This window comes from Phyllobates terribilis, unplaced genomic scaffold (genome assembly GCF_046119375.1).
Source record: "Phyllobates terribilis strain yellow unplaced genomic scaffold, ASM4611937v1 Scaffold_2__4_contigs__length_985480577, whole genome shotgun sequence".
NCBI classification, from domain to species: domain Eukaryota; kingdom Metazoa; phylum Chordata; class Amphibia; order Anura; family Dendrobatidae; genus Phyllobates; species Phyllobates terribilis.
Genome location: NW_027362762.1, coordinates 475004304 through 475130362, shown reverse-complemented (window position 1 = coordinate 475130362; position 126059 = coordinate 475004304). Strand labels below are relative to the sequence as shown.

At 44.1% G+C, this 126059-nt stretch overlaps 1 protein-coding gene and 5 non-coding genes across 6 annotated transcripts; all 6 read left to right on the top strand.

Annotated features, from left to right (window-relative positions):
• Nucleotides 1-26371: 26371 nt before the first annotated feature.
• On the top strand, nt 26372-26508 carry LOC141256925 (small nucleolar RNA SNORA16B/SNORA16A family). The gene has a single exon (XR_012317864.1). It is a non-coding gene; the product is annotated as a small nucleolar RNA SNORA16B/SNORA16A family (small nucleolar RNA).
• A 1103-nt stretch (nt 26509-27611) lies between these two features.
• On the top strand, nt 27612-27744 carry LOC141256938 (small nucleolar RNA SNORA44). Its single transcript, XR_012317877.1, has one exon. It is a non-coding gene; the product is annotated as a small nucleolar RNA SNORA44 (small nucleolar RNA).
• Nucleotides 27745-28443: 699 nt separating this feature from the next.
• Nucleotides 28444-28514, top strand: LOC141256955 (small nucleolar RNA SNORD99). The gene has a single exon (XR_012317893.1). It is a non-coding gene; the product is annotated as a small nucleolar RNA SNORD99 (small nucleolar RNA).
• A 1101-nt stretch (nt 28515-29615) lies between these two features.
• LOC141256952 (small nucleolar RNA SNORD65) lies at nt 29616-29686 on the top strand. Its single transcript, XR_012317891.1, has one exon. It is a non-coding gene; the product is annotated as a small nucleolar RNA SNORD65 (small nucleolar RNA).
• A 165-nt stretch (nt 29687-29851) lies between these two features.
• LOC141256932 (small nucleolar RNA SNORD49) lies at nt 29852-29922 on the top strand. Its single transcript, XR_012317871.1, has one exon. It is a non-coding gene; the product is annotated as a small nucleolar RNA SNORD49 (small nucleolar RNA).
• A 32084-nt stretch (nt 29923-62006) lies between these two features.
• LOC141217108 (cell cycle control protein 50B-like) lies at nt 62007-117483 on the top strand. The gene is made up of 8 exons (XM_073665743.1): nt 62007-62139; nt 88310-88536; nt 94854-94958; nt 97609-97716; nt 109718-109808; nt 110688-110831; nt 111349-111552; nt 115560-117483. Exons 2-8 carry the CDS (start codon nt 88324-88326, stop codon nt 115742-115744), a joined length of 1050 nt encoding a protein of 349 aa, XP_073521844.1. The 5' UTR covers nt 62007-62139; nt 88310-88323; the 3' UTR covers nt 115745-117483.
• Nucleotides 117484-126059: the final 8576 nt, after the last annotated feature.

Here is a 126059-nt window from a genome sequence, read left to right as displayed (position 1 = left end):
ATGTTTTTGGCTTCTTCCTGGTGCTTCCACTTCCATTAGTGATTTCACAGTTGACCATGCTGGGCATGCAATGTAGAAATTTGTTGCGATATTACGTTACTATGTTGTGGACAATGATCATACAAACTGCAGACAAAAAAACAGATCTTCTAAATATGTTCTTGGGTATTACAAAAGTTTCATTGCCTCTCAATGGTCAATGCTCATGCACCTTCTATGGCTATTCGTGACAGTGGTTGGCTGACCGGACATTTCCAGTGTTCTAGTAAACACAGACCAGCAAGAAACTGGATCTGTAGTGGATCGGTGCGGGTGATTATTTGGTTTAATGCATTATTTTTTATCACTTTGAGGACTTTAAAAAAACGACTAATTTTATTGAAGATTATACAACATAATAAGGTTGCATCCTAGAAAAAACGGCAATTCTCATTGCTCATTAATACTGTCTGGCAAGGTTAACCTTTCTCTTAACATAACAAGGGTCTGATATTTTAACCAAAAGCAGAAGATACCCATGTCAGGCACCAAATATCACATACTTTAATCATGAGAGAATACTCCTCACCAGGGGACTGATGTGATTCAAGAGGAAATCGAACCAAAGCTTCCATACCTTATCAAATTTTGAGGACAATGTCTATTTTCATATACCACCCTTTAATAGGAAGCTGCTGTGTTAACCATACTGATCCAGTGTGAAATCCACGGGGGTCTTCTGTCCATCCATCTCATGGCGATAGCCTTGTGGGCCAAAAACAATGTTTCCTTGAGAAGAGTGCGAAGGTAGTGAGTCCAGGTCTCCTCATCAAAGATTCCTGATAAATACACCTTAGGGCAGAATGGCAAGGGATTATATGATCTCGATGAGGATAGCTATGACCTCTTTCCAAGTCTAATAGAAGGGCAATACCACATGAGGTGTATAAAATCTGCCACCTCTTCCCCACACCTATGGAAATCTGCAGTGTTAGATCAACCTATTTTATATAACCTACATGGTGACAGGTAGCGTTGATGGGCCATATACATTTGGACTAGCTTGTTACTAATTGCTGGTGAAACATTGCGGGAAGGTCAAGGCCTCATCCCAATCCTCCTCTGATAGGGATGGTATTAATGTCCTCCACTTGGCCTCAACCAACAATGGTGGTGAGGAGCATCTCCTGCTTAGTATATGAGCGTATAAAAAGATCAACCCTTTTGGGTCCCTGGCTCCTTGAAATCCCAATTGGGGCATGAGGATATGTGAGAGTTTCCAATGCCTGGGAACTGGGCATTTAAAGCATGGCTTAATTGCAGATACCTAAAGAAAGCATAAGATAAGAATAGACAACGTCCAATCCATGGTGTTCAATCAAAGAGTAAAGTTTATTCTGCCATCAGTAGATGAAAGTACAACGTTTCAACCTATTACAGGTTTTTATCAGGTTCATACAATAGAGTACTAACACCAATCACCATACAGACCCAACCCGTAATATAAAATACATTAATTTTCAATACAAAACACAGAATCTAGTTCTTTATAAAGGCAGTATCAACATCAAATATAGATACGAACATATACAAGAGTAGAAACCGCAAAGGTTAAAACCAAAACAAAGTGAAAAGACTTTGAAAGTGCCTACACAAACCACGCTGGACACTCCCAGACTGGGAAATTTTCCCTGTTTGGGGTGTACATGCTGTGGCAACATGATTAACCCCTTCACCACCTTGGGTTTTTGCGTTTTAATTTTTTGCTCCCCTTCTCATAGCCATAACTTTTTTTATTTTTCGGTCAATATGGCCATGTGAGGGCTTGTTTTTTTGTGGGATGAGTTGTACTTTTGAAAGACACCATTGATTTTACCATATTGTGTACTGTAAACGGGAAAAAAATTTCAAGTGCAATGAAATTGCAAAAAAAAATGCAATTCCACAATTTTTTTTTACCATGTTCAATAAATGCTAAAACTTTCCTGTCATTATGATTCACCAGGTTATGAATTTGTAGATAACAAACATGTATAGGTTTCTTTTTTACTTAAGTGGTGAAAAAAAACGTAATTGTGGCGTTTTTATTTTTTTTCTCCTTACACAATTTACTGATCAGATTAATTATTTTTATATTTTCATAGATCGGGCGATTCTGAATGGAATGATGCCAAATGTGTATTTTTTTTTATTTTTTTTTATAGTTTTATTTTGAATGGGTAAAAGGACAGTGATTTGAACTTTTATTTTTTTTAATATTTTTAAAAACTTTTTTTTTACATGCTTCAATAGTCTTCTTAGGAGACTTGAAGCTGCGATCATCCGATTGCTTGTGCTACACATAGCCGGGCTTTGGCCCTGCTATGGGTAACAAAAATGTTCATCTGCTATGAGCGCTAGCCACGGGGTGGCGCTCATAGCAGTTCGGCAGTGACAGCCTCAGGGTTCTCCTGCAGATCCCAGGTTGTCATGCCAACCCATCGGTGCCCGCGATCATGTGACAGGGACGCCGATGGGCGTAGCTAATGACACTCTTCCGGCGCGATCTTGTTAAATGCCGCTGTCAGAGATTGACAACGACATTTAACATATTAACAGCTGCAGGTTGATTCCCGATTCTACCTGCGGCTGTTAGGGGCACATGCCAGTTGATGAAATCAACGATCATGTGCCTGAAAAAGGGGAGGTGACCTACCTATACGTAATAGGTTGTAAAGGGGTTAAGGGAAACTCTTTTCATCATCCCCATACTAGGAAACGCTATTGAATTAGGGAAATATATACGTGGTCTTCTAGTTTTGTTGTGTATGTAATTTCTTGTCCTTGCAGATTAATTTACAGTAGTGTTCAAAATAGTAACAGTCCTATGTGACTAGCCAGATTAATCACTGTTTTTGGTATAAATTATATTACCACATGTCAAACAATTTACCAGTTGGTGCAGTAGATTCTAAGAAAACCAACAGACTCAGCATTCATGATCTGCATGTTATTGAGTCTGTGTATTTGAATAATTATTTGAAAGAGGGTGTGTTCAAAATAATAGCAGTGTGGAGTTCAATTAGTGCGGTCAATCATTCTGTGAAGAAATAGGTGTGAATCAGGTGGCCCTTATTTAAGGGTGAAGCCAGCACATGTTGTACATGCATTTTTCCTTGAAAGCCTGAGAATTATGGGTCGTTCAAGACATTATTCAGAAGAACAGCGTACTTTGATTAAAAAGTTGATTGGAGAGGGTAAAACTTATAAAGAAATGCAGACAATGATAGGCTGTTCAGCTAAAATGATCTCCAATGCTTTAAAATAGAAAGCAAAACCAGAGAGACGTGGAAGAAAACGGAAGACTACCGTGCGAATGGATCGAATAATAGCAATGGCAAAATCTCAGCGAATGATCAGCTCCAGGATGATCAAAGACAGTCTCAAGTTACCTGTGAGTACTGTGACAGTTAGAAGGCGCCTGTGTGAAGCTAATCTCTTACGTCCCCATAAAGTCCCAAAAAAAAAAAAAAAAAGATGTGCTGAAGTGGTTACAAATTGCCAAAGAACCCATCAACTGGCTTAAAGAGAAATGGAGAAACTTTTTGTGGACTGATGAAAGTAAAATTGTTCTTTTTGGGTCCAAGGGCCGCAGACAGTTTGTCAGACAATCCCCAAACTCTGCATTCAAGCCACAGTACACTCTGAAGAGAGTGAAGCATGGTGGTGCAAGCATCATGATATGGGCATGTTTCTCTTACTATGGTGCCGTACCTATGTACCGCATACCAGAGATCATGGACCAGTTTGCATATACACTGCTCAAAAAAAATAAAGGGAACACTTAAACAACAGAATATAACTCCAAGTGAATCAAACTTCTGTGAAATCAAACTATCCACTTAGGAAGCAACACTGATTGACAATCAATTTCACATGCTGTTGTGCAAATGGAATAGACAATAGATGGAAATTATTGCCAATTATCAAGACACACTCAATAAAGGTGTGGTTCTGCAGGTGGGGACTACAGACCACATCTCAGTACCAATGCTTTCTGGCTGATGTTTTGGTCACTTTTGAATGTTGGTTGTGCTTTCACACTCATGGTAGCATGAGACGGACTCTACAACCCACAGAAGTTGCTCAGGTAGTGCAGCTCATCCAGGATGGCACATCAATGCGATCTGTGGCAAGAAGGTTTGCTGTGTCTGTCAGTGTAGTGTCCAGAGGCTGGAGGCGCTACCAGGAGACAGGCCAGTACACCAGGAGATGTGGAGGGGGCCGTAGGAGGGCAACAACCCAGCAGCAGGACCGCTACCTCCACCTTTGTGCAAGGAGGAACAGGAGGAGCACTGCCAGAGCCCTGCAAAATGACCTCCAGCAGGCCACAAATGTGCATGTGTCTGCACAAACGGTTAGAAACCAACTCCATGAAGGTGGTATGAGGGCCCGAAGTCCACAGATGGGGGTTGTGCTCACAGCCCAACACCGTGCAGGACGCTTGGCATTTGCCACAGAACACCAGGATTGGCAAAGTCGCTGCTGGTGCCCTGTGCTCTTCACAGATGAAAGCAGGTTCACACTGAGCACATGTGGCAGAGTCTGGAGACGCCGTGCGAGCGATCTGCTGCCTGCAACATTCTTCAGCATGACCAGTTTGGCAGTGGGTCAGTAATGGTGTGGGATGGCATTTCTTTGGAGGGCCGCACAGTCCTCCATGTGCTCGCCAGAGGTAGCCTGACTGCCATTAGGTACCGAGATGAGATCCTCAGACCCCTTGTGAGACCATATGCTGGTGCGGTTGGCCCTGGGTTCCTCCTAATGCAGGACAATGCCAGACCTCATTTGGCTGGAGTGTGTCAGCAGTTCCTGCAAGATGAAGGCATTGAAGCTATGGACTGACCCGCCCATTCCCCAGACCTGAATCCGATTAAGCACATCTGGGACATCATGTCTTGCTCCATCCACCAACGTCACGTTGCACCACAGACTATCCAGGAGTTGGTGGATGCTTTAGTCCAGGTCTGGGAGGAGATCCCACAGGAGACCATCTGCAACCTCATCAGGAGCATGCCCAGGCGTTGTAGGGAGGTCATACAGGCAAGTGGAGGCCTCACACAATACTGAGCCTCATTTTGACTTGTTTTAAGGACATTACATCAAAGATGGTTCAGCCTGTAGTGTGTTTTTCCACTTTAATTTTGGGGGTGACTCCAAATCCAGGCCTCCATTGGTTTATAAATTTGATTTCCATTGATGATTTTTGTGTGATTTTGTTGTCAGCACATTCAACTTTGTACAGAACAAAGTATTCAATGAGAATATTTCATTCATTCAGATCTAGGATGTGTTATTTGAGTGTTCCCTTTATTTTTTTGAGCAGTGTATTATAATACTTGAAGAGGAACTCAGCTGTGTCCTTGAATTGAAAAATCTTTTTGGTGTTTCTCCACACTTGAACTGCAAGTCTGTGAATTGTCAAAAAAGAGCATGAGTATTGCTTGGGTGCTTCCAAGACCCCCCATAGTCTCTGAACACTCAAACAGTCTTGCCTTACGCTGAAGAGGATATGCCCTTGAAATGGGTGTTTCAACAAGACAACGACCCTAAAAACATCAGTAAACGAGCAAAATCTTGGTTTCAGTCCAACAAAATTGAGGTTATGGTGTGGCCAGCCCAATCCCCGGACCTTAATCCGATAGAACACTTGTGGGGTGATATTAAAAATGCCCTTTCTGAGGCAAAGCTGGCAGATGCCAAAAAATTGTGGGATGTAGCCAAAGCTTCCTGGGCTGGAATAACAGTTAAAAATTGTATACATTCTCTTCATGTTTTAACCCCTTCAGGACCCAGCCTATTTTGACCCTAAAGACCTTGGCATTTTTGTCAATTCTGACCAGTGTCCCTTTACGAAGTAAAAACTCTGGAACACTTCAACGGATCCTAGCGATTCTGAGATTGTTTTTTCGTGACATATTGGGCTTCATGTTAGTATTAAATTTAGGTCGATAATATTTGCGTTTATTTGTGAAAAAATCAAAAATATGGGAAAAATTTTGAAAATTTTGCAATTTTCAAATTTTGAATTTTTATTCTGCTAAACTAGAGAGTGATGTGACACAAAATAGTTAATAAATAACATTTCCCACATGTCTACTTTACAGCAGCACAATTTTTGAAAAAAAAAAAATTTTTGGTAGGAAGTTAGAAGGGTTCAAAGTTCATCAGCAAATTTTCTTTTTTCCAGCAAAATTTGCAAAGCCATTTTTTTTAGTGACCACATCACATTTGAAGTCCCTTTGAGGGGTGTACATGACAGAAAACACCCAAAAGTGACACCATTCCAAAAACTGCACCCCTCAAGCTACTCAAAACTACATTCAAGAAGATTATTAACCCTTCAGGTGCATCACAGGAACTAAAGCCACATGGAAGAAAAAAATGAACATTTTTATTTTTCTAACAAAAATTTTCTTTTAGCCTAAATTTTTTAATTTTCACATGGGTAACAGGATAAAATGCATCCTAAAATTTGTTGGTCAATTTCTCCTTAGTACACTGATACCTCATATGTGGTCATAAACCACTGTTTGGGCACACGGCAGGGCTCAGAAGGGAAGGAGCGCCATTTTACTTTTTGAATGGAAAATTAGCTCCAAAAGTCAAATTGCGCTCCTTCTCTTCTGAGCCCTGTCATGTGCCCAAACAGTGGTTTACGACCACATATGAGGTATCAGTGTACTCAGGAGAAATTGACCAATACATTTTAGGATGCATTTTATCCTGTTACCCATGTGAAAATTAAAAAATTTAGGCTAAAAGAAAATTTTTGTGAAAAAAAAAGTACTTTTTTGTTTTCACAGATCATTTTGTGAAGCACCTGGGGGTTCCAAGTGCTCACTATGCATCTAGATAGGTGCCTTGGGGGGTCTAGTTTCCAAAGTGGGGTCACTTGTGGGGGAGCTCCACTGTTTAGGCACATTAGGGGCTCTCCAAACGCAACATGGTGTCCGCTAACAATTTGAGCCGATTTTCCATTCAATTTGTTAGCGGACACCATGTCGTGTTTGGAGAGCCGCTGTGTGGCCAAACATTGGAGCTCCCCCACAAGTGACCCCATTTTGGAAACTAGACCCCCCAAGGCACCTATCTAGATGCACAGTGAGCACTTGGAACCCCCAGGTCATTCACAAATTAATCCGTAAAAATAAAAAAGTGTTTTTTTTTCCACTTTTTCATTTTTATGAATCAATTTGTGAAGCACCTGGGGGTTCCAAGTGCTCACTATGCATCTAGATAGGTGCCTTGGGGGGTCTAGTTTCCAAAATGGGGTCACTTGTGGGGGAGCTCCAATGTTTGGGCACACAGCGGCTCTCCAAAAGCAACATGGTGTCCGCTAACAAATTGTCGGCTCAAATTGTTAGAAGACACCATGTTGCGTTTGGAGAGCCGCTGTGTGGCCAAACATTGGAGCTCCCCCACAAGTGACCCCATTTTGGAAACTAGACCCCCCAAGGCACCTATCTAGATGCATAGTGAGCACTTGGAACCCCCAGGTCCTTCACAAATTAATCCGTAAAAATAAAAAAGTGTTTTTTTTTCCACTTTTTCATTTTTATGAATCAATTTGTGAAGCACCTGGGGGTTCCAAGTGCTCACTATGCATCTAGATAGGTGCCTTGGGGGGTCTAGTTTCCAAAATGGGGTCACTTGTTGGGGAGCTCCAATGTTTGGGCACACAGCGGCTCTCCAAAAGCAACATGGTGTCCGCTAACAAATTGTCGGCTCAAATTGTTAGAAGACACCATGTTGCGTTTGGAGAGCCGCTGTGTGGCCAAACATTGGAGCTCCCCCACAAGTGACCCCATTTTGGAAACTAGACCCCCCAAGGCACCTATCTAGATGCATAGTGAGCACTTGGAACCCCCAGGTCCTTCACAAATTAATCCGTAAAAATAAAAAAGTGTTTTTTTTCCCACTTTTTCATTTTTATGAATCAATTTGTGAAGCACCTGGGGGTTTCAAGTGCTCACTATGCATCTAGATAGGTGCCTTGGGGGGTCTAGTTTCCAAAATGGGGTCACTTGTTGGGGAGCTCCAATGTTTGGGCACACAGGGACTCTCCAAACGCAACATGGTTCCAATTTGTTAGTGGACACCATTGTGTAGTGTATGTCAGGTTGGTGTGCGGTGTGGTATATTGTAGTGTATACACCACACACACACACACACACTACAACACACACACCAACCTGACATAGCCTACTAAGCTGAGTACGCCCTAGACTGGGATGAGTGGGACGGGCGGGACATTTTGTGTGCTGTGTGCGTGTGTAAAAAAAAAAAAAAAAAATCGAAACTTTATTATAGTGTGAGTGTACGTGTGTGTGTGTGTGTGCTTGGTGTAACCTTCTGCAGTCACGTGTGGGGGCTGTCAGGCGTAGGGGGCTGTCAGGCGTAGGGGGGCTGTCAGGCGTAGGGGGGCTGTCAGGCGTAGGGGGGCTGTCAGGCGTAGGGGGGCTGTCAGGTGTACGGGGGCTGTCAGGTGTACGGGGGCTGTCAGGCGTACGGGGCTGTCAGGCGTAGGGGGGGGGCTGAAGAGATGGAGGAGCCAGCAGCTGCAGCAAGGGGGGTGATCACTGGGGCAGGAGCCGGCAGTAGCAAGGGGGGTGATCACTGGGGCAGGAGCCGGCAGCAGCAAGGGGGGTGATCACTGGGGCAGGAGCCGGCAGCAGCAAGGGGGGTGATCACTGGGTTTGCGGGGGGGGGGGATGATCACTGGGATGGGGGGGTGCACACTGGGGATGGGGAGTGAACACTGGAGACAGGGGGGGTGAACACTGGGGACAGGGGGGGTGAACACTGGGGGGGTGAACACTGGGGTCAGGGGGGGTGAACACTGGGGACAGGGGGGTGAACACTGGGGACAGGGGGGGTGAACACTGGGGACAGGGGGGGTGAACACTGGGGACAGGGGGGGTGAACACTGGGGGAGGGGTGATTATTGGGAGGTGGGGGGTGATATCACTGGGACTGGGGGATGGTGGGTTTGATCACAGGAGCAGGGCATTTACACTGAGCCTGCTGCTGCTGTGATCACAGTCCACCGGCTGTCAGAAGGAGAGCAGCAGCCGGTGGATGAAGACGTGGGAGAGGGAGCAGAGGGAGCGGAGGTCGGGGTGCAGGTATGAAAGTGGAGGGGGGGTCGGGGGTGGAGGGGGGGGCAGGGTGGAGTGGAGGGGGGGTCGGGGGGGAGCGGGGGCAATACTACCTGATGCAGATCAGCGGCGGCAGCAGGCGATCAGCGGCGGCAGCAGGCGATCCACGGGGGGGCAGCTGCAGAGGGTCCACGGGGGGGCAGCAGCAGAGGGTCCACAGGAGGCAGCAGCAGAGGGTCCACAACGGCCGGCACCCGATCCATGGACGGGCAGTTGCGGCCATCATTAGAAACTCCCTCCACATCTGATTGGGGCTAGTATCCATGTGACGCTAGCCCCCCAATCAGATCTGGGGGGAGGGGGGGACAGAGGTGACACTCCCCCCAGCCAATGGCTGATGCTGTAAGCATCAGGCCATGCCCAGATTTAAATATTACACCAATTTTCATTGGTGAAATATTTAATTCATACCGATTGGCAGTTTCATTAAAAGTGAAAATGAAACAGCCAATCGGAGGGGTCCCAGGCACGGGGGGGTTAATCCACCCCCCGGGGGGTCGACTTCAGGATGTCCAGTTGCAGTAGCAACTGTGACACCTGAGCGACCCCGCTCGCAGGCGCTGCAGGGGGTCTTTCCCTCCATGTCACAGACGCTGTGACATGGGTCGGGAACGAACTGTTTTCCATGTCACATACGGTGTGACACGGGTCGGGAAGGGGTTAAATGAGAAAACAGTGTGCAATGTCCCCAATGCATGGAAATAAAAGCTAGTATAAAGATTTTGTGTTTAACTCATGTTTTTGAACACACTGCTATTATTTTGAACACTACTGTATGTAGGGGAGACGACAATGGAGATACAGGCTCGTAGCTCCAAACATAACAGTACCATTAGGACCGGCCTCATTGATTTGGTGGTGCCGAAACATTTAGTAGACAATAGGCTCTTGGTGAATCAATTTAGGTTTAGAGTTATAGATAGCGTTCCTATGCAGAGGAGAGCTGGGCACAGACTTAAACTCTTAAAAAAGAAAGAGCTGAGGTGGATATGAATTAGAAAGCCTTCAGCCTAGGGGGTCTGAATATTGAGTTCACTTTGCATAATCGCTTGCTCTGATCCCTCTTTGTATATATTGTCAGTGTGTGTTTTTAACTTTATCTTTGTTCTAGTTTTATTTATAGTTTTTTTTTTATATATATTCATCAAGGACATAGACAATATGTCACATGTGTTGAACATTGGGTCTGCTTTGATTGTGTCTTCCTCGTTTTCCCCCTCCACTCTTCCTTTTTTTTTCACTACTATTGTTTTTTTTCCTCTAGTTAAATATAGTCTTTGTTATGCCTCCATTGCTATGGTGATGAGGCCTTAGCCAGGATTGGCTGGCCTTGTGGGTGTATATGCTGTCCATTGTTACGGGGGTAATGGTCATGTATCCGCTCTCTGGGCGTCATGGTTACACTCACTGGTTGCGATATGCGCCTTTCGCGCAGTCACGGTGGTATGCTCGCACGTCACCTGAGTTGCGGTGATGTGACCGCTTCTCTGATGATGTTTGCCTGCTAGTCACCCACATTGGGTGGAGGGCGCGCAAGGCAACACATGACTTCGGCACTGTGCTAGTTGCCGTGACTTCTATAATACAGTCATTTGATTGGAGTGGTGTGGACACACCTCCAGTCACATGACGCCGTTATTCTGTTCAGGACCTTTGGCGCATTTTCCCACTAGATATGTGATTGGTCTAGGTGAGGTTCTACACTAGATATGCAAGTTTAAATGTCTTTGGTATGCCATGACTATAACAACGCAGATGCTTCCACTTGATTGGTGATTATTTTGGTTTTAACTTTTGGTTTCAACTATTATATATGTAGATTTTCTATCTATATTTGATGTTGATACTGCCTTTATAAAGAACTGAGATTCTGTGTTTTGTATTGAAAATTATGTATTATTATGTATTTGATGTATTTTATATTAAGGGGTTGGGTCTGCATGGTGATTGGTGTTTGTATGTGAACAAACCACCCTAAACTCTATTGTATGTACTTGATAAAGACCTGTAATAGGTTGAAACGTTGTATTTGCATCTATTGATGGCAGAATAAAACTTTACTCTTTGATTGAATGTCCTGGATTGGACGCTGCCTATTTTTATCCTGGCTGTTGATTTCCAAGTGTGTTCTTTGGAGCATTTGGACGTGTGTCCTAACATTGAATCCAGTCAGCTCTTTTTCATTGGCTTACTTTAAGAAAGCATGTTAGGGGGCTTGATAGAGCTGTTGACATTGATCAAAAGAAACAAGAACACCTTGGTTATTTACCTGTGCCAGTGTCTTGACTCCTAAGTTCTACCAAAACTGAACATTTTGGAAATGTAGCAATTCAGCAAGAGCACTGTTATGCCATAAGGGGAACTCAGCTGTGTCCTTGAATTGAAAAATCTTTTTGGTGTTTCTCCACACTTGAACTGCAAGTCTGTGAATTGTCAAGAAAGAGCATGAGTATTGCTTGGGTGCTTCCAAGACCCCCCATAGTCTCTGAAGACTCAAACAGTGCGCAAGGTGGTGTTCAGAATAAGGCCACGGCCCTATTATCAATATCTGGTCAGTATTCGGTCAGTATTTTTTCTCAGGAGTGGGAGCCAAAACCAGGAGTGGGTGATAAATGCAGAATTGGTGACTTGTTTCTGTTATACCTTTTCTCTGATTGTTCCTCACCTGGTTTTGGCTCCCATTCCTGAGAAAAAATACTGACCAAATATTGATAGTGGGGCCGTGGCTTTAGGCAAATGATTTTCTGCTATCCAGTGTGGTAGAAAGCAAAGTTGGCCATCTAAGTATAAAAAGAAGTCCGGGAGTGCCACACCTGCCTCAACCCTGGGTCTCTGAAAAGTGGTCAGTTTCAGTGTGTTGTTTGAGCTCCATATGAAGGATGCCAAATGGGAGCTGACCAAGACAAAGACCTTTTGTGGGACTATGGAGGCTGAATGTTCCAGAACATGTACGAGGACTATTATTTTAATTACAATGAGACTCATATCTACTGAGAGAGCGAGGGCACCCCATATTCTAATTTTCTCCTGCAGGTATTACAAAAGAGGGGATATATTTAAATCACGGAGTTGCATATGATTTCTTGCTTTGTGTATACTGAGATATTTATAGTGGGATACTATACGTAGCCTGCAGAATTCATCCCCTACTTTCCATCCCATAGAGTTTAGGGGTAACAACATGGATTTCTTCTAGTTTATTTTTAGAATGGAGAACTGGCTAAATTCAATCAGAGCCATTACCAAAGGCAGTATAACTCTTGGACTGGCCATAAGCAGGATTAAATCATCCGCATATAATCCAAAGCGGCCCTCGCTGGAACCCACTTAGATCCCTTGCAGTTTGACAGATCCTGACAGCTAGTGGTTCCATGGCATTGGCAAACAAAAGGGGGGACAGAGTTCACCCCTGTCTGGTTCCCCTCTCCAAGGGGATTAATGAGGACATAAAGCCATTAATCAGGACCTTGGCTTTTGGACATTGCTACAAAACTGAAATCCATCTTCTGGAGCCTGGTCCAAAGCCAAATCATCGAAGGGCCTTCTCAAGGTAGGCCCACTCGACTGAATCAAATGACTTAGGTGCTAAGGCTTAGCAGCATCCAGAAAAGCCAAGGCCCAATCTTCCTGTCCTTTCCAATCTAACTGCGCATTTACCTGCACTCTATGTATCAGCGGATGTAAATCAACCTAGAATAAATCCACAGTGGTCTGGGTGAATAATTTTGTGAATTACTTTATTTAGTCTATTCACTAGAATTTTGGTCAATATTTTATAATCTTAATTTAATACGGATATGGGTCCATATGATGCAAAATCTTCAGGAGGCTTATCTGGTTTTAGTATTACCGCGATCTTGGCATTGTAGAAAGATTCAGATAGAATGCCTTGTTCCAGTGAAGAATTATATACTTTAAGAAGATGAGTAGCCAGTTGGTCCAAACATTGTAGATAGACTTCCAGAAGGAAAACATCTGGATCCGGAGACATTTCCCCTACGCGATATCTCTGACCGCTTCCATTTTCTCTTCTTTAGTAATACTGTAGAAGTCTCTAAGACCTCATCACTCTCCTCTCCGAGGATCGTGAGATTTATACCATCCACATATTCCTGTAGAGTCTCCTCCGGGTAATCAGCCCGAGTGGAGTTAAGATCCTGGTAGAAATCAGAAAACAGAGACAGAATCTCATGAGAATCAGACACCACCTGCCTCCCAGGATCATTAACCCGAAGGACTGGAGGAGAGGCAGTATTAAGGTTAACTATACGGGCTAGCAGATGCCCAGTCTGATAGCCAAGCTCAAAAAGGACTGTCAGGTAAAGAATAGATGTCTATAAGCTTTGTCTTTTAATAGTTGTAGGTATTGTCTACCAGTCTGAAGTCAGCTGTGTTTATTTTGCTGAGTCACAAAAGCAGCCTCCTGTGACCTACATTGTGAGGCTAACTCCTCCTCCTCCTAAGATTTTTTAAAGTAGGAGGTGGTAGATCTCAAACATCCCCTCAAATAGGTGTTCAGCAAGAGACTACTTATGTTTGTGGTCATGTGGGTCTCCTGGAGGCACACCACCTGGGGGTTATATTTACGGAGGAAAGAAAACACTTGAACCCTGTGCCTGGGTGTTCCCAAGCCCCCTACGTTCCACAATAAGAAACGTATATTAGCCATTATAAACCAACTGAAGGGAATACAGCTCGATGTGTCTTCTTTTAAAAGAAGGCCAAGGACCCACACTGCCCATGTACATGATGTTAAACCATTTCACAATAGTAATAGACAATAATTCAAAACATAGTGTATGCAGAGCAATCATCAATGCAAGAGACATATACAACATTAAACATGTCAGGCTCAACTGGAGTCATAGAACAAAGTAGTTGAACCAAAACTCATGAATCAAATTCAAAGGTCCTGTACTTGTGGCACACACATTAGAGGAGTCTATACGGATGCATCGTAGCCGTCACCGCATGGATTGTATATCCTGCCAGAAATGTTTAAGAGTAAAGTCTGTCTTTCCTAGACAGAGTAAATGGGTTGGGGAGAACTTGAATCTAGGTAATCCATCAGAATTACTTTAAAAAAATCAACGTAGTAAACCAGAAAATATACTGTAGTTATCTTTGCTGGATTCTGGCGTATCACCTTCTGTCAATTGGTCAGCCAATCATCAGCCTCGGTAGGGGTGGTAAAGAAATGGACCCGTTCTGTCAACCACAATATGGTATCTGGAGATCTCGCAGGAGGCATTTGATGTTGATTGGTTCTGCAATCCGGCGGAAAAGTCCGTGAAGATGGAAACTGACGTTGTCAAACTGGATTTCTTGTTTACGTCTAGCCATGCGGAGTACTGTATCTCGGTCACGACAATTTAGGAGTCTGTTCAAGAGTGGTCTGGGGGCTGCCCACCGTAGGAGGTGGTTTGGCGAGCACCCAATGAGCATGTTCCACAGTAAAGACCAAGGAGAAGGGTGCATCAGGAAAAAATTCTTTGAGCCATTTCTCAACAAGTTCGCCAGGGCGCTGTCCCTCTGCTCTTTCAGGAAGTCGAATAATGCGGAGATTGTTTTAGCGGAGTCGATTCTCCAAGTCATCTGCTTTTTGACGATAGAGCGCTGATCTCTCTGAGGTCTCCTGTAGCATTAGACATCCCTGCTGTGAGGTCATCCCGAGCCAATACCCAATCCTCCACCTCAGACAACCTTGATCTCAGCTTTTGCATATGGTGTAGGCCAACATCAATTTTGACTTCTTCCAGTTTCCCAGTCAGGGAGGCAGTACTAGATGCTATAGCGAATAGGAGTTTATTGGATACCTGTTTCAGAATCTTTTCAACCTCCATCTGTTCCTCTAGGGGTGCCTGGTCTTGTTCCTCCACGGAATCTGATGGTGAGTCTGGAGGGGTCCAGTTGCGTGCCCCCTCTCATTCCTCAAAAATATAGGGAATCATGGGGATTAAGGAAGGACGACACACTCAGAAGTTACCAAGACATAGGGTCAGCAGTGACGACATAGCCACCCCTCTTGTGATAGGTAATACAGTTTATTTAAAAAAAAAAAAAAAGAAATTGAAAAGAGCTCCAAGTGGGTGAGCCCAAGTTTTGCAGTATTGGGTCATACAGTGAAAGAATAGATCAGTGTTTCCCAAACTCCAGTCCTCACGGCCCCCACGGGTCATGTTTTCAAGATTTCCATAGTGTTGCACAAGTGAGAGCATTCCTGATGCCTTGATGATACTTCCATCACCTGTGTAATACCAAGGAAATCCTGAGAACATGACCTGTTGGGGTCGCGAGGACTGGAGTTTGGGAAACATTGGAATAGATGGTCAAAGTGGAGGGGATGACAAGGAGTATATGCCCACTTTAGTACTCTGCAGTCAATTGGAGCAGGTTACTTCTTGTTCAGGATTATCTATAGCCAGGTCCTAGCAGGAGCCCACAACCTGGGCAAATCCATCCACAACCTGTTTCCTCCATACATCTGTGACCTAGTCTCCCAGTACTTACCTGCAAGCAACCTCCAATCCTCACAAGACCTCCTTCTCTACTCCCCTCTTATTTTCTCTTCCCACAATCGCATACGATTTCTCCCGTGCATCACCTGTACTCTGGAACTCTCTACCTCAACATATGAGACTCTCGTCTACCGTGGAAACTTTCAAAAGGAACCTGAAGGCCTACTTCTTCCAACAAGCCTGCAACTTGCATTAACCCTCATTCCACCATATCTCTGCACGACCAGCTCTACCCCCACCTACTGTATCCTCACCCATCCCTTGTAGATTGTGAGCCCTGGTGGGCAGGGTCCTCTCTCCTCCTGTACCAGTCGGTGACTCGTTTTTGTTCAAGATTATTGTAATTGTTTTTTGCTACGTATTCCCCTTTTTCACATGTAAAGCACCATGGAATAAATGGCGCTATAATAATTAATAATAATAATTATACTGAATGGAGTACGATGTGGGGGCGCATTATACTGTATGGAGCATTATGTGGGGCCATTACACTGTATTGAGCACTATGTGGGGCCATTATACTGTATGGAGCACTATGTGGGGCCCATTATACTGTATGGAGCAATATGTGGGGCCATTATACTGTATGGAAGGCAATGCAGGGCCCATACTGTATGGAGAACTATGTGAGAATGAGAATAGCGGGTCCCAATGGTTACCATGGTACCCTGAGGTCATGTGATGACCTCAGGGTACGGTGGCCTGTGAGATCTAGCAATAGGCCCCTGCCCCACTATCAGTATTTGGTCAGTATTCGGTCAGTATTTTTTCTCAGGAGTGGGAGCCAAAACCAGGAGTGGGTGATAAATGCAGAATGGGTGACTTGTTTCTATTATACCTTTTCTCTGATTGTTCCTCACCTGATTTTGGCTCCCACTCCTGAGAAAAAATACTGACCGAATACTGACTAAATACTGATAGTGGGGCCGTGGCCATAAGCTGAGTCTCACAGGCTGAATCAGTGACTCACTGACTGCGCTCATGCACTGCAGTACACGAGTACTGCAGTGTATGAGACCAGCAATCAAAATAAAAATTATACATGTCCCACAGTGGGACTTAGTGAAAAAGTAAAAAAAAAGTGAAATAAAACACGTAAAAAAAAAAAAAAAGTGCACACAAATCATTAAAATCCGTTTCGCTACACCAAATGCAGCGTTTGTGATAAAACAATAAAACAAAAATAACCAAAAAAAGTACACATAATTGGTATCACCGCATCCGGAACAACAAGCTCTATAAAACTGGCACATTATTTATTCCGTATGGCAAAAATCGTAAAAAATAACGCCAAAAATGAAGCTTTTTCATCATACTGAAAATTGTAAAAATAAAAATGCCAAACCGTCCCGCAAAAAACAAGCCCTAATATGACTCATTCGGCAAAAAAAAATTTAAAAGTTACAACTCTCAGAATATGACGATGCAAAAACAAATTCATTTTTGTAAAATATTGTTTTTAGCCTGTAAAAATAGCAAAGCATAAAAAAAATATATAAATCTGGTATCGCTGTAATCATACCGACCCGATGGACAAATCTGTCTTATCACTTTTGAACAGCGCAAAAAATAAAAACAATAACTGAATTGCTGGTTTTTGTTCATTCTGTGTCTGAAATATCTGAATAAAAAGCGATCAAAAATTATGTGTCCAAAAATGGTACCAAAAAAGCCTGCAACTCGTCCTGCAAACAATAAGCCCTCATACAGCGCTGTTCGCCAAAAATAAAAAAGTTTCAGATCTCAAAATATGGCAATGAAAAAAAATACTTCTATAAACAAGCATTTTTACTGTGTGATAGCAGCAAAACCTAAAAAAAAACATATAAATCTGGTATCACTGTAATTACATCGACCCAAAGTGATAAATCCATTTATCACTTATACCTCACAGTGAACCAAACAAAATTAAAAATAAGGACTATTCTTGTACTGCTGTCTATTTGTTCATTCTACCTCCCAAAAATCAGAACAAGGCTCGGCTCACATTTATCCTGCGCTCTCTGCTGAGTGTTTACTTTGTGGTTAAATTCCCCAAAAACATGATTCAGACAAAACCCCCGATGGAATCACTCACTTATGAGGTAGATGGAGTCACTTTGGACTGGTCCCATCATTTTAGGTGTCTTTTTAGTGCACAAATGTGGGCGACCACAGATCAGTGCACGCCTAAAAAGATGGATTCCACTGGAGCACTGAGTATGGAGTGTCTCCATCTGCCTCATTATGGTAGGTGGTTCCGTTGGGGGTTTCGTCTGAATCGTATTTTTGTGTGATTTACATGGAAACCCCAACTTAAGTACTCAGCATAGAACACAAGAAGGTGATAACAGCCTTATTCTGGAAGCGCTCGAAAATTATTATGTACCCCAAAATATTACCAATAAAAACTCTAATTTATCCCGCACAAAACCAGCCCCCTCTCAGGTCCGTCATCAGTTACTGAAACTATAGGGAGTCCCATGTTACTGGTAGAACAAAGACTCTGGAAAAGCAACATGGCTCCCACCCCCTCAACTAAAATCCAGCGCTCTCAAATCCAAATGCCCCCTGCTTCTAAGCCCCACTGTGTCTAAACCGCAGTAAGCGGCCACATGTTTGGCATTATTGTAGTGGGGAGAGAGAACTTAACAATTTACGGGTTGTCTCCAGATGTACAAGCTGGGGACAATGTATGGGGGCGCTACAATATATGGGGGCACAATGTATGGGCACTAAACTCTCATATTTGAAATTCTCCAGAAAAAAAGCCTGGTGTGGATGTTACAAAATAGTCACTGCAGCCATAGATGAATTTATTGAGAGGTGTAATTTCTACAATAGGATCACTTTTGGGGTTTTTCTGCTGTTCTGGCACCTTTGGGGCTCCACCCACGTCGCCCACAAACTATTCTACCAAATCTGTGCTCAAAAACCCAAATAACGCTCCATCCTTCTCAGCCCTGACGTGTGGCGTAACAGTAATTTCTGATGACATATGGAGCATCGCAGCATTTGGAAGAAATTGCACAATAAATTATGGGGTCTAATTTCACCTATTAACCCTTGTGTACCTGACAAGTTTGCAGCAAATACAAAAATGACTTTAATATCACAAAAATGTAATTTTCACGTCTCAATGTTATAAAATTCTGTTAGACACCTATGGGTTCAAAATACTCACTACACCCCTAGATGAATTCCTTAGGCAGCGAAGTTTCCAATATGGGGATAACCAGGGGGGTTTCTGCTGTTCTGGCACCTCAGGGGCTCAGCTAATGAAGCCCACAATCTATTCAAACGAAATCTGCGTTCTAAAAGCCAAGTAGCGCTCCTTCCCATCCGATCCGTGCCGGGTGCTCAAACAGTAGTGTACAACCACATATGGGGTATCACTGTGTTCGGTAAAAATTGCATAACAAATTATGGGGTCCATTTTCTCCTATTACCCCTCGTGTAAATTATAAATTTGGTGCTAAAACAGTATTTTAATGTAAAAAAATTACATTTTTTGTTCTCATATCTAGAAGTTATAAAGTATTGTGAATCACCTGTAGGCTAAAAATGCTCAGTAAACCCCTAGATGAATTCCTTGAGGGGTCTATTTTCTAAAATGGGGTCACTTGTGGGGAGATTCTGCTGTTTTTGTCACGAAAAAACAATCAGAATCAGTGGGATCTGTTGAAACGTTTCACAGTAATAACTAGTATAACTGGTCAGAAGTGTAAAATTTGGCTTGGTCATTAAGGACATAAGGGGTTAAGGTATGTAATCCCTGTACTTTATAGGTTGTTACTAGTGATGGGTGAGTGTGCTCGCCAATGTTGGATACTCAGTCGAGGCATCAGGGTGCTCAGGCACGCTCGGTACTCTTATCGAGTATCGCTGATGCTCGTGCACATGCTCGAGTTCCCACCCTGCATGTTTCTCAGTTTTTTTTCAGCCACTAAACATGTGGGTATTGCCTGCCAATCACGGTAATGCCGTAGCCATGTTGGCAACTGGCATTACTGTGATTGACCAGCCACATTGCATCAAGTTTATATAAGACTTGGTGACGCGATGCTCGGCACATTCTACCCCGAAAACAGTGTAGAACAGTGTGGAATTATATACTTAAGAAAAAAGTGTGAAACAACTGAAAATATGTCTTATATTCTAGGTTCTTCAAAGTAAGCACCTTTTGCTTTGATGACTGCTTTGCACACTCTTGGCATTCTCTCGATGAGCTTCAAGAGGTAGTCACCGGAAATGGTCTTCCAACAATCTTGAAGGAGTTCCCAGAGATGTTTAGCACATGTTGGCCCTTTTGCCTTCACTCTGCGGTCCAGCTCACCCCAAACCATCTCGATTGGGTTCAGGTCTGGTGACTGTGGAGGCCAGGTCATCTGGCGTAGCACCCCTTCACTCTCTTTCTTGGTCAAATAGCCCTTACACAGCCTGGAGGTATGTTTGGGGTCATTGTCCTGTTGAAAAATAAATGATGGTCCAACTAAACGCAAACCGGATGGAATAGCATGCCGCTGCAAGATGCTGTGGTAGCCATGCTGGTTCAGTATGCCTTCAATTTTGAATAAATCCCCAACAGTGTCACCAGCAAAGCACCCCCACACCATCACACCTCCTTCTCCATGCTTCACGGTGGGAACCAGGCATGTAGATTCCATCCGTTCACCTTTTCTGCGTCGCACAAAGACACGGTGGTTGGAACCAAAGATCTCAAATTTGAACTCATCAGACGGAAGCACAGATTTCCACTGGTCTAATGTCCATTCCTTGTGTTCTTTAGCCCAAACAAGTCTCTTCTGCTTGTTGCCTGTCCTTAGCAGTGGTTTCCTAGCAGCTATTTTACCATGAAGGCCTGCTGCACAAAGTCTCCTCTTAACAGTTGTTGTAGAGATGTGTCTGCTGCTAGAACTCTGTGTGGCATTGACCTGGTCTCTAATCTGAGCTGCTGTTAACCTGCGATTTCTGAGGCTGGTGACTGGGATAAACTTATCCTCAGAAGCAGAGGTGACTCTTGGTCTTCCTTTCCTGGGGCGGTCCTCATGTGAGCCAGTTTCTTTGTAGCGCTTGATGGTTTTTGCAACGGCACTTGGGGACACTTTCAAAGTTAGCCCAATTTTTCGGACTGACTGACCTTCAGTTCTTAAAGTAATGATGGCCACTCGTTTTTCTTTACTTAGCTGCTTTTTTCTTGCCATAATACAAATTCTAACAGTCTATTCAGTAGGACTATCAGCTGTGTATCCACCTTACTTCTGCACAACACAACTGATGGTCCCAACCCCATTTATAAGGCAAGAAATCCCACTTATTAAACCTGACAGGGCACACCTGTGAAGTGAAAACCATTTCCGGTGACTACCTCTTGAAGCTCATCAAGAGAATGCCAAGAGTGAGCAAAGCAGTCATCAAAGCAAAAGGTGGCTACTTTGAAGAACCTAGAATATAAGACATATTTTCAGTTGTTTCACACTTTTTTGTTAAGTATATAATTCCACATGTGTTAATTCATAGTTTTGATGCCTTCAGTGTGAATGTACAATTTTCAAAGTCATGAAAATACAGAAAAATCTTGAAATGAGAAGGTGTGTCCAAACTTTTGGTCTGTACTATATATACAGTATATATATATATATATATATATATATATATATATATATATATATATATATATATATATATGTGTGTATGTATACCCGTGGGGTAAATGTTTTTGAGCTCTTGCACTTAGTGCATAAGCTTTACCAGTCTAGGAGTCCCACTCCTTAAAAATGGAAAAAAATGTATTCTGAGGCCCTCCTCTATGTGTCTTCCAGGGTGTATTGCAGTCCCTTGTTCTAATTTTTGACAGCCCTTGCACTGAGTGCATAAGCTTTATGAGTCTAGGAGTCCCACTAACTAACAATTTTAACAGAATGTGGATGAGGCCCTCCTTTATGTGTAATACAGGGTGTATCGGAGTCCCTCTTCCTTCTAATTTTTGACATTTCTTGCATTGTCTGCATTGGCTTTGTGAGTTTCAGAGTCCCTCCTTCATAAATTAAACAGGATTTGTCTGACCATGTCACACACAACATGCCCAGATAAGGTAGTAAAATGCGAAAATTACATGTACCGGTGGGTGTAGTTTTATTTCCCCCTCAACTATGTAATCTACTGTAGTCATAGGCGACTGGGAAATACGTTCAGAGATGGCAAGGCTATTAAGGCTATGTTCACACGTTGCATTTTTATATTGTTTTCTGTATTATTTTGTAGCGGTTTTTCATTAGTTTTATGCAAATTAAAGCTGCTTTTTATAGAAACAGCAAAAGCTATGAGATTTCAGAACTCTCATGCACACGATTGCTTTTTTTTCCTGACTGAAATGGAATACTGTTGCATTTTGAAAGAAGCAGCATGTCAATTCTTTCAGCGCTTTTGCACCTTGTTTTCATCATTGAAAACAATGAGAAAGTACAAAAACGCTATGTGTGAACATAGCCTAAGGGGTGGAGGAAGCAGTAGTGATGAGCGAGTATGTTCTGGTAACCCTTTCGGCGAGCATGCTCGGGTGTTATGTTTTAGTCACTCCATGCTAATGATTTGCGACTGTTTGACAGCTTTATTACATGTGAGGAATATATCACCAATGTCTAATATCATTACACAGTGCTATACATAACCATACTCACCTACCAACACCCAACGCACGTTTCACAAATGCTTCTTGTAATGATATTTACTATACCTAGCTGTGGGTTGTTTTATTACCCTAGTTATATGAGTGACCTGTGGAATTGGGGTATCTTTGGACCTATCCACAATTATATGTCCACCTTTACTTATATATTATATTGTGTACAAATGTGATTTGTGGAGTTGATATACTTACACTCCCATATAGATTTTTATGATCAGGGCCTCCCACAGCGCTCACCCACCAGTTCTTTGTGTCTGTATCTTGAAATGTTTCTTATGTATTTTTTTAGGAACTTTTAATTTCTGTGTTTAATAAAGATCATTTGTTTTATCATTTTTTTGTATGAATACTTTTGGTCCCAGCACATGTTTTGTTTCTCGGTTTCCTTGTACATGCGAGGAATGCCTAAGAAACAAGCATTCCTCACATGTATTAGGCATTCCTCACATGTATTAAAGCTGTCAAACAGTCGCAAATCATGTGCATGGTGTGACTCAAACATAACACCCGAGCATGCTGAAGATACTCGGAAAACACCCGAGCATGCTCGCTCATCACTAGGAGGCAGTTTTTTTCCTTCTCTTTTTTAATTTGCCTTACATTCAAGTCATTATACAGGAATGCATGTTTCCCAACATTTTTTCCTGTAAATCCATTTTATCTTCGTATGTGTGTTTTATTGTCAGTCCGTAAAAGTGGAGTAATGCCCTGAAAACATTGTTCCCAGCAGCAACCTGGGAGTCAGATGTGTCCAGGCATCTTCCCCGTGCTGTTCCCATTCCATTTGAGTGCTGTTTTCATCCATTTCAGAGATTTTCGTGCCCCCGCTGCCCTCCTGTTAGGGTCTTTCAGAAAAATGCTTGTTTCCCATTGACTTCCATTATACTCATTACTCGAATCGAGCCCGTCAGAGCGTCTGACCTGCTTGATTCGAGCACCAAGCATTTTAGTGCTCAGTCATCATTAGCTGTTACCTTTTCTTTTTACATTTACAACATTATTTACTTATTCAAAAAAGTAACGAGTGGTTATTTGCCCACTCTGGTGCAAGTTATTCCAAAAATCTTTACTAGACCTGCCAGGAGTGAGCAGAATCTGAAGCGTGGTATCCCTATCTGTGTGTTGGCAATGTGAATTTGGTGAACCTATGTCATTTAACCTTTTATAAACCCGTTTATTCAAATCCCTAAAATTGGTCGTTTGCACGTTTTGGTGCCAGTTATTGTGCTCAGAACCTGTTTGGGCCAGCCTTGGGTGAATGGAGTCTAAAGTGGATCATCTGTCTCTGTACAACTACAGTGAGAGATCAGTGGCCCAAACACATGTAACCTTTGAATAAACCAGTTACTTATGTAAATCAATAAAAATTGCCTGTCTGCCAAGTTTGATGCCAGTTTTGGTACTCAGATCTTGCTTAGGCAAAACTGAAGTGAATTTGATGTGGGGCATCCCTCTCAGTATGTTGGCAATGTGAGTTATGTGGAAGCACTGGAGTGGCGCTTTAAATCTAATCCCCCTGCCATAAATTCATCCTCCAGCATCTTCACAGTTTTTTCGGTGCCAGTCCAGTCCTGTGGTGCCATCTTGTGAGCGCAGCTTCTGACTGGCCGGAAGTCAGAAGCTACGTCACAAGGGGGCAATGCAAATCTATGAGAGCCAGAAAAAGGCCAGATCGAGACTCTCACAGACTTGTATTGAAAAGTGACCTCCAGCACACTCCATGAAACGCCAGGTCACTTTTTGCTGGAGACCGATAGAAGCGGCGGTGAAAACGCCAGAAGGTGAGTATAAGATGGGGGGCAGGGGACTTATTTAAAGCACCACTCCAGCGGTGCAATACAAAAAAAATGCTGGCGTGGTGCTTTAAGTTATTTACCGTTTTAAATAACACCTTTGCATACCCACAATGATCCCCATTTTTGAGCCAGGAATTTACATTTTGCAGCTGCTTTCAAGAGTATTGACCTCACTGCATTGTATTTCATTATTATACATTTTGATCATTATTAGTTTTGCAAAGAAGAAATTGCTAAATAAGAGTATATGCACATAGGTTTGTTTTTTTTTTGCTTAGTTTTAGTTGCGGAAAATGAGCAGAAACTCCAAGTTTTTGAAGGGGAATTCAAGAGTTTCTCCAAAAGCTCCTCATAGCCTTAGGGTATGTGCACACGATCAGGATTTGCAGCAGGTTTGATGCCGTGTGTTTATGCAGAGTCAAAACCGCAGCGTCCAGATGTTACAGCATAGTGGATGGGATTTGTAGGAATCCCATGTCCACTATGTGTCTGCGGATCATCCGCCGAAACTCAAATGCGGGGCGTCTTTCAGATTTGCAGCATGTCAATTTCTCCGGCGGGTCCACAGGTGGACTTTCCTCATAGACTTAAAGAAGTTGTCTGGTACTTTTTTTTAAATTGCCCAATGTATTCAGCATGTGGGCATAAGTATATTTGTAAATACCTTGTGTTCCAGATCATGCCTGTGAGTGGCGCTATCGGTGGCTGCTCACAGGCATCACGTGACACCGCACTGACGTCATGACAAGTGAGGCGTGACTCAGCGCTGGGGTCCCCGCGGCGGCTGCTGGGTTGTGGGTGGGGTTATTCCCTGCGTCACACCGAGCATCCACCGCGTGCTTTCCTAATGAATGGGGAGAGGCAGAGCGCGCGGTGGATGCTGGGTGTGACGCGGGGGGTAACACCGCCCACAACCCAGCAGCCACTGGTGGCACGCGGAAGAGGGACCCTCGGCTGCAGCCTGGACTTGTCATGACTTCAGCAGATGTCAGAGGCAGCTGTAGCTGGGGATCACGTGATGCCTGTGAGCGGCCACCGATAGCGCCACTCACAGGCATTATCAGCAAGGGAAGGTATTTACAGAGATACTTAAGCCCACATGCTGAACACATTGGGAAACTTTAAAAAAGTACCGGACAACTTCTTTAAAGGAAAGTCCGCAGGTGGAAAAAAAAAAATGGCGCCGCTCATTTGCATAATGAGGGCGGAAGCCGCATGGTTGTTCCGCAGCGTCGCGGGCGCAGGCTGGTAAGCATGGTGCGCACATAGCCTAAGAAGAAACTAGGAAGATGTCAGTCTTTGTTTTTTACATTTCTGCCACAAATATGCCAGCGTTCTCTGTATTGCTTGATAGAATCAAAACATACTCAGAAAACGCAGGTAAAAAGGCAGAAAACCCCGCTAAGGGTATGTGCACACTGTCCGGAGCCGCCTGCGGTCCCGACACAGTGGAATAGCCACGCGGCTTCCATCCTTATTTTATGCATATAGCAAGCGCCATTTTTTTCATGTGCAGACTTTCCTCATAGAGGTCAATGGGGAATGGCCACATGCAGAGCCGCAAGAGAAACTGACATGGTGGGGTCTGGAAAGGGGTCACATGTCCGCGGGTGATCCGCAGGTGCACAGAGACGCATAGTGGACATGGGATTTCTACAAATCCCATCCATTATGCTGTAACATCTCCACGCTGCATAAACACTCAAGCTTGTAACCCGCAGCGGCTCCTGATCGTGTGCACACACCCTGAGGAATAGACTAAAACTTCAGAGGCGATTGTTGAAGTGTCTTCTACTCGAAAAATGTCATAAAAAAGTGCACCCCAAAACACCAACTAGACTGTCACCACAGCCATTACTCCTTGTGAGACACATGCATCACCACCAGGATAATGTACAAGGATTTACCCGCGAATTACCTAGAACTACACATCCCATCGAGCATTGCGCTTTCTGATGCTATATCCCAAGCACTGCCCTTTTAGTCCCCACCAATCAGAGGGGCCGGTATGGCAGCCAGAGCCCTATATAAGGCGGACGCGCGCTCTTCTCGCTCTCTTTCTGCCGTGCGGTTTGGCATGATGGTTGGCGGGATCGGGTGTCCGGAAGGCCAGGCCTGCCACACATGCACAATGGCGCTGCCTGTCGCGGGGTCTCCACACCGCTTTACATGGAGGTGACCAGGTGAGGAGTAGCCGGCTTTCATCAGCGTGCAGGCCCTGATCGAAGCTGGGTTAGAACTTCATGTGTCTAACACGGTCAAACAGAGGCCGACATGAACGTTTCCTTCCGACGGTCGCTGTTCTGGCTTCTGTGCCGGTGATGGCAACATTATGGGGGAATACAGCTGTTGTGCGTGCTCGGTGCGGTACCGTCTGCCCGAGTGCAGGACAGACTGCGGCAGTGAGTGCGATACCGGCCATAGAAACGCAGCTAGTGCACGGTACCGGCGGCCGGTAACGTCATCTGCTAGCTAGTGCAGCTGAAGGGCGCCTCCTGCTCTGCTCTATGGCGGGAAATACAAGGTTTTTATTTTTAATCTGAAGTCTTCAGTAATGGCGGCTGCGGCCTGTCACTGTAGGCGCATACAGGAGCTTACATGGGCCGCTCGGGGTGAGAATGGACTCCTGCACTTCCTCCATAGAGCCATCTGAGGGCGCCAGCGTGCTCGGCTCTGTAGTAAAGTGCCAGTCACACTGACTGGTATAGTGAACCATGCCTATTGGTGGCATCCTTAGATCTGGTGGGTGACTGGCACTCTGTAAGTCACACTACATGGCCTGGCAGCGTAGACCACGTGCACACCACCTGCTGACACTAAGGTCATCAGCACTGGCCTCTGCTGGAGGTTCAGGCTGCAGAATGTATACTAGTAAAGTCTGATCCCTTAGTGATGGACAATGCATGACAAGGATTTACTTATCCGTCCTATACTTAGTGTAACCTTGTACTTGGTATCTTACTTTTTTTTTTTTTTTTTTAGATGAAGGTCCCTGTGGAAATGAAGCCGCCCTTTAAAGGTAACTGCTTTGTCTCAATAGAAATGATCTTCCCTTCATAGACTTGCATTGCCATGACTTGAGATCTTGGGTGTAACCAACACTTCTGATCATTATAAATCGCCTCTACATGGGGCAAGTGCTGTTGATTATGACAACTTTACGTGTGCATAAAAATGATTGCACCTAACGGTTTTGCTTGTTAACTGGGTGATAACATATCTAGATGGCATTCTGCAATGAGCATTCCTAAATACACTCCTCTGAAGGGGCTATTAGGACCTTGGCCCCTACTGATCAGTGCTTGTAAAAGTTTAGATATTTTCACCCTTGGAAGCTCCCTGCTGATCTGAGGTCTACTAGTCTGGATATGTTAAGTTGCAGTAATGTAGCCACTACTTAGGTTGACACATATTGGAGCTGTCTGGGCATAATGATTGCTTTTGTTGACTGACGCATGTTTACCGAGGGCTGCAGCTAGCATGTAGCAGCAGCTTTTCCAACGACATGCAAGAAAAACGGTGGGGCTTTGACAGGTTGGGTCTAAATCTGGTGCCTGAAGCTGTCACTCGACCTACCTACAAAGCATTGTCTGACTGTTCGATAACATCACTGATAACTTTATTTAATCTTTCACCCTATCCAATGACTAATATTATCTGACCTTTATTTTCAGCTGTGCCAGTAGAAGCATTAATACCCAATGGCTGAAGATTACTGGAGTGGTAAGTGCTTTTCAAATTAAAAGGGTTAACCAGCAGCCATGTTGGTAGTTTTTGCCTACTGGATGTCCTGTGAACAGATGGTTCTTCAGACTAGTAGGTTGGCACAACATGTGTGCATAACTGTAACAATGATGTTGCACCAGGCCTATAAACCATAGGAGGCATTGGGGATCCTGCTGGTAACTCAGTTTGCAGCATTTCTGTCCACTAGTCAAAAACTACTGAAGTGGCTGCTGAGCCAGGGGTTTTTTGAATTTTATTTGCTCACTTATAATTTGACTATCTAAAAATCCTTGGGACCACTGATCCTCAAAACAAAGGTCCCTCAGTCCTCTGATTAGAGAAGAGGTGTTCTATCTAGAACTGATGACTGTGCACTAACTCCAGGGAAGTGAAGGGATTAATGGTCCCACTTGCACACCTTTGCTCCATCCATGTGGCCTTTTAAGACCATTGTTCTGAGCATTGGTAGTTGTCCCAGTGGTGTGATCCTAGCAGTCAGACTTATCACCACTTCACATATTTAACTTCTGTATAAAGTAGTAACATGGTGGTTTTTGTCTGGTCTGTGATGACCAATTACTTTGGAGACTGTTGGATGACTCCTGCGGATATGGGACTGAGGCCAGTAATGACCACCACTAAGACTATGCCATTATGTCTGCTTTAACTTGTGGAGTTTACTACTTGGTGACTAAGGAATAGCTTGGGGCACTATCCATGGTTCTCCAGGAATAGAATAGTGATTACAAATGCCTTTACATAGGCATATTCATTTTGTCTACACAGGCAATTCTTAAGAACACTAAAACGAGCTTTCACTTACAAAGACTGATCGGGGCCAATAGGGCCATAAAGCTGGTTCTTTATACTGTAGTGTTCAATACCCTAACTAATCATATAAAATGGAAGAATAAGAATTCCTTGCTGATTAACTTTGTTTTTTAACCCTTCAGGTAAAACTTACAGTTGTGGATCTCTGGATGGTGAGTTACAAAATTTCTGTGGAATGCTTTCCTTTTTTTAAGATGTCTGGAGGAGTGAAGTGTGGAAACACTTCTGAAAACTGCAGAAATCCAGAAGTGAACACATACAGGAGGGGGACACGCAGATATTAGACTGCGCCTCAGTGTCTGTGTATCCAGTAGGCATACACACCCAAAAATGATGCGCCGCAGAGCGCACGTTCGCTTTGTGTGCATCCTTTGTCTATGGCTGTCAGCACATACGCCCAGTCACTATTTTCAGACAAATCGCTCTCCATTTAATTTGATAAAATTGCCCTTTTTTCAAAAATGGCTATGGTTTCACATGTCTTGCATTGTTCATGCTTTTGTGGTGGAAGCAAAGCTGAACATTGGGATCCTGACAAACACAGCAAAACCTGCTTTAAGCGTTTTTACTGCAGAGCAAGCTTTGCCTTTAAAAAAAAGCAGAAAAAACACAACGTGTGAACATTGCCTAAGTGGTTGCTAAAATTGGTGCTTTGCTTTGTCATCAAAATCCAATGATAGATGTATATTAAATAGGCTGTATAATCCTCAGTTTAACACTATGCCTACATAGCCTTATTAACAAATCCTATGTCCCTCTCTAGCTGTCATTTTAATGCTGACTCATAAAATGCTAATATAAGAACTATCCACAGTCTGAAATGGAAGTAAAATATCCTGATCAGGTCTAAGATCTAATTAGTAATGTATTCTTTGAATTCTTGAAGTGGACAAATGATACATGATGAAAACTAAACAATATAGCTGGAATTACCGGCAGAAACTTCTTGTTGATGACTGTTTTCTGACTATGTCCTGGCTGTCTTATTATGGTGTGGTAGAATTACAAGCCTGGACTAACATGTGATTACTTTACTGTTCCAGGGACGTGCATTAGATGGAAGTCCAGATGTTCTATAAGGATTAGGTATGTTATTACTATCCATCTGATGAATGGGTGAGTTCTACCAAAGACTGATATGATGAGACCCTGGAATAGGAAGTGCCGTCAGATGCGATAACTGACGATGATTTTCCACCCTGACTTGCAGTCTTTATTCACCCTTCTGCTGGCATAGGAGTATGCTCACAAGTGCAGGGCCTGGTCACTGCTGCTGTCAATGTAGTAACCAGAGAACTCTGCTTTAAAGCTTAAGGAGAACCTGTATACTATTAAATTCCATACAAATATTAGTATCTGGTTAAAGGTCAGGCACTGCTATTTCTCCAATTCTGCTTAACATGCTTTAATATATAGATGTTTCTTAATGTGTACACTTAAAGGGGTTCTCTAAGAATTTAGATTCTTTTCTAAATTGCTTTATTTAGCAAAAAATGTTTGCACTCTCGTACACAGGATTTTAACAATGACAGCTTTAAGGCTATGTGCCCACGATGCAGAAATGAAGCAGAAAATTTCTGCAGCATTTCTGCATCTCCCTGGCAGAAAAAAACGCATGCAGATTGTGCATGCGTTTTTCCTGCAGAATACATGCGGGTTCACATGTGTTTCCGCATGCAGATTGACAAGCGCTTTCCAGGCGATGGCATCACTTGGAAAGTGCTTGACAACTAGGTCACACTGTATAAATCCATGCAAACAGCATGGATTTATACAGTGTGACCATAAAAATGAAAACAAATAAAGCTATAATCACCCCCGATGCCCGGCGTGGCTGCAGCGCTGGTTCCCGGCTGCCGGCATATCGCGAGACAGAGCGGTGAAGGGCCTGCGGTCACATGACTGTGACGTCACCGAAGGTCCTTCAGCGCTGCTGGCATTCAGAGAGAAGACGCGGGACAGGTGAATATAAACTTTATTTGTTTTATTCTTTTTTCACAGGTACAATGGTACCCAGGTCTGGATGAGTCTCCTCTCCTCCAGAACTGGGTACCATCCGCACATAGAGACGCATAGAAGCCGCTTGTAAAAATGTACAGTCGCGGTTTCTATGCGTCTCAATGCAAGTCAATGGCGGGAGTTCCGCTGCGCTTCCGCAAAATTAAATGACATGCTGCAGATTTTTGTACATAGCATAAACGCTGCGGAAAAATCCGCAGCATGTGCATAGAACATGCGGAATCCCCTTGGGGACCATGGGGTGCGGATTACCTAGCGTTTCACACGCGTTTCCGCTGCGGAAATTCCGCAGCATAAACGCTTGAAAAACGCTACGTGGGCACACAGCCTAATCAGTCTGCACCCAGCCTAGATATTGGAGTAGGGTGGGCTGTGTGAAGAACATCCAGTCTACCAGGCCCCATGAGCACTCGTTCCTCTGCAGTCAACCTGACAGGACACTGAGTGGAGCCCAACTAAAGGACTATATAAACACTGTAGCTGGTAAAAAGAACATCAATCTGTCAGCCTGACTGTTGCAGTGCAGAGTATATCCGTCTCATTCTTCACACAGTCCATCCTAGGATGGCTGCGCACTGCTAGATGGAAGTTGCCATCTTTAAAATCCTGTCAAATCGCACTACATGAAGCATGCCTTTTTTTTTTTTTCAAAAACTTCTAGAAAAATGTTAATGACCTTTCTCAAACACTTTTTTAATACAATTTACAGCTGATTAAAGTGACAAGGTTGCTGGTTGCCCCAATGATGCTATGTGAATGTTCAATTTGTCTTTAATGTCTGCTACAAAGTACTTACAATATATATATTTTTTTTCTCCTGCAGGTTTGATATCAAAGGACATCTGAGGTGAGTAACCCTTAAGTTTACTGGAAGCTGTTCAGTGACCTTATAATTGGTGGACAGACTGAATGAGATGCAGCTATGAGACAGACCAGCATGACTTGGTCTTGATATGTGCTTGATTCTTGGAAATAACTGGTTAATTTCCCTTACAGTCTATATGGAAGATCAGAGGCTCCAGCACATGGTGGTCTGCAAAAGAGGAGGAAAAAGCTGAAGTTTGACACTAATGATTTTATAATTGAGTTCCAGAAAATTTAGATACCTTTTTACTAGTGGGTCTCCTGTATAGTTTCACTAATTAAACTTATCTTGGAACACATGCTGTCTATTTGTCTTAATTGTAAACACTGGCCCTAAGCAAACTTCAGGGAAACGAGGAAGCAGATCTAGATTACAAGTGAATAAAGTGTAGACCACATCAATCCAGAAGCAACATGTGGTTTGGGGCTTGTCTGTAACTTGCTAATTTGAGTATTAAAGATTTAAAATCTTACCACTCACATTCCAGTTGGGAACTAAGAACATCACACAACCCACATACCTGCCAGGACACATGCAGATCTCCTGGGTTTTTATTTTTAAATGTGCACATGTCCTGGCATGAATGTAGTTTTAGGCATCAAGTAGTTAATGCTAAAATTTAAAGGTGACATACTGCCTTCTACTGGTCTGTTAATATATTGGCACTTTAAGGTTTCATATACTCATTAGGGTGTTACCACATAATCAGACAAATTGCAGTATGTATTATGCCCTGTATCTCCCATGGTGCACAAGTTTCACATGAACTAACACATAATATACAATTAAGTGGAACACTACAATGTAAAAATAAAGCACCAGACAACTCATTTATGCTAAGATGTTATGTTGAACCTTTTGCATGATCCTCCAATGGTGCAATAACCACATGATCTACATCCCTCTACAATTCAGAGAACTTGTCCAATTAAAATCTGACCTACTGTTGTAATCAAACAATGGGTGAATGCTTGGCGAACAACCTTACAACAAGTACATATAGTAGAGTGTAGGATATTACAGGAGGGACAGAACAGCAGCCTTCACTCCAACTCTGTGACCCCCCCCCCAATACAACATTAAACAGATCTGATGTGTGGGTAGCATGTCCTCATGGGTGACAACACAGCAGCTGTACACTAGCTAACACCCTGCTGCAGGAGCCATAATTGGTGTTGGCACAAACCATGGCTGTTTAACCCCTTAGATGCTGCTGACAATAGTGTGACATCCAAATGGCTAACAATGTCAGAGGTTCTTTCTTAAACCCCCATCAGCACCCTGAAACAATGCTTGTGTGGTCCTTATGGTTGTCACAGCCGAATAACAGCCTTAAGGTTATGTTCACATTGTGTCTGCAGCAGATTTTTATGCAATTTACAGCTGCACCTAGCAGTACCAGCAAAGTCTTGAGAAACCAGAATTTATCGGTCAACTATGAAAGAGGGGATTTGCCCACCAAGGACAAGTAACCTACAGGCTTAGAAGGGGTGGCACCTGTTGTCTCCTGTCCTTGATAGAGGAAGCCTGTCACAGGTTCCCTCCATCAACCTTTTGAAGATGTCTGGATTCTGAAGAAGCGAGCTGTTGAGCGGAGCCCCTGTCTGGGGTCAGCAGCTCCAGCATTGGACTGGCAGCAGGAGCTGTGCCCCTGTCTGGGGTTGACAGCCCAACAGCATACTGGTGGCAGATGGTGAAGGGGAGCAGTGCCCCTGTCTGGGGTGGGCTGCCCCAGCATCGCTCTGGCGCCCTGTGGGAGGTTGCAGCTTCAGCACTGCATGATATGGTGGGCTGCATGCTTCTGGTCTCTATGTAGCCAGGGACGTGGCATGATGATGCCATTGTGTACTCCGCTGGTCACATGACCGGACCAGGAAATTCCAGCCACGTGTGTGCAGATGCAGAATGAAGCACTGCAATAACCTCTACAGCCAGCAGGTGGCACACCCAGAGGGCAGTCACCCCAGACATTAGGAGTGCATAATAAAAAAAAAAGTAGAGCAGGTGCTGCTATATAAGCATCTAGGCACCGTTACTCCAGGCTTCCCAGCTACTTCTGGCTCTGTTATAAAATGGAGTCAAAGTGAGCAGCAGCAAATTCAGCAGCCACCTTCATCTCAGCGGCTGCTTGGGGAGCCCCAGGAGCCATGACCCCCTCGCGTTACCGGTAACACCTGGACCTCGGGAAGGCGAGGATCTGCAACCAGGTCCAGCCATCGTAGCTCCAGCAGGATGGATGAATCTGCAGCCTCCAGGGATGATCCCCCGGCTGAGAAAAGTCCTTCCTCCAAACCGGTACCAGTCCTTTTGAGCCGTCTGGGTAAGTGATCTTTGAGAAAGTTCACTTACTAATAGTGTTCTTTCTTCTTGTCTATTAATAGGGGAAGAAGTGTACCTCCAAGCACAAGAAATGTGCATTATGTAAGGCCGTATTGGCGGACTCCTATCCCAAAAGACTGTGCCAATCCTGTATTAACCAGACTTTAGCAGACGAAACCCCTAGTTTCACCTCAGGGTTAAAAACTAGTCAAATCAGAGATCAGCAAAGTCTTCTCTAAAAAAGTTGAGAAAGGAGGATACAGATTGTGAGCTCTGCCCAGTCCCTGACATTTCCCTCTCATCGGCCTATGAGGTGGACTCGGATGATTCATCCTCAGACAGTGGTACAGGTCAACATTGTTTCTCGCTAAATGAAATTGACGGTCTGGTTAAAGCGGTCCGCTCAACTATGGGCATTATGGATCCCAAACCAGAAAAATCAGTCCAGGACATTATGTTCAGGGGACTGGGACAAAGAAAAAGGTGTTTTCTGATTAATAATAGACTTCAGGACCTGATACATAGGGAATGGGAAAGACTGAAGAGAAAGGGCTCTCTCCCCCATTTCTTTAAAAGGGAATACCCCTTTGAGGACTCGGCCTCTTCCTCTTGGGAGAAAGCCCCAAAGCTAGGTGTAGCTATAACAAAGGCATCTAGAAAGTCATCTCTCCCCTTTGATGATATGGGGGCTCTTAAAGACCCTTTGGACAGAAAAGTTGATACCTTTCTCAAAGGGACCTGGGAAACAACTGCTGGGGCTTTAAAACTGGCAGTTGCTGCAACTTGTACTGCCAGGTCCTTGATGATGTGGCTGGAACAGCTTGAATCTCACCTAAAAAATAACACATCCAGAAAGGAGATATTGTCCAACATCCCACTCATGCAGGGGGCGGCAGCTTTCCTAGCGGACGCATCTGCAGACTCTGTTAGGTTGGCAGCAAGGTCGGCCGCCATGTCCAACGCACCCCGTAGAGCCCTGTGGCTTAAGTGTTGGTCGGAAGATATCCAGGCCAGAACGAGACTGTGCTCTATACCATGTGAGGGGGAACATCTCTTTGGACCAGTTCTGGATGAAATCTTGGATAAGGCAAGCGCCACGAAAAAAGGATTCCCTAGCCTATCCATGTCTGCTTATAAACGTTCATTTTGTAAAAGATGATTTGTATGTAAAAGACCGCAGAGAGATCAGGATAAATGGGAAGACCGCATGCCGAAAGGTAGAGGGTATCTGTTCAGCTCTTCTACTCGGGGGCCTCGGAAGCCGAGTCAATGACTCATAGCCCAGGTAGGGGGGTGGCTGTTGGGCTTCTAGCCTGCCTGGACGAAAAATTTCGGCCAGTAATTGGATTCTTGATCTGATAGGTCCGGGTCTGAAGTTCGAGTTCCAGGCAATTCCTCATGGGAGATTCATCTTGACCCTGGTCCGTTCCTCAGAGTCAGAGCAGCTGGTCCTACAAAAAGAGGTGCTGGTGGAAGTCCCAGCGTCCGAAAGGGGTTGGGGTTCTACTCACCTCTCTGCCTGGTCTCTAAGCCGGACGGCTCCTTCAGATGTATTATTAACTTAAAAGCTCTTAAGTTCTTGATAATTCCCACCTTTAAGATGGAGTCTGTTAATTCAACAATAAAATTTCTGTTTTCAGGCTGTTGCATGGTAGTATTAGATTTAAAAGACGCCTATTACCATGTTCCTATCCATAAGGAATGCCAGAAATACCTTAGGGTGGCCTTGGTCATGGATAAGAGAGATCAAGCATTTCCAGTATAGGGCCCTGCCGTTTGGTCTGGTCATAGCCCCCCGGATGTTTACTAAAATTATAGCAGAGGGCATGGCTCATGTCAGGGAATGTGATATTTTGATTATCCCTTATCTGGATGATTTCTTGGTGTTTGGAAATTCTGCCTTCCAATGTAATAAACACCTAAAAGAGGTGATCACCATCTTAAGAGAGTCTAGGCTGGGTGCTAAATTTTGAAAAATCTAGGTTAGTGCCCTCAAAAGTTCAGCAGTTTTTATGAATTATGCTTTATTCAGATTCAAGGATGTTACGTCCGGGAAGCCAAAAAGCAAAAGAGAAGGAATCAGGTGAAAAATGCCGTAACAAATCCGGTCATGTCACTTATAGCAGCAATGTCCCTGTTGGGTACCCTGACATCATGTTTCCCAGGGGTTCTGTGGGCACAATACCACTCCAGGGTTCTACAGTGGGATGTGCTATTTAATGAAGTTTCGCTTAAGGGACACCTGGAAGGAAAGATGTCCTTGTCACCCCAGTCAGTAAAGTCCTTACCATGGTGGGAGGATGAGGTGAACCGATCTCGAGGGGTTCCCTGTGTACTTAGAACCACTAGAACAATTACCACCAATGCAAGTCCCAGTGGGTGGGAAGCCCATCTGGGGGATATGGTAGCTCAGGGGACCTGGTCAAATAATGAAAAGGGTCTCTCCTCCAACGCAAAAGAACTGCTGGTGGTAGACAAGGCGGTTAATAATTTTAGTTTTCCTCCAAGGTCAGAATGTAAAGATCCTTTTGGATAATAGAGTTTTGGTAACATACGTGAACCACCAGGGGGGGTACACGATCAAGATCGCAGGTGAGAGTGATGGATCATCTCTTTCAGATCACGGAATGTCAGCTCATTTCCTTAACGGCCTTCCATATAAGGGGAAAAGAAAATACAAGAGCAGACTACTTAAGCCGCTATCCAAGGAGGCAGGGAGAATGGGAACTAAAACAACACATCTTCTCCCAAATAGTCCGAAAATGGGGGCCTCCGGTGGTAGACCTGTTTGCCACAAGACTAAATCGGAAGACAAGGCTCTTCTGTTCCGTAAATCCCAGAGAAAATCCCCTGGCAGTGGACGCTCTCCTGATACCCTGGGATTTCACCCTGGCCTATGCCTTTTCCCCCATTAGCTCTTCTTCCCATGGTCATAAGAAAGATCAGGGAGGACAAGGCGAGGGTTCGGCTGGTGGCACCCTTTTGGCCTAGGAGGCCCTGGTTCTCATGCCTGAGGAGCATATCCATCTCCAATCCTTGGGTCCTGCCTGAGGTTCCGGATCTCCTCGTCCTGGGTCCAATAGTCCATCCTCAAACATCTGGCCTCCACTTGATGGTATGGAACTTGAAAGGTCACTGCTAAGTCAGAAGGGGTTTTCTCAAGATCTGGTAGCTACCCTAATGCGTAGCAGGAAACCTGTTACAACTCGAATTTATGCCGGAACTTGGAAGAAGTTTTTGTCTTTTCCTGGATCTAGAGTTGATGAGGGGCCACCAATAGGAAAAGTTTTGGAGTTTTTACAAAAGGGTCTTGAACTAGGGTTATCCACCAGCACCCTAAAAGTTCAAGTTTCTGCCTTAGGCGCCCTATATAGCTGTGATCTGGCGGGCAACTATTGGGTTTCTTGGTTCATTAAGGCAGCGTTTAGATCTAGACCCATCATCAAAAGCAACTTGGTTCCCTGGGACCTAAATTTGATTCTAAAGGCCTTGACTAGTTCGCCTTTTGAGCCAATAGAATCAGCAACCCATGACTCCCTCTCCCTTAAAACAGTGCTGCTAATAGCTTTAACCTCGGCTAGGAGGATTAGTGACATTCAGACCCTGTCTACGGCCTTGCCATTTACTCAAATCCTGGATGATAGGCAGGATCAGGTTTACAAATTACTCTATCTCCCTAAAGGTAGCTACTCGTTTCCACAGACTTCAGGAAGTAGTCCTACCCTCCTTCTGTCCTAATCCGAGTAACCAGAAAGAAACAATTACATACATTAGACGTGAGGAGATGTGTGGTTAGTTACCTCTCGGTTACCAAAGACTTTAGGAAATATAGCTCATTGTTTATATCCTACCAGGGGGTTAGGAAAGGGTTTAAAGTCACAAAGTCTACCATAGCTAGATGGATTAAGGAGGCTATTTCTCCAGCTTATACATCCAGCGGCGAGGAAGTGCCACAAGGGTTGAAGGCTCACTCCTCCAGGAACAGGAAACCTACCAAAATAAAAGGGACGGCACCTCTCTTCCTCCCCAGTGTGTGGTTTCCTGTTCCTGGAAGAGGATACCCACGGAACGTACCTGGGGAGATTTCTCCTGGTGCGGACCCTGTAGTCCTGGCGGCAGGAGGGCTGTGCTGAGAGGTGGGGGCACCCTTCTTGAAACGATTGCTCCAGCATCGGCGGGCCACCTCCGGATTCGGAGGATGGTGCCGAGAGAAGCGCAAAGCAGCATGGGGCCGGATGTGACGTCACATCACATGGAAAAGATGGCGCCGGTTTGTTGATCGGCACATGCGCGGGGCAGGCTACTTCTGGCGAGCCGCTCCAGAGGCCGCTCTAACCAAGGATGCACTATGCCCACTAATGGCACTACAGAAGCGCTATGGCTTCATGTGCAGACCGGAATTGAGGTTGGCGGGGGTTATAAGGCGGTCTACTTCCGGGTTCAGAGGTGGAGATCGCCATAGCATATAGGCTATTGTGGTAACTCCCACCACGCCCCTTACTGTGCAGCCCAAGCTCTTTCCATACCAGATATAAAACGAACACATGGAGTAGGCACTGAGCGGGTGAGGTGTTCAGGTTGTGTTCTTGTGTGGACTCTTGTCTGTTTGGGCTCCATGTGCCCCCTAGCTGCTCTCTCCGTAACCTGCCGATGCCAGAGTTAGCTCGGCTGATTAGCACAGGTTGCTTAGGCAGGCTCCACGTGCTCCCTAGCTGCTCTCTCCGTGACCTGCCGATGCCAGAGTTCGCTCGGCTGATTAGCACAGGTTGCTTAGGCAGGCTTAGATGTGCTTAGGCAGGTATTTCCCGTTTGGCAGTCTGGCTCCGGCAAGGGGGTTGCTATACACCCCGAGCAGACTGCGGGTTCCGTATCCCTGGCACCGCCTGTTAGCCACTTGGAGGGTTACTCCGCAGGCCGGTCACACACCGGCTGGGAGCACACACTTCCTAGCGCCTGCTGCGTAGTCTCTGTGCAGTCAACAGAGCTACAGCTACGTTATTTGTTGCACATCTTCCGTGCAGTTAACGGAGACAGTGCGAATCCTTTCCTGTCCCGGTGTGTGGAGGGAGTTTTACTTTAGTTGGTTGTTTTTCATTCTTACCCGGTGGGTGTTCGGCTGCAGTCTTCTAGGCTACATCATGGACCCCGGGTTCGGTTGCTTTCCATTTTAATAAAGTTGTTGCAACCGTCCCCTTAACACATACACCCTCAGACATTAGCTCAGAGAAGGAAAAGGAAGAATCTGGAGAATTAATTGACTTTGATAGCTCAGAACCATCTTTGTCTGGTGGGGAATATGGTTCCAGGTGGAAGAAACGACAAAATTACTAAAAATCATTAGGTCTACTATGGGGGTAGACCCCAAGGGAGCATAGATCTGTGCAGAATTCCATGTTCAGTAAACTGGAGGAGTGTAAACATCGGGTGTTCCCAGTCCACAAGAACTTACTTTCCCTGATAAAAAAAAAGAGTGGAAAAAAACAGTTAAAAAGGTGTCAGTCCCAGACACACTTAAACGGAAATATCCTTTTGAAGATGAGTTAACAAATGTTTGGGAAAAATCCCTGAAAATTGACATGGCTATTGCCAGAGTTTCTAAGGAAGTAACCCTTCCTTTTGAGGACCTGGGTTCTCTAAAAGATCCTTTAGATAAGAAGGCTGACACATTCCTCAGGGGCACATGGGAGGTGGCAGCAGATTCCTTTAAACCCAGCATTGCAGCCACATGTACTACCAGATCTCTGGTAAAGTGGTTACAAGAACTAGAGTCCCAAATAAGGAATAAATGTCCTAGGGAACAACTCCTGGAAGCACTCCACACTATCCAGAAAGCAGCTGATTTCCTAGCTGACTCTTCAGTATACAGCGTCAGATTTGCAGCCCGGGCCTGTGGTCTCTCAAACTCGGCACCCTTTGGCTTAAGAATTGGTCAGCCGATTTCCAGTCCAAAATGAAATTATGTGCCATTCCCTGCCAAGGTGACTATTTATTCGGGACAGTCCTAGATGACATATTAGAGATGGCGGCCGATAAAAAGCGAAATTTTCCCCCTCCCTCTCAAAAATATAAAAAATACTTTCGGGGGTCAACAACTAGGGGAAGAGGGCAAAGCCAGAGAGAAGATAGTGGAAGAGGGGGGTCGACCCTGGAGAAGAGACAAGAGTCAGTCCAGGAGCTTCCTATTTAATAAGGGCGCCACCTACAAAGGGGGGCCCAAACATCAATGACGCCAGTCTACCAGTGGGGGGAATATTAAAGCAGTTTTACCATCAGTGGGACTCACTGCCCGCTATCCAATGGGTAGTGGATACTCTTTCCAAAGGCTTAAAAATAAGTTTTTCTTCCGTTCTCCCACTTCGGATAATAGAGACCCGGGTAGGCAAGATAAAGCAGATCGCATTGGAAGCAGAAGTCAAAAAATTACTAGACAAACATTTGTTAGTCGGTGTGCCAGAAGGGGAAAAAAGAAAAGGGTTTTACAGCAATCTATTCCTAATAAAAAAAACTGATGGTTCCTACAGAACAATAATAAATCTAAAAGCCTTGAACGTAAAAATAAAAACAGAAAGATTCAAGATGGAGACTTTGAGATCAACGGTAAGCTTTTGTACCCCTTCTGTTTCATGGCAGTGATAGTACGCATCCTTTAAGTCTATCACATCCCAATCCACCCAGACCACCAGCAATATCTCAGGGTGGCAGTAGAGTTCCAAGGCGACCTTTTTGCATCTGCAATATCAGTGCCTGCCATTTGGGGTGTCACTAGCGCCCAGAATTTTTACCAAAATAGTGGCAGAAATGACGTCCTATATAAGAAAAAGAGACATATTAACCCCTTAGCGACCTTAGGATTTTCCGTTTTTGCTCCCCTTGTTCCCAGAGCCATAGCGTTTTTATTTTTTTTGGGCAATATGGCCATGTGAGGGCTTATTTTTTTGCGGGACGAGTTGTACTTTTAAACACCATTACCAGTTTTACCATATCGTGTACTGGAAAACGGGAAAAAAATTCCAAGTGCGGTGAAATTGCGAAAAAAATGCAATTCCACAGTTTTTTTTTTTTTTTTTCTTTCCACGTTCACTGAATGCTAAAACTGACCTGCCATTATTATTCTCCAGGTCATTATGAGTTCGTAGACACCAAACATGTATAGGTTCTTTTTTATTTAAGTGTTGAAAAAAAAATCCAAAGTTTGCTTAAAAAAAAAAAAATGGCGCCATTTTCCGAGACCCGTAGCGTCTCCATTTTTCGGGATCTGGGGCCGGGTGAGGGCTTATTTTTTGCGCGCTGGGCTGACGTTTTTATTGATAGCATTTTGGGGTAGATACGATGTTTTGATCGCCCATTATTGCTTTTTATTGCAATGTTGCGGCGACCAAAAAAACACGTAATTCTGGCGTTTTGATTTTTTTTCTCGTTACACCATTTACCAATCAGATTAATTCTTTTTATATATTGATAGATTGGACGATTCTGAACGCGGTGATACCAAATATGTGTATGTGGGGTTTATTTTTTAGTATTTTATTTTGAATGGGGCAAAAGGGGGGTGAATTAAACTTTTATATTTTTTCATTATTTTAAATATTTTTAAAAACATTTTTTTACACATTTTGCATGCTTCTATAGTCTCCATAGGAGACTAGAAGCAGCAACTGTCTGATCGCCTCTGCTACATAGAGGTGATGAACAAATCACCCGTATGTAGCAGAAATGCTCCTGTGCTATGAGCGCCGACCACTAGGCGGCGCTCATAGCGATCTTTACATGACAACCACTGGGGTCTGCTGCAGACCCAGGGTTATCATGCCCACCCATCAGTGACCCGCGATCACGTGACAGGGTCACCGATTGGCCAGGTAAGTGACGCGCTTTCGGCGCGTCGCTGTTAAATGCTGGTTAACATCCGCGGGTGGATCGCGATTCCACCCGCGGCTGTTGCGGGCACATGTCAGCTGTATAAATCAGCTGACATGTGCCCGGTCCAGTGCGGACTCAGCGTGGAGCACTCACTGAATCGGGGGTGATGGCCTGGGCGTACTAATACGCCCCAGGCCAGTAAGGGGTTGATAGTGCCATACCTAGATGACTTTTTTTTTATAGTCGGAGACTCAGAAAAAGCCTGTTCTGTAGCGGTCAAACAGGTTTTATCAGTTCTAACAAGGTTGGGTTGAATAATAAAGAAAAATCAAGGCCCAAGCCCATTCAACTTCAAACTTTTCTGGGCATCAACCTGGATGCTATTCATCAGCGTTGTTTCCTCCCACAAGAGAAAGTTCAAAAAAATCAAACAAAAAATTGTAAATATTCAAGGAAGACATATCTCACTAAGAGAAGCCATGTCCTTGCTAGGATCCCTGACAGCCACAATTCCAGCAGTACAATGGGCTCATTTCCACACAAGAAAACTACAGTGGGAGATCCTGGAAATACAAACCTCAGTAGGAGATCAGGTGGACTACAAATTTCAGCTGTCTGCCAGGACACTAAATTCTCTAAATTGGTGGGCGAATTTAAAATAATCTTCTGAAGGGGGGGGGGGAGTGCCATGGACAGCAAAAAAATCCAGTTGTAGTCACCACGGACGCAAGCCCTACAAGTTGGGGTGCCTACCTAGAGGGGGGTTGGTTTCAAGGTTTATGGGGTTCCAAGTTAAAAAGCGGATCCTCAAACCTAAGAGAACTGACCGCAGTCAGGAAAGCATTACAGGCTACCTTAAAATACTGTATGGGGAAGGATGTAGTAATCTTATCGGGCGACAGCACAGCGGTAGCTTATATAAATCGCCAGGGGGGGAACCAGGTCAGACCCATTGATGTTAGAGGTAGAAAAAATATTCTCCATGGCGAAACAAAATCTATCACTTTCAAGCCACCACTTAAGGGGTTCAGAAAATATTGTTGCTGATTATTTAAGTCGCCATTCACTCAGTCAAGGAGAATGGGCTCTAAACAGAAGAGTCTTCGATCAGATTTGCTCAGCCTGGGGTCTTCCGGAGATAGATTTATTTGCCACCGGAGAAAACCGTCAGGTAGAAAAATTCTATTCTTTAAATTCAAGGGAGTCACCAGACAGGGTGGATACTCTTCTGCAGGAATGGGGGTTTCGCCTGGCATATGCCTTCCTGCCCTTTCCCTTGATTTCCATAGTATTAAAGAAAATACATTAGGAAAAAGCCAGAGTAATACTGATTGCCCCCTTCTGGCCAAAAAGGGCCTGGTTTACTTGACTAAAGGTCAAGTCAGTCTCAGACCCCTGGATCCTACCTGACAATCCAGAGCTACTATCTCGGGGTCCGGTGACCCATCCTCAGGTTCCCAGATTACACCTAGCTGACTGGAACTTGAGAGGGATTGTTATTGGCCAGGGGTTTCTCAGAAAACTTAATTTCAACTCTCCTGTTGAGCAGAAAAAAATCACCTCCCTTAAATGCGAAAAGATTTGGAGTAGTTTTCTTTTCTTAAATTTTCGGGTCAGGTCATGACTCCCCAGAGTCAGCTAGTTCCCATTTCGGATATACTGGAATTCCTCCAAAAGGGTCTAGAGACGGGTCTCTCCACTAGCTCCTTAAAGGTGCAGGTTTCAGCCCCAGGCGCGCTATTCGATCATAAAATAGCTGATCACCCATGGATATATAGGTTTATAAAAGCATCCTTTTCATCCAGACCTATAGCCAGTCCTAGGGTAGTCCCCGGGACCTTAATTTAGTCCTCAATGCCCTTACAGGGGCTCTTTTTGAACCCATCTCATCCGCTCTGCTAGGCGGGTGAGTGAGTTAAAGGCTCTCTCAAGTCCTCTTTTTCTTTGAAGAGGCAATTTGCATATTAAATTTCCCAGAGGAGCATTGCATGGCTAATAAGCCTCCTTACCTTGACGTGCCAGAGCTGGTGTGTCACTCTCCATAAGGAGAAACGCTACCCCTTAGACCTCGGTCCAGAGCCTCTCACCTAGCCAAATCAGTTCTCATACTTTTCACTGACCAGGGTCAACAGCCTGAAACACCGTGTCTGAAAATTGAGATTCTGATTTGGTTTTTATCCTAAGTCATATTGCATGACTCATTAAAGGGTTGATTGTAACTTGCAGGATTGCTACTTCCAATAGGTGGTGCTATAGAGTACAAGTCCTCTTTTTCTCTGAAGTGGCAATTTGCATATAGGCTCTCTCAATCAACCCCACATTTACAAACATCTTACAAGATAGGGTGATATTGAAGCCAGATCCAGCTTTCCTCCCAAGTCAGGAAATAGTGCTCCCTTCATTTTGTGATGAACCAAAGACCCAAGGGGAAATAACATTTCATTCCCTTGATGTGAGAAGGTGCATCCTTAGATACCTTGAGGTAACGAGTCAGTGGAGGAAGTCCTTGGCCATGTTTGTTTCTTTTCAGGGGGCAAACGATGGTAAAGCAGCTACTAAATCTACAATTGCCAGATGGGTTAGAATGGCCATAATTTTACCCTACACTACCTCTGACCATGATCCCCCTCAGGATATAAAATCACATTCTACCTCTTGAGCAGAAAGAGCCAATGCCTCGGTAGACCAGATCTAGCGGCAATCTGGGCGTCTCCGACCACCTTCTTCAGACACTACAGGTTAGATCTTGGGTGGTCTGATCTTTCCTTTGGGAGAAAGGTTCTTTCAGCGGTGGTCCCGCCCTAGGGATTTCATCTATTTTAATCTCCTGTATTGTGCTGTCATGGTGGAGGATAAATATGATAATTGCTTACTGGTAATTTGATTTTCCAGAACCATGACAGTGCCGCGGTCGTGTCTGCCGGGGTACTCGGTAATCGAGCAGACTGTCCGAAGGGGGTATCACTGTGGTGACTGCCCAGTCCCGTAGCCCTGACTGGGCAAGTGAAAAGGGGGAATTATTTATAGGGGATTATAGTTTATGGATGATCCGTGACACCAGCTGAGGTATTTGGCCAGGGATGGCCAGCGCTGCATATGGGGTCTCCAGGGGATAGATGATAGTGCAGCAAGATAGATCACTCCCCTCAGCCGCTGCGGGCCCCTGGGGTGATGATGGAGGTTGTGATGAGCAGTGCAGGAGAAAGAAGCAAAGAGGCAAATTAATTCAGTCTTTACCTTTACTGATGAGGGTTGCAAGTTGATTCCAGGAGGGGTACTGGTCAGTAGGTCCAGGGTCCTGCCAGACTGGAAGCAGATGGAGTCCACTCCACCAGGTGGGATCAGTATGCCTTCCTTCTGCTCTTTATATTTAGGTTTTTAGATGCCTGTGAGCTGATCTGTCCCTCTGTGTGCTTTCTTCTCCTAGTAGTTCTTCCAGCAAGCAGAGCGAGCCTAACAGGATGCTGTTCTGTGTCTTACAGCTCCTGGCTCTCTATTCTGCTGTGCTGTTGGCCTACACGTGTGACCAGAAAACTTTATATTCCTCTGGTTTCCAGACTTGGGGTGCCACAACAGCACCGTGCTACTTCCCTCCCTTCTCTTTTACTTTGGTGGCAAAAAAATTCATGTTTTAAAAAAAAAAAAAAAAAAAATCACTGGTTTATGCAAACACTTTAAGGTGAATATTGATAACTATTGTTGTATGCATAGATGCCATAACAAGGCGGTTACCTCTTATTCTCTGTAAACACACTGGGGAGGAAGAGAGGTGCTGCCCCTTTCATTTTGGTAGGTTTCCTTTTCCTGGCGGCGGATACTCTCTCTCTGCACGGTGCTGTCATGGTTCTGGAAAATTAAATTACCGGTAAGCAATTATTATATTTTCTGCCTTGCTTGTGTATTTGAAAAATACAGCATGTCACCTCTTTCAGCGTTTATGCAGCAGAAAACGCACCTGCGTCTTCGCTGTGTATTTTTCACCCATAAGAAGTAATGGGTGGTCAAAAATATGCAGCAAATACGTGCATTTTTTAAGCAGCCGTTTTCCTGCCAGAGAAAAGTTACCAGCAGATTTGCAGCAGAAAAAAAACACAACGTGTGTGAACATAGCCTTAGAGTGACGGCTTTTTCAGAAGTTGGCAACATTTAGGTGGTAAATAACTTTCCTTTCTGGTTATGCCACTTTTCAAAAATTAATGCAAAGCACCTGAAGGGTTAAACTACCTGACAGCAGTTTTTAATGTTGAGGGGTGCTATTTTCAAAATGCTCTCACTTTAGGGTTTATCCAATAGTTCCCTAAAGACACTTCAAAACTGAATGGGTCCCTAAAGTAAGTTTAGTAAATGTCATTGAAAAATTACTGCTATCATTTTTAAAATCTTTTACATCTCAAAATAAAGACATTTTATAGATGGTGCTGATGTAAAGCGGACATGAGGGAAACTTTAACTATTGTGTGGTATGACTGTCTGGATTAAAGGGGTAATCCTTCAGTTTGACATTTCTACCAATTGGCAATTTTAAAATTTCTATCAACACAACTGACCTAAATTTACCAGGATCATAAAATGTGTCACAAACCATCTCGATCACTGTGAAATGTTGAAACATCCAAGAGTTATTGCCACTTAAAAAGTGATATATTCAATTTAAAAAATTCAGTGTAGATAGACTGCAGATTTAATGTGAAATGACTTGAGTATAAGGTCTCTGCAGCCCCCTATCCCTTCTGTAAACTAGACTCTTATCACAGAACTAACAGCCTATGCGAACAGAGACTTATTAGATTGTGACAAACTGCCTGCAGTTGTATAGTGCTGCTGGTTAGTTTGTGTGACAGTACCCTTTATTGCTCTCCCTTGGTGCAGCAAGAAGTGTTTATATACTGGTCTAACCATTCCCTGCATTGCAGAAGCCACGCGAGTACCAAACCACTAGTATGTGAAGACTTGTGCATAAGTTACCTGTTGGCTCAAACATGTCCAGGACACAGAATCCAGATCTGTAGGTGTTTTGAATGGGTTGTCCAGGGTTATTTGTAGGCAGGCTTGCTGCTGGTGTTTGAAAACCTTTTCCTAATCCTATAAATGACTAATGTGCACACATGAGCTAATGACACTGTCTTAATTAAACACATCTTATTCTCAGCCAACTTCATATTACAAGGCATGTACAGTACAGACCAAAAGTTTGGACACACCTTCGTATTTAAAGATTTTTCTGTATTTTCATGACTATGAAAATTGTACATTCACACTGAAGGCATCAAAACTATGAATTAACACATGTAGAATTATATACTTATCAAAAAAGTGTGAAACAACAGAAAATATGTCTTATATTCTAGGTTCTTCAAAGTAGACACCTTTTGCTTTGATGACTGCTTTGCATACTCTTGGCATTCTCTTGATGAGCTTCAAGAGGTAGTCACCGGAAATGGTCTTCCAACAATCTTGAAGGAGTTCCCAGAGATGCTTAACACTTGTTGGCCCTTTTGCCTTCACTCTGTGGTCCAGCTCACCCCAAACCATCTCGATTGGGTTCAGGTCTGGTGACTGTGGAGGCCAGGTCATCTGGCATAGCACCCCATCACTCTCCTTCTTGGTCAAATAGCCCTTACACAGCCTGGAGGTGTGTTTGGGGTCATTGCCCTGTTGAAAAATAAATGATGGTCCAACTAAATGCAAAACGGATGGAATAGCATGCCGCTGCAAGATGCTGTGGTAGCCATGCTGGTTCAGTATGCCTTCAATTTTGAACAAAACCCCAACAGTGTCACCAGCAAAGCACCCCCACACCATCACACCTCCTCCTCCATGCTTCACGGTGGGAACCAGGCATGTAGAGTCCATCCGTTCACCTTTTCTGCGTCACACAAAGACATGGTGGTTGGAAGCAAATATCTCAAATTTCGACTCATCAGACCAAAGCACAGATTTCCACTCGTCTAATGTCCATTCCTTGTGTTCTTTAGCCCAAACAAGTCTCTTCTGCTTGTTGCCTGTCCTTAGCAGTGGTTTCCTATCAGCTATTTTACCATGAAGGCCTGCTGCACAAAGTCTCCTCTTAACAGTTGTTGTAGAAATGTGTCTGCTTCTAGAACTCTGTGTGGCATTGACCTGGTCTCTAATCTGAGCTGCTGTTAACCTGCGATTTCTGAGGCTGGTAACTCGGATAAACTTATCCTCAGAAGCAGAGGTGACTATTGGTCTTCCTTTCCTGGGGCGGTCCTCATGTGAGCCAGTTTTTTTGTAGCGCTTGATGGATTTTACAACTGCACTTGGGGACACTTTCAAAGTTTGCCCAATTTTTCACACTGACTGACCTTCATTTCTTAAAGTAATGATGGCCACTCGTTTTTCTTTACTTAGCTGCTTTTTTCTTGCCATAATACAAATTCTAACAGTCTAGTCAGTAGGACTATCAGCTGTGTATCTACCTGATTTCTGCACAACACAACTGATGGTCCCAACCCCATTTATAAGGCAAGAAATCCCACTTATGAGACCTGACAGGGCACGCCTGTGAAGTGAAAACCATTTCCGGTGACTACCTCTTGAAGCTCATCAAGAGAATGCCAAGAGTGTGTAAAGCAGTCATCAAAGCAAAAGGTGGCTACTTTGAAGAACCTAGAGTTTAAGACATATTTTCAGTTGTTTCACACTTTTTTTTAAGTATATAATTCCACATGTGTTAATTCATAGTTTTGATGCCTTCAGTGTGAATGTACAATTTTCATAGTCATGAAAATACAGAAAAATCTTTAAATGAGAAGGTGTGTCCAAACTTTTGGTCTGTACTGTACACCTCAGGTTCAAGGGCATCTCTTGCTATCAGACGAAAAGCCAAATCTACTTTAGCCATTATCTGGTGTAATCTGCTATAACTTGCATTTTCTGTCATAAGTGAATTTGTCAGGCTCCTTCAGATGTATCCACTTAAAGCATCAAATAGGAAAGTCACTTGCCATAACTGGCAACTTTTTTTAGCCAGAAAATGTTGCACGTGTATCCTGTAATTATTAACACACATTAAGGTCTGTTTAGACCAGCTCATTTTTAACGGCTAAGTGACTGTCAGCCACTTCTCATTTATGGTCCTGTCTGTTCAGACTGATAGGAACAGAATGACACTTTAGTAGTTGGCCCACAGTACAGACCAAAAGTTTGGGATGGCGAGTGAGTGTGTGTGTGTGCAGATATCATTGTGTGATGACTGTTTATATGTATTTTTGTGTTTCAAATGTGTTTATGAGTGTATGTACAGTACAGACCAAAAGTTTGGACACACCTTCTCATTTAAAGATTCTTCTGTATTTTCTTGACTATGAAAATTGTACCTTCACACTGAAGGCATCAAAACTATGAATTAACACATGTGGAATTATATACTTAACAAAAAAGTGTGAAACAACTGAAAATATGTCTTATACTCTAGGTTCTTCAAAGTAGCCACCTTTTGCTTTGATGACTGCTTTGCACAGTCTTGGCATTCTCTTGATGAGCTTCAAGAGGTAGTCACCGGAAATGGTTTTCACTTCACAGGTGTGCCCTGTCAGGTTTAATAAGTGGAATTTCTTGCCTTATAAATGGGGTTGGGATCATCAGTTGTGTTGTGCAGAAGTCTGGTGGATACACAGCTAATAGTCCTACTGAATAGACTGTTAGAATTTGTATTATGGCAAGAAAAAAGCAGCTAAGTAAAGAAAAACGAGTGGCCATCATTACTTTAAGAAATGAAGGTCAGTCAGTCCGAAAAATTGGGCAAACTTTGAAAGTGTCCCCAAGTGCAGTTGCAAAAACCATCAAGCACTACAAAGAAACTGGCTCACATGAGGACCGCCCCAGGAAAGGAAGATCAAGAGTCACCTCTGCTTCTGAGGATACGTTTATCCGAGTCACCAGCCTCAGAAATCACCGGTTAACAGCAGCTCAGATTAGAGACCAGGTCAATGCCACACAGAGTTCTAGCAGCAGACACATCTCTACAACAACTGTTAAGAGGAGACTTTGTGCAGCTGGCCTTCATGGTAAAATAGCTGCTAGGAAAACACTGCTAAGGACAGGTAACAAGCAGAAGAGACTTGTTTGGGCTAAAGAACACAAGGAATGGACATTAGACCAGTGGAAATCTGTGCTTTGGTCTGATGAGTCCAAATTTGAGATCTTTGGTTCCAACCACCGTGTCTTTGTGCGACGCAGAAAAATTGAGCGGATGGACTCTACATGCCTGGTTCCCACCGTGAAGCATGGAGGAGGAGGTGTGATGGTGTGGGGGTGCTTTGTTGGTGACACTGTTGGGGATTTATTCAAAATTGAAGGCATACTGAACCAGCATGGCTACCACAGCATCTTGCAGTGGCATGCTATTCCATCCGGTTTGTGTTTAGTTGGACCATCATTTATTTTTCAACAGAACAATGACCCCAAGCACACCTCCAGGCTGTGTACGGGCTATTTGACCAAGAAGGAGAGTGATGGGGTGCTACGCCAGATGACCTGGCCTCCACAGTCACCAGACCTGAACCCAATCGAGATGGTTTGGGGTGAGCTGGACCGCAGAGTGAAGGCAAAAGGGCTAACAAGTGCTAAGCATCTCTGGGAACTCCTTCAAGATTGTTGGAAGACCATTTCCGGTGACTACCTCTTGAAGCTCATCAAGAGAATGCCAAGAGTGTGCAAAGCAGTCATCAAAGCAAAAGGTGGCTACTTTGAAGAACCTAGAATATAAGACATATTTTCAGTTGTTTCACACTTTTTTTTTAAGTATATAATTCCACATGTGTTAATTCATAGTTTTGATGCCTTCAGTGTGAATGTACAATTTTCATAGTCATGAAAATACAGAAAAATCTTTAAATGAGAAGGTGTGTCCAAACTTTTGGTCTGTACTGTACACCTCAGGTTCAAGGGCATCTCTTGCTATCAGACGAAAAGCCAAATCTACTTTAGCCATTATCTGGTGTAATCTGCTATAACTTGCATTTTCTGTCATAAGTGAATTTGTCAGGCTCCTTCAGATGTATCCACTTAAAGCATCAAATAGGAAAGTCACTTGCCATAACTGGCAACTTTTTTTAGCCAGAAAATGTTGCACGTGTATCCTGTAATTATTAACACACATTAAGGTCTGTTTAGACCAGCTCATTTTTAACGGCTAAGTGACTGTCAGCCACTTCTCATTTATGGTCCTGTCTGTTCAGACTGATAGGAACAGAATGACACTTTAGTAGTTGGCCCACAGTACAGACCAAAAGTTTGGGATGGCGAGTGAGTGTGTGTGTGTGCAGATATCATTGTGTGATGACTGTTTATATGTATTTTTGTGTTTCAAATGTGTTTATGAGTGTATGTACAGTACAGACCAAAAGTTTGGACACACCTTCTCATTTAAAGATTCTTCTGTATTTTCTTGACTATGAAAATTGTACCTTCACACTGAAGGCATCAAAACTATGAATTAACACATGTGGAATTATATACTTAACAAAAAAGTGTGAAACAACTGAAAATATGTCTTATACTCTAGGTTCTTCAAAGTAGCCACCTTTTGCTTTGATGACTGCTTTGCACAGTCTTGGCATTCTCTTGATGAGCTTCAAGAGGTAGTCACCGGAAATGGTTTTCACTTCACAGGTGTGCCCTGTCAGGTTTAATAAGTGGAATTTCTTGCCTTATAAATGGGGTTGGGATCATCAGTTGTGTTGTGCAGAAGTCTGGTGGATACACAGCTAATAGTCCTACTGAATAGACTGTTAGAATTTGTATTATGGCAAGAAAAAAGCAGCTAAGTAAAGAAAAACGAGTGGCCATCATTACTTTAAGAAATGAAGGTCAGTCAGTCCGAAAAATTGGGCAAACTTTGAAAGTGTCCCCAAGTGCAGTTGCAAAAACCATCAAGCACTACAAAGAAACTGGCTCACATGAGGACCGCCCCAGGAAAGGAAGATCAAGAGTCACCTCTGCTTCTGAGGATACGTTTATCCGAGTCACCAGCCTCAGAAATCACCGGTTAACAGCAGCTCAGATTAGAGACCAGGTCAATGCCACACAGAGTTCTAGCAGCAGACACATCTCTACAACAACTGTTAAGAGGAGACTTTGTGCAGCTGGCCTTCATGGTAAAATAGCTGCTAGGAAAACACTGCTAAGGACAGGTAACAAGCAGAAGAGACTTGTTTGGGCTAAAGAACACAAGGAATGGACATTAGACCAGTGGAAATCTGTGCTTTGGTCTGATGAGTCCAAATTTGAGATCTTTGGTTCCAACCACCGTGTCTTTGTGCGACGCAGAAAAATTGAGCGGATGGACTCTACATGCCTGGTTCCCACCGTGAAGCATGGAGGAGGAGGTGTGATGGTGTGGGGGTGCTTTGTTGGTGACACTGTTGGGGATTTATTCAAAATTGAAGGCATACTGAACCAGCATGGCTACCACAGCATCTTGCAGTGGCATGCTATTCCATCCGGTTTGTGTTTAGTTGGACCATCATTTATTTTTCAACAGAACAATGACCCCAAGCACACCTCCAGGCTGTGTACGGGCTATTTGACCAAGAAGGAGAGTGATGGGGTGCTACGCCAGATGACCTGGCCTCCACAGTCACCAGACCTGAACCCAATCGAGATGGTTTGGGGTGAGCTGGACCGCAGAGTGAAGGCAAAAGGGCTAACAAGTGCTAAGCATCTCTGGGAACTCCTTCAAGATTGTTGGAAGACCATTTCCGGTGACTACCTCTTGAAGCTCATCAAGAGAATGCCAAGAGTGTGCAAAGCAGTCATCAAAGCAAAAGGTGGCTACTTTGAAGAACCTAGAATATAAGACATATTTTCAGTTGTTTCACACTTTTTTGTTAAGTATATAATTCCACATGTGTTAATTCATAGTTTTGATGCCTTCAGTGTGAATGTACAATTTTCATAGTCAGGAAGATACAGAAAAATCTTTAAATGAGAAGGTGTGTCCAAACTTTTGGTCTGTACTGTATATCAATGTGCAGTATTGGGGCTCATTTACACATCAATGTGGTGTTGACCTGGTCATATTTTTGCTGTGAATTTGTTCACTTTCATATCAGTGCTGGCCATTATTTTTTTTGTTATACACAGATCTACAGATCCATTGAGTTTAATCTGAAACCTGGATCTATATCGGACGAGTCCCTGAGCTCTTCAGTAAGCAAGAACAATGTTGCTTGACTTCCACACTATGTGGACTAACTTTGTATGAAAATTACAAATGGTAAACCTGACACTATGATAAAAATCTGTACCAAAACATTAGAGGAAAAATGTCTGAATGAGAGCTTTGGAGGAGAAAACATGCATGGACAGCTGCTCCATTCACCTAGCCTTGATCTTGCTGCCCAGGTAGAACAGAAGACTTCCTTTTTCTTTTTCCCTTAAGTTTTATAAAGAATTAAAAATTTCGCGCTTTTATTTAAATTTTCAAAAATTAACAGTATATTCAACACAACACAACACAGACACACAAACACCTACCATCCCCACATAATACAACAAGATGTCAATCACAAAATATCTTCATGTTTGGGAAATAAAAAAAGATTTCCAAAAATAGTTATTTATATTCAAACAGAAGGCACCTAAAATAAATCCAGACTGACCTATTAGGGACCCATCAGACAACAGTTAATGTGGTGTACAGGGTGCTGTTATAAGGAACAGTAATATCGCTCAAGAGAACTAGGTGATGCCTCTGCAATTCTCTTAATGCCAAACCCGAGCCATCAATTCACGGGGTCCATAACTTCTCAAACTTGGTAAGGCTATGTGCCCACGATGCAGAAATGCTCAGGATTTTTTCCTGAGCGTTTCTGCATCTCTCTGGCTGAAAAAAAACACATGCGGATTGTACATGCGGATGTGAAGCGTTCTTCACTTGCATTTCCGCATGCGGGTTGACAAGCGCTTTCCAAGCGATTTTAGCATCACTTGGAAAGTGCTTGTCAACTTGGTCACACTATATAAATCCATGCAACCAGCATGGATTTATATAGTGTGACCCGAGAGAATGTAAAAAAATAAATCTATACTTACCTTCCGATGGCCCGTGCTGTCTTGCTTCACCGTCCCGGCTGCCGGCAGATCGCGCTACACTGAAGGACCTGCCGACGTCAGCGTCGCATGACTCTGACGTCAGCGCAGGTCCTTCAGTCCATCGCGAACTGCCAGCAAGTGAAGAGAAGGAGAGCGGGGGCCGCCAGAAGGTAAGTATATATTTATTTTTTATTTTATTCTTTTTTTTACAGTTTTCTATGGTACCCGGGTCCGGAGGAGAGTCTCCTGTCCTCCACACCCGGGTACCATCTGCACATTGAACCGCATGGAACGCCCATCTACATATACAGTGATGCGTAATCCATGCGTTCTAATGCAAGTCAATGGCGGCAAAACGCAGCTCTTCCGCAAAATAATTGGTAGTGCTGCTTTTTTTTCCGTAATGATAATCCACAGCGGAAATTTCCGCAGCATGTGCACAGCACATGCGGATTATCATTGGGGGACATGGCAGGCCTTCTACCAAGCGTTTTTTAAGCGTTTCTGCAGCATTTTTGTCGCTGCGGAAACGCTTAAAAAACGCATCGTGGGCACACAGCCTTATGATGTTTCTCTTCAAGTAAATACTCTTTCCAAGTTCAATAACTAGTTGACTTTATCATTACCTTCTAAAGGAACCTGAAGACTCACCTCTTCTGACAAGCCTAGAACCTGCAGTAACCTTCGCTCCACCATACTGCTGCACGACCAGTATCCTCATCCATCCCTTGTAGACTGTGAGCCCTCGCGGGCAGGGTCATCTGCCCTCCTGTACCAGTCGCTGACTTGTATTGTTCAAGATTATTGTACCTGTTTTTTTTCATTATGTATACCCCATTTCACATAAAAAGTGCCATGGAATAAATGGCGCTATAATAATTTATAAATTCTGGGATTGTGGCTATCTGGTCTGATATCCAGTATTGGTCTACTAATTTCCTGGTCATAAAAAGCATGCAAGACACTGCAATCTTACCATGATCATCTGTACATAAATCCTCAGTATACCACAATACACATACAAAAGGTGTAGGATCAGTGTTGACTGAATAAACCCTATTAATCATTTATTTATTTTACTCACTTATATAGCGCCATTAATTCCACAGTGCTTTACAGATATTATGGGCACTGTCCCCATTGGGGCTCACAATCTACATTCCCTATCAGTATGTCTTTGGAGTGTGGGAGGAAACTGGAGGATCCCACCAAGGACAACATCTGCAAGGAGTTCGTATGTTCTCCCCATGTTTGCGTGGGTTTCCTCCGGGTTCTCTGGTTTCCTCCCGCACTCCAAAGACATACTGATAGGGAATGTAGTTTGTGAGCCCCAATGGGGACAGCGATGATAATGTATGTAAAGTGCTGCGGAATATGTTGGCGCTATATAAAAAGAAATATTATATTATTATTAATATTTTTATTAAGAGCGGATGTAACTAATTCCGTGCCAAAATCCACATTAAAAGCTCTTTCACACATTCTGATATTTTCGGTACCGGAAAAAACAGTACCGGAGATATCCGTGTCTGTGTGCCGCCTGTGTGCTGCATCAGGAGCATACGTACCGGTGCTTGGGAATCAGTGTACAGTTACCACTGTTTCCAAGCGCCGGGTGCTGAACACTGCTCTCATCATTGTCTCCTGCCGGCGCTGCGATCAGCACCAGCAAGGGATAATGATGAGAATAGTAGTCTGCTCCCTCAGTGTCCACCTGTAAAAATAAGAATAAAATAAAAAAAAAATCCATATACTCACCTGTCCTAAGTGTCCCCCTCTGTAATCCATGCGATCGCTGCTGAAGGGGAGCCGGAGAGAATGACTCATGCAGTGAGCGGGCCTCGGATCTCACTGAGTGACAGGACACCGCTCGCTGCAGGAGTCATTCATTCTCACTGGCTCCTCGGCGTGTGCGGTCGCATGGATTACAGCGGGGATTCCCGGTGGTACATGTTACAAGGATGCAGGGGTGGATTAAGAGTAGCAAGGGCCCTGGGCGGTTTAGAAGGCGTGGTTTCCCCCCCCACACACATACATACCTGATGTATCAGGTGACATGTCACATGATCCCCTGTGATAGATCATGTGATAGTTCACGTGAAATTAATTTGGCACAATATTAATATATTAATTATAATATTTTTTTTACATTAATTGTATGACTTAATATTGAGCACAATTAAGTATGCTGACATCCCCTATATACAGTATGAGACCCTTCACACAATATGAGCTGCCACAATCCTCCCATACACAGCAGGAGGCCGCACGTAGCCATCTATACACAGTGGGATGCCACAGGTAGCCATCTATACACAGCCGGAGGCCACACGTAGCCATCTATACACAGCGGAAGGCCGCACGTGGCCATCTATACACAGTGGAAGGCCGCACGTGGCCATCTATACACAGCGGAAGGCCGCACGTAGCCATCTATACACAGCGGGAGGCCGCAGGGTGCCATCTATACACAGCAGGAGACCGCACGTAGCCATCTACACACAGCGGGAGGCCCCACGTAGCCATCTATACACAGCGGGAGGCCGCACATAGCCATCTATACACAGCGGGAGGCCGCACGTAGCCATCTATACACAGCGGGAGGCCGCATGCAGCCATCTATACACAGCGGGAGGCCGCACATAGCCATCTATACACAGCGGGAGGCCGCATGGTGCCATCTATACACAGCGGGAGGCCGCACGGTGCCATCTATACACAGCGGGAGGCCGCACGGTGCCATCTATACACAGCGGGAGCCCGAACGTAGCCATCTATACACAGCAGGGGGCCGCACGGTGCCATCTATACACAGCAGGAGGCCGCACATAGCCATCTATACGCAGCAGGGGGCCACACAGCGCCATGTATACACAGCAGGGGGCCGCACGGTGCCATCTATACACAGCAGGAGGCCGCACGTAGCCATCTATACACAGCAGGGGGCCACACGGCGCCATCTATTCACAGCGGGAGGCCGCACGGCGCCATCTATACACAGCAGGGGGCCGCACGGCACCATCTATACACAGCAAGGGGCCGCACGGCTCCATCTATACACAGCAGGGGGCCACACGATGCCATCTATACACAGCAGGGGGCTGCATGGCACCATCTATACACAGCAGGAGGCCGCACAGCGCCATCTATACTCAGCGGGAGGCCGCACGGCGCCCCCCCAGAGACAGCGGGAGGTCGCACGGCGCCCCCCCAGAGACAGCTGGAGGCCGCACGGCGCCCCCCCAGAGATAGCGGGAGGCCGCACGCCTTCACACACACACAAACATATACAGACATATACAGTACAGACCAAAAGTTTGGACACACCTCATTTAAAGATTTTTCTGTATTTTCCTGACCTTGAAAATTGTACATTCACACTGGAGGCATCAAAGCTATTAATTAACACATGTGGAATTATATACTTAACAAAAAAGTGTGAAACAACTGAAAATATGTCTTATATTCTTGGTTCTTCAAAGTAGCCACCTTTTGCTTTGAAGACTGCTTTGCACATTCTTGGCATTTTCTTGATGAGCTTCAAGAGGTAGTCACCGGAAATGGTCTTCCAACAATCTTGAAGGAGTTCCCAGAGATGCTTAGCACTTGTTGGCCCTTTTGCCTTCACTCTGCGGTCCAGCTCACCCCAAACCATCTCGATTGGGTTCAGGTCTGGTGACTGTGGAGAGCAGACCTGAACACTTCAAATATCCACTTGTCAATAATTTTTTTAGAGCATCATGTCAATTCTTTGGTATATATTTGTTTTCCACATATTTATTTTATGCAGCGTAATCACGCCCAAAACCATATTATACCCCATATAATTAAAAACGCATCAAAAATCAAACTGCAAAAAGTGTCTGTAACCGCATAACTGGGACAATACCCTGAAAAATCCACACAGTGGTCCCCAACCTTTCTTTCCTTGAGAGACCACGTTCAGATCTGAGAGATAATTGCGAGTCACATCCAGCCCTCAAACCCTTCCAAGTAGCTATTATTAAGTTTCCCCACAAAAGCACACCGAGATCTTGTGCCCTCCCTCCATTATAAGCAGGATACTTAGCTCCCATTCAGTATTCTTGTATCAACACTCTCGCTTCACAGCCCTCTAACTAGCAGTATCTTTCTAACCCCCACTTACCATAGTTATTTTCCTCCTGCCTCCTTCCAGTATATACACATTTAGATCTACTCTTCTGTGCAGGTCTACTCAGAAAAGTCACCATCTGGAGACCTACTCTTCATAGCTGTTTGCTAATGCACCCAGCTGACAGACAGCTGTGAGCCATAAGTTAGGGACTCCTGTACTAACATATGGTATAAATAAATAGTAAAGGTAGTAAAAAAATGCAACAGTTGTACACCAACTTCCCTGTTAGCTATCAGGTTTGTAAGTAGCAGCAATAAGTTGCAAAAAATTCTAAGGCTATGTGCGCACATTCAGGATTTGAATGCATAAAATTCCTTAAGGTTTCTGCATCTCTTGGCAGGAAAAACGCAGCAGGAAAAAAATGTGCATTTTGCCGTGATTTTGATGTTTTTTTTTACAGCAATGAATGCTTTTTGGAGCTAAAGATATTTGAAAAAAGAAACGTGGGACATCGCTTTAACCATTGGACTACCATCAGACCTGGGGTGAGTATATTGGTTAATTTAAATGATTAAAGAATGTGTCTGTTGTATTTCAAATGCAATGTTTTATTCTCAGTGTGTGTATTTATTTAACTCTTTACTTTACTTAGGCTTAGTAATGAGAGGGTCTGATTGACACCTCTTCATCACTAAACAAAGGGCTAGGTGTCAACTAATCCCATAAACCATAATCCCATTAGCATTCCCATTCATGTCATTTCTGGGGCAGCTGAGAGCTGCTGTTTTTAGCCTATGAAGGTGCCATTAGGCGATCATGTTCCCTGGCTATTAACAACAGCTCACAAATGTTTGTTTAGCCGCTACGTCCCCATGATCAGAAACCAGCAGCACTTTGGACGCAGCGTATTTTAGCTGCGTCCAAAACGCTGTGTTCTACTGCCACACTTTTGTTGTCAGTACATGCGGATCCACCACATGTAATGACATTTCAATCGGTCAAAATCTGCAGTGGAGACTAGCGTCTCCGCTACAGAAATTGGCATATTGCATGTGAGTTTGGGTACATGCCCACAATCAGGAGCCGCTGCAGGTTTGAAGCTTCGTATTTATGCAGCGTGAAACCCACAGCGGCCAGATGTTACAGCATAGTGGATAAAATAAAAAGAGAGAGAGAGAGCGCAAAGCCCAATAGGGTTACACCTGTAGACATAGGGAATAATAGTAAAAAGGTGGTTCTCACCTGGTTAGGTTGTGTGAGGACACAACTACCATAACATATAAAAGGCAGCTGCAGCGGATCTCCAATAGGTGTCCCACAGGACCAGAATAAATCCAATAAACAAGGATTTTATTATATGTTCCTGATTTGAGGATTTTTCAGCGGCGCTTACGTATATCTCTACCTTCGCCGCCTTTGGATTTACAGCATAGTGGATGGGATTTCTAGAATCCCATGTCCACTATGAGTGCATTTGAGGCTGTGGATCACCCGCGGACACTGACATGCGGCGCGTCTTTCAGGACCGCAGCATGTCAAATTCTCTTGTGGAGTCGCTAGTCTCCGCAGCAGAAATTTGACCACTAGAATGTATTGAATGCAGTAAATCCACATGGTTCAGTGAACACATGTAGATTTACCTGCGTTCAATAGAATGCAGCGTTTTGGATGCAGCAAAAATATGCAGTGTCCAAAGCTCTGCTACATCCAGATCGTGGGCACATAGACTAATATTTAAAGAAATGGCGTGGGCTCCCAGATCATTTTCATAACTAGTAGAGGGAAACCCGATTGCTGGGAGCTGATATTAGTAGCTGGGGAAGGGGCCATTAGCCAAAAATGTTCCCTGGCTATTAATAATAGCCCTCAGCTGTTTGCTTAGCCTTTACTGGCTAGATTACAGGGGGACCCAGAAAAAAATTGATGTAGGGTCCCCCTATAAAATCTAACCAGTAAAGGCTAAACAGACAGCTGCGGGCTGATATTTAATAGCCAGGGAAGGGGCCATGAATTATGGCTCCCTCTGTGGCTAATAATATAATCTCTCAGCAGCCCCAGAAATGGCACATCCATAAGATGCGCCAAATCTGGCACTTAGCCTCCGCTCTTCCCACTGCCGTGTAGCGGTGGCGAGGATTTGGGTTCATGTCAGCCTTGTATTGGTCCAAATTAAATAAAAAAGCAGTCTATAGGGCGCTAAAAGAATGAACACTAGAGGTGAATTTTTTTTTTAGGACTAAAAGATAAATTTAATGAGCCCTTTCCACAACGCGTTTCGATAGTGATAGTGGTACCACCTGAGGAAGATAGTTCACTATCGAAACGCGTTGTGGAAAGGGCTCATTAAATGTATTTTTTAGCCCTAAAAAATTTTTCACCTCTAGTGTTCATTCTTTTAGCGCCCTATAGACCGCTTTTCATCAGCTCATCAGCTCCGGTGCCCTCACGGGCTGCATCAGTGTTGCGTGGGAAAATTCCCACGCACCACTGGAGCACTTCAGGATTGTCATTGCATTAACTGGCACACGGATTACCTAGCATTTTTGGTGCATTTCCGCGTTGAAAAAACGCCACAAAAATGCATCAAAAACGCACAGTGTGCACATAGCCTACTGTTGCCTTATTTCTCTGTGATGCTTGGGCTATGTGCCCACAATCAGGAAATAGCAGCATTTTTGACGCAGCGTCTCCACTGCAGATAATTGAAATGCTGCGGCTCGTAAACCCGTACCATGGGTAAGCTTACACAGCGCTAAAGGAAACCTGTCATCATGAAAATGCAGTATAATCTGCAGGCATCATGTTATAAAGCTCAGCAGACTGATGTATAGGGTTGTGAGAAAAGACTAGGTATAACCTGTATTTTCATCACTTAATCCTCTGCAGAAATAACTGTCTGTCACTGATAGGAACGCCCACTGGACCGGAAATCCCAGAAGAAGCAGAGGTTTAAATGAATAAATCACAGGTTATACTGAATCTTTTCTCACAAAATCACATATCCTTCTCTATAACATGGTGCCCGCAGATCGCATTTCATTTTCTTGGTGACAGGTTCGCTTTAAATAGAATCGGATCACAGTAAATTGTCACTCTGATCATACTCTGATCACAGTTTGAGCCGAGTGTCATTACCATAATTGGACACATGGAACCACAGTATAGCATCCAATTTTTACGGATACATTGCATTTCTATAACTTTGGAGAATGTATATGGTCTTAGAAATGGTTAATAACTGCTGCTGTAAAAAAAAATGGACTGCATAAAAATGACAAGTGAAAAAAATCATCCCACTTTCTGGATGAAACGCTGAACAATTCTTATATCCGCCTGTGTGAACCTGCCCTTTCAGGCATTTTTATCATGCATCGTGCTCTGGGACGGTGTTCTTTCTAGAAGTTTTCCCATAGCAATTTTTATAGGTTGCTTCCCAAAATGCTTGTGAAAAAAAAAAACATGTTTTTTTGGGGGGGTGTGAGGGGTGGGGAACCATATGGCCTTCTATTGAATTGTAATGCTATGTTCACAAGTTGTGTTTTTGCAGCTTGTTTTTTTTTTAGCTGACTGTTTTGTCAAAGAGCTGCGTTTTTGAAAGATTAAGCATGTCACTTCTTTCAGCATTTTTTGGTGCTAAAACCTGCAAAAGTTGAATTAGGTTATTTTTATCTGCACTAACTGTATCAGCATGCACAAGAGACAAATGAACACTGAAAAAAAAACACAACAAAACCTGTTTTTTTTTAACGTTGCTTCTTTAATGCCAAGAGCGCAGGTTTTGCCTGCAGAAAAAAAAAAAACCGCATCAGGAATGCAACGTGTGAACATAGCCTTACTTGGTGATTTTTAAGAATCCCTTTCAGTACCATGGACATCTTGGTGTCACAGTAAATTGCTGGAGTCACTAAACCACAAGTCTGCCGTATCCGCCCTGATGGTGGATTCTGTTGGGTACGTTACAGCTTCATTCGATCACTATGCCAAGGATGTGTGGAGCTCAGCTTGTCATTTTCCCAGTCATGGCCCTTAATGTGATGACGGGTGGAGTCAGGTGAACATGCTTAGGTCCTGACAGAATAGTGTCAGAGTAGTCTGAGGAAAGGTAAGACAATGTTGGTAGTGGGATAACTGGTTTATCGAGATCTCCCCAGAGGAGTGGCGTGACGAGAGTTTGCGCCCTCGGCTGCTGTGTTTGTGTCTCTGGTAAGTTGTGTCTTATTATGTCTACTCTTTTTTTAGTTAATCTTTACATTTTCGATACTGGCTCATGTGTAAGGCTGGGAATGATGTGACTTTACATTGGCTGATGGCTTTTATTATTCCATTAGTAATGTATAATGCACTATTCAGCCTTCCTCATGATCCACTCAGGATGGGCTACGTGTCTCCATGTTTTGCTTACTGAAATATGAAGGAGGAAGAAGATAATATGAAAATATTTTCTCAATAATACAGGCTTCTCAGCTATATTTCTATATTTGTATTCAATAGGTCTTTGGGCTAGAGGTTTAGTGTACCTCTAAAGCCTAAAATCGTCTAATATGTAGGTGAGACTTTATCAAGCCTGTAATCTTCATACAGCTGCTCTGGAGCAGCTCCAAATTACCACTGAGATCTCGGAGCGACTATGCAGGTTGGGTTCCCAATTTAAAAGAATAGGAGCTTTTATATTAATTTCTATAGGTCTAAAACTGAGGCTGTCATTTGTTTAAAGGGAAACTGTGGGCACCTTTTTACATACGGATCTAGTGGAAAAGCTGTGTAGGCGTCTGTCCCTCCAATAAAAATGTAGAGATCTGATGCCAGTCATGAAATATCTAGAGTAGAAACCATATGCAAGTCTGATACATCTGATCTCTAGAAAAAAAGTATCATTTTTATTGGAGGACAAGCGCCTGCACAGCTACACCAATAATTTCATCTGTAAAAATGTGCTGATAGGTTCCCTTTTAATTTCAGCCTGAGTTTTCTGTAAGACCCAAAAAATCAACACTTCTTCAACATTAAACCAGGTTATGTATTGTCAATTAAGTTGAAGATACATTAAAGGGAATCCGTCACCAGGTTATTGCTAGCCCATCTGAGCGCCGCAGGGAACCAGATTCCTGCGATGGGTCACTTACTGAGCTGCCTTCTGTCATTTTGATAACATTACAGTTTAATCTGCTTCTAATCTACCAGTGCTCTGTATTACCCCACCCACACACAACATTGATTGGCCGCTTTCTGCCCATGCACAGTATACACATAAAGTTGCCAATTAGTGGTGTGGGTGAAGTAATACAGATCTCATGAATATGCATGACTACCTGGGAGCTGGTTTACTATTCATCTAATGATCTCCTTCTGAACAGTGATTTTATCAAAACTACACTAAACAGCCCAGTAAATGACAGATCACTGGAATCACGGTCTCTGTCCGTACCTTATGCAGCTTTCAGAATAGGTGGCAAAAATCTGGTGACAGATTCCCTTTAAACAGGATTTCTTCAAAAGCTAGGTATTAGTTGCTCAGGTCGAGCAAATTGGAATACTCGGGTGCTCGACCCGAGCAACGAGCCCAATGTAAGTCTATGGGAAACTCGAGCATTTTTCAGGCAGCTCCCCCCCGGCGGTCTGCAGAGGGCCTAAAAATTGCCCAAATCGATGGGAACAGTGCTCAAATGACATAGGAACAGCATGGGGAAGACCCCTGGAAGCATCTCTGACTCCCAGATCACTGCTGTCAACAACGTGGTCAGAGTATTACGCCACTTTTACGGACTCACAATAAAACATACAAAAACAAAACCAAAATGGATTTTCCTGGGAAATATGTTAAGGAATATCCTTTCCAGGGTAATGACTTGTATATAAGGCAAAATAAATAACCAAAACCAAAAATACTCCTCCACACCTTGGGTTATGTTCACAGGTAGCATTTTTGATGGATTTTTGCACGTTTGCATTGCTTTCAACAAAGACAAATGCATTCACTGGGAAATGTCATTTTAACATTTTACAACCTTATCTGGCCATATGGTGTGTGACACATCATCAGACACATGCATACAGTGCTGAAAAGACATGGGAACATCATGGGGAAGACCTCTGGAAGCATCTCTGACACCCAGGTCACTGCCTAAAAGTGTGCCCATCATAAGTGATCCTTGGCGCATACGAAGATGCCTCCCGTCATGCATCTGTCGTTGCAGAATTGCAACAATCACCGTCCACGTCCTTGTCCCACTGCAGTGTTCAGTTGTCCCTACCCCATTCCTTGGAATGCAAGCGCAAGTATGCAGGCAGCCACCCACCCACAGGCTGCAATACTATACTGCCAAATTTTTGACAGCTGCTTGCACTTGAAATGTGGCCTTTTAGACTCGTGGAGGCGGAAGCTTTTCATAACCTCATGCCGGCGGCGGCCGGATGTCCATACTCGGTCCCCAGCCGCCACTATATTTCCTGGTATCGCCTCCGCCTTCCACAACCACGGGTCCCACAACATTACCTGTGCCCTCCCCAGTGAACTTACTGGGAAGGACCGCCTAACCACAAACACGTGGACAGGTGAATGTGGCCAGGGACGGTACGGAGCCAGTCCACAACTTTTTTTGCTAAGAGTTGTATTTAGCTTGGTGAAAGGACTGGCATAGAGGGAAACCGTATCTACCCTACGTGTCATTTCTCCCAGGAAGTCCTCTAAAGCTGCTTGCACTTGAAATGTGGCCTGAACATTACTGCTGGTACTTTTCTGTGGGAATTTGCTTGCCTCCTACCAGCCTGGAATATTTCCAGCAAACTATGGTACGACGCCATGATATTGGCACTGCCCCCAGTACCAGTAGCGAAGCCATCCCCAATTTCCTTCTCAGGAATTTTATTTGGTAGACTGAGTGGCTGCCCTAATACATTTTCTCACAAAGGTGCTAAAGATAGAGTGGCAGTAGGTGCAAGTTTCTCCAGCCTGTTAGATATTAAAGGGTGAACGGCAGCACATTGGATCAGTGGTTAGCACTGAAGCCTTGCAGCGCTGGGATCCTGGGTTCAAATCCCAGTAAGGACAACATCTGCAAGGACTTTGTATGTTCTCCCCGTGTTTGCGTGTGTTTCCTCCTCAGTAAAAAAGCAGCCATGGAGTGTCCGGGAACCTTTCCACACACTTTTCTTAGCCAGGACTGCTTCTCGGCAGGGTTGGACGGTCCCACCAGAGAATCCTCTGGTGTGCCTTGGCTTCTACCTCAGGAAAGTTCATGATAGCGCTAACTTTGCAGCTGCTATGGGGCTCTTGAGCGGGTGAGAAAGGTTAGCCCTCTGAATCAAATCCTCTAGTGGGCACAATGTTTTTCAATCTGAAACAGCTTCTCAGTGGGAGTTGTATTTCACCACAGACATATTCTTTAGCTCGGAGAAAGGACTGGCATAGAGGGAAACCGTATCTACCCCGGCTGTTATTTCTCCGTCACCAGGTTCCGCCCATTGTCACACACGACCATGCCTGGCTGTATGTTCAGCGGTGAGAGCCACAGATCAGGCTGCTGTGTTACAGCTTTCAACAACCCTGCAGCGCTGGGCGGTTTGTCAATTAATTTTGTTTTTTTTTTACGTTATTTTTTTAAGACCAATTCATTCACCGGGAAATGTCATTTTAACATTTTACAACCTTATCTGGCAATGTGGTGTGTGACACATTATCAGACACATCCTGTTTTATTTATGATGGAGGGACTCTGAAAGTCATAAAGCCTATTTTTATAGGGACATCAGACGGCCCTTACTATTCTTAAAAGGCCAGCAGTCTGCCCTAGCTATTGTTAGAGAGCCATCAGCCGGCTATGCTTTGTTGTTCCCATTATTAACAAGTGGGTCTCCTATACTGTTATTGCGTATCCAGTGATTGCAAGGGCTGCCAAAAATTTGGACGCACCCCAATACCCCTTTGAAGAGACATAGAGGTTCTCAGTAAAAAAAAATGTTCCCATTATAAAGGAGTGGGTCTCCTATAGTGGTAATGCCCATGCTGTGACTGCAAGGGCTGCCAAAATTTGGGAAAAACCCCACTAAGAATTTAAAGACACATCGAGCAGGGCCACAGTAACAAGGTACGACATGTTCCCATTAGAAAGGAGAGGGTCTGCTATACAGTTATAGGGTATGCAGTGAGTCCAACGACTGACCAATTTTAGGAAAAACCCCACTAAGCATTTAAAGAGACATAGAGCAGGGCCACAGTAACGACAAATTCCCATTAGAAAGGAGAGAGTCTCTCATAGTGTTGGCCTATGCAGTGAATGCAAGGGCTGTCAAAAATTTGGAGGCACTTCAATGAACCTTGGAAGAGACGTGGAGGAGGGCCTCATAAAAAAAAAATGTTCCCATTAGAAAGGAGCTGGCCTCCTATACTTGTAATGCCCATGCACTAAGTGTATGGGCTGACAAACATTTACCCCTGGGGGGTATACATGAACATACTGTATAAAAAAAATTTTTTACGGGCATCATAAACACCCTTTAAAAAAAGTATGTGGGTGTTGCATCACGGACCACGGTCACCCTGGTGATATGGTGGTGGAGGATGAGGAGAAGGAGGAGGACAAGAGCAAATAGCCAAAATCAGGAAGCGTATACCCATGTGTGGGTGTGAAAAGGTGCATGGGAATACACCTCCCAAGAAAAGACACTGGATTTGAGTTTGTTACGCTGCTATCATTCGGTGGTGTTGAAGTATGGCCCAATCCAGCCCTTGTTCACTTTTATAAGAGTCAGCCTGTCAGCATTTTCAATTGGCAGGCGGATGCTCTTATCAGTTATAATTCCACCAGCGGCACTAAAAACCCGCTCTGATAAAATGCTGGCGGCAGGGCAGGCCAGGACCTCCAAGGCATAGAGAGCCAGTTCATTCCACGTATCCAGCTTGGATACCCAATATTTATAAGGCACAGAGGAATTACGGAGGACGTTGGTATGGTCGGCAAGGTACTCCCTCAGCATCTTCCCAAACTTTGCACTCCTTGTGAGAGTACCCCGCGCCTCAGGGCTTGTGCGATGGGAGGGTCTGAGAAAACTCTCCCAGAACTTTGACAGTGTTCCCCTGCCTCTGCTGGATTGAAGTTGTGTCTCTCTCGCCTGTACTCCTTGGTTGTCCAACGAAGTGTGCCCTCTGCCGACAGCGTTTTCAGATGGGAATTTTTTTAATAGTTCCGCAACAAGGGCCTCCTGGTACTGCTCCATTTTTGTAGACCTGTCCGCCTCGGGACTAAGAGCTATAAAGTTCTCCTTGTAGCATGGGTCTAGAAGTGTCACCAACCAGTAATGACTGTCACCCAAAATTTTGAGAATGCGAGGGTCATGGCAGCGTAACATAAACTCAGCCATGCGTGCCAGACTACTAACAGGCAAGACTTCTGTGTCCTCACCAAGAGGATGACGGATCATCTCCTCCTCCTCCTCCTCCTCCTGCTCCTCCTCGTCCTCCCTGTCCTCCTCCTCGTCCTCCCTGTCCTCCTCCTCGTCCTCCTCCTCCCTGTCCTCCTCCTCGTCCTCCTCCTCCCTGTCCTCCTCCTCGTCCTCCTCCTCCCTGTCCTCCTCCTCGTACTCCTCCTCGTACTCCCTGTCCTCCTCCTCCTCCTCCCTGTCCTCCTCCTCGTCCTCCTCCTCCGTGTCCTCCTCCTCGTCCTCCTCCTCGTCCTCCTCCTCGTCCTCCTCCTCGTCCTCCTCCTCCCTGTCCTCCTCCTCCCTGTCCTCCTCCTCCCTGTCGTCGTCCTCCTCCCTGTCGTCCTCCTCCTCCTCCCTGTCGTCCTCCTCCTCCTCCTCCTCCTCCTCCCTGTCGTCCTCCTCCTCCTCCCTGTCGTCGTCCTCCTCCTCCTCCCTGTCGTCCTCCTCCCTGTCGTCCTCCTCCTCCTCCCTGTCCTCCTCCTCCTCCCTGTCCTCCTCCTCCTCCTCCCTGTCCTCCTCCTCCTCCTCCCTGTCCTCCTCCCTGTCCTCCTCCTCCTCCTCCTCCCTGTCCTCCTCCCTGTCCTCCTCCTCCTCCCTGTCCTCCTCCTCCTCCCTGTCCTCCTCCCTGTCCTCCTCCTCCCTGTCCTCCTCCTCCTCTGGCCATCCATGCTGAACAGACGGTATGACAGCTGTGCAGGTAGTACCGTCTATAGTGCATGAAACTAGCTCCTGTCCTTCCTCTTCCTCCTGTTCCTCATTGTCACCCAATCCACGTTGGGACGAGATGAGGTTGGCTGTGTGTAATCACCCTATATGGTTCCTTGCTCCATCTCATCGTGCTCCGCCTGCAATGCATCCTCTTTGATTGCGAGCAGAGAGCATTTCAGAAGACAGAGAAGCGGGGATGGTGACGCTAATTATGGTGTCATCGCCGCTCACCATCTTGGTGGAGTCCTCAAAGTTTTGGAGGATGGTACATATGTCTGACATCCATGTCCACTCCTGAGGTCTTATGTGTGGAGTCTGATCGGAATACCGACGGCCTTGTTGATGCTGGTACTCAACAACTGCCCTCTTCTGCTCACAAATCCTTCCCAACATCTGCAGTGTAGAGTTCCAACGCGTGGGGACATCACACACCAGTCTGTGAGCCGGAAGCTGCAAACGCTGCTGAAACACTGCAAGGGCAGCGGAAGCTGTAGCTGACTTTCTAAAATGGGGACACAGGCAGCGTATTTTAACAAGCAGATCCGGCAGCTCCGGGTAGGATTTGAGAAACCGCTGAACCACGAGGTTAAGCACATGGGCCAGGCGTGGTACGTGTGAACTCGCCTCGCCTCAGAGCCGCCACCAGGTTCCGGCCATTGTCACACATGACCATGCCTGGCTGTAGGTTCACTGGTGTGAGCCACAGCTGTCCACAACTCTTCAGCATTGTGTGTTTTTTCACCTAAGCATATTAGCTTCAGCACAGCCTGTTGCCGCTTGGCCGAGGCAGTGCTGCAGTGCTTCCAGATTGTGACTGATGTGGTCAGGCGGAGGTCTGATGTGGTCAGGAGAGCCAGGCGGAGGTGACCGAGCAGACCGCGAGGACCAGTAGGAGGCGACCGGAGGGACGAGCGCAAGAGAGCGCTGTGGCAGCGTGCAGTGCCGGCCAGCGGAGGGTGCCAGGTGGTGGAGGACCGGTAAGAGGCGACCGGAGGGACAAGCGCGCTGTGATAGCGTGCAGCGTCCCTAGAGGAGGTGAGTGAGGGGCAGGAGGCCGCGATAAGCGGCCCTACTGAACCCAAGTGTGTACTGTACTGTATTGTATTTGTATCTGTATTGTAATTGTATTGTATTCCCTAGTCCATATTTAATTGATTACCCCCCGTCCATATTTAATTGATCACCCCCGTCCATATTTAAATTGATTCCCCTGAGCACCCCGTCCATATTTAACTGATCCCTCTGACCACATTAAATTGACCCCCCCGTCCTCATTTAATTGATCCCCGACCACCCCCGTCCATATTAAAGTGATCCCCCTGACCACATTTAAATGATTGACCCCCCCCAGCCCATAATTGATTGATCCCCCTTGTCCTATTTAATAGATTCCCCTTGTCCACTTTTACTCATCCCCAGTCCCTATCTATTTGCCTTATCCCCCACCATATTTAATTAACCCCTGTCCATAATTAATTGATTGATTCCCCAGACCACAATTAATTATTTCCCCAGTCCATATTTATTGATATTATTGATACTTATTGATCCCCAGTCCTTAGTTAATTGACCCACCGTCCATACCTATTTATTTGCTTTACCCCCCATCCTATTTAATTAAACCCCCTGTCCATAATTAATTGATTGAATCCCTAGTCCACAATTAATTATTTCCCCAGTCCATACTTATTGATCCCAGTCCATAGTTAATTGACACACCGTCCACACTTAATTAATCCACCTGACCCACTCAGCTGATCCCCCGTCCATACTTAATTGATACTTAATTGATCCCCCGTCCATACTTAACTGATCCCGCGCCGATATCTAATCGATACACTTGCACATCCCTAATTGATCCCCGTCCATACACCTATATATAAATAATTGTGTTTTGTACTTGTACATATATACTGACTGTATCCCCATATTTAGAATGACGTCCATGTTGGCCGGAGCCGTGCAGTGTACATCTTGCGCAATGTATGCATTCCCTGAGCTACCGCTCAGGGATCCATACTGCTGCGAGAGATGTGAGCATATCGTGCACTTGGAAGCCCAAATCCTGGATCTAAGTGCTCAGATAGCGGTACTGAGGAGCATCGACAACATGGAACGGAGTTTGCTGCTCACCGAGCAGACACTCAATGGGTCAACACTGGGGGTGGAGCTTAGTGGGTAAGCGCAGGCTGAACAGGCAGGGAGCTGGGTAACGGTTAGAAGGGATAGAGGGAAGAAGTATAGGAAGGCTGGTTCAGAACCGGCATTATTGGAGCACGACAGATCCTCTGACCGCCGGGGGAGTGTATGCTCCAGTAATGAGGGGGAGGGGGGAAGTGTAGGGCAGGCTAGACAGGTCCTGGTAGTGGGTGACTCTATTATTAGGGGGACAGACAGGGCAATCTGTCACAAAGACCAGGATCGCCGAACGGTGTGCTGCCTCCCTGGCGCTCGAGTCCGGCACATCGCGGATCGGGTTGACAGGTTACTGGGTGGGGCTGGCGAAGACCCAGCGGTCATGGTCCACATTGGCACCAATGACAAAGTGAGTGGTAGATGGAGGGTCCTTAAAAATGATTTCAGGGATCTAGGTAGGAAGCTTAGGGCAAGGACCTCCAAGGTAGTTTTCTCAGAAATACTACCAATCCCGCGAGCCACACAGGAGCGCCAACGGGAGGTTAGGGAGGTGAATAAGTGGCTAAAGAGTTGGTGCAAGGCAGAAGGGTTTGGGTTCATGGACAACTGGGCCGACTTCGCTGTCGGCTACAGGCTCTACCGTAGGGACGGGCTGCACCTCAATGGGGAGGGTGCAGCGGTGCTGGGGAAGAAGATGGCTAATAGGTTGGAGGAGTTTTTAAACTAGAGACGGGGGGGGGGAAACCAAGGAAATAGGTGGGATGTGAGGCATGCAAGGGGGAAGGGGAGAAGTGAATATAATGAGGGTGGAGAGGGGGGTGGGGATAGTACAGTTAGATCGTTAGAGAAGAATAGGATGCTAAATAACCCCAAAGTTTTATCTTGCATGCTGACCAACGCAAGAAGCCTGACCAATAAGGCGGATGAGCTGCGGGCGCTTATATCGGAGGAGAGGTATGACATCGTAGGTATAACAGAGACTTGGCTAGACGATAGCTACGACTGGGCGGTAAATTTAACAGATTATAGTTTATTTAGAAGGGACCGGAAACAGGGGAAGGGCGGAGGAGTCTGCTTATATGTAAAGTCACGTCTAAAGCCCAGACTAAGGGAAGATATAGGAGAGGGAGAAGAGGGGGTCGAGTCCATGTGGGTAGAGATAGAGGGGGCAAAAAATAATAATAAAATATTACTGGGGGTCTGCTATAAGCCACCCAATATAACAGAGGAGAATGAGAAACTGCTATTAGGACAAATAGACAAAGTAGCAAAACATAATGAGGTGATTGTAATGGGGGACTTCAACTACCCGGATATTGACTGGGAAACAGAAACCTGTAGATCGCAGAAAGGAAAAAGGTTCTTGACAAATATCAAGGATAATTATCTCTCCCAACTAGTGCAGGAACCAATGAGAGGGAAGGCAGTGTTGGACTTAATATTGACTAATAGGCCTGATAGAATAACTGAGGTACAGATAGGGGGGCACCTAGGTAATAGCGATCATAATATTATCAATTTCAAAATGCCCTTCAGTAGGGTTATCAATAAGGGAACAACTAAAACATTAAACTTTAGGAGGGCGAAGTTTGATCAGCTGAAAGAAAACCTTCAACTTATAGACTGGGACAAAGTTCTTAATCAAGGAAATACGAATAGTAAATGGGAAACCTTCAAAAGAATTCTGAATACTCAGTGCGAGAGGTATATACCGTATGGGAATAAAAGGGCCAGAAATAAGAGGAAACCAATATGGTTGAATAAGAACGTAAAAGGGGCGTTAAATAGCAAAAAAGAGGCATTCAAGAGATTAAAACAGGAAAACAGCAAGGAGGCACTAATGTGTTACAAGGAAAAAACGAGAACCTGCAAAAAACAAATAAAAATAGCAAAGGAGGAAACAGAGAGACGTATTGCTAGGGAAAGTAGATCAAATCCCAAACTGTTCTTTACGTATATAAATAGTAAAAGGATTAAATCGAATAATATTGGACCGATAAAAAGTGATGAAGGCAAAATCATAGAGAACAGCTGAGGATAAAGCTAATCTATTAAATAAATTTTTTTCGTCAACTTAAACAAAGGAAAAAAAACTAACAGGCGAAATGAGAAGTGACAAGCTTAATCCTCCACTAAGTATGACAAATCTAACCCAAGCTGGGGTACAGAAACGCCTCAGTAACATTAAAATAAACAAATCACCAGGACCTGATGGCATACACCCACGGGTACTAAGGGAACTAAGTAATGTGATAGACAGACCGTTATATCTTATATTTAAGGACTCTGTTGAGACTGGGTCTGTACCACTTGATTGGCGACAGGCGAATGTAGTGCCAATATTCAAAAAGGGAGCAAAAAGTAACACCGGAAACTATCGGCCGGTGAGTCTGACGTCCGTTGTGGGCAAAATTTTTGAAGGCTTTATTAATGAGGCAATCATGGAGCATCTTGATGCTAATAATCTATTAACCCCGAACCAACATGGATTCATGAGGAATCGCTCCTGCCAAACAAACCTGATTGACTTCTACGAGGAGGTTAGCTCTCGAGTAGATCAGGGGGAACCAGTGGATGTCGTGTATCTCGACTTCTCAAAAGCGTTCGATAGCGTGCCACATAATAGGTTGGTATACAAAATGAGAATGATGGGGCTGGGGGAAAATGTCTGCAAGTGGGTAGCTAACTGGCTAAAGGATAGAAGGCAGAGGGTGGTTATAAATGGAATATACTCAGATTGGGTAAGCGTCACTAGTGGGGTACCACAGGGGTCTGTACTAGGCCCAATGTTATTTAATATCTTTATTAACGACATAGTCAACGGGATAAATAGTAAAATATCAATATTTGCAGATGACACAAAGTTATGTAAAACAATTAATACAAAAGAGGATAGTGAAGACCTACAGAGGGATTTGGATAAGCTGGGTAGGTGGAGCATTAAATGGCAAATGAGGTTTAACGAGGAGAAATGTAAGGTCATACATATGGGAAGGAAAAATGGAAGTCACCAGTACTCACTGAATGGGAAATCATTGGGGAATTCAGAGATGGAGAAGGACTTGGGCATCTTGATTGATAGCAAACTAAATTGGAGTGCCCAAAGTCAGGCCGCTGCTGTAAGGGCAAACAGGGTAATGGGATGTATCAGAAGAGGTATAGCTGCAAAGGATGAGAACATTGTTCTTCCACTGTACAAAGCACTGGTCAGACCACACTTGGAATACTGTGCTCAGTTATGGGCTCCAATATATAGAAAGGATATAAATGAGCTTGAAAAGTGTGATGAAAGCCGGCCGGTGGGTGCAGCTGTCTGGCGCCCCCTTACCTCTCAGGTCAGTCAAGGTACTGCACCTAGAGAAAGTAGTGCCAGGAAGCTGCAACCAGCGCAGGGAACACGGTAGTGTGTTATCCCTTCAACGTCACTAAACCGTAACGTCACTACACAGCACAACTCGCTAGCGCCCTCTTAGCCTCAGGTCAGTCAAGGAACTGCACCTAGGATAAGCGGTCGCCAGAGAGACTGTCCTGTAACCTACTGGGTATCGGGGCCCTCTGTAGTGAGGGCGGTATATATATCTTCCTTGGCCGCGCCAGGAATATATATATCTGAACCTCCGACCGTCACTACCAGCCTTCCCCAATCCCCAGTTGGTATGCTGCCACCAGTCCCTATTTTAGATATACGCCCAGTCCGTGAATGGGCCTATATCGGGTCAGGAACCAACCCTGGGTAGCGTTTTTGGCTTGAGCCGAGCTCACACGGACGTGCGTTCGTTATGCAGAATAAAAGGCAGGCCCACAATTACTTGAGGTAATTGATTATAATAATACACTAGATACACGATATACAACTAAATATACACAGGTATAAGGTCAGGCTAAACTATACAACAATGGAATACAACACACAGAATCACCACAGCATATCAGTTACCGGTTTCTTGATTTTCTTGTGGCGCAGGGAGAGGATTCTGCGGTCGCAGGCACGGTTCTTTGTTACAGGCTGAGGCCTACCACCGCATGGTCAAACTGCTCCTCCCCTTGGTGGCCTCAGCTGGTGCTCAGATGTTCAGCACACCACTCTTGGGTCAAAAACTGACTTGTCTCTTGTCTGTCCTGCTATCTTACCTGCCCCGTCCCGCCCACTGCTGGTGAGGTCAGCTGGCTCAGTCTCCACCCTCAGGTCTAACTTCGATCAGAAGCCCAAATTCTAAGGAACCCAATAACTTCTTCTGGGATGGTCTCAGGATACCCACAGGGGTTCCCACGGATTCGGGCCGCCGTAACCGACCTTTTGATATCAATTATGATACCATACGGTCCTCAGGAATGGCTCCGCGCTATATCTTGGCTTCCAGAGCACGTACAAACGTCTACCGCGGAGGCTTGGGTGCGCAATGGCTCCGGGACGCCGTGATATTTTTTTATTGGCCCATCCCACGCAACATGCGTGTACTATTCATGTTTCTATATCTTATGCCTCCATGCTTGTGACAGACAAAGAAACTAGTCCTATGGGACAAATGGTCAGGTACAGATAGACGAAGCACCCCCCCCTGCTGGCTGTGTTTCCTCTCGAAGTCTTTGAAGCTCCTAGCATTCAAGTGTTAAGTAGGCTTCTTATCTTACAGGAGCCTGGATGGGGGGAAACTATCTAGTTGACGTTTTAACAGAAGGTCCCAAGGGTGGGGGCTGCTGAAGTGTGGCCATCCCTGGATATGATTTATCATTACCAAGATGGCGGCTACAGGTTCATCACACCTCCCCCTATACGAGGGCGCGAGGGGGTAGCACATTCCTGTGTTCCCCCGTGCGTCCTTCTGCACCCTCCCCTTGCCGGGATAACCCGTCAGCGTTACCGTGGTCACGGCCTCTTCTGTGGCGAATGGAGAAGTGGTACTGCTGGAGAGCGAGGCTCCAGCGTAGCAACCTGCCATTCGACCCAGAGACCGTGTGTAACCAGCTGAGGGGGTTGTGGTCCGTCTCCACGGTGAAATGGCTCCCGTACAAGTAGGGCTGCAGACGCTGCAGGGCCCATACAATTGCCAGGCATTCTTTTTCCACCGTGGAGTAAGCCACCTCCCGGGGCAGTAGCTTCCTGCTCAGGTACAAGACAGGATGTTCCTGGCCTGTCGTGTTGACCTGACTTAGCACAGCACCGAGGCCAAAGTCACTGGCGTCGGTCTGTACCACAAACGGCCGGTCGAAGTCGGCAGCTTGCAGTACAGGGGAGCTACTTAGGGCGGCCTTGAGTGCCCCGAAAGCTGTCTCGCAGGCGACTGTCCAGTCGACTGCGACGGGCAGCTTCTTCTTGGTGAGGTCCGTCAGGGGCTTGGCCAGGGTGCTATAGTGTGGGACGAACCTCCTATAGTACCCGGCGGTCCCCAAGAAGGACATCACCTGCTTTTTGGTCCTAGGAGTGGGCCAGGATGCGATGGCATCCACTTTCCCCGGTTCTGGCTTCAGAACCCCCCCGCCTACCCGGTGACCCAGGTAGAGGACCTCACTCATGCCCAGCTGGCACTTTTCCGGCTTGATGGTCAAGCCTGCCCGGTGGATCCGACCGAGCACCTGCCGCAGGTGCTCTAGGTGATCCTCCCAAGTGGGACTGAAGACTGCAATATCGTCCAAGTACGCAGCCGCGTACCCTTCAAGTCCCTCAAGCAGCGTATTGACCATCCGCTGAAAAGTGGCAGGGGCATTCTTCATGCCGAATGGCATCACTGTGGACTCGTACAGTCCAAAAGGGGTGATAAAGGCAGAGCGTTCCCTTGCCGCGGGGGTCAGAGGAATCTGCCAGTACCCCCGGCTCAGATCCATGATGGTCAGGTACTTAGCCCCGGCCATCCGATCGAGCAGGTCATCGATGCGTGGTATGGGGAACGCATCGGTGGCCGTTACAGCGTTGAGCCCCCGGTAGTCCACGCAGAACCGTGTAGTTCGGTCCTTCTTTGGTACGAGGACTACAGGCGAGGCCCACGCGCTGCTGGATGCCTGGATCACCCCCAGCTTCAGCATCTCGTCTATCTCTTGGCGCATGTTTCCCTGCACCTCGAAAGAGACCCGATATGCTGAACGCCGGATCGGCGGGTGATCGCCAGTGTCCACGTCGTGGACAGCCATCTCAGTCCTTCCGGGCAGGCTGCTGAACAGCCCCCGGAAGGGGTGCAGGGTGGTCCCCAGCTGGGACCGTTGGTCCTCCGTGAGCTGGTGGCCAACCCCCACATCCTCGATGGACCCACCCGCCTTGGCTTGGGTGAGCAGATCCAGGAGGGTTTCTACCTCTCCTTCCTCGGGAAGGTTGCACACTGGGTGGGCAGTCGCTTCCCGCTCATGATGAGCCTTCATCATGTTCACGTGGAAGGCCTTCCTCCTTCCACGGGCGTGATCCAGGGTGACCAGATAGGTGACGGCGTTGAGTTTCTGGTGCACGAAGTAGGGACCTTCCCAGGCTGCCTGAAGCTTGTTCTGTGGTACGGGGACCAGTACCCACACCTTTTGACCCACCTGGTAGGTCCTTTCACAAGCATTCTGGTCGTACCACCGCTTCTGGTCGGCCTGGGCCTGGGCCATATTGTCCTGCACCAGCTTTGCCAAGGCCATCATCCTGTCCCGGTGGCGCACGACATACTCGATGACCGACACCTCGGGGGTGGCCAAATCCCCTTCCCATGCTTCCTTCACCAGAGCCAGGGGGCCCCGTACCCGTCGCCCGTACAGGAGCTCAAAGGGGGAGAACCCCGTTGAGGCCTGCGGAACCTCCCGGTAAGCAAATAGGAGGTGTGGGAGGTAACGCTCCCAGTCTCTCCCGTGGGAGTCGACCAACATCTTAAGCATCTGCTTTAAGGTGCCATTGAACCGCTCACACAGGCCATTAGTCTGTGGGTGATACGGGCTGGCCACCAGATGTTGCACCTGCATTTGCTTACAGAGGGACTCCATCAGCCGCGACATGAACTGGGTCCCTCGGTCGGTGAGCATTTCCTGGGGGAAACCCACTCTGGAGAAGATCTCCAGTAAGGCGGTAGCCACCTTGTCGGCCCGAATGGACGACAAAGCTACCGCTTCCGGGTACCGGGTGGCATAGTCCACTACCGTGAGTATGAAGCATTTCCCGGAGTGGCTGGGAGTGGACAGAGGTCCAATAAGATCCACAGCGACCCTCGAGAAAGGCTCTTCGATGATTGGCAGAGTTACCAGTGGGGCTTTGGGGCGCGGCCCCGCCTTCCCCACCCTCTGACAGGTGTCACACGAACGGCAGTAGGCACCCACCGCGGCTCCCATCCCAGGCCAGTAGAAATGCTGAGCTATCCTGGCCTTGGTTTTAGCGATCCCTAGGTGTCCGGCCATCGGAATCTCGTGTGCGATCCGCAACAATTCCGCCCTGAACGGATAGGGTACCACTAACTGTCGGTCCCTGGGCCACGCCTCCGGTGAACCCTGCTGGACCGTTACCCGGTACAGCCGTCCCTGGTCCCAGACCACACGCTCGCAGTCTGACTCCATGGGAGGCTGTGCCGCCTGTTCCTTGAGAGCTTTCAGGCTGTCGTCTGCTTCCAACGCAGCCTGAAATTCCTGACTTGATGTGGCCAGAATCGACGAAACTGCCACATCCTCCGTCAGCCCCTCCGGGCATGTCACCTGGCCGCTGTCGGACCCGGCAGACACTTGGTCAGAAGTGGGGAAGCCGTCGGACCTCTGCAAGGCTCCTTGGGCTCCGGCGCTCCCACTCCTGGTGACAGCGGCTATGACCGCTGTGACCGTGGGTAGTGCCTGCTTCCCCTCTGTTTCTGACCAAGCCGCCCGATCAGGCAGGCTTCCTAGGCCTTTGGACATCTCGGATGTGGGGAACTCCTGCCCTGGGGTCTTACCTGGCGGCTCCTCTCTTGGGACACCCCCACCTCCCATGGCCTGTTCCTCCCCCTGCAGTGGGCCTATACTCAGCAGCCTGGATACCCCTGGGAGCCCTACACTGCCGGTAGCGGCCCCCCTCTCCATCCCTGAGCTTCCCTCTACAGAATCCTGCCCGCCCCCTCCCTCACCGGAGGACAAGAGGTCACGGCACGCCGGCTGAGCACCTCTGCGGGCATCCCCACACTCCCCACCTGCTTTCACTAACCCTGTTTGTGTTGTGTCTGTGCAGGTGTTACCCTCAGGTTTCACTCCCTCCTCCTCAGCAGGACACACACTACATACAACATGGTTGGCATTAGCAGCAGACAAATCAATACACTCTTGGGGGGCCGAACTTGGGGGTTCAGAGGGTACATACTGCGATACTAGACGCCCCAAGTCGGTCCCTAATAAAACATTTGCGGGAATATTTGGCGTTACTCCCACCTCCCGCATCCCCCTTCCGGCACCCCAGTCCAAATACACCATGGCAACGGGAAGTGCCGGCTCCACGCCTCCAACCCCGGAGACGGAAAGAGTCTTTCCTGGTACCAAGTCCTGGGGGGACACCACCTCAGGCCGTACCAGTGTTCGTTCAGCGCCCGGGTCCCGCAGTCCCATGACCGCAGAACGGCCTATGGTGACGGGTTGGATGTTGTCCAGGGACCTACCACCACCCCCTCCCACACACAAAACATTGGGCGCTCTCTGGGACTGGGATGGGGTCTTTTGGCGCTGGGGACACTCAGCCCTAAAGTGTCCTGGTTTGTTGCATAGATGACAACGTCTTACGTCTGGTCCTTGCCTGGAGAGGGCAACAGGGGGATACACCCCTTGTGTTCTAGGGGCCGGGGAAACAGGGGCATGACTGGGCTTACCCCCTCTCCAGGTGCTGCTGGCAGACTTCTTCAGCTCAGGCGCCCTGTTATTGGCATACTCGTCTGCCAGGGCGGCTGTAGCAGAAGCCCCTGTTGGTTTTCGGTCACGGAGGAACTGTCGGAGGTCCTCTGGGCAGTTCCACAAGAACTGCTCCGTGACGAACAGTTCCTGGACCTCCTGGCGGGTAGTAAGCGCTAGACCCGAGGTCCAGTGCTCTGCGGCTCTCAACAGCGCCCGCATATGATCGGTCCAGGTGTCCTTGGGGCCACGCAGCAGGCTCCGGAACTTCTGGCGGTACGACTCGGGAGTGAGGTTGTACTGCCGGATCAGGGCCCGCTTGATGCAGTCGTAGTTCTGTACCTCCCCGGCAGGTAAGTCCCCCAAGGCATCCAGGGACTTACCCCTCAAACGGGGGGTCAGGTATCTGGCCCACTGATCCCGGGCCAGATGGTGCTGAAGACAGGTCCGTTCAAATGCCACCAGAAAGGAGTCCAGGTCCCCATCCTTCTCCAGTAGAGGGAAGTCCTCAGCTCGGACTTTGGACGACTTGGTCTCCTGATGGGTTGGTTGCTCTAGCGGAAGCCCCCGCTGGGCCAGGTCCAGTTGGTGCTGGCGCTCCGCAGCTCGCTCTGCACGCTCCGCAGCCTCCCGGCGCTCTGCAGCTTCACGCTCCGCAGCCTCCCGGCGCTCTGCAGCTTCGCGCTCCTCCTCCGCTGCCTTCTCTGATGCTGCCAGGAGGGTTTTGTAGACGGCATCGCCATGAGACTGGAGACTTGCCATAGCCGCTTGTAAAAGGGCTTGTGATCTGGACAGGCTGGGCTGGGTAGGTGGTGGGCAGCCCACTGCGGGACCGTATACTGGGGACTGGCTCCCTGAGGTGCCCGGGCTGGACTCCTCCTCGCCATGAGTAACAATGTCCTCCCCTCCTGCCACACGGACCGTAGCATTAGCCTCCTGCAGGGTCTTGCTCCTGGTGCCGTCTGCCATCTTGGTAACCGACACCGCTGCAACCCTGAGTTTGCACACACCTTGTTATACTTTTAGCCTGACCGTCTAATGTTGGGCTGACCTTAAGACTCCAGCAGTGGAAGTTACCACTGGCAGTCTTTAGTGCCTGGGAGTAGGGGTCCCACAACACTATTATTCTGCAATCCCACCGCTCTGCCACCAATGTGATGAAAGCCGGCCGGTGGGTGCAGCTGTCTGGCGCCCCCTTACCTCTCAGGTCAGTCAAGGTACTGCACCTAGAGAAAGTAGTGCCAGGAAGCTGCAACCAGCGCAGGGAACACGGTAGTGTGTTATCCCTTCAACGTCACTAAACCGTAACGTCACTACACAGCACAACTCGCTAGCGCCCTCTTAGCCTCAGGTCAGTCAAGGAACTGCACCTAGGATAAGCGGTCGCCAGAGAGACTGTCCTGTAACCTACTGGGTATCGGGGCCCTCTGTAGTGAGGGCGGTATATATATCTTCCTTGGCCGCGCCAGGAATATATATATCTGAACCTCCGACCGTCACTACCAGCCTTCCCCAATCCCCAGTTGGTATGCTGCCACCAGTCCCTATTTTAGATATACGCCCAGTCCGTGAATGGGCCTATATCGGGTCAGGAACCAACCCTGGGTAGCGTTTTTGGCTTGAGCCGAGCTCACACGGACGTGCGTTCGTTATGCAGAATAAAAGGCAGGCCCACAATTACTTGAGGTAATTGATTATAATAATACACTAGATACACGATATACAACTAAATATACACAGGTATAAGGTCAGGCTAAACTATACAACAATGGAATACAACACACAGAATCACCACAGCATATCAGTTACCGGTTTCTTGATTTTCTTGTGGCGCAGGGAGAGGATTCTGCGGTCGCAGGCACGGTTCTTTGTTACAGGCTGAGGCCTACCACCGCATGGTCAAACTGCTCCTCCCCTTGGTGGCCTCAGCTGGTGCTCAGATGTTCAGCACACCACTCTTGGGTCAAAAACTGACTTGTCTCTTGTCTGTCCTGCTATCTTACCTGCCCCGTCCCGCCCACTGCTGGTGAGGTCAGCTGGCTCAGTCTCCACCCTCAGGTCTAACTTCGATCAGAAGCCCAAATTCTAAGGAACCCAATAACTTCTTCTGGGATGGTCTCAGGATACCCACAGGGGTTCCCACGGATTCGGGCCGCCGTAACCGACCTTTTGATATCAATTATGATACCATACGGTCCTCAGGAATGGCTCCGCGCTATATCTTGGCTTCCAGAGCACGTACAAACGTCTACCGCGGAGGCTTGGGTGCGCAATGGCTCCGGGACGCCGTGATATTTTTTTATTGGCCCATCCCACGCAACATGCGTGTACTATTCATGTTTCTATATCTTATGCCTCCATGCTTGTGACAGACAAAGAAACTAGTCCTATGGGACAAATGGTCAGGTACAGATAGACGAAGCACCCCCCCCTGCTGGCTGTGTTTCCTCTCGAAGTCTTTGAAGCTCCTAGCATTCAAGTGTTAAGTAGGCTTCTTATCTTACAGGAGCCTGGATGGGGGGAAACTATCTAGTTGACGTTTTAACAGAAGGTCCCAAGGGTGGGGGCTGCTGAAGTGTGGCCATCCCTGGATATGATTTATCATTACCAAGATGGCGGCTACAGGTTCATCACAAAAAGGTACAAAGGAGGGCAACAAAATTAATAAAGGGAATGGAGGGACTGCAATACCCAGAGAGGTTGGCAAAACTAGGACTATTCAGCCTGGAAAAGAGAAGGTTGAGGGGGGACATAATAAATGTGTACAAATATGTTAGGGGACAGTATAGAGACCTTGCCCGGGATTTGTTCAAAAGGAGGGATATTACGGTAACAAGAGGGCACTCACTAAGACTGGAAGAGAAAAGGTTTCAGCACCAGCATAGGAAGGGGTTCTTTACGGTAAGAGCAGTGAGAATATGGAATTCACTGAGTGAGGAGACAGTAATGTCGAATTCACTACACCAGTTCAAGCAGGGACTGGATGCTTTTTTAGATACCAGGCAGATTTCTGCATATACTTAAAAATAGAATAAAATAGTAGGTTGATACAGGGATTTATTCTGACTGCTGGTTTCAGAGTCGGGAGGGAATTTTTCCTCAGGTGAAGATTGGCTAAATCATTTGGGGTTTTTGCCCTCCTCTGGATCAACTTTAGCAACTACAGAACTTACAGGCCGAACTTGATGGACGCAAGTCTTTATTCGGCTTTACAAACTATGTAACTATGTAACTATGGTCATTTTGGAGATGGAGGAGGAGGCTGAGGAGAATGAGGTGCAGGAGCTGTAGACCGTGGGCAACCTTGATTGACCTAGGGCCCGCAATCCTTGGCGTCGGGAGGACGTGTTCCATCCCAAGGTCCGACTGGGTCCCGGCTTCCACTATGTTAGCCCAGTGTGCCGTCAGCTAGATGTACCGTCCCTGCCCACAAGCACTTGTCCATGTGTCCGTGGTTAGGTGGACTTTACCGGTAACTGCGTTGTTGAGGGCACGGCAAATGTTTTGGGACACGTGCTTGTGTAATGCGGGGACGGCACACCGGGAGAAATAGTAGCGGCTGGGACCGAGTACCGAGGGACGGCCGCCGCCATCAGGTTGCGGAATGCTTCTGTCTCCATGAGCCTAAAAGGCAACATTTCGAGCGCAAGCAGTCGTGAAATGTGAGAATTTAGTAGTGTGGCCTGTGGGGCGTTGGCTGCATATTTGCGCTTGCGTTCCAAGGACTGGGGTATGGACAACTGAACGCTGCGCTGGGACAAGGACATGGACGTGCTTCCTGATGCTGCTACTTGAGAGTGTGCAACGACAGGTGCAGGGCAGGAGGCATCTTCGCATGCACCATGGACAGGGGATTGGCTTGCATGCACAACAGCGGAAGAAGCAATGGTGCCATCCGCAAACACTGTTCCTGGACCCTGGGGTTCGGCCCACAAAGTTGGGTGCTTTGCTGCCATGTGCCTGATCATGCTGGTGGTGGTCAGGCTGGTCGTTTTGCCACCCCTGCTGATGCTGGCCTGGCAAGTGGCGCAAATGGCCTTTTTGGGGTTATCGGCAGAGTCTTTTAAAAAGCAACCAGACTCGGGAAGACCTAACAGTTGTACTGGCAACTTCCTTCGTGTTGGTGTTACGGGGAATGGTTGCCTGCCTTCTGTCTGCGGCCACCACACTGCTTCTTCCTGCCTGTTGGGGTGCCCTGCCTCCCTCCCCCTGTGTGCTGCTGTTCTCGCTCTGCATGTCCTCCTGCCAGGTTGGGTCAGTTACTATATCATCCACCACCTCGTCTTCCACTTCCCCACCCTGGTCCTCCTCCTGACTTTCTGTCAATTGTGTCTCATCATCGTCCACCTCTTGTGACACTTTCCCACCGTCGCCTTCGTGTGACCGTGGCTGCTCAAATATTTGGGCATCGCTACACGCGATCTCCTCTTGCCCCGCTTCAAGTGGACCGGGCGAGAGGCCCGAATCTATAAATGGAAAAGTGAACAGCTCTTCAGAGTGTCCAAGTGTGGGATCAGTTGTCTCTGGGTAGTCTGCATGGTGGGAGGAAGGAGGATCAGGGTGCGGAATATGCGGTCCAGACTCACGACTACTGAGACTTGACCGTGTGGAAGACAGGGTGGTGGTGGTGGCTAAGTGACTGGAAGCATTATCCGCTATCCAACCAACAACCTTTTGACACTGCTCTGGGTTCAATAGAGGTGTGCTGTGGTCCCCCTAGAAATTGGGACAGGACGGTCAGGCGAGAAGATGTGGGTGTTTGTTGTGGCACAATTTCGGCTTGCCCACGGCCTTGTCCTCAGCCTCTGCATGCACCATTACCATCACGTCCAGTTCCCCATCCCTTGCCACGTGCCTTGCCCATTTTAAATGGAGGACAGTATCTTCCACGCTCACTACAAATGACTGAGTTTGGAGCTAACTTATATGTGATCCGTGTGAGTGTGATGGAGAAAACAGAGTTTTAAATACCTGGCCTGTAGGTAAGTAGTTTGAACAGCAAACTGCTGTGAATTGCTTCACTGACACACTAAAGGAAATTTTTAATGGAGGCCAGAAATGACAGTATTTTCTGACAACTTATATGTGATCCGTTTGACGGAGAAAACACAGTTTTAAATAGCTGGATTTCTAGCGCTCTAATATGGAAAGGACCTGGCTGTATTCTGCAGTGCCAACAAGTAAATGGCGCATAAAAAACTGTGTTCTCTGGATTGCTTTTTAAGCAAATAATGAGGATTAAGATCCAAAGAAAAGTATTCCTGGCCCCTGAGACCTGGGCCTTTGTATAGAAATATCTAACAGCAGCAGAAGGCAGAATTGGAATGGAGCCTCTTGTGCTATATGCACTGCAGTCTGCTATATACCCTGCCTGCCTATACACCCTGCCTGCCTGATATCTCTGCAGATGGATTAGTCCTCAGAAGGACTGTTTGTTAAGATGGATATGTGTAATGTACGGTTTTTCTACCTACACTACCTAATACACAATCAAATCTCTCCCTAACGCAGCAGCAGTTTTCCCTACACTGTCTGATCCGGAGTGACTGTGACGAGCATGGCGGCGCCAGGTCTGATATAGACCTGATGCCGCTGTGCGGCCAGCCAATCACTGTAATGCCCACAACCAACATGGCTACGGCATTACAGTGAGTGGCAGGCAATCCCTGCATGTTCATTGGCTCTCTAAAGAGCGCCAAACATGCAGGGAGGGGACCCAAGTTCCCGCCTGAGCAACCCGGAAATACTCGGCGAGCGCCGAGCATCTCGAGCAGTGAGATGCTCGGGCGAGCAGTAGCGAGCATGCTCGTTCATCACTACTAGGTATGCTATATTCACTCAATTTACGTTTGGGGTGTTAGTTCTCTATTAGTGATGAGCGAATATGTTTTGTTAACCCTTTCGCCGAGTATACTCGGCCGAGCACCGAGTATTTATAGCGTGCTCGGGTTTTAAGTTTTCGTCGCTGCTGGAAAAACAGGCATTCCCCACATGTATTAAATCTGTCAAACAGTTGCAAATCATATTCACAGAGCGACGAAAACTTAAAGCCCGAGCCCGCTATAAATACTCGGTGCTCGGGCGAGTATACTCGGTGAAAGGGTTAACAAAACATACTCGCTCATCACTATTCTCTATATATGATAACTGTGTCCATAGCCCTTAATAACTGGTCTTTTTGGTATACATTCACTCTGGTATTATGTCACCATACATTTTTGACTCAAATGAAAGTAAAGTCATCTACACTTTTCAATTCAAATGGATCTTATAAAAATGTATTATGTTGTATGTTTACAATAGAATTCAAGGGGTGAGTATACATCCATACGTCACTGCATAACACAGGTCTACAGCATATCATCGAAGTCTATGTTGAAAGAATTGTGTGCAGAGCATTATGGGGCACTTTACAAAACAAAAACTTATGAAAATGCCCCTTGCACCAAATTTTTACAATTTCGGACTATCTGACCTTTTGAGGAAGCTCTATTACTTTTCAAAATATTTGGCAGGGCTTTGCAAAAGGGACGCTACCGAGAGCCACACAACAAATTTACTATAGTTATGACCATCGCTGGTGCAGACATCTGCCCTGAGTCATCAAGCAGTGTCTGCTAGGATTCTGATGTAAAACTGCGTGAAATGTTGCCAAACTTTTGCGCAATTCAAAATTGCAACAGAAACTGCATACATTTCTGGTGTTGGCACAAGGCAGTTGAATTATGCATCAAGTTAAATATAGACAAAAACCTCTTAATGAATTTGGCACATCTTCCTCCAGCCTTACCTTTATTAACCCATCCTGATATCCGCCATACAAGTATGGAGCAGGATCACGGGGTGAGCCTGGCGGATAACGGTGGTGACACACAGCCAGGACCAGCCTCCAATAGCCATGGGTGGAGCTCTGCCTGCAACTGTTAATCTGTTAAATGCTGCAGTCAATCTCTGAGAATGGCATTAACAACACACCAGCATGGGTGAGCGTCATACCATGTGCCCATCAGCTGCCCTACAACATGACTGCTAGGGGTCTGTTGAAGGCATCCATACCTGTTGTCAAGGAGATCCAATGAAATCCAGCATGTGGCTTCAGAGGAGACCATGATTTTCACTATAAACAGTTCCAAGTCCACTAAGGTGACTAACACAGTAAAAAAAAAAAATCACTCCCCTTTTCCTCATTAAAAAATACATATATTTGGTATCCCTGCACCTATAAAGGTCCAATCTATTAGAGTATAAAATCAAACAGGAAAAAATAAAAAATGACAAAATTGTGAGCAAAAAAAAAATGCTGTATGAAGCAATCAAAATGTCATATGTATCCCAAAATGGTATTAATATAATATGCATACTACCCATGGCGACGGACATCACGATTGACTTCTTACCGCTGTGCACATCTGATGAAGGTCAGTGAGACCGAAAATGTCAAAAATATCCTTGGAGTGAATAAATTGCATTTATTATTGAGTGTGGGATTCCAGTTTTTCTAAATATTTGAAAGGGTTGGACCCTATCCATGCACCTACTAGTAGTGGCGTGCTGTACTTCCCTTATTATTCAATTTTGGCATATAGCCAGCCCAAAAAATACACCAAATTTAGTAAGAGTTGTATTTTTCTTACTAAATTTGGTGCACGTTTCTCCAAAGGGCTTTAGGTTTAAGATTGGCATATGAAACCTATTGGCGTACACAGCATTTTGGTCTTTGGTATTTTTGTAGCTTTTTAGGTGTTGTAGCAAAAGACAATACAGACATTACAGCATGGGATCACAGAGGATTCATTTTGTGAGGTACCACATTTTCACTGACAATGTTTTATGTTCCATACACTGTCAGACACAGACAATTTTTAAAATGAACTTTTGTTCGTGGGAAAACCCCTTTAAGGCTACGTTCCATTGATGAGCTTTTGGTGCATTTTTCCTGCTTCAAAAACACAGGGTCTAACAGTTCCAGCAAAGTGGATGCAGCGTAAACTCATGCGGTGCGTGTTTCAAATCCGCAGCATGTCAATTTCTCTTGCGGGTACGCTGAATTTTCTGTGCGGATTTTCCCCATAGACTTACATTAGATGTGGAAAATCCACAGGTAAGAAGAATGCACATGCACTTTTTAGTGCATTTCTGTGGCGGAAATGCATGTAATCCGCACCGAAGTATAGCAATACAGGTTTGTCAAAGCAAAAAAACAGGACGTATCAAAAACAAAGCAGCATTATTTAAAGCATGACACCCCAAACAGAGACAAGAAAGCAATGTCAAAAAATGTGATAAAAACACACACAAAATGCAATGCAAAACCGCAAGTAACCTAATTTAAATAGGTGCAGAAATTCGACATAGTCAAAAACTAACCAAAACCTTATTGTGGAAACGTAGTCTAAGAGTTGCAAAATTTTAGCGCCGTCTCAAGTTCCACCATAATTGTGCAGTTTATTTATTTATTTTTTTAAAGCATTTTACACCAGAATACTGGCATAAAAGCTTTGATGACTTGGGCCCTGTATACTTTTTCTGGACCTGAATAACACCACTACTGTAATAATCTGACATAGCCAATTAATTCCAATTTATTACAGCTGCCAAAAAGTACTGTTTATACCATACATGAAGGGTGTGCCAATGATATAACCACCCCGTTGAAATGTTTAAAAATGTAGCTACAGCATTAAGGAAAAAAGTTTTATTCTACAGACTACTAATAAAATGCATGAGATATTCCTTAAAGAGAGATGGTCACTGCCCAGCACTGCCACTGTCTGTATACTCATACATTCCCAACATAAATGCTGGAATGTTCTGCTGCTTCTTTGTTTTTTTATCCTAGAAATCTATTAATTGTCAACTGCATATTATCAGATTATTGTTCTTCTTGACAGTAAGGTGTGTCCCTTATGCTGTGAGCACTAATCCGGCCATAGGCATGAGATACATGTTAGCAGAAGTTTATTTAGATTGTTCTTAACGTTCTTTGACCAGTGACTGGCCACATTTTGGCACATAAGGCCTCCTTCAGACATACCGTAGTTGTTTTTTTTTTTCCATTTTATGTTCTCTATCCATGATTTTCATGGATTGTAATGGATACATGTTCTGTCTGTGGTTTTGTTCACGTGTCTATGGTATTTTGCAGACTTTTCAACACTTTTCTTTCCACTTCCCAAAATTGTACGCATATCTCATATATATGGCCAGGAACACTGTAGCGTGATTTAAGAGTTTTGTCAGCACAAGATGCCACTTCACTTCAAGTAATCCTAATCTAACCCCTTGTACTACCTTCTATTCTGTGTTTTTGTTTTTCAAGAATTCTGAAGAATAATGAGGCCGCCATCCAGGAACTTTGCAAATGATCATGAACCCCTCCCATCTCAGAGACCTGACAACACCGCATTTACACAGCAGAGACTTCCAGCCTGGCAGCCTCTTCTCTCTGCCAGCATCATTCTGCCATTTTTCTTTCTTATAGGATTATCCTTTATTGGAATTGGTATTGGATTATATTATTCATCAAACAGCATAAAAGAATTTGAAGTAAGTATTTCAGAAACCAATATTTTTCAATAACTTCCATAAAATGCACTTTTTAAAAGGGTTATTCCCTCCCCTTAGGACAGCAGATGACTTGCGGATCACTTGCAATCCCAACGCTGGGTCTCCCAGTGATCACGAGATGGGGGGCATCTCTGCTCCCTCCAGGACGGGGCTGCAGCTCCCTGTTTTAAAGGCTCCAAAGCCCCAATCTTGGGATAGTAATAGTTCCACGCAATCTGCAAGTTAACCCACATCCGCAGGAAAGGGGATAACTTGATTTTTTTTTTGGGGGGGGGGGGATTTTCACAACGAGAGGTGAATGCTGCAGGACAACTATTTCAAAGAGCATTTTGCCACATGTAATTATTTTGTCATACAAACCTTTAACATTTCCTCTTGTTTAATATAATAAAGGCAAGTCTATCATAAACTATTACAATAGAAACCTATTTTAGACCTGATGTGGCTGGTGTTCATAGATGGCTGTATAATCCTGATGTTACAGTGAGCTAGAAGCATAAAATATACATTTGTATATTGGGCATGAAAACTTGAAATTAGGATTATATAGCCATACTGGCATAGATTTTCAAAGTTCAGCAGCCTTATCAGTTCTAAGATATCTCCTTTAACCCTTTAAAGGACCATGACATGTTTATTTTTTTACGCTTTTGTTTTTTCCTCACCTTCTTCCCAGAGCCATATTTTTTCTATTTTTCCTTTCAACATAGACGTATGAGAACTTGCTCTCTTGCAGGATGAGCTGTAGTTTTGAACGGCACCATTCATTTTATCATATAATGTACTAAAATTTCCAAGCAGGATTAAATGGTGAAAAAAAAAATAAAAAATGCAATTCTGCCATTATCTATTTTTTTTTTTTTATGGCGTTCATTGTGCGGTTTAAATGTTTGTTTTTTTTCTTTCTTCTATTTAACCCCTGCAAGACCAGGTGATTTTCCATATATATATTTTTTTCTTCCACCCCTTCTTCCAAGAGCCATACTTTTTTTTTTTTTTCATCCACGTAACCATATGAGCACTTTTATTTTGCGGGACAAGTTGTACTTTTGAATGTCACCAATCATTGTTTTTCATGCGGTAAAACATATTCTAAGTACGTTGAAATTGCATGCAAAGAAGTGCATTTATATATATGTATATGTGTATAATGTATATACTGTATGTTCATGTGTGTATATACTGTATATATATTTTACAGTCCTGCTCATCCTTATTGGCACCCATGAAGTTTAAGTACGTAATGTGGAATATCGCCTGAAAAAAAATTAATCAAGTGAAACTGTTTTTTTTGTATAGAGCCTGTGGTAAATCACAAGAGATTCACCTGTGATTAATTGTCGGTGCCCATGTGACATGAATTAGCCAATGAATGATGACTTCAGTGTTTTAAAAAGCCACATGGTAGGCCCTGTTCCTTTTGTCACAATGGTGAAGACAAAGGAACTGTCTGAGGACATCAGAATTGGTATGAGTAGCAAACACAAGACTTCCAAAGGGTATAAGGCCATGTCCAAAGACCTCGGTATCCCAGTTTCAATAGTGCGCAATGATATTAAGAAGTTTGCTAAGCATGGAACCGTCAAGAACCTCCCTGGACGTGGGGGAAAGAGAAAAATTGACAAGAGATATCTTCGAAGGTTGGTGCGAATGGTGGAAAAAACACCACATCAAACATCCAAAGACCTGAAGGCCAACCTGGAACAGTCTGGGGTCATGGATTCAACAAGTACCATATGCCGCACACTAAACCAAGAAGAGCTTTGTGGGCGAAGAAAGAAACCATTGCTTAAGAAAATACATAAAAAGGAACGACTGATCTTTGCCAAAGAGTACCTTGACCAACCACAATTCTTCTGGGAAAATGTTCTGTGGACAAATGAAACAAAAATAGAGCTTTTTGGCAATGCAAAGCAACAGTTTGTGTACAGACGGCACAATGAAGCTTATAAGGAAAAGAACACCTTACCAACAGTTAAGCATGGTGGAGGATCCATAATGCTGTGGGATTATTTTTTTGCCTCTGGTACTGGAGGCCTTGACCGTATCACAGGAATCATGAAATCAGAGAATTATCAAGAGATTTTAGAGCGAAATGTCCTACCCAGTGTAAGAAAACTTAGTTTGAGTCAAAGATCATGGGTCCTCCAGCAAGACAATGAACCAAAGCACACATCCAAAAGTACACAGGAATGGTTGAAAAACAAAAAAAATGGACTGTTTTTAAAATGGCCACTGGCCAGCAATGAGTCCTGACCTCAATCCCATTGAAAATCTTTGGGGTGAGCTGAAATCTGCCATTGGGAAAAAGAACCCTGCAAACATTCAAGGGCTTGAACAAACTGCAAAGGAAGAGTGTGAGAAAATTCCAGCTGAGAAGTGCAAGAAGCTTATAAACGGCTACAAGAAACGTTCCTTTATTCCAGAACATGCTGTTTATTCAGTTAATTCTTTGAAATTGCAAAAGGGAAGTTGAAAAACAATGTTTTATTGTTGTAATACTTTAGATCACTAATTAAAAAATCCTGAGGCTATAACTTTGGTACATTTCCATTTATTTCTCAAGATATTGTACAGTCTATGAAAAAAAAATGAAAGGGTGCCATTAATGGTGAGCAGCACTGTGTATGTATGTAATATATATTACAGTACAGACCAAAAGTTTGGACATACCTTCTCATTTAAAGATTTTTCTGTATTTTCATGACTATGAAAATTGTACATTCACACTGAAGGCATCAAAACTATGAATTAACACATGTGGAATTATATACTTAACAAAAAAAGTGTGAAACAACTGAAAATATGTCTTATATTCTAGGTTCTTCAAAGTAGCCACCTTTGGCTTTGATGACTGCTTTGCACACTCTTGGCATTCTCTTGATGAGCTTCAAGAGGTAGTCACTGGAAATGGTCTTCCAACAATCTTGAAGGAGTTCCCAGAGATGCTTAGCACTTGTTGGCCCTTTTGCCTTCACTCTGCGGTCCAGCTCACCCCAAACCATCTCGATTTGGGTTCAGGTCTGGTGACTGTGGATGCCAGGTCATCTTGCGTAGCACCCCATCACTCTCCTTCTTGGTCAAATAGCCCTTACACAGCCTAGAGATGTGTTTGAGGTCATTGTCCTGTTGAAAAATAAATGATGGTCCAACTAAACGCAAACTGGATGGAATAGCATGCGGCTGCAAGATGCTGTGGTAGCCATGCTGGTTCAGTATGCCTTCAATTTTGAATAAATCCCCAACAGTGTCACCAGCAAAGCACCCCCACACCATCACACCTCCTCCTCCATGCTTCACTGTGGGAACCAGGCATGTAGAGTCCATCCGTTCACCTTTTTTGCGTCGCACAAAGACACGGTGGTTGGAACCAAAGATCTTAAATTTGGACTCATCAGACCAAAGCACATATTTCCACTGGTCTTATGTCCATTCCTTGTGTTCTTTAGCCCAAACAAGTCTCTTCTGCTTGTTGCCTGTCCTTAGCAGTGGTTTCCTAGCAGCTATTTTACCATGAAAGCCTGCCGCACAAAGTCTCCTCTTAACAGTTGTTGAAGAGATGTCTGCTGCTAGAACTCTGTGTGGCATTGACCTGGTCTCTAATCTTAGCTGCTGTTAACCTGCAATTTCTGAGGCTGGTAACTTGGATAAACTTATCCTCAGAAGCAGAGGTGACTCTTGATCTTCCTTTCCTGGGGCGGTCCTCATGTGAGCCAGTTTCTTTGCAGCGCGCTTGATGGTTTTTGCAACTGCACTTGGGGACACTTTCAAAGTTTTCCCAATTTTTCAGACTGACTGACCTTCATTTCTTAAAGTAATGATGGCCACTCGTTTTTCTTTCCTTAGCTGCTTTTTTCTTGCCATAATACAAATTCTAACAGTCTATTCAGTAGGACCATCAGCTGTGTATCCACCTGACTTCTGCACAACACAACTGATGGTCCCAACCCCATTTATAAGGCAAGAAATCCCACTTATTAAACCTGACAGGGCACACCTGTGAAGTGAAAACCATTTCCGGTGACTAGCTCTTGAAGCTCATCAAGAGAATGCCAAGAGTGTGCAAAGCAGTCATCAAAGCAAAAGGTGGCTACTTTGAAGAACCTAGAATATGAGACATATTTTCAGTTGTTTCACACTTTTTTGTTAAGTATATAATTCCACATGCGTTAATTCATAGGTTTGATGCCTTCAGTGTGAATGTACAATTTTCATAGTTATGAAAATACAGAAAAATCTATAAATGAGAAGGTGTGTCCAAACTTTTGGTCTGTACTGTATGTGTGTGTGTGTGTATATATATATATATATATATATATATATATATATATATATATATATATATATATATATATATATATATATATATATATATATATATATATATATATATATTACACAGACCTTCCCTCTATGTTGCCTAGTCCCACACAACTAGATGCATTATGTAAAATAGGAGGCAGGTCGGTGTGCTGTCATAAGAGCGTACAGATGAATATGTAAGTAGAGCACCAGATAAAGCGACCCCCTCTTCCCCCCAGAGCACAGGCATGTCATTATCTCCAAATTGATAGTAAAGATTACACAAGAACCACAGGATGGATTTAATCAACCAAGGTATCATTTTAATCAGTGTAATGTCGCCAACCTGACAGTGTATGTAGTTTACTGAGCACAATCCTGGTGACAGGTGCACTTTAAAAAAGATTACAAAAGGTGAAAGAAAAAAAAGGACAGTATAAAATAAGTGATAAAATACAGATAAGTCTTACAAATTGGATATGTCAGAGCTTCTGGCAGAGGAGAATGTAGTGTGAAATAGACAGATCTGCATTACTCGTTGCTTCTCATGGGGTCTGATATGGCTATTCCTTAGATGACATCTTATAAAGTGTCTACCAGACCCCTCACTCCTCCCTCACCTGAGGACAGCTAATTAGCTTTGATTCTAATCCAGTTTTAGGCTATATTTCTGCTGTCGGTCATATTTTCGCCCAGGAACCTCCTAGAGAAGGGGTGGGGAACCTTAAGCCAATGGGCCATTTACGGCCCTTGATTACCTTTTATCCGGCCCTCGGGCAGATTCCCGGGGATCACAGTGCTTGGGTCGGCAGATGTATTTTGCCCATTAATTTCTTCTTGCTTTGTGAGGACGCACATGCAGTGTTCACTATGGCACTATGCGCGTGTAATGAAAGATTACGTCTGAACACCAGTGCCAGCATCAGGACATACGCTGTGGGCGGAGTAAGGGTGCAATTTGTACGGCCCCTAAAGGATTGTATAAATATGCAAATGGCCTTTGGCAGAAAAAAGATTCTCCAACCCTGTCCTAGAGAAACAATATGGTGGTCATCTTAACGAACATCCTTCAAGCATTCTATACATACCACACATGAACATGATATATCCATAATTCAAGGCTATACTGTGCTCCTGTGGGTTGCCAGCTACCAACCCTTTTGCGATTTTACCCACAGATGCTCCCTGATCATGGGTATATCCATGGATTGTGTCAAACTCAGATTTTATAGATATTGCATGGAAAATATTGCATTTCCTGCTTAATTACTCTGTATACACTCTGTCTGCTCTCCCTCATATAACCTGCTTCACTTACCTATTCACAGCAGGGGTGCAGGCAAAGATCCAATGTCCTATGTAACTTCATTTATGACACACAGTATTGCAGTGTAGATAATGGTCCACCGAGTCCCCCTCCACACAAGTGGACCCTTTCCCAGGATCTTTATTCACATCATAATGTGGGAACGGGTTAATAATGTACGCAGTCTGTATCATGAATTTTGGGAACCGTTGTGTTCTTCTAGTAGCAAACGTTGAGGGTCTTTACACTTTTTTTTCCAGACAGTATTCTCTACAAAAATCTGAATGAAAACGGTCTAAGTTTTCATTGAGAGATCTGTGTTGCTGTTCATACAGGCCTGATTTGAAAAATGCTTCACTAAGTTACATTTCAAAGCAAGTTGCTTTCTAGTAAAAGGCCAGATACAGAGGTTTACCCATTAATGATAGCCTTCTCATTTTAATATGTATTTATGTAAAAAATATATATTTTTGCCCAAAAAAATTGCATCAAAAAGTTTGGCATGGTTCTTGTTTGCCATGAAAATTGCAAAAGTGATAATTACAGAATAACAAATTCCACATACCCCCTAACAGGGTAGTCTGTAAAACCAATTTTTAATAAGCCACACTTGTATCTGTTAGGTTTTTGTGACACCATTATAGCATTCCATACACCCTTTTATAACCTGTTTTGTTTTTCTTCTTAGTACGATTACACAGGTGCCCTGCCAGGTGAACCTTGCAATCATTGCATTAATGCCTCATACCCCTGCTCCTGTAACTTTACCATTAATATAACAGAATTATTTTCGGTAAGTTCCATTGTGCTAACTTTCTTTTTATAATGATGACGATTTTGGTGTACATTACAATTCTCATCTGCACATGTTAGCTGACTCCTTTTTAATGTGTTTTTTTTCTCTTAAAGAAGCACTCCCATCAAAGTTTTTATTCTCTTAATATATTGAAATCATCATATTATATGGCACTGTGTACTTACAATTGCTCTTTTCGTCTTTCTACACAGCTAATTCTTCTTTTCCATTAGGTGTATGATATCACATGATTAAAAACTGACTAGCTGAATCCTTCTAACCTCTATGTAGAAAAAGGAAGTCCATTTTCCCTGCATGAGTCACTTCAAAAGTGGCAGGGAGGAGGGATCAGCTGGGTCAGGACTTAAAGAGGGGTATGATTTCTGCAGGGGGAAATAGGCTTCCTGTTTCTACATAAAGAAAAGAGAAGAATTAGCTGGGTAGAAAGGCAAAATAAGCAATTGTAAGTACACAGTGCTGTATAATATGATGAATTCAATATATTAAGAGGATAAAAACTTTAATGGGAGTGCTTCTTTAACCCTTTTCTGAAGTCAGGTGTAATAATACGTACCTGCGCCCTGGGCCTTATTGACCAGGTACGTCTTATTACGCCGGGTGTCAGCTGATTCTAACAGCTGACACCCGGTAATATGTGCCAGGAGCAGTTCCGCACCGCTAGGGTTGGGGTTTTGCTGGGGTTGGAGTTGTGCTAGGGTTGGGATTTTTTCAAAAGTAAAGAAAAAAAAATAATAAAAAGACGATATGGCGACTAGTGTTGAACGCAAATGCTGTTATACAGCCAAGAAAAAAACATGTGGGGATTGCCTGCCATACACGAGCAATCCTCGCATGTTTTTTTGGGTGTCTAACAACCGTGAAACATGCGGACGAGGACTCGAGTATGTCACTTGAGCACCCGCGATACATGGTGCATACTTATTCAATATGATGACCTAATGTTATCAAATTCTGTGTCATACCTCTTGGTTCAAAATGTTCACTATACCACTTGATAAAATCCCTGAGGGGTTTAGTTTCCAAAATGGTGTCACTTGTGGGGAGTTTCCACTGTTTAGGTGCGTCAGGGGCTGTCCAAACGAGACATGACCTCCGCTCTCAATTCCAGTCAATTTTGTGTTCAAAAAGTCACACAGTGCTCCTTCCCTTCTGAACACTGCCGTGTGCCCAACACTGTATTTTCCCCACATATGGGGTATCTGCGTACTCGGGATGATGCAATTTCTCCTGTTACCCTTATGAAAATGCAAACTTGGGGGCTGAAAAACATTTTTGTGGGAAAAATGTGAAAATTTTATTTTTACGGCTGAATGTTATTAACTTCTGTGAATCACCTGGGGATTCAAGGTGCTCACCACACATCTAGATAAGTTGTCTGAGGGGTCTAGTTTCCAAAATGCAACATGGCGTCCGCTAATTATTTAGGCAAATTTTACATTTAAAAAGTCAAATGGCGCTCCTTCCCTTCTGAACCCTGCTGTGCGCCCAAACAGTAGTTTTCTCCCACATAATGGGTATCGGCTGGAAAAAAGTTAAATGTTCATTGTTTTCTTCCACATTCCAAAAATTCCTGTGAAGCACCTAAAGGGTTAATAATCTTCTTGAATGTGATTTTGAACACCTTGAGGGGTGCAGTTTTTAGAATGGTGTCACTTTTGGGTATCTTCTGTCATAAAGGCCCCTCAAAGTTACTTCAAATGTCATGTGGTCCCTAAAAAAATGGTGTTGGAAAAGCGAAAAATCGCTAGTCAACTTTTAACCCTTAACTTCCTAACCAAAAAAAAGTTTGGTTCCAAAATTGTGCTGATGTAAAGTAGACATGTGGGACATGTTATTTATTAACTATTTTGTGACCTATCTTTCTGATTTAAGGGCACGTAAATTCAAAGTTTGAAAATTGCTAAATTTTCACCAAACTTCAGATTTTTTTTCACAAATAAACACAAGTCATATTGAAGAAATTTTACCACTATCATGAAGTACAACATGTCACGAAAAAACATTCTCAGAATCAGTGGGATCCGTTGAAGCGTTCCAGAGTAATTATCTCATAAAGTGACAGTGGTCAAAATTGTAAAAATTGGCCTGGTCATTAACGTGCAAACCACCTTCAGGGGTAAAGAAGTTAAGTCAACTGTAGACAGTTGTTTCATCCATATGAAAGTGGTCTTCGGCTGGGTATAAATTGTGCCACCGTTATATTGAACTGCTGCTTTTTGCCAAAACCAGGGCTAGTGATACTTTAGGTTTTTACAGGATGGTACATTAAAACGTTTTAGTACATATTGTTTTTCCTATAAAAATTAAAGTTTATGCCGAAAGTCAGCAAACCCAGTGTACTATATGTAATATCTCTCCAGTAATACACGAACACCATCCTTTTATATTCGAGTTGAAAGATTTACTTATGTAAGGTTTACCATGCCATACAATGTGAGCTTTATGAATCCGTTGAAATCCCACCTCCAGTATATGCCATCATGCATTGCTCTAGTGTGTCTCTGACATGCAATTAGCCTATTTCTGAGTAGCCTTTTCCCTTTTCAGTCTTCAACTTTCCAATTGATGCTCTATCTATACCAGTATCTTGGTTTATATTCATGGTTGTAAAATCCTCTCATTCTAGGCACCTGTTTTTATGTACTATGAATTATCGGACTTTTACCAGAACCACTATCGCTATATGATATCTAGGGATGAGAATCAGTTAAATGGAAACCTTGATAGCCTAAAGGTAAGAACAAACTTTGGTAATCATGATGAATATAGACTTGCAAACATTTGGCTTATAATAATTTTACTTTTTAGCCAAATGGTGTACCTACAAGCAACAATTAACACGAACGATGGCTGTTCACAAATAATTAGCCACGTAAGACGTGATGCAATAAACATTCTCATTTTAATATCCGAACATTTCCAATTGAGGTGAACCTGTCATTATCCAATTAAGCATACAATTTGGAAACTTGGATCAGATAATCAAGAGAGATATGCACCAGAGTAAACTTTTTTTCCTTTCCAGTCAGACTAGTTTAGTTTAATCCTCCTCTTCACAATCTAGAATTCTGTTGGTGGAGGCCATGGATTTGGTTTTATGTCTGAATGAGCTCAGGACATTTTGATGAGAAGTCAGACCAGGGGCGGACATTGACAGCTTGGGGCCCCTGTGCAAGAAATGTGTCTGGGCCCCCCTCCTTTTATGGCGACAAAGCTACAGATATGTATATGTGCTTCTCACAAAATTAGAATATCATCAAAAAGTTAATTTATTTCAGTTCTTGAATACAAAAAGTGAAACTCATATATATTATATAGAGTCATTACAAACCGAGTGATTTATTTCAAGTGTTTATTTCTGTTAATGTTGATGATTATGGCTTACAGCCAATAAAAACACAAAAGTCATTATCTCAGTAAATTAGAATATTTAGCAAAACACACCCGCAAAGGATTGCTAAGCATTTAAAAAGGTCCCTTAGTCTGTTGCAGTAAGCTCCACAATCATGGGGAAGACTGCTGACATGACAGATGTCCAGAAGGCAGTCATTGACACACTCCACAAGGTCCCAGAGTTCCAATTTTCATTTGGAAATCAAGGTCCCAGAGTCTGGAGGAAGAGTGGAGAGGCACACAATCCAAGCTGCTTGAGGTCTAGTGTGAAGTTTCCACAATCAGTGATGGTTTGGGGAGCCATGTCATCTGCTGGTGTAGGTCCACTGTGTTTTATCAAGACCAAAGTCAGCGCAGCCGTCTACCAGGAAATTTTAGAGCACTTCATGCTTCCCTCTGCTGACAAGCTTTTTGAAGATGGAAATTTCAGTCTCCAGCAGGACTTGGCACCTGTCCACACTGCCATAGGTACCAATACTTGGTTTAAAAACAACAGTATCATTGTGCTTGATTGGCCAGCAAACTCTCCTGACCTTACCCCATAGATTCTCTAAGGGGTTAAGTGTCAAGAGGAAGATGAGGGACACCAGACCCAACAATGCAGACGAGCTGAGGGCTGCTATCAAAGCAACCTGGGCTTCCATAACACCTCAACAGTGCCACAGGCTGAACACCTCCATGCCACGCTACATTGATGCAGTAATTGATGCAAAAGGAGCCCCGACCAAGTATTGAGTGCATTTACTGAACATACATTTCAGTACGCCAACATTTTGGATTTTAAAAACCTTTTTCAAGCTGTTATCCATGGTTCTGACCACTGTTGTAGGGAAAGTTAATTAACTAGTTGCTAGCGGCCCTAACCATGGATGCCTATAGGTGCTTCAATACCTGCACATGAGGAAAGAGACATAGCGAATCAGAAAAACTATACTACATTTCTAATTGGAGGTATTTGTTACAGGGGTTGTCCGGTACTTTTAAAAAAATACCAGTGTGGTTTAATGATAAATACAACCTTCTTTCTAATTACCTTGTGCTGCTGATACTGCCTGTGAGCGGCACTATCGCTGGCCACTCACAGGCAGCACGTGACTCCCCGCTGACGTCACGACAAGTGAGGCGTGACTCAGCGCTGGGGTCCCGGCGGTGGCTGCTGGGTTGTTGGCGTGGTTATTCCCCTGCGTCACAACCAGCATCCACTGAGTGCTTTTCCAGTGAATGAGGACAGGGAGAGCGTGCTGTGGATGCCGGGTGTAATGCAGGGGAATAACCCCGCCTACAACCCAGCAGCCACCGGTGGAACACGGAAGAGGGACCCCCGGCAGTAGCCACAACTTGTCGTGACGTTAGTGGATGTCGGCGCCGGCTGCAGCCGGGGGTCACGTGCTGCCTGTGTGTGGCCACCGATGGCGCCGCTCACAGACAGTATCAGCTGCGCAAGGTAATTAGAAAGAAGGTTGTATTTATCATTAAAACACACTGGCATTTTTTTAAAAGTACCGGACAACCCCTTTAATATTATTAGTATTACACCTACTACATATTGGGATAAGATTTTAGAGATGGGAATACTCCTTTTAACATCCTCCGCCACCTCCCAATTCATTACAAGTCCCCGACAGCGTCTTCTCCCACTTTTCAATTCATTGCAAAGTGTCCTATGAACCTAACCCCCTTCTCTCTCACTCCCCAATAAATTTTAAGTCCCTGATAGTGTCCTCCCCATCCCACAATGCATTATGACACTATCAAGGACTTGGCACCCTCCTCCACCACCCAATTCATTTTACACCCATATATAACGTCCTCCTTCCCCTCCCCCTGTTTATAAGTCCATTGTAAGTCCCCCTTACTCCAGTCCCAATCCCCAGCCCCCTCATTGTCCTTTTCCCCCACATCTCTCTTACTGTCCTCTGCCCCACATCCCTCATACTGTCCTCTGCCCCGTGTACTGGGAGAAAAAAACCCAAACACTCACCTCTCCGTCCATTCCTCGGCAGCATCGCTTCTTTCCTCCTCCCCGGCAACTTTCTAAATGACACAGGAGCACGCAGCGTGCTAACGTCACCAAGCCATGTGGGCCTGTGTCAGAGAGAAAGTGCCGGGCAGGAAGCAGTGGATGGGATCCGGCTGCTGCGCTGCCATTTTCAGCAGCGGTGCTGCAGGATCGCTCCCTGCCCCCTGCACATGATGAGGGCAAACTGGCCATGGGCCCCATGGAGCTTTGGGCTCTGAGAAACAGGCCAGATTTTCTCATTATTAGCTGCCCTGTGTGGGTCCCCCTCTCCTGCAGCTGCACCAAGTACATTGGCGGTATGTCCACCCCTGAGTCAGACTCTTGCCCCATGGTATTCCTACTGGCTGCATTTTAGAGAGTCGCCACACTTCTCCATCTGGGCGTTCTTTCTGGTCAGCATCTCTGTATGAAATCTCTCTTCAAAAGAGTTTTGAAGAAAAGGGGTTTTCCCACGAATAAAAGTTCATCTTAATCAATAGATCTTGGAATAATAATAATAATAAGTTCCACAATTGGATGTGTTTAAATAAAATGTTCCTGTGCTGAGGTAATCTTATAAATGTTCCCCTGTGTCTCACCATGTACGGAACATGGTCTGATCATACTACATCTCCTGGCCAGGGGAGGAAGCAAAATAGTATACACATAGCACAGCATGGGATCACTGCTTATTCTTTTTGTGAGGTGAGGTAAAACATTTCACTGCCTGTTTTTTAAACAATGTTTCGCATCAAAGAATCAGCTGTGATCCCCTGCTGTAATGTCTGTATACTTTTTTACTTCTTTCCCTGCCCAGGAGCTGTGGTATGATCAAACCATGTTCCTGTACGGTCAGATTCATCCATTACACAGTACACAGCAGGGGCACATTTATAAGATTATCTCAGCACAGGAACATTTTATTTAAACACATCCAATTGTGGAACTTATTATTATTATCATTCCAAGAACTATTGATTAAAAAGAAATTTTATTTTTGGGAAAACTCCTTTAAGACAAATATGGTACAGTGTTTTCTTCACTTCTCTACCTATACTTTCAGGTTTGCTCGTTGTTTATTGTATGAGATAATGTATTTATAATGTTGCCTCATAAATGCATCAACTTCCTGATCTACATTTGGCACTAGATATTTGATTGTACTGACTTGGAGGTCATCCCTTCTGCCTTTAATAACGTTTCCATGTATGTACAAAGTGTCGGACTGGGGTGTCTGAGGCCCACAGGAGGAATTCATCCTCGGGGCCTACCCTACAGCAATATGAAAATACCTGTTAGCCGATATCCCGTTTATACTGGAGTGTCGACTGTAAATCACAGGCGGCTCCTGCACATACAGTACAGACCAAAAGTTTGGACACACCTTCTCATTTAAAGATTTTTCTGTATTTTCATGACTATGAAAATTGTACATTCACACTGAAGGCATCAAAACTATAGATTAACACATGTGGAATTATATACTTAACAAAAAAGTGTGAAACAACTGAAAATATGTCTTATATTCTTGGTTCTTCAAAGTAGCCACCTTTTGCTTTGATGACTGCTTTGCACACTCTTGGCATTCTCTTGATGAGCTTCAAGAGGTAGTCACCGGAAATGGTCTTCCAACAATCTTGAAGGAGTTCCCAGAGATGCTTAGCACTTGTTGGCCCCTTTGCCTTCACTCTGCGGTCCAGCTCACCCCAAACTATCTCGATTGGGTTCAGGTCTGATGACTGTGGAGGCCAGGTCATCTGGCGTAACACCCCATCACTCTCCTTCTTGGTCAAATAGCCCTTACACAGCCTGGAGGTGTGTTTGTGGTCATTGTCCTGTTAAAAAATAAATGATGGTCCAATTAAACGCAAACCGGATGGAATAGCATGCCGCCGCAAGATGCTGTGGTAGCCATGCTGGTTCAGTATGCCTTCAATTTTGAATAAATCCCCAACAGTGTCACCAGCTAAGCACCCCACACCATCACACCTCTTCCTCCATGCTTCACGGTGGGAACCAGGCATGTAGAGTCCATCCGTTCACCTTTTCTGCGTCACACAAAGACACGGTGGTTGGAACCAAAGATCTCAAATTTGGACTCATCAGACCAAAGCACAGATTTCCACTGGTCTAATGTCCATTCCTTGTGTTCTTTAGCCCAAACAAGTCTCGTCTGCATGTTGCCTGTCCTTTAACAGTGGTTTCCTAGCAGCTATTTTACCATGAAGGCCTGCTGCACAAAGTCTCCTCTTAGCAGTTGTTGAAGTGATGTGTCTGCTGCTAGAACTCTGTGTGGCATTGACCTGGTCTCTAATCTGAGCTGCTGTTAACCTGCGATTTCTGAGGCTGGTGACTCTGATAAACTTATCCTCCGAAGCAGAGGTGACTCTTGGTCTTCCTTTCCTGGGGCGGTCCTCATGTGAGCCAGTTTCTTTGTAGCGCTTGATGGTTTTTGCAGCTGCACTTGGGGACACTTTCAAAGTTAGCCCAATTTTTCGCACTGACTGGCCTTCATTTCTTAAAGTAATGATGGCCACTCATTTTTCTTTACTTAGAATTTGTATTATGGCAAGAAAAAAGCAGCTAACAGTCTATTCAGTAGGACTATCAGCTGTGTATCCACCAGACTTCCGCACAACACAACTGATGGTCCTAACCCCATTTATAAGACAAGAAATCCCACTTATTAAAGCTGACCGGGCACACCTGTGAAGTGAAAACCATTTCCGGTGACTACCTGTTGAAGCTCATCAAGAGAATGCCAAGAGTGTGCAAAGCAGTCATCAAAGCAAAAGGTGGCTACTTTGAAGAACCTAGAATATAAGACATATTTTCAGTTGTTTCACACTTTTTTGTTAAGTATATAATTCCACATGTGTTAATTCATAGTTTTGATGCCTTCAGTGTGAATGTACAGTTTTCAAAGTCATGAAAATAGAGAAAAATCTTTAAATGAGAAGGTGAGTCCAAACTTTTGGTCTGTACTGTATACTGTGCACATGCTATAACTGGGATGTACAATTACGGTAGTTTGCATTAAAGGGGTTCTTTCGCTAAAACAAGTTATCACCGATCCATGGGATCCACAGGATCGGTGATCACTTATTGATCGATTTGGTCCCAACATTGGAAAACGCATCTATCGGAAGAAGGTGGAAGTTTTATCCCTGACAGGACACATCCCCATTTTAAAATGTAGCGCAGGTGGGACGTTTGACCGCAGCTCTATTCGTTCTCTTTGGGGCTTCCAGCAAAAAAAAAAAAAAAGAACAGTCACTGAGGGAATGAATGGATCAGTTGTCAAGTCGCACATGAGCTCCAGTCTAATGGGGATAAAAGCGCCATGTTCTACCAATCAGTGCGGGTCACAGCAGTCAGACCCCTACTAATCAATAATTTATCGCTTATCCTATGGAGAGGTGATTACTTGTTGTCCCTGGAGAACCCATGTTAGTGCATCTTCTTCCAAGTATTTAATCACTAATGGAAATAAAGAATCTTCTCCTAATTAATATCAGAGAGAACAAATGACCGCCATACACAACACAATCCACTATACCAACACCAATAGTACCACATACAAGGGAGAAATACTGTCACACCATGACCAGACCACATATTACCACCACATAGTGACCGAATAATGCCACATACAAGGGAGAAATACCACCACACCGTGACCAGGCCAGATATTAACAGCATATAGCGTCCAAATAATTCCCCATCATTGCTCTCCCCCCACCTTCTCCATCATTGCTCTCCCCCCACCTTCACATCATTGTTCTCCCCCACCTTCACATCATTGCTCTCCCCCCACCTTCACATCATTGCTCTCCCCCCACCTTCACATCATTGCTCTCCCCCCACCTTCACATCATTGCTCTCCCCCCACCTTCACATCATTGCTCTCCCCCCACCTTCTCCATCATTGCTCTCCCCCCACCTTCTCCATCATTGCCCTCTTCCACCTTCTCCATCATTGTCATATCTCCCCCACCTTCTCCATCATTGCTCTCTCCCACTTTCTCCATCATTGTCATATCTCCCCCACCTCCTCCATCATCATTGCCATATCTCCCCCCACCTCCTCCATCATCATTGCCATATCTCCCCCCACTTCCTCCATCATCATTGCCATATCTCCCCCCCCAACCTCCTCCATCATCATTGCCATATCCCCTCCCAACCTCCTCCATCATCATTGCCATATCTCCCCCCCCCCAACCTCCTCCATCATCATTGCTGTTCCCATTTTGCCCCATCTCCAGTCCAGTGTATTAGTTAAAAAAAACAACAACAAAAAAAAACACTTACCTCTCAGCACGCTCCCCCGCAGCATCGTCCTCTGCTTCCTGCACGGCATCTTTCTCCCTGACACAGGCTCACGCTGCTTGATGACGTCCTCAAGCAGCGCGAGCCTGTGTCAGGGAGGAAGCGCCGGGCAGGAAGCAGAGGATGGATCTCTCCGCTCCGCTGCCATTTTGCTCCTGTCGGCAGCGGAGCTGGAGAGATCGCTCCCTGCCTGCCGGATAGGATGAGGGCAATCTGGCCATGGGCCTTCCCGAAGCCTGGGTGTCCGAGAAGCAGGCCATATTGCCCTCCTGATGCTCCGGGCCCTTGCAGAGTGGCACACCAGTGGCCATGTTAACCAGGGGCCCCCGTGTGTCCTTCTCGGGGGCCCGCTGAGGACCCGGGCCCACCAGAGAATTCTCTGGTGTCCCAGTGCCCCAGTCCGACCCTGTATGTACATTGTATGGCATGTTTAATAAAAGCTTATTGAACTAAAAAAAAAAATCATTTCACTATATCCCTCAATATAGATATTAATTTCTGACACTGGTAAATCAGGAATTAAAGGGTGTACATGCTGGTAGAGAACCAATTATGGTGACTGGTACTTGAGCTAGGCGCTTTTTTTTTTTTTTTTTGCTCAACATGCTACACCCTCTTTGGGGTTTGATGCTGCATGCCGAGGGTAACGAGAAAATTCTCATATGCTGAGCCATGGGTATACACATATATACACATACATACGATTAATATATATTAATAAAAAATAGATTATTATTATTATTCTATACAAATATCCTGTGTCTTCTCCTCCCCTTCTGACTATACATCAATAGTTAGGAAATATTCTTCCTAGTTACAATCTGCTAGCTCTTTAAAGCTAAGGGTGTGAGTCGAGCTGCCATGTTTTGACACCTCTCAGTATTTTCCCAGGAGACTATCCCTTGCTTCTCAGTTCCTGCAATAAGAGCAGACAGATGTTATCTGCTTGTGTCTTAGAGACAATCATGCTGACACAGCCTTACTAGCTATGTCACAGACACTATCCTTTTACACCGAGTTTCATAGAATATTTTAACACATCACATGAAAGTATAGCTAGTAATTTTACTTTAATTATAAAATCATTAGTTGATGCTAAAATTAATATAGCCCACAACAAAAATAAGCTACTTATAGTATTTTGTATGACCTCCATGATCTTTAAGGGCCGCACAAAGGCTTCTAAGAATGGAATGAACAAGTTTGACACACTAAAAGATTTTAACTTTTTCCATTCTTCAAGGACAACCTCTTTTAGAGCCTGGATGCTGGATCGTGAGTGATACTCGACTTGTCTTTTCAGAATTCTCCATAGGTGTTCGATGTGGTTCAGATCAGGAGTTATGGCCACTGAATTACCTTCACCCTGTTCAGATGCAACAGATGTGCATTTTCCAACATATCCATGAAAACACACATCTATCAAGAGCATGGAGTGAAGGTAGCACCTTCACTTTCAATACAGAGCAGTACATCTGTGAATTCATGTGAAATGTAGCTGCCCGACACAAGCAGCACTCATGGAGCCACACATAAGGACACTGCCACCATCATATATCACTGTAGGCACCATAACTTTTTCCAATATTTCCAACATGACAATAATTAAAAAAACACATCTGTTACATTTCTGAAGAAAAGGGTGAAAGTGATTAAGTGGCTGTAACATCACGGGCGGCGTGCTTGCATAGTGCACCACCTCTCACTATGCAAGACCGCAATCTTACCTGTAAGTCCAGCCTACAAACCTTGCTCCAGTTCATGCTGTGTGCATGTCTCTTGACTGACTGCTTAGGGCGTTGGCCCGGTTACTTCCTGATTCTTATAGCTGCTGTGGGCGCACCCCTAATGCGTCTCCAGCCTATTGCTGTGAGTCACTGGATATTTAAACCCCCTCCACCCAGAAGGAGGTGCCTGAGCAACACCTTCACTCAGTTAGTCTTTGCTACTGAATTGCCAGGTCCTGTCCTGTTTCTAGTCTGTTTCTTCCACTCTGGGGGCTGCATACCCAGACCTGTTATCTCTGACTTCTAGTCTGTTTCCGCCACTCTGGGGGCTGTATACCCAGGCCTGTTACCTGTGACTTCTAGTCTGTTTCCGCCACTCTGGGGGCTGTATACCCAGGCTCGTTCTTGTATCTCATTGCAGTAGCAGTTCCTGTCTGAACTGTATCCTAGCCTGTTACCTGTTTGTCTCTATGTCCGTACCTTCCCTTTTCCTGCAGTATCTGAACCTGCACCTAACTCCAACTCGTTGTCTCTGTACTTCTTTTTGTGAGTTTTGTGTCCACTCGCTACTTTATAGTAAGTACCTTGTGTGTATCTGGTTCTGCTTGTCCCTTTTCCCTTCCTACGTATCTTCCTCCTGTGTTCTAGCTGTCTTCCTGTATTTTCCAGTCTGTTCCATGTGAACAGAGCCCTGTCCTCTCTGCTTGCACCTTCAGCCCTGTTCGGCTCTGCTTGCTCACCGCGCCAGCGGTTTCTCTCTGCTCTGCCTTGCCCACCGCTCCGGCGGCTTCACTCTGCTCTGCCTTGCCCACCGCTCCGGCGGCTTCTCTCTGCTCTGCCTTGCCCACCGCTCCGGTGGCTTCTCTCTGCTCTGCCTTGCCCACCGCTCCGGCGGCTTCTCTCTGCTCTGCCTTGCCCACCGCTCTGGCGGTTCCGCTCTGCTCTGCCTTGTCCACCGCACCTGCGGTTCCGCTCTGCTCTGCCTTGTCCACCGCACCTGCGGTTCTGCTCCGCTCTGCTCTGCCTTGTCCACCACACCTGCGGTTCCGCTCTGCTCTGCCTTGTCCACCGCACCTGCGGTTTCGCTCTGCCTTGTCCACCGCTCTGGCAGTTCCTCTCTGCTCTGCCTTGTCCACCGCTCTGGCAGTTCCTCTCTGCTCTGCCTTGTCCACCGCTCTGGCAGTTCCTCTCTGCTCTGCCTTGTCCACCGCTCTGGCAGTTCCTCTCTGCTCTGCCTTGTCCACCGCTCTGGCAGTTCCTCTCTGCTCTGCCTTGTCCACCGCTCTGGCAGTTCCTCTCTGCTCTGCCTTGTCCACCGCTCTGGCGGTTCCTCTCTGCTCTGCCTTGTCCACCGCTCCGGCGGTTCCGCTCTGCTCTGCCTTGCCCACTGCACCTGCGGTTTCGCTCTGCTCTGCCTTGTCCTCCGCTCTGGCGGTTTCTCTTTACTCGGCTTATCTACCGAATCTGCGGCTCTGTACCTGCCTCTCAGTCTGTACTGGACCCTATCCAGCCTGCGCTCCAACCTGCTAGTACTTCCCTGTCTGCACTCCAGCCGTGCTTGCCAGTAATTCCCTGTCTGCACTCCAGCCGTGCTTGCCAGTGCCCACCTGTCTGCATACCAGCCGTGCTTGCCAGTGCCCACCTGTCTGCATACCAGCCGTACTTGCCAGTACCCACCTGTCTGCATACCAGCCGTACTTGCCAATACCCACCTGCCTGTATGCCAGTCTAACCTGCCTGTTCCTGCATTCCCCGGTGTGGGTCAACAACTGTGACTGGGGTCTGACCTGGAGTGGCACCTGGTCCCTCTGCTCGGTTCCTCCTTGGTTCACGGAGTCAGCTAAGCCGCCGTGCGACCTTGGTCGGATCGGGTTGATACTTGGTTACGCCCCTCCAGGCACTCCTCGGTTCATGGTACAGTGGGATCACTAATCACGCTCACGCCAGTCAGTCTGGGCACGTGCATAACAGTGGCCAAGAATGTCTCTTGATCTGAACCCAGTCAACACCTATGGGGAATTCTGAAGAGACAAGTTGAGCATCACTCTCAATCTAGGATACAAAATACTAAAAGTAGTTATTTTTGATGTGCGGTGTATTAATTTTTGTACTTATTTATGCTGTTCATTGTATATATTACCATTTAGTACCGTTCAAAAGTCTTGGACAGGTGCGGGAAAAAATGCTTCAAAGTGAGAACGCATATAAAGATATCATTAGTTACGTTTATTTTGATCCATTAACAAAACGTAAAGTGAATGAACAAGATAACATTTCAAATTAATTTTAGTGTAACCACCCCTTTGCCTTTTTAAAACCGCATCAGTTCTAGGTACACTTGCACACAGTTTTAGAAGTAACTTACGGGAAAGTTGTTCCAAACACCTTGGAGAACTAACCATATCTTCTGTAGATGTAGGCTTGTGCAAATAATTTTGTCTCTTTATGTAATCTTATACAGACTCTTATGTTGAGATTAGGGCTCTGTGGGGTCATATCCTCACTTCCACAACTCCTTGTTCAACTTCACACTTAATATAGTTCTTAATGACATTGGCTGTATGTTTGGGGTCATTGTCCAGCTGCTTAATAAATTCTAAACTAATCTAATGCCTCTCTGCCTCTCTGATAGTATTGTGTGATGGATAAGTATCTGGCTATAGTTCTGAGCATTGAAGACCCGTAGATACAGTGGTCGGCCAAAAAAACTTGGTGCAGCAGATATCATGCTTGCTTCCCTTTGAAATAGTGAGATGTCCAGCAGTGCCCCCAGTAGGACACAACTAAAGCTATCTACTGTTCAAAGAAGTTTGGCCACGAATGGTCTTCATGGAGGAATTGCAGCCAACAAGCCATAACTTCAACGTGAAAACATGGCCAAATGACTCAACTATGCAAGAAAACATAGGAACTGGGGTGCAGAAAAATGGCAGCAGATGCTCTGGACTGATGACGAGTCCAAAAAATTGAATTAACCATATATCTGTAGGTAAATAGCGTTTCTGGACATGACAAGTTCTTCTTAAATTGCATTTAAAGTGCTCAGTTTGAGTGCCAAATCTTATAGTGGTTGGTGCAGAACTGGAAACGCAAACAGTTTTTTTAGCAAATTCTCACAGCTTTTGGTTTGTTGATATATCTATGGGCATCCTGGATTCACACGTTCTGGTCATTATTGCAGCTTTTGCTGTGATTTCCACACAATTGTGATATCTCCTGTGATTGTGATGTGTTTTATATGCCTTATTTGTGCTGAGCCAAGTGTTTTCCCTGTTTTATTGTAGAATCCAGCCAATGAGTGTGCCCCATATAGAGTGGATTCTGTATTAAAGCCTATTGCTCCATGTGGGGCTGTTGCAAACAGCATGTTTAATGGTAAGTGTAATGCAATTTTACTCATATAGTTTGAAATATCATTTTACCTTTTAGTGTGCAATTTCTGTGAAAAAAAAAAAAAATCAGTTATTGTACAGTAACTGTACTGAAATAGATATTTTCAGGCCATGCATGAGTGATACTAGATCTTCAGAATATGCACTATGTAGTAGGTCATCTTACTGTGTTTCTTTCCAAGATGAGATTTAATCTCAATAAAATTGTCAAATTGAAATCAAATGTTACTCATTGGCGTTGCTTTTGAAATGATTTGTGTCCCAGGTTTTATACTTGGACCCACTTCCCCCTGCCCATTCCTGCAGAGCGCCATAAATGTACAGCATGGTAATGGCGTAAAATCGGGAGCGAAGACTGCACGGTCTCCTGTCTACTCTAGTCCTGACCTTTTAAGTCTTTAAATGCTGTGATAAATTGTGTGGTTATAGAAAAAAAAAATCTTAGATTTAAAATTATTTTTTTTTTTTTTACTCACACAATGCATTATTATGGGAAAGAAAAAGAAAAGCTACACTTTTTTTCATCTTTACCACAAAACGGGGAAAGCGAACATTGATTCTATCATAGTTTTTTTTTAGGGTTTAATGTTACGGCAATTAAATGACGTATCTTTATTCTGTGTATCATATGTTTGCAGAAATGGTAAAGTTAGTGCGTGTTTTTTTTTTACCACTTTTTGTTTTTTCTATATTCTGACTTTTGCGGGGTTGTCCGATGCCTATAATGGCCTTTTATTAATATCTATCTTTAATCCCTATCCACTTTAGTAATTCGCTTTATTATAAAATTCTTTACCACTCTCCCTAGCCTGCTATTCCCTAAACGTACTCTCGTCTATATGGTCGTCTTTTTTTTTTCCAGATATCATTACGCTATTTTACAATGAAAATGGCACATTTGTTGAAGTTCCGTTAAATGGACAAGGGATATCCTGGTGGACTGATTACAACACTAAATTCCGGAACCCAGTTAATGGCAACCAGAGTTTAAGTGACCTCTTTAAAGGTAACTATCAAACATGTTCTACAGGAAATACAAAAGTATATTGTGGCTGGATATGTTACTTTAGAATATGGTAAATAGCTTGGGGTAGCAAAATGGAAGAGGGGAAAGAACAGCAACTTTCACACACAGAAAAAGTTCAATTCTTTGCGTGAACTGATTGCAGTGCACTATGAAACATGATATGATACAACTAAGACTAATGAAATATACTGTAATTAACTTATCGTGGGGGTCCCAACGGCTGGGCCCTCACCGATGCCTAGGGCCTGCCGCTGTTATGCGTTACTACTCTTTTAACTTTTCTGATTGGTGCTGTGTGAAAGAAAAGCCAAAAGGGCCACAGTACTTTACTCTCCTGAACTTATGTCCTACTGCTATCCAGTCTTTCAGCTGTTTGGTCAAATCATGTAGGACTGTGTCCTGTGAAGTGGTATCAGATTTATCTGTAGACTGTACGGCATAACATAACTTATGTTTATCATCTATCTGTCCATGACTGTTTTCCTCACACCATCAGGGACATCAAAACCTCAGAACTGGCTAACAGAAGCATGGAACCTGTCAAGTGACCCATACAATTCAGGATTTATAAATGAGGACTTCATTGTATGGATGAGAAGTGCAGCATTACCTACATTTCGGAAACTATACAGGAGAATTGAGAGTGGAAATTTCACAGATGGTCTTCGTGCTGGAGAATATCAACTAAGAATTCAATACAGTATCCTTTACTTAAGAAAAGAAAAAAAAAATTGGAGAGGAGAGTCCCCCAAGTCTGTTAGTACTGATGTAAACCTACAATATGGTCTAGTTACTAATCATTGGGTGTGACTCTCGCAAAACTACTAGGATTTCCTATCCAATGAGAGCGTACACCACTTTATAAATTATAAAAATAGTTCACTTCATTAATATATGCAAATTGCCTTTTCAGAGAAGAAGAGGACTAGAACTCTAGCGCCACCTATGGGAACTAGCAATCACAAAAGCCACCATCGACCCTTTCACAAGCCTTCAATATGACTCTGGATATAAGCCAAACCAGAATCTCAATTTGCAGACATGGTGTTTCGGGGTATTGCCCCCCCATCAGTGCAAAGTATGAGATCTGATTTGGCTGCATGAGAGGCTTCTTGGTGGGATCGAAGGGGTAGCGTTTCTCCTTGTGGCAGAATCTCCAGCACAGTTGCTTGATAGGGCATCAATTCTAGTATAGCTGACGATTAGGAATGTGGTCATTGATTCCACATTCAATATAACTCTAACTGCGTATACCATCTAGATAACGTTACTAGCAAAGTGTGTGGCTCTTAAAAATCCAAAATTTAATATAGGCTTCACAGCCATCAATAGTGCAGGTTAGATACGTTATTCAAATAGTGCCATTTCTATCAAAAAAGGATTATAACAAATAGCAATAGGTCAATCGAAACTACTTATATCAATAGCAGCTAAAATGAATAAGTATAATCATTCAGGAACCGATTGTGATAGATGGAACTGCCTCAATAATTGAGACATTCCACTGCTCTTATAAAACATCAGTATAGAGCCAAATAAAATATTGAACAATAACCAGTAATTGTTCTAAGTGCTGTGAGATTAAGAATTATTTTAAATTATATATTTGTAATGTGGTTTTCAAACTTTTTTTTTAACTATAATAAGTTATTTTTTAATAGATTACTCCAATTGCATTAGACAGTGAATTAGATGACTAATATTGGAGATATCTACAAAATTATATCCTCAGTGAATTAAGAACCACAACACAGATAAGAATGTGCACACACTGATATGGCAAGATCATCACTGTATACAATGTAACAGTGATCCATGTATAATTTATATCAAAGTCAGACCATATGCAATACCACGTATCTCTATAGGTCTTGCAAGACCTATCACATGCAACTTATAACGACTTCCAACATGTAAAAGAAAAAAAATTTGCAATAGTATAACAATACAAGGGAGATCTTACCAGATAAGTAAACAAGTTACTGGACCAGCCTAAAAGTAACCAATGCATTTCATCATTGCTTCCTTGAAACACCCCCTGTGCAAACGACTGCGAAACATGTGATGGGGTGGGTAGGCACCGTTCTGAATGGTGATCCTAGGGGTGTTGATTCAGAACACTTTTCAAATTTGTGGTAATTTTGTGCAAAAGGTACAAAAACCACTCATCTAGACTATCGGTATGCTACCAACACACACCTACGTTCTCTACTTTAGCTGATTTTCCCATTTATATAACTGATTTATGTGTAATTCCCTTTCCAACCAGGAAAATAAAAATTAGGTCATACTGAGCCTTTTTGAAAGACTGGATGGTGGAAAAAGTAAAATAATATGAAGCTAGTTGCCGCTGTCTGCTACATTCATGAAGTCTGTTGTGTTGGGTAAATGTTACATCTACATCTCTGCTTGATACATTGGTTTTGCATTGAAACATCGTAATTAATGAACTACAGATTTATGTAGATTTAAAGGGAACCTGTCAGCATAATTTTAGTGAGTAAAGTACAGACAGGGCTACATTGACACTGTCCTACTGATTAAAATGATACCTCAGGTTAAGAAAACCACTTTGTAGATTTTTTTTAATCTCTGTTTGAAGTGTCCCTGTATTCATATCTTCATGCATCAGGACGGGCCTGTGGGCAGGACTGTGGGTAGGGTTTTGAACCTTGTTCTGTCCGCTCTGCTGTGTATGGGTGTCTCTTTTTTTTATTTTTTTTTTATTTAAAATTTTGCGCCGTCCTAGCCGCTGGCGACGCTTGCGCAGATTAAGCTCTTGGCAGTCTTCAGGAAAATGGTGGCGGCTGCGCATGCTTAAATTGCTCAGCGCCGCTTTACTGAAGCCCGCTCCGCTGTGTATGGGTGTCTCTCTTTTTTTTTTTATTTAAAATTTTGCGTCGTTCTAGCAGCTGGCGGCGCTTGCGCAGATTAAGCTCTTGGCAGTCTTCAGGAAAATGGTGGCGGCTTTTAGATCAATCTGTGCAAGTACAGCCCGTGGCTAGGACTGCACCGGAGCAAAATTTTAAATAAAGAAGAGACACTCAGACACAGCGGATGGGACAGAACAACACTGAAGACCCTACCCGCAGTCTCGCCCAAAGGCCCACCCCGATGCACAAAGATATGAATACAAGGAAACTTCAAAAATAGTTTAAAGAAAATCTACAAAACTGATTTCTTCACCTGAGATATCATTTTAATCCGTATGACAGCGCCAATATGGCCCTGTCTGTACTTTACTTTGAGAACTTGTCCGCAACGTTTTACTATCAGTAGCCTTTTTGCTACTTAAAAAGATAAATGGCTAAATAATCTCATGGCTTTTTTGAGGGTTACTCCAAAAATACAAGCTATCTTCTTTTCAAAATGTATAGGACGGGATAACTTGCTGATCTCTGGGAGTCCAAACATTGGGTCCCCAGTGATTCTAAGATATGGGCCTTGGAACCCCTGTGAATGGGGCTTCACTAAGGCCCTGTCTTAAATGGAGCAGGGGTGAGCCTTTGCTCCATTCATGGTCTATGGGATTCCTGCAAATGGCCAAGCACTGTACTTTGGGTTTTCTCTGGCAGTCAATAATCTATGAATGGAGCGGCCAATTTCCGTTTTTTATTTTTTTTTTATTTTACTTCCTCCCCTTCTTCCAAGAGCCATAACTTTAAAATTTTTACATCCACATAGCCGTATGAGGACTTGTTTTTTACAGGATGAGTTGTACTTTTGAATGTCACCATTCATTTTATCATGTGATGCATTGGAAAGTAGGAAAAAAATTCTAACTGCGTGAAAAATTAGCAAAAAAGTGCAATTCCACAATTGTTTTTTTGGGGTTTTCATTTACCATGTTCCCTATACAGTAAAACTAACCTACCGATATGATTCTTCAGGTCAGTATGATTACAGAGATGCCAAACATGCATAGTATTTTTTTTTTTACAAAAATTGACTTGTATCGAAATTTTCCAAGACCTATAACGTTTTAAATTTTTGGTCGATGAGGCTGTGAGAGGACTTATTTTTGCACACTGAGCTGATGTTTTTTTTATACCATTTTGGGGAAGATACAATGTTTTGATTGCCTCTTATTGTGGTGTTTCGGCAGCCGAAAAAACGTAATTCTGGCATTTTGTTTTATTTTTCTCATTACGCCATTTACAGATCGGATTAATTTATTTTATGTTTTGATAGATCAGACTTTTACGGATGTTGCGGCGGTGCCAAATATGTCTTTTTTTTTTTTTTTTAAGGAAAATGGGGGTGATTAGAATGTTTGTTTTTTTTCACATTTTTTAAAAACCTCTTTTTTTCACTTTCTACTATACTTGATAGTCCCCTTAGTGGACTTGAACCCGCGATTAAATGATCGTATGTGCTATACAAAGCAGTGCTACAGTACTGTTGTCTATAGCGAAAATCATGGTTTCCTATGAATGTAAGGAAAATATCAGGGCATGTAAATGTGATTTAGGTATAACAATTCTAAGAAGATAACTTATTTATGCTGCCCTATATTTATAATGTAATTGTGGATATAGGAATATACATTGATTACTGTTCCAGTGAATGTATCTCCAGAATGAGTCAGGTTGCTGAGAGTTGGACCTCTTCAATGATGTATTTAATAGGCTATCAATTGTAAAGTCTTGGATAACCCCATTAAAAAAAAAAAATTATTAATATTCAACCTTAACTGCTGCTCAACAGACTTTCAGGTTGTAAGTTTTAATGGAAGAAAAAAAATAGTTTTTAGCACTGTGTCCTGGATGGGAGGAAAGAATCCATTCCTGGGAATTGCGTATCTTGTTTTTGGCTCTTTATGTACTGTTTTTGCTATTATTATGCTCATTGTATTCATAAAATACCAGGGGAAAATGGACGAAGACCTCTAGCATTAGGTTCAAAATGATTATTCAAAGTTTTCAGCTATAGCATATTACATAAGGTTTACATTAAAGATTAAGTAAAATTTTGTGACTTTCTAAATATGTTTTAGGCCCTTTTAATTATGAGCAGATCGGTGGGGATCTGAGTTGGCTGACTCCGCACTGAACGCTCAAAAGACTTCTTAGAAGTGCACAACTGAGGAGACAGGAGCCACAGAGCTCCTGTCTGACAGTGCAACTACATGGCAAAGTATGGATGCAGTAAAAAGTCATAGGCTTTCTGCTGTGCGGGCAGAGTCCGCAGGCTTTCTGCTGTGCGGGCAGAGTCCGCAGGCTTTCTGCTGTGCGGGCAGAGTCCGCAGGCTTTCTGCTGTGCGGGCAGAGTCCGCAGGCTTTCTGCTGCATCCATATTCCGCTATGCGTGTATATGTGTGTGCGCGCTCTCAGAAGCTCACAGTTCCTGCCTGAGCATATCTCCTGATCACTTTTATAGGGTCTTTTGAATGAACAGTTGGGTTCTCAGGACCTGCAGCCCCAACAATCTTCTCAGAATTAAAGGGCCTAAAAAATACTAGTCTCAAAAAGTTTACCTTTGAAATAGGAATATTAGTAGCAAGCAAACTATGATTTTGTCACCTACAGATACTTCTTCACAAAATGTACTTGTTTACAAAAACATTGTTTCTTCATGAGGCTAAGATAATGACTTATACTGGATTAACAAGCACATGTTGCTGCAGTTTTTAAAGACCAAGCCATGAGTGGGTCCACATGTATAAAGGAAGGGTGCGTATTGGTTCTTTTTGTCTCTAATAACTGCATTTAACGCTTCATGTGTGAATCTAGCCTTAAGATCATCATGGATATTCGAACAGCTATCTCTCCTAACTCCCCATAAACATGAATGTTAGAAAACTTTCAACATTTTGACGACCCAAAGGGGGAGGGGAACAGAGAGCCTCCAGCTGTGGCTTATCTCTAAAATGTAATAAAATAAAAAACAAAACTCAGGAGTTAAAATTCACACTGCTCGACCCTTCTCTCCCTTGACAATGTTAATGCCACCACAATACACATTAGACTGTGGTCCAACTTTAGTCTAATGTGAATGGAGGTCGTACATTTTTGATGGCTTGTTCAGCCTATATCTATCTTTTTTTATATCCAAGTTAAAAGTTCAACTGTATTGGGGTGAGTGTTAATGTTTTTTAAATGAGGAGAGGGTAGACCGCAGCTGTTACATAGTCAGGCAGACCTGCAGAAAGCTGCAGGATGTCACCATCTTTAATCTGTGTATGGGATATTTAGATTCAAAACCTCTTTTTTACAAAGATTTAAAAAAAAATTGTTTAACTCTTCAGAACGAGAGCTGGGAGAATCAACTTGCAGTCCATCGGCCAGGTCAGTAATCTGTGACCACTGGATGGAAGACCTGCGAATCTCCTTGCCTCTCAGCATTCCTGGCTCCTATTTTGACTAGCCATGCTTGCGCAACATCATCATTGCGGTGTGACTCTCACAGATTATGTCATATCAGCCTGACTAATCAGAAAAGGAGCCAGAAATGCTGAGAGGTAAGGAGATTCGCAGGTCTCTCATCCAGCAGTCACAGATTGACTCCCTATTGTCTTAGATAAACATAGGCTTACATATTTGTATTTAATTAGTATGGATAGTTTATTTCTTTGTTTATAAAAATTGTATATGTTCTGATTTAGCTCAATAAAATGTTTAGATTTGTGATATTTGGGCATCTGTGGTGTAATACTTCACCTGGTACAACAGTTATTTGTATTATACACTACCCTAGGAACACTGACAACTTATTCTGGTCGTAATGGGCCCATCAGAGTTGATGTGCAAGGCCAGATTAGAGGTGTTGTGATGAATGAGCTTGGAGACTCCATAGACAGCACAACGTGTCCAGCAAGAGATTCTGCTTTAATGAAATGGGGATGGGGTTTGTATACGCCCCTGACAGGAAGGGCTTTATGCCAAGAAGCAAGCAACTGTTTTGTGGGCTTTTTAGATGGAGGTGTCTGGTTTTATTCAGTTTCTCAGGCACTTGGAATGTGTAGGTGGGGTTTCTGTGTAAAAGTGCTACGTGATAGATGATGGGGACTAAGAATACTAAATGGATCCTGATTTCCCACAATTCCCTCCTTTTTGTGATTCTAGAAGACCGGAAATGTTCCTGTGCCCGTACTTCAGAGGCTAATCCATCCCGCCGGAATTATTAACTCTTCACCAGATTCCAGACATAAGATAATTTTGGGTTTCTTTGAACTTGCAACATTCTTTCTTTCCTCAGCAGCGGTCTTCTCAAAAATGCAGCCTTTAACTTACAAATGAAAAACACGTTTAGAACTATCATAAGAATAAAACATGTAAACAATACTAATGGTTGGAAAAGGTAATTGACTGAATTCCTCAAGGGCTTAATCCCATAAAAATATCACACCAGTGATGTTCAGTAAGGTGATGTCACCATACTGTTTGCAGAATTTCTTGGGGAAAAGGGCTCCTTCCCTATCTGTCACGCTAGGGGGCACCCTAACCTATCCCTGTCCTCCGGAAGATGGAGATGCCGGGGTCACATTCCTTGCTATGCTCTTGACTTACCCTTATCTGTTCCCTTCCCCACCCAGGAAGGTGTGAGGCCGAGGTGTATAGGATAACACTAATGAGACAGACAGGGATACATGAAAACTGCAATCATACAAATTACACTCGCCAAACAAGAGAGTGGAACACAGGGGAGGGTAAGTTGGGGGAAACCAAATAGGAGAGGATGAGGATGAACACACAGAAATCTTCAGAACAACTCTCCAAACACCACCTCAAAACACCAAATGACTTCTCTAACTCCAAACCAGGCAGAATGAACTATCACTGGCTGTCAGAGAAATATTGAAAATATTCTTTCTCCCCCTGTCATAGATAATAAGAAGTCTTTCTCCCAAGCCCCTCTCCACCCCTCCCTTATCCACCTTTTGTCACAAGACCAGAGCTAGCAATCGACCACTTGTCAGTACAAGAGCTGTCTCCATGTAAGTCTCAGCACAAAACCCCAATTAACACACTCCTGAGTAAGGCCTTGTACACAAATGCTGGCAAGATGGGTGCTACCAACCTACTTAAAATGCAAGTAGATTTCCCCTGGCAAAGGCAGGGGACAATTAGACGCAGGCTTGCGATAAATCTACAGATACCTGTTGAAATTTCATTCCCAAGGCTTCAAAGAGACTTTAACAAAAGTCTCCAGACTCTTCGGAGCTGAAAATGAAATATGGAATAACTAAAGTTCCATACATCCGATAATGATGGGATCCATATTTTTAGTGACAGGGTCAGCTAGGGAATGAGAGGAATTTTACTGTCGCTGTAAAACCCTCTGTGGAGCTGTAGTGTTAAACACCAGAATAACAGGTTGCAAATACGCCATGCGTGGTCCCTATGCAAAGGTAAATTCATAATGGAAACAATGTCGTAGTTTGCAAGCTTCTGCGAGCAACCAGAGATAAGTTATCGCGGAAGTTATTTTAACAAAAACATGAAGGGTGGAGCCCGAGCCCACATGTCACCACAGGGGTGTGTGGGCAGATCTCACCTTAGGCATAAAAGAGCCAACTGAAGATTGATACATACTCATTGCCAGGGGGGTATAGATACTATAAGCAACGGGTCACATTCGATAACGTTCAAATCAAATCGGAGAGCCCCTCCTTGTAAAAAAATACTTATTTATGTATATTTTTTTATAGAGGACTTCTTAACAGATGCGATCGATCAAAGACTATATCACAATATTCTTATTAAAAAAAGTATCTATTTATTCTTGGATTGTCCATTAAAAAGAATGATTGCAGTAGTTACATTAAATAGTTTAAATAGTTACAAAGTGATTGTCCATTTGTCCATAATTAAGTTAATATTTGAGATTCACCCATCTTTTCCTGGGATCCTGAATGGTAGGTTGCGTCTGTCTGTGTCCAGCATGTGTGTCAGGATGACGCCATGTGTCCGAGTAAAGCACGTGTCTCCTTGGGCCTACAACGGCAGCTGTTTCCTTCACACATAGATCCTCGTCCAGTGTCCTGTGAAATGGCAAGAGCAAGCCCCCTTTCTCTAACATGGGGTTATATAGCCCCCTCATAGCACCTGTTCCGCATATGGCACCGAACTAAAAATACACAAATAGCGCATGTCATCTAGAAACCCTAGCACGATGGCTGATGCAATCTTATGCAATGTATGGTACAGAATTCAGAATAAAATGAATATCCGTAATTAATATTTAACAATTCCCCCTTTTGAGGATGACAGACATCAACTGAAATCTTCAAAGTTCATCATTAGGATAAGAGGATCATCATTTCATTTTCTTCTTCCTTGGCAATATAATTTAATGTCCATAATAATAATAATATCAATATCAGATTATTGTTATACGTATTCAATAGCATAATGATGCAAATTCATGTTAGGGTAAGCCATGACTAATATTCATTTAACATGTATAATTATACTTCCCTAAATCTAAATCGAAGCAATCACGGGTCCAATCATCATCATCTGATGTCATCGGGTCTACGTCTCGTCGTCTTCTTGGTTCTTTTAAAACACAGTCTTTAACCCCTTAAGCCCCGAGGGTGGTTTGCACGTTAATGACCAGGCCAATTTTTACAATTCTGACCACTGTCATTTTATGAGGTAATTACTCTGGAACGCTTCAACGGATCCCCCTGATTCTGAGATTGTTTTTTTCGTGACATATTGTACTTCATGATTGTGGTAAAATTTCTTCGATATCACTTGTGTTTATTTGTGAAAAAAATGGAAATTTGGCAAAAATGTAGAAAATTTTGCAATTTTCAAAATTTTAATTTTTATGCCCATAAATCAGAGAGATATGTCACACAAAAGAGTTAATAAATAACATTTCCCACATGTCTACTTTACATCAGCACAATTTTGGAACCAAAATTTTTTTTTGTTAGGGAGCTATAAGGGTTAAAAGTTGACCAGCGATTTCTCATTTTTCCAACAAAATTTACAAAACCATTTTTTTAGGGACCACATCACATTTGAAGTCACTTTGAGAGGTCTTTTTGACAGAAAATACCCAAAAGTGACACCATTCTAAACACTGCACCCCTCAAGGTGCTCAAAACCACATTCAAGAACTTTATTAACCCTTCAGGTGCTTCACAGGAATTTTTTGAATGTGGAAGAAAAAAATGAACATTTAACTTTTTTCACAAAAATGTTACTTTAGACCCAATTTTTTTTATTTTCACAGGGGTAACAAGAAAAAATGGACCCCAAAATTTGTTGTGCAATTTCCCCTGGGCACGCAGATACCAAATATGTGGGGAAAAAACACTGTTTGGGCGCACGGCAGGGCTCGGAAGGGAAGGAGCGCCATTTGACTTTTTGATTGTAAAATTTGCTTGAATAATTAGCGGACGCCATGTTGTGTTTGGAGAGCCCCTGTGTGCTCAAACATTGGAGCTCCCCCACAAGTGACCCCATTTTGGAAACTAGACCCCCCAAGGCACCTATCTAGATGCATAGTGAGCACTTGGAACCCCCAGGTGCTTCACAAATTGATTCGTAAAAATGAAAAAGTGAAAAAAAAACACTTTTTCATTTTTATGAATCAATTTGTGAAGCACCTGGGGGTTCCAAGTGCTCACTATGCATCTAGATAGGTGCCTTGGGGGGTCTAGTTTCCAAAATGGGGTCACTTATGGGGCAGCTCCAATGTTTGGGCACACAGGGACTCTCCAAATGCAACATGGTATCCGCTAACAAATTGTCGGCTCAAATTGTTAGCGGACGCCATGTTGCGTTTGGGCACACAGGGGCTCTTCAAACATTGGAGCTCCCCCACAAGTGACCCCATTTTGGAAACTATACCCCTCAAGGATTTTATTAAGGTGTATAGTGAACATTTTGAACCCAGAGGTACGACACAGAATTTGCTTACATTAGGTCATCATATTGAATAAGTTGTCATTAGTCTTGAGCGCAAGTGCTCGCTACTTGAGTTTGCATCGGGTACTCAGGTATGCACCATGTACAGCGTGTGCTCGAGTGACATGCTCGAGTCCCTGCTCTGCATGTTTCACGGTTATTAGACACCCAAAAAAAAACATGCGGGGGATCGCTCGTGCATGGCAGGCAATCCCCGTAAAATTTTTTTGGCCGCGAAGCATATGGGGCAGAGACTCGAGCATGTCACTCAAATACCCATGATACTCAATGCATACCAGAGCACCCGATGCAAACTCAAGTAGCGAGCACTTGCGCTCAACACTAGTCGCCATATCGTCATCTTTTTTTCTTACTTTTGAAAAAAATCCCAACCCCATCACAACCCTAACCCCAACCCCAACCCTAACCCTAGCACAACCCTAACCCTAGCACAACCCCAACCCCAAACCCAGCCCTAACCCTAGCCCAATCCTAACCCAAGAGTTTATTTTTGACGCTGTTCCTCGTGCGGTATAAGTGATTAGACGACTTTATTCTTCGGGTCGGTGTGATTACAGCAATACCAGAATCATATGGGGTTTTTATGACTGACAGCTGTCACACACTAAAAGACGCATTTTTTGTAAATCTAGTTTTTGCATCGCCATATTTTGAGAGCTATAATTTTTCCAGATTTTGGCAGACAGTCATGTGACGGCTCGTTTTTTGCAGGATGAGTTGACGTTGTTATTGGTGCCATTTTCAGGCACGTGACATTTTTGATCGCTTTCTATTCCGATTTTTGGGAGGCAGAATAAACAAAAACCAACAATTCAGGAATTGTTTTTTTTTGGTTTTTTTTTATTCTGTTCCGCGTGTGGTAAAATTGATAAGGCAGCTTTATTCTTCGGGTCAGTACGTTTACAGCGGTACCACATTTATATCGTTTTTCTATGTTTTGCACTTTTACATAATAAAAGCAATTTTATAGAAAAAAATATTTTTTAGCATAGCTTTATTCTGAGAGCTATAACTTTTTTATTTTTTGGCTGATGGAGCTGTATGTCAGCTTGTTTTTTGCGGGACGAGATGACATTTTCAGCGGTACCATTTTCATTTATATTTGTCTTTTTGATCGCGTGTTATTCCATTTTTTGTTTGGCAGTATGGTGATAAAGCATAGTCTTTTACTTCTTCTTTTTTTTTTTTTTTTTTTTAACCGTGTTCACTGAAGGGGTTAACTAGTGGGACAGTTTTATAGGTCAGGTTGTTCCGGACGCGGCAATACCAAATATGTGTACTTTCATTGTTTTTTTTTTTTTTTTTTTTTTTATAATAATATTTATTGATGGGTACATTATATTTTTATTTTTGGTGGATTATTTTTTTTTAAATATTTTTGCAATATATTTTTTTTTTCCACTTTCTGAAAGTTTATATACATTTTTACTTTGTCCCACTGTGGGACTTTCACTTTTTTTATTCTGATCGCCTGCATGGCACAGGAATGCAGCACCATCCCTGTGCCATGCAGGCTGTCAGCGCCGGACAGGGAGAAGATTGTTTGGAGATGCACTGCGCATGTCCAAACAATCTTCCTGCTGTCTGGTGACCCGGATGTTGTCATGACGACATCGGGTCGTCATGGCAACACCCGGGAAGCCTTTGCAGACAGCGCTGGAAGCCGGAAGAGGAGGTGAGTATCTGCGATCACCTCCCCTTGCCCCCGCAATGCTGAGATCGACTTTGATCGACTCCGATCGCAGCATCGCGGGGGTTAATGTGCTGGGAGCGGTGCAGGACCGCTCCCTGCACATAGTATCGGGTGTCAGCTGTGACAATCAGCTGACACCCGGCGGCGATCGCGCCCGCACAGCCTGTGTGCGCGCGCGATCGCCATGACGTACTAATACGGGTCTGGCTCTTAAGTCCCAGGGCACAGACGCGTATTAGTACGTCAGATGTTATTAAGGGGTTAAATGAAAACTCCTTTTAAATAAATTATAGCGTTTAGATATTGTACAGTTCATAATTGTATTCATTATTGTTCAGTCCATAAACTGTACTCTTTATTAGAAAGATCATGTGTGTCAACTGATAAGAAAACAAAGTCCATGGATGAAATGTAGCTTTAATATTTGTGCAGTGTCACCTGGACTTACTTTGGATTGTCTTTGGATAATTCTGGAATTCTCCGTGTCATCCGCACTGGTCTCGTGTCACTTTTGGAACAGAAGTGATGTCTTTGATCAGCAAAGCAAGGGTTAACTTGACACTTCCCTGCTTTATATAGCACCATAACCTGTACTTAGTCTTTAATGTACAGGACACATATGTCAGGTATTACCTGTTCACCAGCTTTCATTGAAGAGTTGCAGGTGATAAGAAAACACTGGAACGTGATGAAACTTGAACACAACACAGTTCATTTAGGATCATTGTCTTCTGCGATCATGGTTATCAGTGGTGAGAATGTATTGTATTTGACATAGTGTATGATAACACTCAGCATTCACAACATCTTTACCTTCTGAGACTTCCGGATATCGGTTGCTTCTTCTTGTAACTTTTGAGAGTCTCTTTGATTTATAAATATGAAAAGTCTTTATTAAGATAGAATTCCTAATTGCGATGACTTGATTAAAGTCTTCCTTCCCTAATCTGATACCAAATCTGTCAATTTTCCTAACCTATAATATCACAGCGTACCATAGCAATCAAAAACGTTCATCTAATTATTATCAAAATATTAAAATAAATTGTTTGGAATCCTAAAACAATAATAGATAGTAATTCATTATTAATCAAGTTCTTCATGTGATATGACATAGAATATTTTTATGTGTAATTACCTTTTCCAACCCATAGGTTATATTCTCCATAAACATATTCTTATATTTCCATTATCTGGATGATTTCATATTTATCATAACCTTGTATTACCAAAAATTATTAAATTATGCAACTTTGCATGTAATACCCTTCTTAATTATACAATTGTACCTTATTAATATTTCTTCTTTATTAAAATGTGTGAAAAATAAGTATTGATCAAAAGTGATTATGTAATCAGGATCAAAAACACATTTTCCGTCTTAATACCAAAAAATATTATTTTATAAAATAATTTATATATCAGAATCAAATAAAAAAAATATTCTTCTATAAATATTTTTCATAAATTTCATATCTATTTGTAGCATATATTTGTCTGAAGATGCATGTACTCATCTGGGTAACTATAAAAAAAATAATATCCTTGAATACTGTAAAATTATCATGTGGAAAAATTATTCTAAATGTAAATTTGTTTCATAAACCATTTTGATGTGTGGTTGCCCTCATCCACTATTAACTAAATCAAGAAATAATAATTACTAAAGAAATATAGAAATACATAATTAATTATCTACATAATATATATATCATAATTTTCTCAGAATTAAATGTATTTTTGTACCTTCACATAAAGAAACGTTTTTTTTTTCCCAAACATACATGAGGCCTCTTGTCACACAAATCACACTTAGCAGCTGCTCATATATTCATCACATTTCACTCTGACTGTCACAGATTTGTTGAACCATACATTCCACATACAAAGGTATGAATACATATATACGTATATATTTAACCCAGAATTATTGTATCCTAATTATCAATGCACATTGTAAACTATTAGATTTAATGTCTTAATATTTCTTTGAATATTCCCCAAATACATATAATATAAGATTTTTCTTTACTGGATGTTTGGATTTAAGTTACATCAGAAAATAGAATGAATGGGATTCTATTATTTGCTCAAATTTCAGAGGCTGCAGCTGTCACATGTCATGCAGTAAAGTTACTTTTAGTTATAAAGCACAAACACTTCATGCACAGAAAATATTAGCAGCACAAAAGAAATAATAAGTGTTACACATAATATAATTCAACTAGTTATATTGTTATTATTTTAAAAATGTTCTACACATAATACCATGCAATTTTTTCCAACTTCCTGTGTGAATAAAGAAATAAAACCATGTAAGAGGAGTTTGATCAAATCCTGCTTTGGAATGAAAATTCTAAGGAAACATAAAAGATAAGATTAAATATCAAATTCATACAGAAACAGAATAATTTAAATATCTTATACATATAATGTCTCTAATGTAATTCAAAATATTGATACTTTAATTTATATATGAAGTTCTAATTTATTAATTAATATTTTAGTTATATTACTATAAATATATACACTCCTCAAAAAAATAAAGGGAACACTCAAATAACACATCCCAGGTCTGAATGACTGAAATATTCTCATTGAATACTTTGTTCTATACAAAGTTGAATG

What these genes read in the sequence shown, in the direction of transcription:
- LOC141217108 (XM_073665743.1), top strand. Translation starts at nt 88,324, where the DNA reads ATGAGGCCGCCATCCAGGAACTTTGCAAATGATCATGAACCCCTCCCA. An exon ending in ACAGCATAAAAGAATTTGAA is followed by an intron (nt 88,537 to 94,853) that starts GTAAGTATTTCA and finishes TTTTCTTCTTAG; the next exon opens with TACGATTACACAGGTGCCCT. An exon ending in TCAACTAAGAATTCAATACA is followed by an intron (nt 111,553 to 115,559) that starts GTATCCTTTACT and finishes GCTGCTCAACAG; the next exon opens with ACTTTCAGGTTGTAAGTTTT.